Source organism: Mesoplodon densirostris, chromosome 17 (assembly GCF_025265405.1).
Source record: "Mesoplodon densirostris isolate mMesDen1 chromosome 17, mMesDen1 primary haplotype, whole genome shotgun sequence".
Lineage (NCBI taxonomy): Eukaryota > Metazoa > Chordata > Mammalia > Artiodactyla > Ziphiidae > Mesoplodon > Mesoplodon densirostris.
In genome coordinates this window covers 7,702,021-7,846,199 of record NC_082677.1, presented here as the reverse complement: position 1 = coordinate 7,846,199, position 144,179 = coordinate 7,702,021, and the positions used below count along the sequence as shown (strand labels likewise).

Here is a 144,179-nt window from a genome sequence, read left to right as displayed (position 1 = left end):
TGAGCGGGTTGTGTTCGTCTCAGGTTTGTAGGAGATACTCTGCCTATGAGTCTGCATCACGTATTGCAGCACAGCCATATTACCACACACTCGGTGACACAGAACAACATACGTTCATCATCTGACAGTGTCTGTGGATGAAGAGTCTGAGCAGGAGGCTGCAGTCTAGGTGTTGGTCAGGGCTGCGGTCTTCTGGGCCCCAGTGGGGTGTGATCCGCTTCCGGGCTTGTGGATGCCGGCAGCATCCAGTTCCTTGCGGGCTGTCAGTTCGTGGGCCTCAGCTTCTTGTTGGCTGTTGCCTGGAGGCTGCCCTTGCTTCCTTGCCGTGTGGGCTTCCCCAGCACGACAGCTCGTTTCCTAGAGCCAGCAAGGGAGAGTGTCTCCTCACAGGCTTATGGGACATAATCACACACATTCCATCACCTTTGCCATATTTTGTTGGTTACAAGTAAGCCGCAGGTCCCGCTACAACTCCAGGGGAGAGGCTTACACAAGGGTATGAGTACCAGGAGTCAGGGGTTAGAGGGCCCATTTTGGAGTCTGCCTGCCAGAGTCCTTGTCGGACATACGGATCATATGTACCTTCTTCAAGTCTGTAACTTACCTTTTCCTTTTCTTTGATAGAAAAAATGGCTTTATTTCTAACGAAATCAAACGTATCCATTTTTTATTTTATGGATAGTGTTTCTTATTATCTGTTCAACACGTCATTGTCTACCTAAGATCGTGAAGCTATTCTCCTGTTTTTTCTTCTAGACAAGGGGTTGTCAACCTTGGCAGTACTGACGTTTGGGGCTGGATAATTCTTTGTGGTGGGGGACTCTCCTGTGCCTTGTGACGTATTTAACAGCATCCCTGGCCTCGAGATTTCCCTAGCACGTCCTCCCCATTGTGACAACCAGAAACCTGGCCAAATGTCTCCTGGATCCACAAAGCCCCTTCTGAGAACCACTGTTCTATATGCTTTTAGTTTAAGCTTTAAATAGTATGTTATTATCCATCAGAGTTTATATGGCTGCTTTATATTGTTCCATAGAGATATCGAATTTCTCTACATAATTTCCCTCATGAACTGCATTTACTGCTTTTGTCTTAAAGTGCCCATATATGTATGCATCTATTTTTGAACTCTGTTCTGTTCGGTCTGTCTAATTTATATCCTTCTGCCATAAAACACTTTTTACTAGTTTTTTGCTAAGTCTTGAAATCTGGTAATGTAAATCTTCAAACCTTGTCATCAAGATTGGTCCAGCTGTGCTAGGTTCATTGCGTTTGCATATATATTTAGAATCAGCACGTCAACTTTTACACACAAAAAAATCTACTGAGATTTTGACTGGAACTGAATCTGTAGATCAGTTTGAGATCATCGTAGTCCTAGCAATATTGAATAGCTCAGTACGTGAAATGATAAATCCCTCATGTATTTAGTTCCTTTTAAATATCTCTCAGCAAAATTTTATGGCTTTCAAGGTGGAGGTCTTGCAACTATTTCATTAAATTTGTTTCTAGGTATTTGATATTTTTGATATGATTGTAAAGAACATTACTTTTCTGATTTTATTTTCTAATTGTTGCTAGTATGTAGAAATACAATTAATTTTTATATCAAACATATCTGGTGATCTTGGTAAAGTCATTAGTTATGGTACTTATTAAATTTGTTTGGATTTTCTCTGTATTCAGTCATTTCATCTGCAAATATAATTTTACTTCTCTGTTTCCTTTCTTTATACAGTGCCGTTTTCCTTGTCTTCTTGCCCTGTATACGATCTCCTGAACAAGGTTGAATAGGAAGTAGTCATAGTTAAAATTCTAGTCTTTTCCCCAAACTTAGGGGGGGAAATAATTCAGTATGGTGACATAAAATATTCTGATAGCTGTAGATTTTCTGTAGATACCCTTTATTATACTGAGGAATTTGCCTTCTATTTCTAGTTTTCTGAGAGTTTTTTTTTTTTTTTGTCTGCTAGTACTATAAAACACTAAGTGTTTATTAAAACATTGCAGCTATGAGGATGGATTTGTCTATTTCTCCTTTTAGGTCATTCAGTTTTTGCTTTATGTAAGTATTTTGAAGCTATATCATTAGATGCACTAAAAATTAAAAATGGTTATATCTTCCTGTTAAATTTACCCTTTTATGGTTATGCACTGTTTTCCTTTAGTAATATTTTTGCCTCAAAACTTACTTTGTTGCTATTAACATAGCAAACAAGGTTTTGTTTTTGTTTTTGTTTTCTTTTGGCCTCCATGCAGCTTGTGGGATCTTAGCTCCCAGAACAGGGATCCATGCCCCCTGCAGTGGAAGCGCAGCGTTCTAACCACTGGACCACCGGGTAATTCCCATTGTTTTCTTGGTCAGTGTGTGCCTTGTCTATTTTTTCCATCCTTTTATTTTAAAGTTATAAGGGATTTTTATATTTAAAGTGTGTTTCTTTAAACAGTACAAAGTTGAGTGTTAATTTTTAACCCAGTAAAACAATCTTTGTCTTTTAATGAAAGTTTTTAGTCAATTTATATTTTTTAAGGTAATTACTGATATTGTTGGATTTAAGTGTTTTTACTTAGTTTCTGTTGGTCACATCTGTTCTTTGTTTATATTTTCTTCCTTTTTCTGAATTATTTTGGGTTAATTAGTATTTTAACATTCCATTTTATCTCCTCTACTAGATTTTTAGTTTTTATTTTATTTTTAGTGACTAGTAATTACAGTATACATTCGTGATTTATCTGCATCTGTCATAAATTTGTACCTTACCTCTTCATGAGTAGTACAATAAACAAGAGCACAACTCCGTTTCCTCTTCTGCCCTTTGTACTTAGGTTGTCATATATTATATTTCTATGTAGAATCTAAATCGCATAAGTTGTTGTTATTATTGTTCGTTTAAATGGTCAGTACTCTTTTATATTCAGCCACGTATCTAGCCTTTCACAGATTATTCCTTTCAGCTAGAAGAATTTTCTTTAGTACTTCTTAATTGTAGGTCCGCTGGAAATTATTTATCTAGATTTTTGTTTTCAGATATCTATTTTACCTTCATTTCTAGTTGATAACTTCACAGAATTAGGAATACTAGGTCCTTTAGCACCTTAAAGATATTCTTTTGTCATCCGGATTCCAGAGTTTCTATTGAAAAGTTTATCAATCTGTTTTTCCTTTGAAGTTAATGTGTCTTTTAATTCCTCTGGCTGCTTTAAAGATTTTTTTCCGCTGTATCATTAGTTTTAAGGATTATTTGGCCTGTGATGTATCTAAATTTTGACTTCTTGTATTTTTCTTGCTTGGGATGCACTGAGATTCTTAGTCTGTGGATTGAGACCTTTCATCAGGTTTAGAAAATTCATATACTGCTTTTGCCTCATTTTCTGTCTCCTTTAGGGCTTCAGCCACATATGTTACATGATTTGACAGTGTTCTTCACATTTTTTATACATTGGTTTTTATTTTAAATTCCTTTATCTCTGGGTGCTTAGGTTTGGATGATATCTATTGATCCAATTTTTAGTTCACTGATTGTGTCTTTTCATGTGTTTGGTGTGCTATTAAACTAAAGACTCAAATACAGAGAACAAACTAGTTGTTGCCAGAGGGGAGGGGGTGGGGAATGGGAAAAATAGGTGAAGAGGCTTAAGAGGTACAAGCTACCAGTTATATAATGGAATACGTAAGTCACAGGGATGCAATGTACAGCCCAGGGAATATAGTCAATGTTATAATAACTTCATGTGGTACATAATGTATAAAATATCAAATCACTATGATGTACAACTAAAACTAATATAAGTCAACTATACGTCAATAACATTTTAAAAAATTTTTTCTAACTTGCCATTAACTCAGCATCTCCTGTTAATTTTTCGTCCCTCCTGCCCCCTTAGTATTCTTTCCCTCCTCTTATGCCTTCTGCTCTCCACATTGCCAGCTCTCTTTGGGATTTCGCCTGAAATCCACTTCATTACCCTGTATATGTTGACATTTTCAATATGTCTCTTTTTTTTTAAGATTTTTTTTTGATGTGGACCATTTTTAAAGTCTTTATTGAATTTGTTACAATACTGCTTCTGTTCTATGTTTTGGTTTTTTGGCCACGAGGCACGTGGGATCTTAGCTCCCCAACCAGGGATGGAACCCGCAGCCCCTGCATTGGAAGGCAAAGTCTTAACCACTGGGCCACCAGGGAAGTCCCTCAATATGTCTTTTCTTACCTGAATTATAGATATTGTAAATAGGCTTGGGGAGAATGACAGCAACTTTTACTAATTTACTTTAAATTGGCAGCAGTAGTTCAAAAGGTTTTGATTTTCTAGATTAAGGCAATGTATTGTTCTATTAATTCAGCCCTTTAATACAGAAGAATTTGCTGGCTTTTGAGTCAACATGGCAAATCGGAGACTCAGTAACTTTTCTGAAGTGAGCTGAGCAAATGTTTACTTCAGTAAAGAAGAGCAAATGCGCATCCCACACTTCTGATTCCTTGGCATTGCTTTCTGTTTTGGCTAAAACAGTGATTCTCAGAAAGGTACTCCTACAGAATAGTTTCCCAAGGAGATGGGTTATCGTGCTCAAGTGCTCAGGTTTTAACAACAGTTTCTTCCCAATTGCCTGGGGAAAACTAGATGAATTGAAATGCTTTCTGGATTTTAAGATTCCCCCCCCACCACCCCTCAGTGCCCACACCCATGCAAGCTACTGCTTCTTCTCTGTTAGCAAAAGTTAGAAGACAGCCACATCTAATGACTCGACAGCAGCAGATATTAACAGGGAATCCTAGTTGGATGGTCCTGATAAACCTGATGGCATTTTTCCCATATATATCTATCATTTTATGTGTATGAAATTGTTCCTGGCTTCATGAGGAAATAAACTCAATATTTGTGGGTTTCTAAAGTGAATTCTTTGATTTCTAGTTGATCTACTATCTAAACAAATTTGGGACTCTTTAGTCCAGACCGTGACACGGATCAGTGGCCCCTCATAACTGCAAAATTATAGTGTTTAAATTCAGTCTTGCAGCGTCCTCATGCTAACTAATTCTATATTCTTCCAAATTCATCGGCCAACCCAGCCAGCCCAAGAGGGACTCCTGAATGAACACTAAGGAAGGTCAGTACTCTACAGCAGGACTGGACCTCCCGTTGCCTCCTCTGGGGACTTTCTCTTCTGGTTTGGCCACTTAAAACCACAAAGTCAGAATGTTTGTTTCCTTCTGTATATGTCGATTTGAAAAATGGTTGTTCCTGTCTAGGAAAACTTGGCCCACGTAATGCCAAATGAACTTCTCCCAGGGTTATTTCTTTGTTGATGGTAGTGCTGGCTATGGATTGTCAGGTTACCATTGTTTTCTTACCCATTTACGTTTGTGTGTGTGTGTTGACTCGAATGACATACCGTTCAACCTCAGGTCAACAAAATGATTTAAACCACTATCTCTGTGGACCCATTTAAGATGAAAACACAGAAGTCAAATGCTATGAAATAATGAAGGCAACATCCCTCATCAAACTATTAGTCTGCAGGAATGAGGCTGGACACTGGGCTGGCATGGAGGGGAGTAAAGCCATCTCAAAACGTTGTTCACATATGGAAGCCGCGTTCCCAAGTGTCTGTGGTATAGATTATCCTGCAGGAGACTTCATGCCTCCACTGAGAGAACACACTTGATATTTATGACCCATCTGTCAACTCAAAGTTTCCCTTGGTTTTTATGTTCCTCCTGTTCCCCATCTTTGTGGTCACAAGAAAGTCAAGCAGTAATTGGTTACCATGGAGATATTATCACTCCTTGCATGGTGAACATTTGAATTCCACTCGTTTTCACCTTTAAGTGTATCAATAAATTGTTCAGATGATCTTTTCCCTGGGTGGATTCCATGTTCACTGTTGTTACTTTTTCCAAATGTCTAGTTGCCTCTAAAGTTACTCTGTGAGAGGTAAGAAGATACCTTGGCTGGTTTGAAATCGATAACCAAGACCGTATGACCCAGCACTTCATGGAAAATAAGTACCAGTAAATGTACTGACTGAGAGCCAGCTACCCTAACTTATCCAACTAAAATTCTACCTGTTACTACCTAACAGTTAAGTGAAAAATGAAAAATTCATTTGGTTTTTCTGGTTATTTTTCACAGCCTATGTATTCCATTTCCCACTAAATAACTGCTAATTTCATGCCACGTAACTAGACAATTGCGATAGAGAATGTGAAAATAAAGTGAGTTTCAAACAGTGTCTGTGCCAGGAGTTCTGAAATAAAGAGAGGTGTGTGCGAATCAGCGGCCAGGTGTCCTCTGAGGCATCCAACCCCCAGGACGCTGCCGTTCCTCTGGGATGTTTTTGGAGATGCTCTTCTGGCCCATGGCTCCTCCTGTGGTCTCTCTCTGAGTGATGTAACCCACAGTCATGGCCTCCGTGGACACTAGGCAGGGGTGTGTGCTTGGTCCCCAAACATCCCTCCAGAGCCATACACCCATGTTTCCAACTGGCCCAGGGACCTTCCAATGGCCACGTCAGGGACTTCAAATGCAATGTGACCAAGATCAGCCCGCCTCCCTTTATTCTTTACCTCTAGGATGGGCTCCACACACCCTCACTGGCCAAGCCACCCTTCCTTCCTTACGTCCGATGCCCGCTGCTCTGGCTCAGGCCCTCAACTCTTCTTCCACGTTGTAGTGCACTAGCATCCTTACTGCGACCTGTCTCTAGTCTTAAACCGCATCAATCAAAATCTTTCTGTGCTACGCAAATTGTACTAAGCCTTTCCCTTGATAAAAATTCTTCAAGATCTTACCCTAACCTAGGACAAAATCTACTCCTTTTTACAGTCCAAGTTCTTCATAAATCTGGACCTTAGTTCTCAAATCAACACCATCTTTTAAACTTCATTGCTTTTGAGGTGTTTGTCTTTTCACATTTTATAAAAATAATACATATACATAGTCTTAAAAATCAAGTCGTACAGAGGGAAGGTAGTGAAAAGCACAAATTCTTTTTCTAGTCCTTTCCTCCCCAGTTCAGGTCTCCAGGGCAGGCACTTTTCATCACTCGTTTCTAACTCTTCTGGTGTTTACCAGTGTATTTCTACACTGATATACTTTTACTATCATTATTCACTTAGCAAATTTAGGGGACCCCCTTACCTGCATTCTCCACCTCCCCCCAATATAGTTATAGCACCTATTTATCTCTGTACTAATTACCTTTCTTAACTTCAAATACTATAGTTAAATTTCTGTCTCTTACAGCATCACCTTTAGGTATTATCTTTCAGCACTGCAGATCGTATCGACAATATGAGCATATAGCCTTCCTACCCCTCCGTCACCTCCTCTCCCCACCCTTCCCCACTCCTTGCCCCTTTGTCATATGCACTCTTACAATCTTTGTATGCTACTTGGAACGATAATTAGTTCTTTTCTTTGTAGGTGGATTTTTAAGGTTTTAAATATCAGTCATGTACTGACATTATTATATCTGTGTAAATACCGTTCACTGCAGAGCTAGTATGTTATGATCATGTGTCTTTCCTTTACAGCTTTTATTTTCTGAAATATCTAACTGCCTTTCTAACATTTCCTCCCTTTGTCATATTCTTAAGTTCATCCAGCATCTCAATAGTACTCTAAGGCCTTATGGATCTCTTTTTCCCCAGGAGATCTCCCTCCTGGAGTTGTCCGTCTTCCTGCTGCAAGCTGGACAGAGTTTTCTCTAGACCTGCTGCATTCTGTCACTCTGGACTCTTACTGTTCAGCTGAGGAGGAGCTTTTGTTTTCTGGATCCTTCCTTTGTCTACTGTCTTGTTTGGCTGGAACATGAGCAACTTCCTCAGAAGCAGTGCACAGTGCATGAGAAGTAAAATTCCTGCATCTCGGCATATTTAATAATGTATTTACTGGCTCTTCACACTTGATCGACAGTATGGCTTGTATAGCATTCCGAGTTCCAAATCACTTACTCTCAGCACTTAAAAGGCATTGATCCTTTTGATTCCAGGATCTATTAATAGTATTGCTTAACGCCCATCTTATTCTCCCTTCTATAGGAGTCCTGTGGTTTTCTTCATGGATATTTTAGATAGTCCTTTTATCGTTGGTTCTGTCAAATTTCACATTGCTGTCTAAGCATCAGAGGTGCTTATGTTTTGCTTTATGTTTTTTTATTTATCGTGCTAGACATAGACTAGGACCTTTTAATTGGAAAATGGAAGTCTCTCTACCTCCCTGGGAAATTTTAGAAAATTATTTCTGTGATAATTTCTCCTCTCCAGTTTCTACATTATCCATGGAAACCCCAATCATTGGATATTGTACTGAATGGTTTCATATATATGAAATTCTGGGAAAAGCAAAACTGTCATGACAAAAAGCAGATCAGTGGCTGCCCCAGGACCCTGGTGGGCAAATGGGATTGTCTACAAGGGGACATGAGGGAACATTTAGAGAGATGAAAATGTTCTATATGATGATGATTTTGGTCATAGTTTCATAAATTCATACTTTTATCAAAGCTCATCCAGTTGTAACACTTAACCATGGGGTACATTATACCGCAAAGAAAATAACTTTTTTTTTAAGTTCCTGAGTCAAAACAGAGTAAAAGGTGTAATGAGATCTATAGCAGAATTTACATTTGTGTAAATTAAAAGTAACCACAGCATAATCCATACAATTAAATACTTCAGCCATAAATAGGAAAGAAGTATGGACACATGCTACAGCAGGGGCGATCCTTGTTTTCAGTGATGCTGAATGAAAGAAGCCAGACACAAAAGGCCACATATTGTGGGATTCAATTTATATGAAATATTCAGAATAGGCATATTTATAGAGACAGGAAGCAGACTTGTGGTTTCTAGGGCCTGGGGGAGAAAGGAGTGGGAGTGACTGATGAATGGGTGTAGGGTTTTTGTGTGGGGTGATGAAAATGTTCTAGGATTAGGTCGTGATGATGGTTGCACAACACTGTGAGTAAACTAAACACCACTAAATTGTACACTTTAACATGGTTAAAATGGTACATTTTATGTTATGTGTATTTTCCCACAAAGAAGTACATGTATACTTTTCTGCTTACAGCACTGATCGAGTAGCTTGTATTCGACCAAACTTTCCACCAAGACCTCTAAAAACAGAGTAAAATTTAGAAAAAAAAAAAAAAAAAAAGGTTTTGAGGATGGTCATCAAAGATTGGCCAAGGCAGGCAGGACATGAGGGATAGTGGACTCCCAGATGGTCCCCAGTGATCCTTGCCTCATGGTATCCATGCCTTTGTGTAATCCCTTCCTCTTGAGTGTAGGTGTGACTTCTAACTTGCCTCTAACCAGTGTATCACAAAAGTGACGGGCTGTCACTTCTGTGATTCCATTACGTGAGGCTGTAACGTCCACGTTGCTAGCAAACTCTCTGTAGCCTCCTCGGCATGTAGACATTTGTGTAGCTGAAGCAGCAGCCATGTTGGAGCAGGCCATGTGGAGGGAACTGAGGGACTACAGCCAAAAGATGGTGGGAAGTGAGCTCTCAGCCCTGCAGCCCACAAGGATTTGAATCCTTCCAGCAACCCTGAGTGAGCTTGGAAGTGGGTCCTTCCCTGGTCTAACCTTGAGATGAGATCCTAGCTCCAGCTGACACCTTGGCTGCAATGTCATGAAAGATCTGGAAGCAGAGGACGCAGCTCAGCCTGGTCTGGATTCCCGACCCTGAGAACCTGTGACATAACAAATGTGTGTTGTTTTAAGCCTCTAAGTTCATGGTAATTTGTTACACAGCAAAAGAAAATCAATACAAAGAGCTAAGAGCCCAAAGTTAAGGGCAATATACTGAGGTGAGCTGAACCTTCTTTATCTCCCTTTCCCTCAAGAAATAAATGGCTCATTTTCAGTGCAAAAGGTTGAGACTGAGCAGAAAATAGCTGCCTGGAGATTTTTCCAGTTGGGAGGCAGAAGTGAATGCAGGGTTAATAAGGCAGCCAGGGCTTGAGGTACCAAGATCCTAAAGACAAGGAAACTACAGAGAAGTGAGCCCAACATTCTGCATTATTCCGTATTGCGTCTGTCCTCAAGGAATTTGCCGCATGGTAAACTACTCTGGGTCGAGAGGCCAAGAAATGGCGCAGAAAATAGTTGCTAAGTGGCTACCTGATGAAACAGAGTTTACACAGTCTCACAGAGCGGAGGAAGTAAAACTGCAAATCAGGATGAGACAAGGAAGAAAGACTTTTGTGAATATTTCAGGTTTTTAGCTGAGATCCCTGAAGTGCCAAGCCCTAGATGTAAGGACAGGATGGAAGACCAGCCCTCAGATAGCCTGAAATTCCCCTTGAATCATCTCAAATCCTGGTTGGATCCGTTTTTTGCCCCTAGTCTAGATACTGTCTAGAGGGAAATGAAATCATGTCTGGGGAAGCTAGAAATAGAAAATAAAGAGAAAATAGAGAAAATCAGTGAAATCGAAAGGTGGTTCTTTGAATAAATTACAGTTTATCTCTATGGTGGAATATGATGCAGTCATTAGAGCAAATACACACACACACACACACACACACACACACACACATGTGTTTTTGTATTTATTTGTTGACCTTAAGCATCTTCCTGACATTTTATTAGGTGAAAGCATCAAGTAACAAACCAATTCGTACTGTATGATCCCAATTTTGTGATTAGACATAAAATAATGCCTTGCACAATGTATGTGAATTGTAGTTTTTCCAGATACAGGTATTACATGTGACTTTTATCTTCTTCAGATATTTTTTCTTCTTTATATATTCTGCATTCTGTGAATTTTTAATAATGAATATATGCCTTTTAATCAGAAAAAAATACAAGATGTTTCTTATTTATAAAACAAAAAGTAAAGTATTTCCTAAGTTATAAACTTAGGAGCAAAATTAGCTATTCCTAGCATAATTGGAAGCTACTCCAGAAGAGGAGGAGAAAGATGTTCTTACATTTAAGTTTGACAAATGTCCTTATAACAAATTGGACATGCCACATAATGTCAGGCCATGGGCCCAACTTCCCAGGAGTGGACATCAAGTACCCCCACCTACCATCCAAGTCATGTGAGGAAAAGTACCAAAGGGACTTAATGTAGTTCTAGAGTTCAGTCCTTGCTGTGCTACAGAGAATCCCCCATGCCACACCTATTGTCTTTAGAGTCTCCAGGGATGGAGCCTGAGCATCTGCACTTTTTCAGAGCCGCTCAGGAAATCCTAATGATCCTTGAGAGTTGAGGACTTAAAGCTCTAAATTGAAGAAGCATGAAAAATGGACCTGTTAACTAAATAGAGGAAGGCGTGCTTTGATTCTGCAGTCGAGTAATGCAGAGCACGAGATAAAACAAAAAAAAATTAATTTGAGGAGAAGAGAAACCTTCCCTTTCCTCACTAGAAACATTTTACACTTTGATTTTGAATTTCCAAAGCATGTGGGAAAATGTTTGGGGTGAACTGCTTGGTCATGGCTTTCTTTTTTTAGCCTCCATCCTCTTCCCAGGGCATCCATCTTCCACGATAAAGTGTGGGAACACCAAGAGGTGATGATCATGTAAACAGACGTGTTGATGAACTGTTACAGAAATGTCAGGGGGCCTCTGGTCTGTGGGTTCCAAATGTTCTGTGTGATGACGGAGAAATGCGTGCAGCTGCAAACTAAAAGCAGACTTTTAGGACAATGTCAGCTGCATTCAAGTTGCACAAAATGTGTGTGGAGTTGATGTCGCAGCGACAGCAGTTGTCCCACATCTAGGGTAATCATACAGGCAGCCCAGAGGAGCACTTAACAGACGCACACCCAGGTAAATGGTGCTTCCAGCCAGGTACAGCAGAGCCTCGGATGCATGGTGGGCAGAACAGTGGGCTCCAGAAACGTCCACATCCTAATCCTCAGAACCTGTGACTATGTTACCTTCCACGGCAAAAGGTGTGCAGATGTGATGACGTTACAGATTTTGAGATGGGGAGATTATCCTGGGTTATTCAGGTTAGTCCAGTGTAATCACAAGGGTTCTGATAAGAGGGAGGTGGGAGGGTCAGAGGTTGAGAAAGGTTTAAAGATGATGATATTCTGCCATCTTTGAAGATGGAAGAAAGAGCCAGGGGCCAAGGAATGCAGGTGGCCTCCAGGAGCTGGAGGGAAACAGATCCCTTGCTTAAAGGGAAGGAAGTGGATTCTCCCCTAGAAGCTCCAGAAGGAAAGCAGCCCTGGTGAGATCCGTTTCAGGGATTTGACCTCCAGAACTATAAGATAATAAACTGATGTCATGTTAAGCCACTCAGTTGTGGTAATTTGTTACAGCAGCAATAGGAATCTACAACGATGGCAAATCCCTGGCTAGGTGAAAAGTTCCCACGTTCCGTCTCATATTCCTCCCAGTTGGAAGTTGAAACTTTGGATATATGCTTTACAAAGTGCCCCAAAACTCTGAGTATGTATTTTATTATGTTATGTTTTCAGAGAGTTTTAACAGTTCTACTGCCTAATGAGTAAAGAAAATTAAATTTTTAACTAATCCTTTGGGTCCTTGGAAAAACAATGTCAAATCATGCCCAGTACACCTCTGCTATACCAAAGATGCATGCAGCTTTATAAGCAGATAATTTGTACCTTTGTTAGAACTAGCAGCCCAAGCTAAATCTTGCTGAGGATAGCTCATGCTCTTTTTTTTTTTTTCAGGATTTCTTGTTGGCAACTTTACTAAATCCCCTTTGTTTGTAAATTTTAGAATGTCCTATATCCTTTATTTCTGTCTAAAATTTTTTAAATTATAAGAGCTATTTACAAATAGCGCACAAGGATTATAAGTTAGATATGTGGTTCTATCAATACTGTTTTGTTTGACTAGGGAAATTTATCAGAATTAGGAAGAGTAGGAGCAAAATGGCATGAATAATGTTTAAACACAAGACATAGCTTTAATGTAGATTTTCATATACTATGCTGGGTATTTTGATTCATTATATCATTTAATTCATTTATTCCTCACAGCAACCCTAAAAGGTAGGAACTATTATCATATCCATTTTACAAAAGAGAACACTGAAGTGTAGAGAGGTTAACTAACTTGTTCAGCATCACATAGTAAGTTGTACAGCCAGGATTAAAATCCAAGTATTATGACCCCAGCACTCTCCTATTTTAACTACAAAGCCCCATTTGTCAAATTTAAATAATAATAACGCCCTTTTCCAGGTAACACTACTCAAGGAATCTGGCAATCAGCTTGAAATATTTTCATTGTAATGTTACTTAGGTGTGTACGACTGATTGTACATTTCTATATTTGTCTACCCAGGCTGCCATAACACAATACCACAGACTGGGAGGCTTAAACAACAGAAATGTATTTTCTCACAGTTCTGGAGGTTGGAAGCTGATAATTAAGGCGCCAGCCAGTTCTGTTTCTGATGAGGCCTCTCTTCCTGGCCTGTAAACATCCACCTTCTCACTGTGTCCCCACGTGGCCTTTCTTCTGTGTGTGGGGAGTGAAAGAGATCTCTAGTTCTTATAGACCTCTATAAGACACCAGTCCTATCAGAGAGAATCCCAGCCTTAGGACCTCATTTAACCTTCATTACCTCCCTAAAAACCCTTCCTCCAAATTCGGTCACATTAGGGGTTAGGGCTTCAACCTATGAATTTGGTGGGGATACAGCTCAGTCCATGACAGTTTCTTATGTTATAGCTCTTATACAACTATGAAAGGACAACTAATTGATAAAGTAAATACAAACAACATTCCCAAACCGATAAAACTAATCACATTATTTTTTTAAGTACAGTTGATTTACAATGTTGTATTAATTTCTGCTATACAGAAAAGTGACTCAATGATACATATATATATATTCTTTTTCATATTCTTTTCCACTATGGTTTATCACAGGATAGTGAACAGTTTATACAGTAGGACCTTGTTGTTTATCCATCCTATATATACTAGTTTGCATCTGCTAACCCCCAACTTCCAATCCTTCCCTCCCCCACCCCCCTTCCCCTTGGAAACAAGTCTCTTCTCCATGTCTGTGAGTCTGTTTCTGTTTTATAGATATGTTCATTTGTGTCATATTTTAGATTCCATATATAAATGATATCATATGGTATTTGTCTTTCTCTTTCTGACTTCACTTAGTATGATAATCTCTAGGTCCATCCATGTTGCTGCAAATGGCATTATTTTATTCTTTTTTTATGGCTGAGTAATAGTCCATTGTGTATACTTACTACATCTCTATCCATTCATCTGTCAATGGACGTTTAGGTTGCTTCCATGTCTTGGCTATTGTGAATAGTGCTGCTGTGAACATCGGGGTGCATGTGTCTTTTCAAATTATATTGATAGTTTTGTCTGGGTATATGTCTGGGAGTGGGATTGCTGGGTCACATGGCAGCTCTATTTTTAGTTTTTTAAGGAACCTCCATACTGTTTTCCATAACGGCTGCACCAGTTTACATTCCCACCAGCAGTGTAAGAGGGTTCCCTGTTCTCCACACCCTCTCCAGCATTTATTATTTGTAGACTTTTTAATGATGGCCATTCCGACCAGTGTGAGGTGATACCTCATTGTACTTTTGATTTGCATTTCTTAAAAATTAGTGATGACGAACATCTTTTCATAATCACATTAATTTAGTGTGATGAATTCTTTTTCCCTAAAAGTAAATTTCTGGTATTATGTTTAATAGCAGAAAAATGGGACCTCGGGTCTGGTTCTGTTATGACGCTACCTGCATCTGACTTCAATAACCATATAGTGCAAAATGTTATTAATAACCTCAAGACTATCAAAAGAGCTCAGCCAGACACCAATGACTGATGCTAGCTGGAAGTCACAGAGTCGCAGACCCGTGAGTCTTCCCCTGGTTTCTGGCACACACCCATGCATGGGACCTCGGCTTGACCGGGACACAGCTTGGGGACATCAGCACCTCGAGGCTGTGCTCCAGGAGAGGGAGCCTGCCCCTCCCCTCCTCCCCCAGCAGGTGCTCTCCCTTTTAGGCACGAGAGCTGCCTTACAAGCCGGGGAGCCACCTGGGCTGGGGCGCCTGCTGCTCAGGGGAGTTGCACGCTGGGAACAGCACCCAGAGCATCTTGTTAAAGCTTGAGCGCACTTGCAGCATCTCCTGTGGAGGAGAGGGAGCACCTGGTCCCAGCTAACTCACTGGTGACCCCACCAGGGGTGTCAGGGCCCTGGCAGGAAACAGATCTCACACTCAAATTGGGTAATTGAGAAGAGTTTGAGAAAGGGACTGTTGGCAAAGGCGTGGGCAGGGTGTGCGGGACACCAGCAGGAATCTTGCAGTGCCTCAACCCAGGTAAAATAGTGAAAAGAAATTCGAAATTTAGGAATGTCTGAAAATATCCAATAGACTGGTGGGCAGAGAAGCCCAGAATAATACCAGCGCCACCCCACGGTGCCTGGCATGGAGGGAGCCGGAGGGAAAAGACGTCTCTCTGCACCGCCTCCCAGCCTCCTGCAGGCGTCTCCCACTGGCTAACCCAAACTGGAAGCCAGAGGGCCAGTGAGCCTCCCCGGACACGAAGCAGGGTGGAGATCCAAGGGGCAAACAAAATAGCCAGCACACCCGGCCACCTGGAGAGGCCTCTGGGGTCATTCTGCAGACAATCTCATTTGTCCACAGACACTTTGTTTGCTGGTTCATGATAATTAAACAGGTAACAAAAGCAATGCTGATCGTTATAATAGCAACATCCTTAGAACAAATTGGTCTTTTGAAAACAAGATTACTATTGTGGCATTATTGAAATCTGATTTAAATGGATATTTAATCCAATTATTGCTGGACTTGGGATCTGAAAACTGTCTGAAGTCCATCTGCATGCGAATAGCGAAAAAGATTCAAACTCTTAAACCAGTAATAAGGGAAATGGTTTATTCACTCCGTTTTCAACAATAAGTCAAGGTTTGTTGCTATTGCTTCCACTTTGCCTTCAATGCCAATCATATCCACACAGGCAAGGTCTGTTTTCGTAGGTGCCATGACATCATTTGGCCTTTGCGGTGTACAAACTCACCATCTGTGAACCGGGTTTGCCCCTGTTCTTTTCCAACTAAACAATGACAAAGTATCATATTACTCACCCCAAACTGTTGTTTTCACATCAAGTCAAGGCCTTTATTACGTAGCTCTTTGTGAAAATGACTTTCATTGATTATCTGAAAAAGGGAAGGTTTACTTTTGTAATTGATAAGAGAATGTGCTGTTGGTGGTCATTTTGACATCGGTGATTGCTTGGTGTTGACACAGAGACACAAAGATTACAGCTATAACTGGTGGTCAGAACGCTTCAGTTGATGATCATGTTATCTAAAAGTAAGCTCAGAATTAAAAGCTTGTCAAAGAGAATTCTCAAACTCCAAGAGACTGTCCAGAGATTTGTAATCTAGGTAGGGGAACTGCGTGGTAGGTTCCTGACCGCTAAGGACATTTGTGCTTTAAAGACACTCAGAAATGTGGGCTCAGGATGGTGGAGAAGGATCTGTTTCATGTGAGCAGAAGGTCCAGGATGGTCAGTCCTGTATTGACCATTGCTGACTGACCTGCAGGTTAATGCTATTCCACACATATTTATTGAGCACAAGCTCTGTGCTGGGCTCTTTTGTAAAGGACACAAGAATGAGTATGCAGACGTCCTTCCCCTGATGCTCCTCCAGGGTAATAGAGGAATAAGTGGATTTAAATCAAAATGAAAAGAAACATACCAAAAAAAGAAGGCTCCCCTAAAGAACAAAAATATCACGAACTATGAAGAGCCGTACGGGTTGGTGGAAGTCTAACTTGGTACAGTGCTAGTGCTTCTCCTTGATAAACATGCAGTAAACGCCTTCAGACGTTTATGTAAGTAGGAATTTAGCCTAAAGAAGTAATCTTGAATTCTTGAACATGTACCAAGGTTTAGCTATTAGGATGTGCATTACAGCACTGTTTATAAAATTCTCTCTATATAAAATATATTGACAGGTTCTCCCTGGAACCTGTCAGTATATATATGTATATGTATAAATGTGTGTATACGTGTGTGTGTATATATATATATATATAGAGAGAGAGAGAGGGGGGGGGGGAGGGAAAGGAGAATGAAGGGAAAAGGGAGGGAGAGATAGGAAGAGAGTTGGGAGTTGCCATAAACATGGTTTTTATTATTTTCCTTTCACTTTCTTCAAACAAACACCTTTAATAAGAAAAACAGTTAAAGTTCCACAACCCACCTACCTGATAGGACCAACATAACCAATCTAACTCAAAATCACCACCTTAAGTCTAAGCCAGGTCATCCTACTTCTCTTGCTTCAACTTAATCTCTTACAAAAATTAAAAGCACAGAAACGGCAAATGATCAAAATAACCAATAATAGAGAAATCCTTAGATGAATTACGGTATAAACATACAGTGAATACTCGGGGTGGGGGGGTTGTTGTAGCATATTGACAGCATGTGAGATGTCCATGGTGTATTAAGTGAGGAAAGCCAGTTACAGAGGGGCATGAAATGCGATCCTAAAGCATTCCAGTCTCACTCGCTTTTTTCAGTTTCTCAAAGCAGCTGTAATCCCTCTGCCACAGAGCCTTTGCATCTGCTGTTTCTTCTTCCTAAAATTCTCTCCTTCTGACCCCTTTACCTGGTTAACTGGTTTCTATTTCTCTATCTCAAATCAAAGCCCAACTCTCTGTCAGCATTTAAGTTTATGATTACATGCTTTATTAGTAGTAGTACTTGTTTTTGATTACTGCCTGTGCCCTAGATGATAAATTCTGCAAGAACAATGAATGGTGTGCTTTCACTCACCATGGCATCTCCAGAACCTTAAAACATAAGAGAGAACTTAACAAATATTTATTGAATGAGCCAAAGTTAACTTCTGTATCCATAAAATGATATAACCTTAAAACCTTTATTACAGAGGTGTCCTATGTTTCTGAATACATGAATGAAAGTCAGATTTATTTCAAATTGATTAAACTCAATATGACAAAATTTTCCAGATTGATTGAGCAGGTAATTCATTGTAATGAGAGAACCTTGAAGTCTTGAGATTAAGGTCTTTTCAGGATGGAGCAAAGATGTGGAAATAGCACCCACGAGGAATATTTAGTGATGCAGGTCCTATATTTAGACAGTAAAATCATAGCATTTTAAAGTTCAAACTGCATTTCATTACAAAACTGAAGCCCAGAGACAGGACGTGACCTGCCCAAGGTTGCACAGTGAGGCCAGCTCAGGACCTTGTAACCCAGTGCTCATCCCGCACACCTCGATATAAAAGAGCAGAATAAACTCCCGATTCCAGTTGTGGAATCAGTAGAAACCCGGAGGAGGGATAAAACAGGAAGGTAAAATAGTGAAAAGAAATTCTAGATTTAGGAATGTCTGAAAATATCCAGTAGACTGGTGGGCAGAGAAGCCCAGAATAATACCAGGCAGGTCTTTAGCCTAATTTCTTCTCTGCCTAAACAATGACTAGCTTTTTATTTTATTTTGTTTTATTTTTGCGGTACGCGGGCCTCTCACTGTTGTGGCCTCTCCCGTTGCGGAGCACAGGCTCCGGACGCGCAGGCTCAGCGGCCATGGCTCACGGGCCCAGCCGCTCCACGGCATGTGGGATCTTCCTGGACCGGGGCACGAACCCGTGTCCCCTGCATCGGCAGGCGGACTCTCAACCACTGCGCCACCAGGGAGTGACTAGCTTTTTAAAATAAGAAATTGATATTCGTGTGTGTGTGTGTTTGCTGATGAGATGATCTAGGTGGCACCACTGCGTGCCCAGTGTTTAGCACAGTGCCTGGCACAAGGTGGTTGCTCAGAACATGTATGTCAAGTGAATGAATGAATGCAAGAAAGAGCAGGCAGGCCACGCTCAGACTCCCCTGATTCACCCACTTGTCTGCCGACGGGAGAAATCACTCTTACTGTGGTAGGCTGAACGGTGCTCCCTCCCCAAAAGATATCCAGATATCCACGTCCTAATCCCTGGAGCCTGTCAATGTCATTTTATATGGAAAAAAAAAAAAGGATTTTGCAGATGCGATTAACTAAAGGGTCTAGAGATGGGGAGGTTATCCTAGTTTATCCAGGTGGGCTCTGATGCAGTCACGTGTATCCTTATGAGAGGCTGGCAGAGGGGTATTTGATACACAGGCATGAGATGAGAAGTCAGAGCGACCATGGGGGCGGAAATTGGAGTTATGTGACCACAGCCAAGGGGTGCAGCGGCCGCTAGAAGCAGGAAGAGGCAAAGAATGGATTCTCCCTGAGAGCCCCTGGCGGGAACGCTGTCCTGCCAACACCCTGGCTTTGGCCCAGTGATGCTTTAAGGTAATAAATTTTGGTCGTTTAAAGCCACTAAGTTTGTGGTAACTTGTTACATCAGCCACAAGGACACATTTTGGTCCTGGGAAGTGAGATGCTTCTGTAACAGATGCCTAGGAATGTGGAAGTGGCTTTGGAACTGGGTAGTGGGGAGAAGCCAGAAGAACTTTTGATATGCATGATAGGAAAAGCCTACACTGCCTTAAACAGACTTTTGGTAGAAGTGGATGTTAAAGGTGCTTCTGACAAGGACTCAGGAGGAGGTAAGGAGCAAGGAGAGAAAGCCTGTATTTTCTTAGAGAACACACGTATCATTAGAAACAGAATGCTGGTAGGTATTTGAACCTTAAAGGCCCTGCCAGTGAGGGCCCAGAAAGAAATGAGGAAACTATTTTTGGAAACTGGAGGAAAGGGGGTCCTTTGTTATGCAGTAGCAGGAAGTCTAGGAAGTCATTCTTCTAGCAGGAAGCCTGAATTATGTCCTATAGTTATACGGAAAGCAGAACATATAAGCAGTGAACTTGGATGTTTTGCTGAGATTTCCAAGCAACGTACTGGATATGCAACCTGGTTTCTTCTTGTAGTTTATGGGAAAATTTGAGAGGAAAGAGATAAATTGAGGTAACTGTTAAGAAAAAATGAACCTGGACTTGATGATTTGGGAAAATTTCAGCAAATCCACATGGTAAGAGATGCTAAAATTAGGAGATTCACCATTAGAAAAGCACATTCCGAAAAGAAAGCCATGGGTGTAGCTGGATAGTCATTGGCTAGTGCCTTGAAAGGATGGAAAGGTTAGAGTTTCCCATCACACAGAGGGTTCCCTGATGACCAGTGGAGCCCCTCAATCATCTCAGCAGGAGCTGGGAATAGGGATGACATCATCAGAAAAGATCTGTGGAGGAGCCTTTGTCTAATAGCCTGAATCCCCTTAACTTACATGGGAGATTCAAAAGGTTTTTGAGCTTGTTATATAAGCAGAAATGTTGCCAGATTGAATCAGAAGGGACAAAAACAGGACAAGATGAAAGAAGGCTGATAGACTTCCCAAATTCTACAGGCAGGACACAGGATAATTATTTCTGTTTTTTGAAAGCCAGCCAGTTTGTGATAAGTTGTTGCAGGAACAACAGTTAATACTCACAGGAAATTAATACTCACACATTCGGTGCTAAACAAGACATTTTTGTTCTTTAATTAAAGCAAGTCATTATTAACATTAATTACATCAAAATTAAGTGTTGAACAGGGAATATTCATAACATATTTATCAGGCATAAAGAATACCTATAAAACAAACACCCATGTACCCACCAACCTGTTTAAGAAATAGAAATAACCATTACCTTTGAGTCCCCTGTGTCTCTCTCTCTGAGAGCATATTCCTCTGTCTTTCCTGCAGAGGTAACTATCTTGACTTTTGTGTTTATCCTTCTCTTTTCTTAATTTTTTAGATGTGTATCTTTACATGTTTATTTTAAAATTTTGCATGGTTTTAAATTATATAAAGGAGATCCCATTATGTTTTGTTCTGTGACTTTAAAATTTGCTTAACATTGAGGTGTGTCATGTAGCTGTATTTCATTCGTACTAACCGCAGCATAATGGGATATTGTAAAGACATTCCAGAACTTATTAATCCTTCAAGCAATGGACATGTAGGCTGTTTCCAACTTTCAGCTCTCCTGAACTGTGTATGCTGCTGTGAACATTCTTGTTTATGCTTCTTAGTAAGGCTGTGTCTCACTAGGGTATATGCCTCAGAGTAGAACTTCTGGGTCACAGTGTAACAGTGTATGAGGATCTGCACCCTTACCAGAGGTATTGTTTTCCAAAGTTCTAGAACAAAAGTTCAAAATTCAGTTTCAATTAGTCAGTTTCTTCCTTTTTTAACCTCCCAGCACATATTGCTTCTATAATGTATTGGATATATAATCATATTTGCCTTTTCTCTCTCTTATATAGGGTTACTTCATGATTAACTCTTGGATTCTTGGTGATCTTTACCTAGGATAGTGTTTCAGAACTAGATATACATTCAGTCGGGGGAGAGGCAACATTGTTCTTGATAGAGGTGAAGGAGCACAGAGCTTATGTGAACAAACTCTAGAGCCTAAATGTCTGGGTTCAAAACTTACTAGCTCTGTGACCTTGAGCTGGTTACTTAATCAGTTACCTCCAGTATAAAATTGGAGAAAGCATTAGTCCTCACTTCTGAGGGTTATTGTGAGGATTAAGTAGCTTAATGTGTGGAACACTTGGAATCGTGCCAAGTATAGTAAGCATTACGTAAGTGGTTGTCATTGTGGTTATTATTATTAATGTTGAGGTTTCCATAAAGCAAACCCATGTAAAGAGTCACACTCCCAGCAGAAAAACACTCCCAGTCTCACACTTAACAGAAATGATCAGATGTGAACACCCATATCTTCACATCAGCACATCTAAAAACCTCTGTGCCTGCACTGTGCCCCCATTTGACAGTAGACCCTCCTGTCAGATTCCCCCACTGGGCTCTGGGTTCCATCCCACGTTGCCAGGACCGTCCATGTAGTCACTCGTCATCCTCCCTCTCTACGAGGCCATTTGCCTCTCATACAGACGTCTCCTAGAATCTTCCATCTTAACATATAAACTCCCAAGACCCCCTGCTCCCTTGTCTTTCAATCATAAAAAGAACTATAGATCCCCCCCGCCACCGCCCAAATGTTTATAATTGCTCTCCACAATTGCAGCTCCCATCCTGCCCGCCTCCTGCCCCTCTCACTGGGAGCAGTCTTGTCAAGGTCACTTCCACGCTGCTCAGTCACACTGTCACTTCTCCGTCCTCTCGGCCACACATGACACGCTTGATCACTTGCTTCTCAGAACACTCCTTCCTTGGCTTCCCTTACACAGCTCCCCTGCCTACCCCGGTGTCCCTTCCACCTCACTGACTGTCCTGCTCAGGCTGACTCTATTTCCTTCTCTCCCTGCATATCTTGTCCAGTCTTGTGGCTTTCAAAACCTTTAAAAATGCTGATGAGTTCCAGAATTATAACTCCAGCCCTGACTGCTCCACTGAGCTCCAGGCTTCCGGAGCAACTGTTTGACATCACCTGGATGTGTACTAATAACAGTGATGACAGCTAAGCAGTCACAGGCTTGCTTTCTTTTTCAGACATGCCAAATTCGTCCCCGCCTCAGAGCCTTCACGTTTGCTGTTACTGCGCACATATCTCTGCATTCCTGACTGTCTATTCAGTGGGGTCTTCACTCGACCATCACTTTCTTAGCAGCCCTCTCTGACCACTCTATCCAAGCTGGTCCCCAGCCCCCATCCAGTTCTGCCTGCCTGTTCTTAGTGTCTTTAGGTATTATTAGAAATCATCTTGTTCATTTGTTACCGGTTTATGTCCTTTTCCCTTGTACCTACCCCAACTCCCTCCAGAAATATGTCTTTAAAGTGAAAACGTGCACAAAGACGTGATGCCAGAAACAAAGCCTTCACTTCCTATAGATAGGAGGAAAGCACATTGTGCAGGTGACATGCTTATAGAAAGCTTGGGAACATAAAACAGTAGCACCTACTGTGTGCCAGACGTTCAAAGATGCCAGGGATAGAGTGGTGAGTAGAAGAGGCAAGGGGCATCCTGGAAGGTCTGACACCTAGTAGGGGTTTAATAAACAGTTGCTGGATGAATCATTGATTCATTTTAGTCCACGGAAGTTCCGTCTCTGATTATGAATGGAAGACAACAGAAACATTCTAACAAATGTCTACTCTATTTAATTAATTTTTGAGGACAGTACATAAACAATTATAATGACATGGATGTGGAAGCACTAAAGGTATTCAGTAAACCAGGAGACCCAGGAGCACCGATATTTAAATACCCACGTATAGCATCACGTGCAGCCCAGCACGCTATTGTCTGTGTTCCCAAACAGTCTATAAAGGCCGTGTTTGTGTCTGGATTTCCAATTTGGCTGAAAGATGTAAAAACCCTACATTGTCAGACAGATTGCTTTGGCTATATCAGCAGAAGTGGCTTAAAAGCAAAAATGGCATTCCAGTGATTCCACCTCTACCTCCTTGATGTTGATACCCCAGTATAAAAATAGGCCATTTGAAGCAAACTTCTATTTAAAAGGCAAAGAAACTATGAATAGGAAAGTATCTGTCCAGGAAAGTACAGATTCAAAACTGGTCCTTAAGTTATGAATTCTAGGAGAATCAGTTCCACAATATCTCCAATTCATTGTATAATAAAATAGATAATGGTTTTATAGACTTGGTATAAATACATCTTCAATGTCTGATGGTTTTCTGTAAAAAGGATAGGTTCTTACTTTTCTTTTTAAAAACTGTGTTTACTGAGCTGCCAACTTTTTCCTCTGATTTCATTCATTCCTTTTCCTCACAGCCCTCCCAACTCCCGCTCCACCTGGACTAATAAATAATCTGAGAAATGAGAAATTCAGGCAAAGGTCTTTTACTTGTGGTTAGGCTTACATCCTTCCAAAAAGTAAACATAACGAACACCTAAAAGTACCAGAGAAGGTGCTCCGGTATCAGTAGAAGGCACTGATCGTCATAACACAGGGAAGGCGTGATGATGTGGGTCTTCCTGTACGGACGCCAGGACAGTCCTATGAAATGAGGACTTTTTTCTGAGTGTGACAGTGTTAGGCAAGAATAGGAACTGGAGGCTCTTCTCCCCTGGGTTAGGCAGCCGGGCCCTCCAGGAGCACGATTACACATGACGTGAAGGTGACTAACAGTGACGGGAGTCCCTGCTGTGACAGCGTTACTGATGTCACCAGCAGTAGCTTGGCCAGATCTATACATTCTTCGGGTGCTTCTCATCCAGCCGATCATCCCGGATCCACTCCTTGGACAGACCACAAAACCCACCCTCACAGAAATGAAACCAGTGTATTATTCAGTTATCACTGAAAACACAACAGTCCTGGTATTTGCTAGTTTGGAAAAAGGGTGAATACTATTGCATCATTTTGGAAATCAGTTATATACAAGCTACAAAAAAAATGTATTGTTAAAAAACACACGCATGGGGCCTCCCTGGTGGCGCAGTGGTTGGGAGTCCGCCTGCCGATGCAGGGGACGCGGGTTCGTGCCCCGATCCCGGAGGATCCCGCGTGCCGCGGAGCGGCTGGGCCCGCGAGCCATGGCCGCGGGGCCTGTGTGTCCGGAGCCTGTGCTCCGCAACGGGAGAGGCCACAGCAGTGAGAGGCCCGCGTACAGCAAAAAAAAAAAAAAAAAAAAAAAAAAAAAAAAAAAAACACACGCATGGATACTTTTGGTGGCATGGCTTTAAAACCCTGTGCTTGGATATAAAAACATTACAGGCAAAATTAATGAATAACAATTTTTATTTAAAAAAAAGAGGAAAGTATTTTACTCTACCAAAACTAGTTTAAGACATATCAAAATCAAATTTTATGCAAATACCTCTAGAAAACTGAATTATATAGTTAAAATGTTAAATACAGAATATGCTTTAAAATTAATAATATATTAAGTTACTGTATATTAAAGGTATGATTTGGAAATTAGAGCTGTTTCAAAATACTGTCTGTAGATTTCATTGTTTAAGAACCCTGGGAAGTTGCCAAATCACCATGCGGTCCTCCCTTACACTGGGGGGTCTATTCTGAGTCTGGAGAGAGTCATTACATTAACATACAAATAAAAATAAGAGTAAAACACCAGGTACAATTAATTTAATTCACTTCCTGAGACTCAGAGCTCAGTGACTTGAATAAAATACGACTTTTTTTTTTTTTTTAATATTGAGAACATTATCTTCTGGCAGGAGCCACTACACTTGTGTGTTACAAGTAGGTCGTAAAGATAGGGCTTCAGGGAGAAATAGAACACAGATGAACCTCTAAAGAAGGAGAAACTCTCTCCGAAGACTTATTATTCTCTTTTTATGAGGTACAAACAGAAAAATAGATAAAACATAACAACCTGGATTATAGACTACAGGGGATTTTTCATCACTAGACTTTTATGATGGTTTATGAATGATCCTTAATACAGCAGTCTTCCTACTGAGTTACCAGGAAATAATTTCGAACATCAATAAAATGGTTAAAAAGTTCACCCCACTGTAATATCCAGATCAAGAGACCTTCCCTCTTCTTTATTTTATGTATATAACAGACAGTCACGTCTCTCCAGACTCATGCCCAGCTGAAACTTTCATTATAATGAAGAGACAGGACAGGAAGGAAAATTCTGGTACCATTTATTTTTCCATGACAGAAATAAAGCTGCTGTTTCACAGCTTGAAAAATACACAGTAATCATTGTGTATTACAATAACTGCATAATGCTAAAGCAAGTGATCTTTCCCAGAAAACAAAAATCTCTGTTTTCCCTATGGCTCCTTCCCCACCCTCAACTCAAAAATTACCGTATAATAACGTCCACCTAAAGTCAGGAAGCTTCCGATGCTGCATGTCGCACGTAAGCAGTGTGATCCAGCACAGCAGGACAATGCCAGTCTCTGCTGCTGTGTCCTGCCTATGCCCACAGGCCACCATGCTTTATAACTCTTCTTTAAAGCCTTTTCGTGTCTCCTGCCTGGCTCTGTCTTCCTCACTGGGTGCCAACCATGTGAAATAGACCTTCACGGGATCGATGTTCCAGTGCTTGTGGAACGATATGGGAACTTGGTGAGACAGGTAGTCCTTAGGGTAATCCACAGGCCGAGCCTGCAGGAAGAACAGAGAATCCCACTCTCTCACTCATCGAAAACAGTTTTGCTTCAGAATAGCATTTAAATGCATGAAACGATTGCTCTCCTTCAATATCTGATGTTGGTTATGGGAATCTAAAAGCAAGAAGGAAAATCTTTTCCACTAACATCTCCCCTCTAAGTGTAGGCTCTTTGTTTCTGCATCTCCAGTTACTTTCGTATCCCAAATGCATCGCTTTTTGCTTCTAGGTTCCACAGTCATGCCTCTGGGATATTCCTCAACCGTGGTAATAAATGTGAAAAGTTTTCCTTGGTAAGTCATTTAAGTTACTATTATGACTTCTGCAGAAAGGCAGAAAAACTTATTTCCCAGGTCTAAAGAAACTAAAGAAACTTTGGCCATACGTGGTTGTGTGGCGAGGTGGGGCAAGGAATTTGGGGCGTTCCCACTGCCTGTCCGCTGCTCTAACTTGGAATTAGGCATATGTCTTTCAGAGTAGGGAAAGCCTAGTAAAGGAAACACCACGGAGACAAAGCAAATCATGGTGTCCTGGGTCTGCGAATGTGGGTGGGGAATGAGTGCAGATTCACGGAAGGGAATTTGGGGGGCATGATCCTAGTGTTTTAAAACCGGGTTTGTGGTTGCCTAGCTCTGGAAATTTGCTAAAATTTTTCAAGGTACCCTTCACACCATTACCGTGTGTGAATTGTGTATGGTATATAAATCATACCTCAGTACAGCTGTTAAAAAAAAAAAAAGTGTGTCTAAAATACAGTCAATGTCCATTTGTTACACTGTTCGGTGTGCTGTGATCTTCACAGATTAAGGAGGTTTACGTTGTGCCCAGCCTCTGTGCCTTTCCTGCAGTCTAAGCCAGCGCTCCTTCCGCGTGCACAGCCTCCCACCCTGCTCCACCTCTCCCAGGTCCTCCTCGTTCCTCACACTGACCCTGCCTGTCCGGGATTTCCTTTTGGCATTTTGGGCACAGAGGTTGATTACAGACTTCTCAGCATCACAGATGCCTCTCTCTATGCATTTTACTCTTCTAGTTTTGTCTTGTTCTTTTCCATGACCTCATTTATCAGAAATGATTAGCACATTCTAATGCTTAATAATCCAGCTCTTCACTTGGAGAGGTGAGTCCTGAGAGGCAATTAATCACTTCTGGAATCTGCATTAATAAAGGCAAAAATATTATGGATTTATTTTTTCCTGTGTTAACATCTATTTGTATCTCCAACAGTTCATTTTTAAGTGTGAAAAACAAGCAACAATTTTAATATATTGCTGGACTCAGTTTGCTAATATTTTATTACGGATTTTTGCATCTATGTTCAAGAGTAACACTGGCCTGTCCTTTACTTCTGTAATGTACCATTTTAATTTGTTAACTTTTTAGCTTTTTTTTTTTTTTCGTGATTTTCTTAGTGCTTGCTCTAGATGTACAATGTACATCTCTGACATTTTAGGTTAATGTTGGCCTCATAAACTGAGTTAGGAAGCATTCTTCTCTAATTCAACTTCATCAATGTATATAAGTTTAAATACATTTTCTATTTCTTCTGGAGAAATAGCCCTGCTTAAAAAGTGTAATATGGGCTTTCCTGGTGGCGCAGTGGTTGAGCATCCACCTGCCAATGCAGGGGACGTGGGTTCGTGCCCCGGTCTGGGAAGATCCCACATGCTGTGGAGCAGATAGGCCCGTGAGCCATGGCCGCTGAGCCTGCGCATCCGGAGCCTGTGCTCCGCAACGGGAGAGGCCACAACAGTGAAAGGCCCACGTACCGCAAAAAAAAAAAAAAAAAAGTGTAATCTAGAAATTTCTCCATTTATTTTTCAATTCATCATTATTTAAAATAAATTTTTTTAGTAGCTTTATTGGAGTATAATTGCTTTACAATGGTGTGTTAGTTTCTGCTATATAACAAAGTGAATCAGCTATATGTATACATATATCCCCATACCACCTCCCTTTTGAGCCTCCCTCTCACTCTCCTTATCCCACCCCTCTAGGTGGTCCCAAAGCACGGAGCTGATCTCCCTGTGCTATGGAGCAGCTTCCCACTAGCCGTCCATTTTACACTTGGTTGTGTATGTATGTCAGTGCCACTCTCTCACTTCGTCCCAGCTTCCCCTTACCCTCCTGTGTCCTCAAGTCTGTTCTCTACATCTGCATCTTTATTCCTGCCCTGCTGCTAGGTTCATCAGTACCGTTTTTTTAGATTCCATATATGTGCATTAGCATACGGTATTTGTTTTCTTTTTCTGACTTACTTCACTCTGTATGACAGACTCTAGGTCCATCCACCTCACTACAAATAACTCAATTTCGTTTCTTTTTATGGCTGAGTAATATTCCATTGTATATATGTGCCACATCTTCTTTATCCATTCGTCTGTTGATGGACACTCAGGTTGCTTCCACGTCCTGGCTATTGTAAATAGTGCTGCAATGAACATTGTGGTGCATGACTCTTTTTGAATTATGGTTTTCTCAGGGTATATGCCCAGTAGTGGGATTGCTGGGTCATATGGTAGTTCTATTTTCAGTTTTTTAAGGAACCTCCATACTGGCTGTATCTATTTACATTCCCACCAACAGTGCAAGAGGGTTCCCTTTTTTCCACACCCTCTCCAGCATTGTTTGTAAATTTTTTGATGATGGCCATTCTGACGGGTGTGAGGTGATACCCCACTGTGGTTTTGATTTGCATTTCTCTAATGATTAGTGATGTTGAGCCTCTTTTCATGTGTTTGTTGGCAGTCTGTATGTCTATTTTGGAGAAACGTCTTATCTCCATTTCATTTAAATTGTCTAATTTGTTGGCATAATTGTGGTAGGGTATATAATGATACCCCTCCTTCATTTCTGATTTTGGCAATTTTTGTCCTCTCTTTCTCTTGGTCAAGCTAGCTAAAGGTTTACCAAATTAGAGCTCATTTTTGGCTTAATTGATTTTCTCTGTTTTTCTGTTTTCTATTTCATTGATTTGTGCTCTGATCTTTAGTATTTCTTTTATTCCACATAGTTCAGATTTGATATTCTTTTGCTTCTCAATGTAGAAACGTAGATTATTGATTTAATACCTTTATTCCTTTCTAACATGTTTAAAACTGTAAATTTCCTTCTAACCACTATATAGCTCCACTCAAAGTTTTTGATATGTTGTGTTTTTTCATTCCATTGAAGGTATTTTCTAATTTTCCTTATGATTTCTTTTTTGACCCATGGGTTATTTTAAAGTGTGGTGTTTAATTCCAAATATTGGGGGAATTTCCCCAATTTTTTTCTCGATTTCTAATTTCATTCCATTGTTCTGGGAGATGAGTCTTGTTTTATGACTTAGCATATGGCCTATCCTGGAGAATGTTCTGTATACATTTGAAAAGAATCTGTTGTTGTCGGTGAAATACTTTACATGTGACAGGTCACGTCGTAGTTAATACTTGTCTCTTTCTCTTTTCAATTCTGTCTATTTATGTTTCATGTAATTTGAAGATCTGTTATTAGCTGTATATATACATTTATAATTGTTTTATTCTCATGATGTATTGACCTTTGTCATGAAATGGCCCATTTTCTGTCTAGTAATATTTCTGTTCTTAAAATCTATTGTTTTTAATATTACTATAGCCACTCAAGCACTCTGTGATTAACTGTTTGCACAGTATATCTTTTTAATTTAAATTTTAAAATTGAAGTATAGTTAATTTACAATGTTGTGTTAGTTTCAGGTGTACAGCAAAGTGATTCAGATTTTATATACATATATATAAAATCTGAATATATATATAAAATATATATATATTATATATATATATATATTTTATATATATATTCCTTCCATTATAGATTACAAGATATTGAATATAGTTCCCTGAGCTACATACAATAGGTCCTTGTTGTTTACATATACATGCTACTATATATAAAATAGATAAACACCAAACTCCTAATTTATCCCCCAACCCCCACAATCTCTTTTGGTAACTATGTCTAAGAGTCTATTTCTGTTTTGTAAATAAGTTCATTTATATCATTTTTTAGATTCCACATACAAGTAGTGTCATATGATTTTTGTCTTTATCGGACTTACTTTACTTAATATGATAACCTCTAGGTCCATCCATGTTGCTGCAGATGGCATTATTTCATTCTTTTCTGTGGCTGAGTAATAGTCCACTGTGTATATATATCACATCTTCTTTATCCATTCCTCTGTTGATGGACATTTAGGTTGCTTCCCTGTCTTGGCTATTGTAAATAGTGCTGCAGTGAACGTTCGGGTGCATGTATCTTTTCAAATTATGGTTTTCTCTGGATATATGCCCAGGAGTGGGATTGCAGGATCATATGGTAACTCTATTTTTAGTTTTTTAAGGAACCAGATATTGTCCTCCATAGTGGCTGCACCAATTTACATTCCTCTCTATGATCAACTGTTTGCATGGTATATCTTTTCCTTTTATATTCAATCTGTTTGTGTCTATGAATCTAAAGTATACTTGACTCTTATAGACAACATATAAACAAATCATGCCTTTTATCCAGTCTGATAATCTCTGCCCTTTGACTGGGGTATTTATTAGTCCATTCATATTTATGTAGTACTTGATATAGCTGTATTTTCATTAGCCATTTGCCATTTTATATACTATTGTTTTTGTTTTGGTTTTTTTTGATACCTTGTTTTTATTTCCTTTTGCTATATACCAGGATGTGGTATTGCTGCAGCATATGGTCCTATATTTAATTTTTTGAGCAACCTCTACAGTTTTTCTGCAGTGTATATGCCATTTTTTAATACATTTTTTTTGTCCATCTGTTCCTCCTTTATTGCTCTTTTTTGTTAAAATCTTTTAGTGTACATTTAAGTCTCTTTAAAAATATAGCTAAAACATCAAAAAAGTTACTTTCTTAAAGGTTTCTCTAGGGATAACATGTATCTTTAACTTACCGGTTAATACTGACTTAACTCCAACAAAATTAACCTTGCCCCAATAAAGCTCCACTTCTTTCCCCTGCCTTTGTTCTACTGTCATCATATATATTGCATTTATCTATGTTATAAAGTCAACAATATAGTTATATTGTTTTAAACAATCTTGTGAAAGAAATTAGGAGAAAAATATCTGTATGTATATATACACATCCATATATTCTATGTTCATACACAGACACGTTTTCCTCTTACGTACACACATATGTGTATATATACACACAAACATGTATATACATAGTCTTTCCAGTGTACTTAATTCCTTCCTATATATTCCAGGTACCACATGGTGCCATTTTCTTTCAGCCCAAATAATTTTCTTTAGTTTTTTTAAGGGAAGGTCTGTTAGCAAAGAATTCTCTCACTTTTTGTTTATCTGGGAATGTCTTTATTCCACTTCCATTTGGGAAGGATAGTTTTACTGGATATAGAATTTCTGGTTAACTTTCTTCTTTTCGTTCTGCCTTCAGGCCTCTTATTTCGAATGAGAAATCAGCCAGTAACATTTTAATTTCCACTTTCATTACGTTTTTTGTTGCTTTTAAGATTTTCCCTTTGTCATTGTTTTTCAGTCATTTGACTATAACATGTTCATGTGTGATTCTTTTCCTGATTATCCTACTTGGGCCTTGTTGAGTTTCTCAGATCAATAGATTGTTTCTCATTACATTTTTGAGAAAATGTATTTCTTCAAAAAAATTGTCTTTGTCCCTTTCTTTCTCCCTTCTCTTTTTAAAAAGGACCCCCCATTAAATGTATGTTGGTATACTTTGTTTTACCACTTATCTTTGAGGCTGTGTTCATTTTTCTTCAGTCTTTTTTCTGTTCTTTGGATTAGGTAATTTCTATTGATCGGCCTTCAAATGTACTGATTGTTTCTTTTGCCATCTCAAATCTACTGTTATGTCCATTTAGATAATTTCTCATTTCTTTTATTGGGTTTTACAACTATAGAATTTTCATTTGGTTCTTTATCATAGTTTCTATTGTTCTATTAAGACTTGCCATTTGTTGAGTTAATGTAATCATATTTTCCTTTGACTACAGTTTCCTTTAATTCTGTGAATATAGTTTTTTTTATTATTATTAGCTGCTTTGAAGTCTTTGTCTGTCAAACCCAACATCTGGTCCCATTCAGAGTCCATTTCTGTTGATCAGAGTCCATTTCCGTTGACTCCATTTTTCCCCTGAGTTCAGTGTTGCTTTGCATGTTTCATAGTAATTGACTGGAAACTGGTTATTTTTAAATAATGTATTATAGCAACTCACAAATCTGTTTACTACTTTTTTTTTTTTTTTTTTTTTGTGGTATGCGGGCCTCTCACTGTTGTGGCCTCCCCCGTTGCGGAGCGCAGGCTCCGGACGCGCAGGCTCCGGACGCGCAGGCTCAGCGGCCATGGCTCACGGGCCCAGCCGCTCCGCGGCACATGGGATCCTCCCAGACCGGGGCACGAACCCGTATCCCCTGCATCGGCAGGCGGACTCTCAACCACTTGCGCCACCAGGGAGGCCCTACTACTCTTTTTTAAAAACTCATTTGCCTGAACTTACACTGTGGAATCTTTCTCCCTAGAGTGTGTGGCTGCTAGTTTCCCAAGTTTTAGTTCTTATTTTTATTCTTTCGGATGACTTTCTAGAAGTCACTCCTGTGCCTGAATAACTTAGTAGTTAGTTTATAATATAGGCAGAGATTGTGCTCAAACGTCTCAAGCCCATAAAGCTTCCATCTGTGTGTAGATTGGAAAGGACATTCAAAGCTTCAGTGGGTTTTCAAACATGCCTTGGCTTGTTAATTACTTTCATCCACTGTCCCATGTGCATGCACATAGTTTCCCAGTGGGCCAGAGAATTGTGGCCAGCTTCTCTAGCCCTGCTATGCTCTCTTATTTCCAGGGTATTAGGTATTAAACTTCTGACCAATAATCCCTTCACTGTGACTGAGACTGCAATCTCGGGCCAGTGAAGATGCAGGTTTTTGTTTGTTTCCTACCCAAAGTTGACAATTTTAGCTGACATACCTGTGGGTTTTCATCTCTCCCACAAATCAAGTCCACCCCCTCTGACAGCAAACCTGTTGTTTTTTCCAGCCAGGCCCATACTGGTGAACTACTGCTGCTCTCTCCAACCAAGCTGGGATGGAAGGTGGGTAGCGTGTGGGGATTTCAGGCAGAAAGGCCTCAGACTCTGTTGCTCTTACCCAGAACTACAGTAGTTTTTCAGGAATTAATGCTTCTCAGTGCTTTTTGATTAACTTCCAGATTCCTGAAATAGTTATTTTGACAATTTTGTGCAGAGGATTCACTGACCATTGCACACTGCCATACCCATTAGTAGCATATAATTTTGGAAGAGCAGAAAACCACATGCACTAGATACTTTGTTTTGAACAGAGGGATATACTAGACATTCCTTGAGGCTTCCTTCTGAACCTGTGATCTCACAATAACCTTCCCTGACTAAAAGGAGAAGAAATGTGGCCCAGGCAACTTTGTATCTGAGCTTGTTTCCAAATGCCTGCTCTAACTTACCAGGAATCCTAGATTTTATCTCTTTCTCAATATGAACAAATACACTGTTTGGACCAGTGTTCAAACATTACAAATGGAAAGTAATGTCCAAATCAGAGCGAACTCTTAAACGAGGCTTAAGAATTAGAAGATAAAGCAGTGTCTGTTGGGGAGGATACATTCTGAGCATACTTTATGACTTTGGAAAAGTTTTAAATTTATTATGTGAATTAGAGAAATCAAGAGTTTTAAAATATGGGAAACAACAATTAAAAAAAATTTAAATTATCTTCAAAGGATTTTACATAAGGATTATTTTCCTTCTTTCTTTTCTCCTTATCATTTCATTTAGTAACGTATTCTTCCCTAAGTGAAAAAGGCTGCTTGGTGCAGTGGTTAAGAATCCACCTGCCAACGCAGGGGAGACGGGTTCGAGCCCTGGCCTGGAAAGATCCCACATGCCACGGAGCAACTAAGCCCATGCGCCACAACTGCTGAAGCCCACAGGCCTAGAGCCCGTGCTCTTCAACAAGAAAAGCCACTGCGATGAGAAGCCCACACACTGCAACGAAGAGTAGCCGCTGCTCGCCGCAACTAGAGAAAGCCCACGCGCAACAACGAAGACCCAACTCAGCCAGAAATAAATAAATAATAAATAAAAACCTAAGATTATGATAGTAACAGTGATAAATTATTTCCCTTATACACCAACAGTTTTAATTACCCTTCCTTTCTGTGAGTGAAACATTATGAGATACAGGGAGAGAGAGAATAACTTGCTTTTCTAAGTCCTGTAATACCACACATAGGCTCAAGGTTTTTTTTTTTTTTTTTTTTTTTTTGCGGTGCGCGGGCCTCTCACTGTTGTGGCCTCTCCCGTTGCGGAGCACAGGCTCCCGACGCGCAGGCTCAGCGGCCATGGCGCACGGACCCAGCCGCTCCGCAGCATGTGGGATCTTCCCGGACCGGGGCACGAACCCGTGTCTCCTGCATCGGCAGGCGGACTCTCAACCACTGCGCCACCAGGGAAGCCCAGGCTCAAGGTTTTAAAACATGGCAAAGTACCTTCTGACTAGTACCAGGAGGTTGGTTTCTCATACATTTCCTCTTATAAAGGTCTATCTTTATCTTTCCTTGCAGTCCTCAAGAATGCAGAAATGGATTCTGCCTTTCCTGGTAATGCAAGCACTTTCTTTGCCTTGTTCAAGTGATTCCCCTATAGTGCTATTTCTGTCATGCCCAATTCTCTATATAGCTATAATAGCGCTTGCTACTGGTTACTAAATAAAGCATGAAGACTATATTTTCAATGTAAGGGAGGGCACTTAAAATACCTATGCATTCAAATTTCAAAAAGCTTTGGATTTCTTAAAGGAGAGCATTAAGTGAATGTGGGCTCTGGTTATTTTTAGTGCAAATATATCTGCTGTTATTCTTACAGCATCAGAATAGTCACTGATCAGAATACTCACTAACCCAATTCTTCAAAAAAGAAACTACTAAAAAGGTTGCAAAAGGATTCCCTTCTTACCCCACACTGCAGGATGGTGAAACTATTAGCACCAACCACCCCTGGTAAACATCATCTCATCTCTTCTATAACCCCCAGAGTATATGCTTATTGAGATATTATACTGAAATTTAATTAAGTTTAGCCTGTCAGTTTAATAGCAACCAAAGGGGAGAAAGCCCAATAGACAGTGTAAGGACTGAGGACAGTGTAGAACTGCAAACACTTGGTGGCTAGCGGGACAACGTTAGGTCAGTCCTGTATATTTTTCAATAGCATCTGATAATTTTTAAATACCATCAATTTTTTTTTAACTCAAAGAAAAAAAAAAAGAACAGGTTTTACCTGAGCCTACATGCAAGGATGCTGGTCAAACCCCATTTCATTTTCTAGATGTTTCTGCGTTCCATCTTCATGCTGTACCTGGTACAGCATCAACCCTCTGGACAAAGAGGTCTGTTAAGGATTTCCCCCTGGAGCCTGTCCACACAGTTCTTAAGACTGTTTCCAGAAGAATAGGTGAAGGGAAAGCCGTAGTACCTTCAAGTGAGAAGAAACCCCCCTCTCTCCCTCTGAGGTAGGAATAAAAACATTTTTCTCACCTGATGGAAGAGAGGGCTGTGTGTCACAGGGACTCCTAACCCACTAAAGCACATCCCCAGGACCATATCATCTGGAGCGTCATTGCTGTAGCAGCGACACTTGCTGGCGAGAAGTCTCCTGATTGCCTCTCTGCTGAAGACCATCCTGGGGGAAGCCAGAGCAGACAGAGAAGGCGGTTAGCTCCACAACCGGGAATCTGTATAAGGAAACAGAGTTCAGAGCCACATTTCTGATAAAGATGTTGACATCAGCAGTGTTTTATATTTGTTATTCTGAGGAAGATGTGTCTGTGTTTCTATGAAAGGAAAAGCACTTTTAATATGTTTGCCTATCAGGGAATTTTATTTCTTTATATATATCCTATACACTAACACTTGGCAGTGTTCTTTTTCTAGTATGTCACTGGAAAATTAGAATAGTTCTTAAGTTTACACACTCGATGAGATCAGTAACAAAATCCGCCAACATTCCCAGCAGGTAGATGGGCCCAGAAATACTAGGTACCTCAGTTACACAGGTGATGACTGACAATGACATCAAATCTAATTGAAAAAAACCATGCATGGTCCAAGTGATTCCAGTCCACCGAAGCTTCCTTAAGGTAATTTCGAGAAAGAGGGGAAAAAAGAGAGAGGGAGAAAGAGATTGATTTGCCTCAAATAGTGCTAAGACGCTGCTTGACCAGATACATTGGGTACTTTCTGGTGGAACTCACAGCCATCCCCACCTTTCTGTGCTCTCCTCAGCATTGCAGGAGGCTAGAAACTCTACGATATTTTCCAGACTCCCTGGCCAGATGGGTCCTGGCTTCGTCCTGACGATAAAGGGGCCAGTACTGGGGGAGGCCATCTGCTTCTGGCTCTGGTGGCCTCTGTGGCAGAGGCAGGTGATGGGGCGTGGGTAGCCACAGGCTCCAGCACAGCCGGCAGGGATGGCAGAGCGTCGGTGATGGTCCCAAAGCAGCGGTGACCTGGAGCCCGTCCCAGGTCTGCCCCAGATGCAGTGCTGTTAACCCGACAGTAGCAGCGGCCACAGCAACCCTCACCAATAGGCCCCAGAAACCAGCACCCTTTGCTCCTTCAGCCTCAGAGGCAACAGAGCTTCCTAGAGTTACTGAGCTCTGGGTAAAGCCACCTGCTCCTCCTTATTCCTCTGGCCCTTTCCAATACATCTGTACCAAGTTCCTGCAATAAATTCTCCTCTTTTAAAAAATATAGATTGGTTTCTGCTTTCCCTTCTGGTCCTAGAGTAGTAATGGATCTTCTCATATCATGAATAACCCAATAGCTGATAGGGCTGATATGGTTCACAAGTTCATTCCCAACAAGCAACAACTTTCTTGAAGGCAAAACTATCTAAAATTTATCCATATATTCCCGTAGCCAAATACAGGGTCTCACATACAGTAAGCCCTTAGTAAAAGTCTAATGATCCAACAAGTGAGAACAAAGCTGCCTTTGCAAAGCTGTTCCCCAGGGAGGGAGAGTTCTATGAATCAGTCTAGTCGGGAAGGAAAGAGGACAGAACACGATCCCTGATGCAAGCATGTCGATTCCTGCTCAGCTGGGCTCAGTTCAGTGCCATATAACTAACACCAGTGACCACGGCTGGTGATGCAGCGACACGGAAGTCACTCCCTGCCCGTGCTGACATGTCAGAAGACTGGATGGAATATGACCAAACAGGAGGAAAAGGAAGCTCTTTACTTAAGGTGATACAAGGAAATATGACCGTACAAGAAGAAAAAAAAAAAAGTGCCTATGAGCTATATAACAGGGAAAACTGCAAGTCTGAAAACTCACCGTAAACTGCCTCTCTCTTAAAAATCTAGTGTCTATCAGGGACTCAGGGACTCACACCTACGTGCTGAGCCAAATTCCTGCCCTACTGACCAATCCCAGGAAAAAGCCTGTGTGAGGGGACATGGGTTCACCATAAACAGACATTTCCCTTAAAGTGTCTGCCTGATGCCCTGTCAAGGAAAGTTTCATAGGTAACTAATTGTCCCAATCACAGCGGGCATCTCGTCCTCTTAAACCCTGTTTGAATTAAAATGCTTCTCTTCTGCCAGCATCCAGTAGAACGAAAAAGAAAGCCTTTCATTTTGGCCTGCTCTACCCAACCCCCCACCCCCCAAAAGAAAAATTACCAGTTACAGCACAGTATGTCTGTTCTGCCAACTTTTAAATATTAAAAAGATGTTGATCAATAAAACCAAGAGCTGGTTCTTTGAAAGGGTAAACAAAATTGACAAACCTCTGGTCAGGCTCACCAAGAAGAAAAGAGACAGAAACCAAATAAAAAGAAATGAAAAGGGAGCCATCTCAACTGATACCACAGAAATACAAAAAACCATAAGGGAATACTATGAACAATTATATGCCAACAAATTTGACAACCTAGAAGAAATGGACAACTTTCTAGAAACATACAGCCCACCAAAACTGAAGCAAGAAGAAATAGATAATTTGAACAGACCCATCACTAGAAGTGAAATAGAATCTGTAATAAAAAATTTTTAAAAACTCCCTACAAACAAAAGTCCAGGACAAGATAGTGTCACGGGCAAATTCTACAAAACACGCAAATAACTTAAACTGATCCTTCTCAAACTCTTCCAAAAGATTGCAGAGGCGAGAACACTCCCAAAAACATTCTATGAAGCCACCATCACCCTGATACCAAAACCAGACAGACAGCACCAGAAAAGAAAATTACAGGCCAGTATCTTTGATGAATATAGATGCAAAAATTCTCAACAAAATGTTAGCAAACTGAATCCAACAACACATAAAAAAGATCATACACCATGACCAAGTGGGATTCATCCCAAGTTCACAAGGGTGGTTCAACATATGCAAATTAATCAATGTAATACACCACATAAACAAAAGAAAAGTAAAAAACCACATGATATCTCACTAGATGCAGAAAAAGCATTTGACAAAATTCAACATCCATTCATGATAAAAGCTCTTACCAAAGTGGGTATAGAGGGAACATATCTCAACATAATAAAGGCCATTTATGACAAACCCACAGCCAATATAATACTCAACAGTGAAAAGCTGAAAGCCTTCCTGCTAAGATCTGGAACAAGACAAGGATGTCCACTCTCACCACTTCTATTCAACATAGTATTGGAAGTCCCAGCCACAGCTATCAGACAAGAAAAATAAATAAAAGGTATCCAAATTGGAAGGGAAGAGGTAAAATTGTCACTATATGCAAAGGACATGATACCATATATAGAAAACCCTAAGGACTCCACACAAATACAGCTAGGTCTAATAAATGAATTCAGCAAAGTAGCAGGATACAAGATTAACATTCAGAAATTAGTTGCATTTCTTTACACTAACAAATATCAGGAAGGGAATGTAAAAAAAAAAAAAAAAAACCCAATATCTTTTAAAATCACACCAAAAAAATAAAACACCTGGGAATAAACCTGACCAAGAAGGTGAAAGACTTATATGCTGAGAATTATAAAACATTAATAAAGGAAGTTAAAGAGGATTCAAAGAAATGGAAAGATATCCCATGCTTGTTAAAATGGCAATACTACCCAAAGCAATCAACAGATTTAATGAAATCCCTATCAAATTACCCATGACATTTTTCACAGAACTAGAATAATCCAAAAATTTACATAAAACCAAAAAAAAAAAAAAAAGAAAGGGCTTCCCTGGTGGCGCAGTGGTTGAGAGTCCACCTGTTGATGCAGAGGACACAGGTTCGTGCCCCAGTCCGGGAAGATCCCACATGCTGCACAGTGGCTGGGCCCATGTGCCATGGCCGCTGAGCCTGCGTGTCCAGAGCCTGTGCTGTGCAACGGGGAGGCTACAACAGTGAGAAGCCCGCCTACCGCAAAAAAAAAAAAAAACCAAACCAGAATTGCCAAAGCAATCCTGAGGGGGGGAAAAAACAAACCAGGAGGTATAACTCTCCCAGGCTTTAGACACTACTACAAAGCTACAGTAATCAAAACAGTGTGGTATTGGTACAAAAACAGACATACGGATCAATGGAACGGAACAGAGAGCCCAGAAATAAACCCACACACCTACAGTCAATTAATCTTCAACAAAGGAGACAAGAATATAAAATGGGAAAAACATATGAAAATGTGTTTCCCAGTCTCTTCAGCAAGTGGTGCTGGGAAAGTTGGACAGCTGCATATAAATCAATGAAGTTATTAGAACACACCCTCACACCATGCACACACACAAAAAACAAGCTTTAAAATGGCTTAAAGACTTAAAACATAAGACATGACACCATAAAACTCCTAGAAGAAAACATAGGCAAAATATTCTCTGACATAAATTGCACCAGTGTTTTCTTAGGTCAGTCTCCCAAGGCAATAGAAATAAAAGCAAAAATAAACAAATGAGACCTAGTCAAACTTACAAGCTTTTGCACAACAAAGGAAACCATAAAAAAAAATGAAAAGACAACCTACAGAATGGGAGAAAATATTTGCAAATGATGCAACCGACAAGGGCTTAATCTCCAAAATATACAAACAGCTCACAAAACTCAACAACAAGAAAAACAACCCAATCGAAAAATGGGCAGAAGACCTTAATAGACATTTCTGCAAAGAAGACATACAGATGGCCAGTAGGCACAGGAGAAGATGCTCAACATCACTATTAGAGAAATGCAAATCAAAACTACAATGAGGTACCACCTCACACCGGTCGGAATGGCCATCATTAAAAAGTCTACAAATAGCAAATGCTGGAGAGGGTGTGGAGAAAAGGGAACCCTCTTGCACTGTTGGTGTGAATGTAAGTTGGTGTAGCCACTATGGAAAACAGTATGGAGGTTCCTCAGAAACCTAAAAATAGAGTTACCATATGACCCAGGAGTCCTACTCCTGGGCATATACCCAGACAAAACTATAATTCAAAAAGATACATGCACCCCTATGTTCATAGCAGCACTATTCACAATAGCCAAGACATGGAAACAACTAAAATGTCCATCGACAGATGAATGGATAAAGAAGATGTGGTACATATATACAATGGAATACTACTCAGCCATAAAAAAACAATAATGCCATTTGTAGCAACATGAATGCAACTAGAGATTATCATACTAAGTGAAGTCAGAAAAAGACAAATACCTTATGATATCACTTATATGTGGAATCTAAAATATGGAACAAATGAACCTATCTACAAAACAGAAACAGACTCACAGACATAGAGAATAGACTTGTGTTTGCCAAGGGGGCGGGGGGAAGGAGAGGGATGGACTGGGAGTTTGGGATTAGCAGATGCAAACTCTTACATTTAGAATGGCTAAACAACAAGGTCCTCCTGTATAGCACAGGAACTATATCCAGTCTCCTGGGATAAACCATAATGGAAAAGAATATCAAAAGAGAATGTATATATGTGTATAGCTGAGTCACTTCGCTGTACAGCAGAAATTAACACAACACTGTAAATCAACTACACATCAATTTAAAAAATTAAAAGAATGTTAATAAAAAACATGTTGAAAGGCTGTAAGACTAATAATATGACTTCCTTTAATATACAATATACTAAGTTTAAAAATAAGAAAAACTGAAATGAGGCAGGGATTTGCCCAAGGGAATACCTGCAAATCAAGAACAGCCATGCAGCGTAGCAACAAACAAACACACACACACCACGCACAGGAGATAAACTGCATCGTCAGGAACGGGCCTGCCCCCCGGACTCCTGGCAGATGAACACAGGTCACAGCTCTCTCTTTGGGCAACACTGCCAGGGCCTCTTCATCCTGACCACAGCTTCCTACCCAAATATATGTAAGGAAGTATTTTCAAAAAAGAAAACAGTTATTGATCTAACTGCCTCCAAATACCCAAACTTTCAAGAAGTAAGCAACAAAGCGGAAAACGGACACTTGGATTCAAATAGTACAAAGGTCTCATTTTCCAAACAATACAGAGTACCTACACATAAATCCCTGGAGTCCACACTCCTGGGTTAGCTCTGATAAGTGGGGTTTAAGAGGGGTGATTTAAGGCAATGGTTTTCAAAAACGTATTTGACTATAACACAGTGAGAAAAGAAGAAACACAGTTCATATGTAACCATTTATGTTTTGTGTGTGTGTGTGTAGGTGTACAAAAACTGGAAAAATATCACATAACAATAATACTCTTACTACATGTGATGTACGTGATATATCTGTTACTCTATTCCATTCTGAATTTCATTATTTTTAAATGACGGTATGATCCATTAATTGGTTTTACCATCCATTAGTGGATCCTGACTTGCTGATAAAAAAAAAGCTGATTCTTAAGCTAGATCACCAGAAAAGTCTCTTGTAATATTAAAGAAACTATTATGTCTGCAGCTTTTATCAATGGTAGATATAAGACAATCTCATGAAGAATGTTTCTGCATCTTTGTAAAGTGCTACTAAGAACAGAATATTACACTGGTCAATGTTAGTCATGTAAAGATTAGTACCAGTGTTCACGCATCTATTTATTCATTTATCCCTTGTATCCTGTAAAAAATGAGTCCCCATGCTAGGAAGGGGGAATGGAATGGGAAAGGAGACTCAGGTGCTGCCTTCAAATAATTCATAATCTGGGTGGAAAACAGAAAAGTAAATAGGCAATTAGATGATAAAGGTTTGTATAATATGCTATGAAAGTATATTAGAAAGGCATCAAACCCAGATTTCAGGGGCTGGACTAGGCTGAGGCTTCCGGGAATAAGTAACTGATAGCGCTATCAAGTCCAAATGAAGGAGGAGGATTGGCCAGGTGACAGGCAGGAGGCTGGGGTGAGGGACAGTGCTGTGTACAGACCAGCAGACGCCGTATCTGAGCGGAGGAGTTAAAAACATAGTGCCTCTGAGGAACTGAAACAGGTTCGGCACAAATTCTTTTAAGAAGAGGGTGCAGATAAATGAGGCTAAGAAGGTAAGACAGCATCTGCCAAGATCACAGGAGGCCTGGTAAGCCTCAGTGAGGAATCTGGGCTTATATTCTAACGGCAACAAGCGGTTATAAAAGGATGTGAAAGACCTTCACTCCCCTGGTGACGCAAAGAAAAATCCAAATAAAATAAAAATCGCATTAACCTATGAAACTGTTGAAGAGATGGATGACATGACGCCTAGGTGCTTCCAGGGAGGAGCCCTGCCCGGGGGAGCAGCAAGCGGGCAAAGTGGGTCTGGGGGTGGGAAGGCGGAAGGAAAGACCCGCTGAAGACTTTAGCTCCACGGCCTCAGGGGCACCCGGGAAGGCTGGGAATTAGGCCAACAAGAGGTGGTTAAAATTGAGGCCTGATCCAGATCAACGTGACTCTGGTTGACATCTGAACGATTATCTCCTAGTCAGATGACAAAAGTAGGAAAGAGTTCGCACTGAAATCCACGGGGAGGCAGTGCAGGCCCCCGAGCAGGGGAGCGAGAGGACCAGGTGCTTTCAGAGAAGCTGTGTGACTGCGGCGCGGAGGACGATGACGGGGCAGGGAGACCAGGAGGCTGTGGCTGTTCCTGCCGGGTTCAAAGGATTAACACCTTCCTGCTACAAAACATACAACCCCCGGTACAAAGAACCGGGCTGTTTACAAAAGCGGAAAGCTCTGGCTTAATGGGCACCAGCACCTCACCCAGGAAACGAATGCATCACCTAAGCCTGCAAAGAGTGGGAACCTTTTAACGAGGATGAGCTCAATACGCCTTGGCTTTACGCTTTAGTGTCTTCTCAAAGGCCTCTGTGGACCTCTGTCTCCTACTGCTAATGGAGGACCAACCTTAGCACTGGATCAACAAAGATCAGTACTCCTGCCCCGGCCTGGTCATGACTAGGAAGGGGTCACCTCCGTAACAATGCTGCCGTCACCACTGAACGGGCCAGAGCAAACCAGAACACCTGGAATATGACCCCGCAGCTGTAGTCCTGCAGCAGGAATGGTTCTAATCTAGGAGATCGCAAAGTAAGAATATAAAGTCCTAGCCTTCAGAAGTCTATAACCAGTGCCTAGAATGTGGCTCAGCACATAGTGGACATTCAACAAAAACCTGCTGAATAGATTTAAATTACTAGAGTGGATGACAAGACTCTCCCTAAATACCCCAATAGCAAACACTATAGCAATAATAGAACAGACTAACTGCTCAGTTGATTTACTTATATAAATCAAATCAAAAATCTTTCCCCATAAGAGATTAGGCAGATGCTTATTTAAAAGCACTGATTTTGTATGGAGGTTCCTTTAAACACTACAAATAGAACTACCATATGACCCAGCAATCCCATACTGGGCACATACCCTGAGAAAACCATAATTCAAAAAGAGTCGGGCCTCCCTGGTGGCGCAAGTGGTTGAGAGTCCGCCTGCCGATGCAGGGGATACGGGTTCGTGCCCCGGTCTGGGAGGATCCCATATGCCGCGGAGCGGCTGGGCCCGTGAGCCATGGCCGCTGAGCCTGCGCGTCCGGAGCCTGTGCTCCGCAACGGGGGAGGCCACAACAGTGAGAAGCCCGCATACCGCAAAAAAAAAAAAAAAAAAAAAAAAAGAGTCATGTACCACAATGTTCATTGCAGCTCTATTTACAATAGCCAGGACATGGAAGCAACCTAAGTGTCCATCATCAGATGAATGGATAAAGAAGATGTGGCACATATATACAATGGAATACTACTCAGCCATAAAAAGAAACGAAATTGAGCTATTTGTAATGAGGTGGATGGACCTAGAGTCTGTCATACAGAGTGAAGTAAGTCAGAAAGAGAAAGACAAATACCATATGCTAACACATATATATGGAATTTAAGAAAAAAATGTCATGAAGAACCTAGGGATAAAACAGGAATAAAGACACAGACCTACTTGTGAATGGACTTGAGGATATGGGGAGAGGGAAGGGTAAGCTGTGACAAAGCGAGAGAGAGGCATGGACATATATACACTACCAAACGTAAGGTAGATAGCTAGTGGGAAGCAGCTGCATAGCACAGGGAGATCAGCTCGGTGCTTTGTGACCAACTGGAGGGGTGGGATAGGGAGGGTGGGAGGGAGGGAGATGCAAGAGGGAAGGGATATGGGAACAGAGGTATATGTATAACTGATTCACTTTGTTATAAAGCAGAAACTAACACAGCATTGTGAAGAAAAAAAAAATATTATTGGGACAATTGCCAAACTTGAATAGGGCTTCTAGACAAAGGATATATGGGAATTCTTTGCATAATTCTTGCAACTTTCTGTAAGTTTGAAATTTTTTCTAATACTGTAAGTTGTTTCCCAATAAAAAGTGAAAAACAAAAAAAAGCAAAAACAAAAATAAAAGCACTGATTTTTAACTGTTATTTAAACCCTATAAGTCCCACAGAAATATCACTTAATTGCTTAAGTCTAAACTTCTAGGGGCTTCCCTGGTGGTGCAGTGGTTGAGAGTCTGCCTGCCTATGCGGGGGATAAGGGTTTGTGCCCCAGTCTGGGAAGATCCCACATGCCGCGGAGCGGCTGGGCCCATGAGCCATGGCCGCTGAGCCTGCGCGTCCGGAGCCTGTGCTCCGCAACAGGAGAGGCCACAGCAGTGAGAGGCCCGCGTACTGCAAAAAAAAAAAAAAAAAAAAAAAAAAAAAAAGAAAAAAAAAAAAAAACTTCTATACCACTCTTTTCCCAAATGTGATTTATAAGCACCGGGTAATTAAAAAGTCTAATGACTTATTTTCTGAAATTAAAATCTATATCCAAAATTTTTTGCATTTAGACTATCAAAATAACTGGCTGCCTAGAAGCACTCACAACTAAAGGGACATTTCTACCAAGTTCCCTGACATACGTTACTATCTCTTCAAGGAGTAAAATATTCTTCACTGTGGGTTCTTTTTAATGTTCACCTTCCTATTATAGTAGCAGCTCCCACTGACAGAACACTTGCGTATCAGTATAGATCCCATGGCCACAGACCCATCTCTGCATCCTGGAAACGGAAGTGTAATGTTGTGAGTATCTGCAGAAAGCCATGCTCATAGTTACCCTCCTCCTCCTGTGACGTAGCTGTAGCCGCCGGTGCCCAGGCCATAGCCGTAACGCTCTCCCAGAAACACGGGTTCACTGGCATCGTAACAGCTCAGCAGGTGCTGGAGCCTGGAGATGCTAAGATACCCAAGGGAATAGAAGCGAGAATCACTTAATTCAAATGTGTTTTCAGAGTAAATATTTCATGCTTCTTACAGCCCACTGGTTATATTATGCAATACTATATGGAAGTCATTTAGAGATGAAATTCAAGAGACTTACAGAAGAAAGATTTTTTTAAAAAAAGAAAAAAAAATTGAACACTGTTCACCACTGGAAACAGGAGAGAAACAAGGGCCTCCTCTGCAGTGTTACCAAGCCCCTGCCGGGCGTGGCTGCCTCGTTTCAGTGGGCAGGGTGGCAGGTGTCCTAGCTCACTTCTGCCCGTCCTGCTCCCACTGAGCGTGAACTAATCATCACACCTTTTCAGGTGTACTTGGTATTTTAAAGAATTCTTCATGGCTAAAAAAGGAACTTTTGAAGTATAGATGAGGTCCATGTCAGGCAGGTAGATAGCAGGTAGGGAAGAGAGTGCGTGAGCAGCAGAGCTTTCCAGGAAACCTTCAGATTATGATGCACCACTGTGCTTACGCTCTCAAATGAGGCTTCCCTCATCTACGCTCTTTTGTGTCTATCTGTTTATACCTCTGGCCCCTATGCTTCTTTGTCGTGTGTCTTGCAAAGGGCCTTGAGAATATCCATGAGCTGCTCAGAAGAATGCCAGCAACTATGGCTGCTGTAAGGATGAGAAAAAAAGATTTCATAGGAAAATAAAATCTATAAATATATTTTTTAAAGTGGAGACAAAGGCTGATATTAAGAAAGGCTAGTTTTCCCATGTTTTAAGAACTTCTGTCACTTACAAATGCCTTGTAAAGTCCTTCTACTGTTTCTTCTAATTTAGAGCTTCTCAGGTCATACACACCAAATCCTAGCTTCCGTCATGATATTTTTTTTTTTTTTTTTTTTTGCTGTACGCGGGCCTCTCACTGCTGTGGCCTCCCCCGTTGCAGAGCACAGGCTCCGGACACACAGGCTCCGCGGCCATGGCTCACGGGCCCAGCCGCTCCGCGGCACGTGGGATCCTCCGGGATCGGGGCACGAACCCGTGTCCCCTGCATCGGCAGGCGGACTCTCAACCACTGCGCCACCAGGGAAGCCCTTCCGTCATGATATTAATCAGCATGCCCTGAAAAAAGTTTTTCCATGGCTGACTTTGGATTAAATATTTTTTATGTGTGAAGTAAATTTCAATGTTTCTCAAGCCTGTGATTCATGAGCATCATGCATCTCTAAGAGCTCAATATATCAAGCATTTCTCTCAATTATTAATCGTGAATTCTTTTCTCAAGAGCAACATTAACATCTAGAACACTGCTGCTCTGGAGTCTCATTTTTCCTGTCTTTGAGATGTACAGGAAGGGCCGTCTTTTCCATCTGTGCTTATATGCATCTTACACCCAGCTAATAAAGCTGACGCTGAAAGAGAAGAAAACAAATTTGATGTATGAAAAAAAATCTCTTACAAGTGCGGTGCTCAGAGTCTACAAGTTGACTGATCAGGTTTATATCTGCCTAAAGGTCAAGGGCTCTGATGATGGTGACAGTTTCTAAGTGGCCAGAAAGTGTTTGAAAACCACCCTATTTTTGACACAGAAGTTAAACATTCTAGCCTCCTAGTTTGGAATCAGTATTCAGGAAGTCATCTAATAAATACCTCTGCAGGGGAAAGCAAGGAAGGGTGTGGACACCTAGTAAATCACCATTCGGTCATGGAGAAACAAAGATCTCTAAGGAAATCGCAGCCTTTGCTTGGTAAAAAGCTCCCTAAAAGCTCAAAGCCCCTTCTAGCAAATGCGTGAAGAAATGAGAAGTATTTCCCTTCTTCCTGCATATTGTAAAATTATTAAACCATAAACCCTCAATTTCTGAGGTTAAAATAACTAGGATTTAACATCTCATCTGGGTTTCTTTTCCTAGTAACATTTACTGTTTCCATACTTGCAAGATCATATTAAAGCTGAAGAAGCATAAACTGAGCCTGACAACTATTACATACTTCATATTTGGTAAAAACTGGAAATGTGGCTAAAGCTGGCAGATCTCCAGTTCAATCAAAGGGAATTGTCTACCAAACCAGGAAAAGAACTTCATTTAACAATCTGTTACCATTTCAGGCAACGTGAGGCACAGAAATGAATAGGAACAGTATGGAAATGTTCAAGTGCAATCAAAATTGTATTAATACATTTTAGTGTTTTATCATTCTCACTCAATTTCTCTCTATATATATATACACACACACACACATATACACACACACATATCTGTATTATGCCCCTTCCCCCCAAACACACCAATGTGTATATTCTAAGAACAGTGAAAAGTCAGCCACCTCAGAAACTACCACTGACACAAGTTTCTTAAAAAGTTAACAACCTATTATATGTCCCAACCATTCTGCTCCTCAGTATTTCGCCGAGATAAATGAAAGCAGATGACTATACAAAGACACGTACACAAAGGTTCACAGCAGCCTTAATTATAACCCAGAACTATGAACAGTGACACAGTGCTTGTATCTAAGCTAACACCCACTTTCCAATTTTATCGACTGACCCAATAACATTCTTTATAGCAATTTTTCCCTTCAATACAGGATGGAGCCCAGGATCCTTTACTGCATTTATTTTTCACTTTATTCTCCTTTAATCTGGAACAGTTCCTCAGCTTTTTGTCTTTCATGACATTGGTATTTTAAAATAATAAATGCCCACACACACCCCTTTTTAATAGATTGATCCTCATCTTGGGTTCGTCTGATGTCTCCTCATAATAAAGGCAAGGTTACGCATTCCCAGGTGCAGTATTATATAAGTGATGTTGCCTGGCATGTGGTGTCCACCTGTCCTCCAATGGGAGCATCTATTTTGATCACACGGTGCTGCCTGGTGTCTCCCCTGGACACTTACAATTTTCCCTTTGCTATTTCTCAGTCTCCAGGCAGACACTTTAACAACCAGCAAATATCCTGGTCCTCATCCAAATTCACCCCGAGTTTAGCATCCGTTAATGATTCTTGCCTGAATCCATCTTTACTATGATGGTTACAAAGAGATGACTTTTCCAGCTCCATCATCACTCCACATTTATCAGTCAGAACCCCTCGTTAACCTGCTAGCTAGAGCCCACCTGTTACGGACTGAATTATGCCCCCAACCTAAATATTCATATATTGAAGCCTTAATCCGGGATGTGACCGTATTTGGAGATGGGGTCTATAAGGAGGTAATTAAGGTTAAATTAGGTCATAACGGTAGGACCCTGCCGTGACAGAATTAGTGTCTTTATAAGAAGAGACACCAGAGGGCGCTCTCTCCATGGCACACAAAGAAGAGGTCGCGTGAGCACACACCAGGCCGGCGGCCACCTCCACACCAGAAGATGCCTCCGAAACCTCCCATGCCAGCACCTTGATCTTGGACTTTTCCAGCCTCCAAAACTGTGAGAAATAAATGTGTGTTGTTTAAGCCACCCAGTCTGTGATATTTTGTTATGGTGCCTGATCTGCCTTACTTACTTATCTATTTATTTATTATAAGCATGAACTCCCTGATTCCTCATTTTAATGGTTGATAATCCATTATCGTCCTTAATCACACTGATGCTCTTGTCCCAGATTCTGCCAAAGAGAACCATTCCAAGCTCACTTCTGTGTCCTCTTGACATGCACTTTTCTTGCTTTTTTTTCTAAGCACTTCCTTACTCTCTGGTATAAAAAAGAATGTTCCAAATATCTTCTTGTATCTTCCTTGCCTCAGCCTTAAAATCAGTGACTTCTCTGAGACTGGTGCCTTGTAGTAGGAAAGGAGCAATATCAGTTCTGGTCATTAGTTGCTCAGGGCTACGGTGGTATCTTTGCTTCTGGTCTTCTTTAGTGGGAAGGACTAGGAAGGTGTATGTGTGTGCGTGCGTGTGCACGCGCACACACACACACACACACACACACACACACTTGAGCAATCATGAGCCTCACAGAAATTATGAATTCTTGCAGATTTCTCCACTTCCAATCTTCCAGCCCTACCTTAGCCCTCTTCCTTGACCTGACCTGTCCCATATCCTCCCACACTGAGCACCATGGTTCCCAACCAACACTGTTACCACTTACTCACCTACTCAGCCCTACAGTGTACGTAAAATACCTTCAGAGTTGCTTTACCCACACGGCGACTGAAAACTCAGGAGTTGTCTGACATCCCCCCCTCCTCCCACCCCTGACTGAAGGTGTGTCTCTAAATCCTGTCTTTATTTGCATTAGTTATACTCTCCCTTTAGTGTGATGTTTTCATTTGAAATGCAGTTGGGTTCATTTGTTTGAGCTTTCTCCTCATCCTTGTTGATTTTTCTCCTCCTTACAGATTTATTTTATTTTTCAATAGGTAAAATATTAGCATGCTTCCCAAAGTCAAAACTAAAGTAAGAGGTAAACTCAGCAAAGGGTCACACACACACCCCACTCCATCTACCCGATCCTCCCATCCACCCCTGTTTGGAAACTACTTCATGGTTTTCCGGCTTATCTGTCCATTTGTCTTTTGTACAGGTAAGTCTACATGGGTATGTTTTATTTCCCCGTCTTTCTTCCATACAGGAAAGCTAACTAAATACATTCTTGTGCACTTGGCTTTTTCCATGTAATGGTATCTTCTGGAAATCACTCAATACAATTTGATTTTTTTTAAAGGAACCAAAATTTTGGTTCATTAGTTTGATCCCCTGCTTTTTCGACCCCTACCTCATTATTTCTGCATTTATCTTCATTATTATTTTCTTCCTTGTTTCTGGGGGGTTGACTTTGTGATTCTTTTCCTAACTTGTTGAGTTGGGAATTGAATTTTTTTATCTTTATTGTTCCCATTGGCTTGGCAAACCTTATCCATCCCTATATTGTTAGACTTTTTGAATGATTATGTATCTTTCATATAAAGCATAGAGTTGGGGTTTGTTTTGTGAGCCAATGTGAAAAGTTTGTTCTTTTATTAGGGGATTTAAACCCATTCACATTTTGTGATATGACTGATTTTCAACACTAAAATTATTTTAGGTTTGAATTATTATACATATTATACTATATGTACTGTGTTTGTTTATCTATTAACATTCTGGATATTAGAAAGTTTTCTTTTCCTGGTATTTATGTTCTATTTAACTTTTCATGTCTTACCATGCTTTTTTTCTTACTTGGTCAGTTTTACATCAGTATCCTTCGAATTCCATCCATTACCTGTACAATTAGGCCATGATCTTATCCTACTGTCCTTTTTCCCTCCTTTTTTTTTTTTTTAGTTGAAAACTTTCTACTTTGTCAGAACATATAACATTTACATACTGTTATTTACCCATGTCCCCACCCCTGTTGTGCTTTTAGTTCTACAAATACAAGAAATGCTCACCATCAGTCGTTTTACCCAAATTTCATCTTAGTTGCATGAACTTCTTTCCCTAATATCAATATATTCCTTAGGAAGGGCATGTGTGTACACTATTCCCTGAGTTTATGTACTGAGAACCTTTTCTGTAGCCTCAATACTGAAGAACATCTTAACTGCGTATAAAATCTGTGAGTCACAATTTCTTTGTTGAAAATGTTCCTCTACTGTTACCATATTTCTTACGTTATTTTGAGAAGTCTGACACCAGTCTAGTCTTCTTGGCCTTTAAGATTATTTCATCATTTTGCCTAGAGACTCAGAGGACTTTATGATCAAAATCTAACAGTTTTACTAGGATATGTGAAGAAGCTGATGATCCCAGGTCAGTTTTCCCTGGGACCTACTAGGCCCTTTCAAGATATAAATTAAGGTCTTCTTTTATTTCTGGTAATTTACATATTATTTCTGTTCTTTTGATTTTCGTCCATCAGGGACTCCAATTATACATGTGTTAGATTTCATTGCTTCCTCCATTTCAAACACAGACGTTGTGAATTTTACTTTGTTGGGTGCTAGATGTTTTGTGTTTCTATAAATATTCTTGAGCTTTGTTCTTGGATGCAGGCCAGTTACTTAGAAACAGTTTGGTCTTTGGGGGTCTTGCTTTAGTATTTGTTAGGCACGACCAGAGCACTGCTTAGTCTAGGGTTAGCTATTTCCCACTATTAAAGCAAGACCCTTGTACAAACTCTACCCAATACCTGTGAATCAAGGGTTTTCCAGTCTGGCTGGTGGGAAGAGGTACCATACTCAGCCCTCTGAGAGTGGTGGGCACCGCTCCCTCTAATCACTCTGGTTGGTTCTTTCTCCAGCCTCCAGGGGTCTCCTCATACGTATGCACTGACTAAACTCTACTGAACACTAAGGGGCCCCTCCCCAGATCTGCTCTGTTCTCTTCCTGTGCAGCTCTCTCCTTTCCAGTGCCCTGTCCGGCAAACTCTAATGGCCTTGGTCTCCCCCAGACTCTCAGCATCATCACTTCAACTCAAGGGTCCAGCTGGATTCCACCTGGGTTCCCCTCCCTGAGCAGGGACATGGAAACTCTCTACGACAGTTAGCTGGGGCAGTCATAGGACTCACCTCACACTTATTTCATATATTGTGTCCTTTTTGGGGGGTTGTTTCAGATGGGAGGGTAAATCCAGTCCCTGTTACTCCATCTTGGCTGGCAGCAGAAGTACCCATCACAGTTTCTGACTATGAATATATGTAGAATTTAAAGCCACCCTAGGACAGGAATGACTCCTTACCTTATTAATGTGTCATCATCCACAATGACTAACCATGCTATTTGGTCATAGCTGTGATTCAAAAATCTTTCCAAAATGGCAAATGTCTTTCCACAGTGACCTAGGAAAGGTGAGAAGAAAACTTACAATGCATTATTTTCCTTAAAATATATATAATTCATTTGGAAACATTATTTTTTAGTTGTAAAGTGTTGTAAGTAAAAGTGTAAACACTGACATGCCCCTTAAGAATTTGAAATTTTAAAAATTATCCTTTTCTAATTTCCATAGACATAGTGAACCAGGAAGAACATTAGAGATCATGAAGTCAAAGTCATTCATTTCGCACATGAGGGACTGAAGACCTAGAGAGGTGAGGGGAATTACACAAGGTCAAGTACAGGTAGGACCCATATCTTCACGCCAGACATACAAGGAAGTTGTGAGCCTCGAAGAAATTACAGGAGCCTGGCATCTTTCCTTAGACCTACTTATTCTGAAGGGAAATATCAGAACCTCAAGCATCACAACCTTAGGGAAACAATGGTGCAAAAGTACAATATTACACCTTCAATTACTTATTTTGCAAATATTTGCTATTAAGTTTCTAATATGCCAGACATGGTGGCCAGTTCTCGCATGTCACTAAAGATACAGTACTGAGTAAGACAGAGGCACAGTCCCTTAGATGCCAACAGATATCAAAGCTTTAATGGAAAATGCTGGGGCCAGGGTAGCAATGAAATGCTTGGGAAGAGAACTCAAGTCAATAAAAAAGAATAAGCCCCTCTTTTCAACAAAGTATTTGGTGACACAATAGAGAACAAACCACTTGATTTAACCTTTATTTTCCTTATTCTTGATCTCTTTATGTATTTTTAACCATTATAGTATGTATTTTTGAAAGCCACCTCAAATTCCTTTTGGATAAAGTAGAATATAAATATGAGCAATAATAAGGTCAGACTAAAAATAAATTAAGAAATCAAGTAAGGAATGCATCAACAAATAAATGATTATTATAGTCAAAGTCTAAAAAGCAAGATTAGCAGAAACAAACCAAAAAAAAGAAAATTCAAACAAAAATCATTTTTCCAAAACAGACAGACTTAGTGATATGTTTACTAACCTTGTCAGAATAATCGATAACTACAGGAGTGACATATCTGATCTACACTGTATTTTTATCAATCAAGGCATTATGAGCAATACTACCATAAAATAATCAAGATAAATTACTCTATAGAACAAGATAATCAACTTACTTTTTTTTTTTTTTCCATAAAAGGGTTTGGAGAAACCAGAAAACTAAAGAAAAAACATGGCAGGAAAACTGGATAAAAATTAAGATGAACAGGGCTTCCCTGGTGGCGCAGTGGTTGAGAGTCTGCCTGCCGATGCAGGGGATGCGGGTTCGTGCCCCAGTCCGGGAAGATCCCACATGCTGCAGAGCGGCTAGGCCCGTGAGCCATGGCCGCTGAGCCTGCGCATCCGGAGCCTGTGCTCCGCAACGGGAGAGGCCACAACAGTGAGAGGCCACAAAAAAAAATAATAATAATAAACAAAGAAATAAATAAAGATGAACAAAGAGCATCTGAAGGTGAGGTGGCCAAATTTCTACTTCCATTTTTTTGAAATAAAAAATGTTTTGAATTAGAAAGCCTGCAATCTGAAGAGAAAAGCAGGTATACTTCCAACAATTTACTAATTAAAATCTTAATATATATGGATACATATATGAGCTTATACTACATATAGCCCATGTAGAATGTGGTTAAGTGCTACTCAGAAGTACAAGCAAAATGTGTCCTAGACCATAACAGACCATAAGCTTCAGAAGGATGGAAACTGTCAGCTTCATTCCTGCTTCCCTCAGTATCTACCAATGGCTGGCATACAGCAGTTGAGTAACAGTCCTGGCTGGATAAATGGCTAAAATTAAATGAGGAGATGCTTTGTATGGGAAGATGATAAATTAACTCTGGACACCCCATTATGGCCACAGTGAACTATGAAGGTACAAAGAAATCTATTATTAAACTCTATCGTAACTGTCATATGCATAATTGTCATGTGCATCAATCATATCAGTATGACCGACTGAAAACTTGTAACCTTTGTTAGCACTAAAAGCAGCACTTAAACTGCAAGAATCCGTCCACATCCATGGGTAAAGATGTGAGGGAAGGAAAGAAAGAAACTTACAGGTGGCAAAAATTATACTATTTATAAAATATTTCATTTTTATCCTAATTTACTATATTTACAGAGTGGACATTTTGCTTTTTTTTTTTTTTTGGTGGTGGGATGGTGGGTCGCCGCACAGCTTGCCAGATGTTAGTTCCCCAATTAGGGATTGAACCCGGGCCACGGCAGTGAAAGCACAGAGTCCAAACCTGGACTCTGGTGGACCGCCAGGGAATTCTCCAGAATGAACATTTTGAACAAGAGTCGTCAGAACTAAGGACTCACCTCTCTCTGTATTAGGAATTCCCAGATCCACCGTCGGAACAGAACTGTCTGCGTAATCGCTGTAGTATTCGATGTGACCTGCCTGCCCCGCCCAAGTCTGCTTTACGATGGGGACTGAAAAAATGAGAGAGGGGACCGTCACTGGCACAGGCATCTAGGAAGCCTGGAATCTCAAAGCGGCGGGATAACCACCTATAAAGGAAGGGAAGCATTACTTGTTCTTCTTCAGGTGTCTCAAGCCTAAGAGCTTGCTTTCTACCCTGAGAAATGCCAACAGCACAGGACTAAAATCCTCTTCTTGAGGCATTTTTACATATACTCCAGAGCCGAGCACTTCTCATTGCTGGAGATAAATACACTGCCTCCATATAAGGATAAATTTTCTAGTCTGATTATACTGTTGTGTTTACATTAATTTTAACTTTAATTTTGCTCTTTTCCCAATAGGCTGCTTCATTTAAAATTCACAACCGGACTTTTTAAATGCTTTTGACGGGGGGAAATATAATTACTTCTAAGGACTGGAATATTGTATGCGGTTGTAGCTGAGATGTAAACTTGCCTCCTTCACAGTGGAGGGGGGACCTTTTCAAACTATGCATATCTCTGCCCGAAGATTCTTACAGGACCACACAACCCTATAAAGGGCATGACCCTACCCCTGAGAATCACTGCATATGATGGCTGATGTCACTGAGCTGCACTTTCGGAAAATGTGGAAAAATAAGATTGAGAAACGTTGCAGATTCTAAAACTCTATCATGAACAGATAAATTATTTTAATACAGTGAACACGAACAGCAGAAAACTCTCCTGGTTTTCTGCATTTTAGGGCGAGATGCTCAAAGGTAGCTGTGTCTCCACACCTGACATACAGAAATCTGCTTGATCACTGTTTGATATTAATTCACTTGACCAACTATCCCAGTAATTATTTTCTTCTGTACTTTTTTTAAGTCACTATCTGCATCTCTAAATTTTAAGAAGGGGTTTCCATTGTTATTTTAATAGAAAAGATCATCATATCTAGATTTTATATTCTGTTGATTTAAGAATCTCAACTCTGATGAACCAGATCTTCAGTTAATATTTTGAGACTATCAGATCACTTATCTTTCCCTTTTCCCAATCTAAATAAAAATAAATGATATGCAAAAACTACCCATGCAACGCCAAATTTAAGCATCTAGCTATGTTAGTCAGCAAACTGGGAGAGAAACTCAGACAGCCCTTACATAGAAAATACAAAAGTGCACCATTTTATAGTGCCATTATTGACCAGCTTTTAAAAAAGAAAAAGACCGATGAGCTCTGGACATTTGCTGTAGTTGTGTATTTTAAGCCACTAAGTATTATTTTTATGCATTAAAATGCAATTCTTCTGCAATCATAAGAAGGCAGATATAAAGATTTCTCCATACCAGAATGGACAAAGACACAGTAAATAATAGATAAGGTCGCTGAGGGGGAAAAAAAAGAAAAAAGAAAAGAAATCCTTACTGTGTCCAAATTCCAGCACAACAAAAATCAACCTTGGCCCTGCAGTGGCAGTTTGCTTTGCATTTAATAAGCAGGACTTACCCAGACAAGGCTCCCCGCAGCCTGCAGCCGCTAGGGGTCGCACTCTTGGGTAAAATGTCCTCCACTGCATAAGGGGAAGAAGCTGTGAGGAAAGGCCAAGAACTTCCCTGGGTCCCAGCACCGGGGTCCTGCAAATTCTGCTTGCACTTTCCTCAGCCTTTAGCCTTCAGATTCTGTTTGCTCTAAGAGCTTTAATAAACAGGACAGGCATTTCTTCTCAATTCTCTAATTGGAATGAAGTTAAAATCAAGTGTGAGTTAGCTCTTCACTACACCTAACTACTTGCTTCCAGTTTTCGTTTGAAACAGATGAAACAGAAATGTCACTGAAGGTAAGAATTACTGTTAGACTCAGTGCCCAACACCCCGCACAGGGCCAGGGACATAGTAGGTGCTCAATAAATAGCAGACTGAGGACTGGGTTTTGTCAGAATTCCAACAAAAGGCCAAGGGCTCTTTTTGGAACTAGTTTAAAGGAAGGTTTTATTCTTATCAACGATTCATCCTTTCGTAAAAGACTGGTATCACCATTACCAATCATTTGAAAATAGACAAACCATTTCAACACAGTAACGTGTTCTGAGACTCTTAACACCAAAAGCATCCAGCAGTGTATCATGTCCCCTTATCACTGTAACACCTGTGCATTTGTAAAGTAAGGCTGTCTCCTACAACAGCAGGTGAAGACTATTTGCAACCAGAGTTGATTCAAAATTACTTCAAAATTGAGTAAATTCAAAATTTACTCAAAATTGCTTAAAATTGAATTCATTCTATTATTTATAATATATTTCATATTGTACTGAGGCACTAGATTCCTAAAGATATTAAACTTGGAGAAAATACTTCAATATAGTTATGTGATCTGCTATGTGATCTTTCAATACAGAGAAGCATACTTTCTCCCACATAATAAAACAACAGTGAATGCCTCTTTCCAGAATGTTTGCCACAAGAGAATTTAAAATTGGGGCAAAGTAAAAACTGTACTATTTAAAAAAACCCTCTGCCCAGATGGTATGTCTTGCACATGGCTTTAAAGCCTGGAAGCAGGAGATGCATCTCCCTACGAGGCACAGAACACACTTTTATTCCCAGTGAACTGACACGCAAAACTGACTACAAGTGAAAATGAACTGACACTTGAGCCCTGTACAAAATCTACCACGCAATCAATTGTGCATGATGGTTTTGATTTAAGGAGTCTGCTGTTTTCAATTAACAAACGGACCTTTTGTCTCAGTATGACCACAAAGTAAAGCCCTGGTTTCTCTTCTCTTCTCAGGGAGAGACTTAGCGACAGCACCAAGCGTGTGCTCTGATTCCTGGGTTTAGAGATGAGGCGTCTAGAAGACGGAAGAGCCCCCCTCCTGGCTGACCTAACACAGCAGTTCAGGGCAGTCTGGCCCGTCTTCATCTGCACAGCAGCCAGGGGAGAACCAAACCCTCCTTAATAATTCATGCACTCACTTCATCTAACACGGGGTGTGGCCTGCTAGCTGGCTGCATTTTCATTCAAACCCTCATGTTTTCAGTGAGCAGGCTGCACCATGGTACCTCCCAAAGGGAACACGGCTACCACACACTCTTCAGAGTAAGTGTGCTCAGACCTAGAGAGAAGATCACTACAGTGAAGATAGCAAACATGGTTTTGTTAATTCTGAAAGGAGTAAAGTGTTTATTTTTAGGAGCTCACGAAGCTGTGAAAAGGAACTAAAGGCTGAGCAAATGGCAATTTAACCTCTTTAACAAGAGGGAGACCGCAGGAGGAGAAACACCTCAACCCACCGCGAACAGAAACGGTGGCCACGAGGTATCTGAGACCCGCGTGGGAACCGCGTGGCAGAAGAACACAGAGAAAATTCGTAACATTCACTGACAGCTCACGTCACACAAGGAAAAACACATAACCCAAGAGGAAGTGATCAGGAGGAACGTTAAACTCCAGAGATCGTTTCCTTGCTTAAACATAACTTCACATGCTGTGGCAGTTCGTCACTTTATGTAAGACCTTCAAAGTTTCTTTAAAACCCTACCAACTGCTTGCATGTCAGCCAGCACTGCTGTTCCAATGCTGTCAATATGTATTTCTTTCTTAAGCCAAAAGATAGAGTATATTTTTGCTAACTGTGTCCTAAGTTGCTTTATTTCATCTAAATCAGAATCAAGACACAAGCAGTTATCTAAACACTTGTTTCACTGTTGGGCAAAAAAAAAAATTACAAGATGTAAAATCATTTTTTCTAATTTTGGGACTTGGCTTTATTATCAATTTTTTCAAAAGAGTATGAAAAATGAGTTCAATGTATATGTTCCCTTGCCTTGACTACAGCCTTAAACAGAATGTTCCATCCCTCACCCTCGTCCCTGGAGGAGCCAGGAGTAGGGGCCATGGCTAGGGTCCACCTAGGCTCGGAACCCAGGGCAGCGCACACACAGTGACAGCCTGCCTCCGGAGAAGTCACTGACTGTGTAGCCGGCTCTCAACTGCTCACAGATAAATACAGTCTTGTCTGTGTTTATTTTTTCCTTCACTGTCATTTGGTTTTTGTAACTTCAAGTGTTTCTACCAGAGTGCACACAGAAAGAAAAAAGAAAACAAAACCGCCCAGTCCGTGTATTCTGCTTGACGAAAGCAGTAATATGTGAGGACAAGATGGGAATCTGAATTCCCAGCTCAAAGTATATTTTAAATCATGTGCGGGTTTGAATTCCTGGCGATCCCCTCCTGCTACTGAAAATAAAAAGCCTCCTGCCACAGCTTCTGGCCATGTCAAAACTGACCCTGAGCACAGCAGAGCATCAACACAGCTATCAAATACTATTTATCAAGCATTAGATTTATAATACATCCACAGAAAGCACAGCACAGCTCTCTGTGGCACAAAGAACTGGGGATTTGGAGCCAGAAACCCTGAGCCCCAGGTCCCCCGCTCAGTCTACAAGATGCCAAGGTATTTATGTCTCAACCCAAAGGCAGCTTTCTCTATGATATCAAGTGAATAAAAATAATGACCACATCGCAAGGGACTGTCAACACGAAATCAGATGATAGAATACATGTGAAAAACACACCAGAAAATGTAAAAAAATATTAGCAGTCAGAAGCAGCTACCGTGTCGTTGTCACTGAAACTAAAATGATTGCTGGATGATTCTCTGGGCCAGCTGGTGACTGGACTAGGTTTCCAAAACGAGGAGCAGAACCCTGGCCTGGGCAGGTTTCACTTCCATCAAGCAAAATGGACATCAGAGCCCCTAAAATCCTGCTGCCTAGACTATCTTTTCAAACAAACAGGTCCAAGTTTAAAAATGGCTGGTCACAGCAACTCGGCTGTGACATCCTCAGAATTCCTCTGAGGTCTCAGGCTGCAGTGATCTCAGGCTGCAGTGATCCCAGATGCAAATTAAGAGCTGGTTTTGGGAGGCTTGGTTTTAATGCTCCTAACAGGCTTTGAAGATTTTATCATTTTTAAAGACCTTTGACTCAAAATTCAAATACAAAAGCATTTGATAGATATCTGAAAGGGTTATCACAACCTTATGCAAGGTTAAGAAAGCAATAAACTAGATTATTATAAATGGCTACATTAAAATCAGCAAACTTTTTTTTTTTTCATTTCTGTAGAACATGAAAACTACAACAGGGATGGTCCCTAATTTTACTGCTTTACTGTCAACTTGAAAAATGTGTTTCTAAAGAGAAAATACTACCACCCCCATCCCTAACATTGATATTGTACTCCAAATGCAGCTTCAAAATCAAATAAATCAATTTGAGCACTTCTGCTTGCTGTTTAAAAAAAAAAAAAAGCAGCTAGTTCATGTCCCTTGACACTTTTTTTTAAACATCTTTATTGGAGTATAATTGCTTTACAATGGTGTGTTAGTTTCTGCTGTATAACAAAGTGAATCAGCTATACATATACATTTACCCCATATCTCCTCCCTCTTGCGTCTCCCTCCCACCCTCCCTATCCCACCCCTCTAGGTGGTCACAAAGCACTGAGCTGATCTCCCTGTGCTCTGCGGCTGCTTCCCACTAGCTCTTTTACATTTGGTAGTGTATCTATGTCAGTGCCACTCTCTCACTTCATCCCTGCTTAACTTCCCCGTCCCCTTGTCCTCAAGTCCATTCTCTACATCTGCGTCTTTATTCCTGTCCTGCTCCTAGGTTCTTCAGAACTTTTTTTTTTTTTTAGAGTCCATATATATGTGTTAGCATATGGTATTTGTTTTCCTTTTTCTGACTTATTTCACTCTGTATGACAGTCTCTAGGTCCATCCACCTCACTACAAATAACTCAATTTCGTTTCTTTTTATGGCTGAGTAATATTCCATTGTATATATGTGCCACATCTTCTTTATCCATTCATCTGCTGATGGACACTTAGATTGCTTCCACGTCCTGGCTATTGTAAATAGTGCTGCAGTGAACACTGTGGTACATGACTCTTTTTAAATTATGGTTTTCTCAGGGAATATGCCAGGTAGTGGGATTGCGGGACTGTACGGTAGTTCTATGTTTGGTTTTTTAAGGAACTTCCATACTGTTCTCCATAGTGGCTGTATCAATTTACATTCCCACCAACAGTGCAAGAGGGTTCCCTTTTCTCCACACCCTCTCCAGCATTTATTGTTCGTAGATTTTTTGATGATGCCCATTCTGACTGGTTTGAGGTGATACCTCATTGTAGTTTTGATTTGCATTTCTCTAATGATTAGTGACATTGAGCATCCTCTCATGTGTTTGTTGGCAATCTGTATATCTTCTTTGGAGAAATGTCTGTTTAGACCTTCTGCCCATTTTTGGATTGGGTTGTTTTTTTGATATTGAGCTGCATGAGCTGCTTGTAGAGATTACTCCTTTGTCAGCTATTTCATTTGCAAATATATTCTCCCATTCTGAGGGTTGTCTTTTCGTCTTGTTTATGGTTTCCTTTGCTGTGCAAAAGCTTTTAAGTTTCATTAGGTCCCATTTGTTTAGTTTTGTTTTTATTTCCATTTCTCTAGGAGGTGGGTCAAAAAGGATCTTGATGTGATTGATGTCATAGAGTGTTCTGCCTATGTTTTTCTCTAAGAGTTTTATAGTGTCTAGCCTTACATTTAGGTCTTTAATCCATTTTGAGTTTATTTTTGTGTATGGTGTTAGGGAGTGTTCTAATTTCATTCTTTTACATGTAGCTCTCCAGTTATCCCAACACCACTTACTGAAGAGGCTGTCTTTTCTCCATTGTATATGCTTGCCTCCTTTATCAAAGATAAGGTGACCATATGCACGTGGGTTTATCTCTGGGCTTTCTATCCTGTTCCATTGATCTATATTTCTGTTTTTGTGCCAGTACCATACTGTCTTGATTACTGTAGCTTTGCAATATAGTCTGAAGTCCAGGAACCTGATTCCTGCAGCTCCGTTTTTCTTTCTCAAGATTGCTTTGGCTATGCGGGGTCTTTTGTGTTTCCATAAAATTTGTGAAATTTTTTGTTCTAGTTCTGTGAAAAATGCCAGTGGTAGTTTGATAGGGATTGCACTGAATCTGTAGATTGCTTTGGGTACTATAGTCATTTTCGCAATGTTGATTCTTCCAATCCAAGAACATGGTATATCTCTCCATCTGTTTGTATCATCTTTAATTTCTTCATCAGTGTCTTAACAGTTTTCTGCATACAGGTCTTTTGTCTCCTTAGGTAGGTTTATTCCTAGGTATTTTACTCTTTTTGTCGCAATGGTAAATGGGAGTGTTTCCTTAATTTCTCTTTCAGATTTTTCATCATTAGTGTATAGGAATGCAAGAGATTTCTGTGCATTAATTTTGTATCCTGCTACTCTACCAAATTCATTGATTAGCTCTAGTAGTTTTCTGGTAGCATCTTTAGGATTCTCTATGTATAGTATCACGTCATCTGCAAACAGTGACAGTTTTACTTCTTCTTTTCTGATTTGGATTCCTTTAACTTCTTTTTCTTCTCTGACTGCTGTGGCTAAAACTTCCAAAACTATGTTGAATAAGAGTGCTGAGAGGGGCAACCTGTCTTGTTCCTGATCTTAGTGGAAACAGTTTCACTTTTTCACCATTGAGAATGATGTTTGCTGTGGGCTTGTCATAAATGGCCTCTATTATGTTGAGGTAAGTTCCCTCTATGCCTGCTTTCTGGAGGATTTTTATAAATGGGTGTTGAATTTTGTCAAAAGCTTTTTCTGCATCTACTGAGATGATCATATGGTTTTTCTCCCTCAATTTATTAATATGGTTTATCACATTGATTGATTTGCATATATTGAAGAATCCTTGCATTCCTGGGATAAATCCCACTTGATCGTGGTGTGTGATCCTTTTAATGTGCTGTTGGATTCTGTTTGCTAGTATCTTGTTGAGGATTTTTGCATCTATGTTCATCAGTGCTATTGGCCTGTAGTTTTTTTTTGTGACATCTTTGTCTGGTTTTGTTATCAGGGTAATGGTGGCCTCTAGAATGAGTTTGGGAGTGTTCCTCCCTCTGCTACATTTTGGAAGAGTTTGAGAAGAATCGGTGTTAGCTCTTCTCTAAACGTTTGATAGAATTTGCCTGTGAAGCCATCTGGTCCTGGGCTTTTGTTTGTTGGAAGACTTTTAATCACAGTTTCAATTTCAGTGTTTGTGATTGGTCTGTTTATATTTTCTTTTTCTTCCTGGTTCAGTCTTAGAAGGTTGTGCTTTTCTGAGAATTTGTCCATTTCTTCTAGGTTGTCCATTTTATTGGCATAGTTGCTTGTAGTAATTTCTCATGATCCTTTGTATTTCTGCAGTGCCTTCACACTTTTTTAATGAAAGGTATCTGTCAAAAATCATCCTACACTGCCAGTGCAGGGGACACGGGTTCAACCCCTGGTCCGGGAAGATCCCACACAATGTGGAGCAACTAAGCCCATGCACCACAATTACTGAGCCTGTGCTCTAGAGCCCTCGAGCCACAACTAATCAGCCTGCACGCTGCAACTACTGAGCCCACATGCTCTAGGGCTCCCGTGCTGCAACTACTGAGCCCGCATACTGCAACTACTGAAGTCCGCAAGCCTAGAGCCCATGCTCCACAAGAGAAGCCACTGCAATGAGAAGCCTGCGTGCCACGACAAATAGTAGCCCCCCTCGCAGCAACTAGAGAAAGCCCATGCACAGCAACAAAGACTCAAAACGCAGCCAAATATATATATAAATAAATAAAAGAAACTTAAAAAAAATTCATTCTACAGAGCTCTTACAGATTATGAAAAAAACAAAAGAATATTAAATCTAGGTTAAATTTATGATAAATGAAATTTTAAGTGCTATATTGATTTTTGATAGTATTTTAGGACTCATATAATGAATGCATATGTTTATTTAGGCTGATTTAATAGGACTTAGAATTTATCATGCCTATTTTAGGTAACCATGAAGGTTTATAGTAAATGTACTTTTAAGTCAGTGTTGAGTATAACAAGATTTGAATTTATGTCAGTGTCTTAAACAACACTTTAATCCCAAATTATAATTTTCTTTTATTTGGAAAATATGTTCCCCTTTAAAATATAATTTGTAAATATATTAACACATAAATTATATAAATGAACTCCCCACATAGCTCTAATCCCACAAAAAAAGACAGCTGGTTTAGAAATCTCTCCTCTATAAATATCATACTCTTGGTGAAATTGAGTCTGTTCATGGAAAAACATTAAAATATGTGCTAAAATTAGAAAATGCAAAAGACTGTCTAACCTTCAATTTCAGAAAAGTGCTGCTTGAAATAAGGTGAAAAAGAGATAAATTATGTATTTATATTTAAGGTAGGCTTTTAAAAAAATAGTATCATAACAACTTAGTAGAATTCTGAAATGACACCAACAATTTGAATAAAAACAACATTCATCTATCAATACATGCAGGATTTCCTTAAGAAGGAAACATTGCTTGTAAGGCACATCTTTCCTTTTCTCTATATATCTACATGTGAGCAAATACATATCCTTACTTAAAAGTTCTGATGTGTGCATTAGAAATAAATATAAAAAGAAGGAACAGTGTTAGAAAAACATTCTTTTTGGCATTCTGTTACCCTGAAATCCCCTCTCGTACTCTTCACACAGCTCAGAGACTGCACTTGGACATAACAGGACATTGTTTTGCAAAATGGATTGTTATTCACTAACTGTCTCCTAGGTTGCCACAGCTGAGCTTTTCCATTTCCAACTGAAAATACTGCTCTAATCAGTCCTTAGAAGGGCTATGACCACTCATGTTGCAATACAAAATTGTCTTTTCTAATTGATCTTGGTGATTGAAATGGTATGATGAGGAATACTGATTAAATAACTGCTTTTACTTCAATGACATATTTGTCATTGTCCCTTTTATTTAGGTTGAGTTTATATCTTGTTTGTACTGTTTTTTTAAAGGCAGTTTGCATTTTTAAAGTTCAATAAAAATGAATAACCCAAAACATACTTCTGTCACCATGAAATTTCTTGCATGTCTTTACTGCAACAAAAATATCCTTCTTCTTCACTGGATTTCCCTAAAAAAAGAAAAAAAAAGAAAAATATATGCATACGTGAGTCAATGTGTCTTAACTGCACATCCACATTAGCTCTCACATGCTCTCAAGTTCAAATTCACCAATGTCAGGGACATCAAACTTGTCTGCAGGATTAAGTTTTAGGGGAACAAAGGAACTGTAGCTCCGCTGACCACAAAGTCTTTGCTTAGCCAGAACGGCACCAGGATCCCAGCTCTGCATTTCCACTATGTCCCCTGGACGAGTGTCCTAAGCTCTCTAAACTTCCGCCTGCTCACTTAGGAAATTGGGATGATAACCACCCATACGGCTGCTTTTATGACTACTATTTATTAAGCGCATCACAGGTACCCAGTAAATGTTGGCTACCTTCCCTTTCCTTTTTCCAGATGGTGAAGATTCCGACAAAGGGAGAGAGAAGTAGGGGGATGTTTTAGTGTAAAATAAGAGATGACTCCCTTCTGGGGGCCCAGCCTTACTTTGATGTTAAAGTATTTTTATGGCCCTTTATTATCTACCCAAATCTAGGCAACAGCAATGTTCTGTCCTCTGCCAAAGGCAGGATAACTTCCAACACTTTGGAGGAGCCTGGAGCCCTGCCCTGGTTCCAGCCCAAGCCAATCACTCAGATGAAGCAGCTCACGGAGGGCCTTGCAGACAATCCACACCCAGGCTGTGGGCGCTTCATGGAGGGAGCTGGGTTGGGCGGTGTGTTCTGGCCCCTTTATTGCCATCTTAGGCCTGTAGTGACACTCAATCCTAATTCTGCATCATTTTGGGCTGCTTTATAGCAACACGTAACTGCAGTTTTGTCATGTCACTCAAGGCACTAGGAGGTCAACCCTTCCAGATTGTCCAGGAGAACATTAAAGAATATGCAAGCATAATGTCTAAAAAGACATCTCCCCCTCAGGAACTGTGCCAACAGTACAGATTCTCTCCCACTGTTGCAGTGTATGTCTGTCTGTGTGTACATATATTCCTCTTTGAAAATGCAACACACAGACTTCTGTATCAATGCCTTGAAAATAACAGACATTTGAGGTAGTGAATATATTTTTCATTATGAGGAAGGATTGTTAACCACCCAGTTGAGTCCCAGGGTCTTCAGGCCCATCCTGGGGACTGGTCCAAGGGTCTACCTTAACAAGTAGGTTCATTCTAAAAGTTCTGGACAGTCTCAGGTGAGATCAAAGCAAGGTCACTGGCTGAGAAAGTAAAGGAGGTGGGCTCGAGGAGAAGGCTTAGGAATAACGGGAAATGTCTGAGATTGCCGCTCTAGGAAATAGAATAGGAATTCCAACAGCTACATGCTACGTCTTCAACAAAAGAAATAACTCCAGGCTACACCTCCACAGCTCTCAATGCCACTCTGCTCTCTTCTCTTCTGCAAAACAGGGTAACGACAGTGCTCACCTTGTAGGGCCAATATCCCTAGAAACATGATGTATAGTTCTCACCTGGCACATGGCAGATGTTGGGGTTTTTTAGGATGGAATGTGCTAGGACAACATTGTGCACAGCATGTATGTCTTCCTTTGACACGCAAGGAAGCTGTCCTTCTATTACTTACGCAAAGCGGTAGAAAAGAATGAAATGTAGTGGCACAGGAAGAGTCCACCCCGTCTGTACAAAACTCAGGCACAGGAGTGAGGGGCGGTCCATCACCACTGTCCCAGATGTAGAGAGCGATCTGTCACACAGGAAACTGGCATGAATGAAAGCTCTTAACCAGCACCACAGGTCGACGAAGGTAGGAAACATCTCAAGGGCAAGCAGACCTTACCTTCTCTAGAGAATATTACATTGAACCACATCAATATGTCAGCATTCAACAGTTCTTTTTTTTTTTTTTGCGGTACGCAGGCCTCTCACTGTTGTGGCCCCTCCCATTGCGGAGCATAGGCTCCGGACGCGCAGGCTCAGCGGCCATGGCTCAAGGGTCCAGCCGCTCCGCGGCATGAGGGATCTTCCCAGACCGGGGCACAAACCTGTGTCCCCTGCATCGGCAGGCGGACTCTCAACCACTGCGCCACCAGGGAAGCCCTTTGGGTTTTTTTTACTTACAAAAATAGTAATTCCATGTGGAGCAATCTAATCTTTTATTAACCGTAAATAATTAATTAAGAATCAGTATTCTGACCTCCAAAAAATTCCAAATTGTCATAAGCAATTTTAGGGAAGCTATTTTAGGGATTCTAAAACATCACAGAGCAAGATAAAAGGAAATATCATGACTCTGGTTTCCTGCAGGATGGTAATTACATACCCTGAAAAACCGACTGGCTGAAAATATCTAAAAATATCAGGATAAAATATTTTTAAAAGCATTTTAAATGTATTGCTAACTTGGCACAAAAATGTGGAGCTTATGAGGACAAAAATGGAAAGTGAGAACCTGGGGAAAAAGGCCACTGAGGGTAGTTTTCCCCAGTAGGTATCAGCTGGGCTCTGAGGATGCCAAGGTTCGGATGCATGTTAAGAGAATAAAGCCCATGACCTGCCCAAGGTGGGGCGTGTCTAACAGCAAAGCCCCACAACTGGAACTAGATGGAGGGAAAAATCATCTCCAGATATCCTGAGAATCTGTAACCAAAGGCAGGCCTCCCTCATTTGTCACCTACGTGTTCCAGAAACACCTTGGGGTAATTTAAAGTGGCCCTAAGTCAGCCTGAGCCTCTAGCGGCCAGCAAAAACTAATGCAAATCCTTACTGAGGAGCCCACAACCATAATATAGGACTCGGGGGACGGCCACAGTTCCCAAGGAGCAAAAGTACTCAGACAAAATCACAAAAAGTCGTACAAAGAGACGAGATGATGGGCAAGAGCCAGCAGACACAGCTTGCTCAGGCCCAGAAGACTTTGGGGATTGGAATGATTAAGCATAGAATAGAAAATTACTGTTTCATATATTTTAATAAAGAAAAGAAAAACTTTAAAACATGAGCAAAATTTCTGAAAGATTGTACGAGAGCAAATTTTAAAAAGAAATATCTAGAACTTGTAGATGTGAAAAATACAATGCTTAAAATGAACGTTTTAATGGTGAGGATAAACAGCATACTAGACACAGCTGAATAAAAACTAGGGAACTAAAAGATGAAGTCCTCCAAGTTATCTGAAATGTAGCCCAGCAAGAAACAGAGATGGGGAATGTAGAAGAGAAGTTCAAACCTCTAGCATATATCTAAAGTTCCAGAAGGAGATCACAGAGGGGATGAGAAAATAGCTGAAAAGACAATGGCTGAGAATTTTTTTTTAATGTAATTTAAAAAAATAGGATTGCTTAACAATCCTATTATAGAAAGGCCCAATGAATGCTAAGCAGGATTAGAAAAGAAGAGTTTGCACCTAGACATATATATACCATAGTGAAACTGCAGAACACTAAAAGACAAAGAACAACCTTAAAAGCAGCCAGAGAAATGGCAGATTACTGACAATGGAACCATGTAAGAGTGGTTGTTGATTTCCTAAGACAACAGCAGTAACAGAAGCCAGAGCACCGGGGAACAACAGTACTGTGATGAGAGGAAATGTCTCACAACCTAGAATTATGCACACAACGCAACTATGTCTCAAGAACAAAGTTGAAATAAATTATTATTATTATTATTTTGTGTGTGTGTGTGTGTGTGTGTGTGTGTGTGTGTGGTACGCGGGCCTCTCACTGTTGTGGCCTCTCCCATTGCGGAGCACAGGCTCCGGACGCGCAGGCTCAGCGGCCATGGCTCACGGGCCCAGCTGCTCCGCGGCATGTGGGATCTTCCTGGATCGGGTCACGAACCCGTGTCCCCTGCATCAGCAGGCGGACTCTCAACCACTGTGCCACCATGGAAACCCGAAATAAATTATTTTTAAAGAAAAAAAAAATGGAGAATTTGCCACCTCACTAGAAAGGAAATTCTGAAGGATATACTTCAGGAAGAATAAAAATGATTCCCACTGGCAGGTCCAAGAAGCAAAACAGAATAGTGAGCACAGACACGGCAAATACAGGGTTAAGCTAATACAAATGATTTAACTGTATAAAGTAAGGACAATATATGAGTTGCGGGGTTGAAAAAAAAGACAGAACAAAAATACTGGACAAAAGAGCATAAAAACTGGGAGAGGGATAATCAGAGTTATTATGCTCAGGCCCTTAGATTTTTAGGCTGATTAATTAGCTGCTTACTATACATGTTAAAGTACAGTAAGTCCCCTGCATACGAACAAGTTCCGTTCCAAGAGTGAGTTCGTAAGTCCAATTTGTTCATAAGTCCAACAAAGTTAGCCTAGGTACCCAACTAACACAATCGGCTATATAATTCTGTATTGTAACAGGTTTATAATACGTTCGCATCTTTGAAAGTTCGCAACTTGAAGGTTCGTATGTAGGGGACTTACTGTATTTAAAACAACCATTAAGAAACAGACATTGAGAATGAACTTCAAAAATAACAGAGGAGGGAAAAAAATGGAATAAAAATTTTAAAAATCTAAAAGAAAGCAAGGAAATTTTCAAAAGAAAAAAATGGGGGACAAAGGATAAAACAAAGTGTTAGCAATCATGAAAAATGTAAATGTAAATTTGCTCTATGGTTTGAAGATAAAGACTGTCAAACTGGGAGAAAAAAACAAACACATCCTCTTTAAGAGAGACGCATCAAAAGAGGACACAAAAGAATTGAAAGAAAAAAATGAAAAACGATGAAGCAAACACCAAAAGAAAGCTAGTATAGAAGTGTTCCTATCAACAAAATAAATGCTACGGCAAAGAGCATTACTAGAGATAAAGATAAATTCACGGAGAGGAGGTAACAATTCTAAACTTGTATGCATCTAATTAACATAGCTTCAGAGTATAAATAGCAAGAGTTGGCAGTTCCACAAAGAGACACTGTCACCACTATCATGGAAGATGTTCACATTCCTCCCTTAGTAAATGACGGATCAAGCAGACAAAACGAAAGTAGGAGAAGGGAGAGCGGGAGGAAATAAAATATGTGAAAAGCACAATAGATTAATCTATTTCTTTAATAGACATAAGGAGAATATTATACCCCCCAAATTAGAGAACATACATCCTTTTCTCCATTTATGAAAAGTGAACATGAACTAGGCCATAAAGCAAACCTAAAAATATTTCAAATGACTGTTATATAGACCAATCATACTAAGTTAGAAATCGATAACAAAACACAATAATAACATACAAATATACTGAGTCACAATGAAAAATGTATTTTTTAACGTTGGTCACAGTCAAAAAACAGTTTAAAAGCTTCTGCCCTAGAGAAACTCTTGTGGATGATCATCATGACACATGTCAAAAATATTCATAGAAGTGGTGACTGCAATAGCAAAAACCAGTAGCAACCCAGAGGCCCACTACCAGCAGACTGGGCAAATACACTGTGGTATGGTCCTGGGAGAGACAGTTATACAGTGACAACAGTTTATTAAAGCCACACGTATCAACACGGATGACTTTCAAACTAGAACATTATTCAGGGTACAGTTCTGTTTATATAAAGGCCAGAAGGATGCAAAACTACATATTATTCAGAGATACATTCATATGTTATATATAAAATATGAAGAAAAGGGGGAAAGGGAGAGAATTCGAGAAAGTTGTTGACTCTCGTTAGAACAAAGGGGGACCCTCCTGGGGAGATACTTACAGGTAGCCTCCAAGCAACTGATCAAGTTCAATCTCTTAAGCATAGATATTCTGACTGATCTTTATACCTTTCACGTATGTTAGAGGGTTTTATTGTATGTTATTCAATGTTTCATAGACTCCCAAACCTGGTTATCTATACCTGAGCTGACTTTTCATTAAAAATATCTAGACAGACCCTGGCTTTCAACTAGTCATTCTTTCCCTTCTGTGGAAAAGACTGATTTTTGACATGAATATTTCTCCTCAAATAACCTATTTGGTCATTTAAAAATACTCCCCAGATTAAAATCTTGTGAGTGCCCTTTTCGCTCCTGGCAGGCTGCCAGCACTGCTGGACTGAGTCACGATTGGCCCCCATGTCCTAAAATACAGATTGCTACAGAGGGAAAGGCAGGTCTGTTTCAGGCAGTCAGAGGTACCCATGAACGAAATGCACAAAGAGACCTTCTTGATGATGATTCAGGAGAGATTAATGGATTAAGGACAGGACGCCCACCACCTGCCTCCAGGACGACTGGTCACAGATGTCCACCAAATGCCAGGGTGCTGGGGGACCAGCTGGCCCAATGCTGCTCCACAGGGTCCAGCACAAGAGACATGTCGAAGGCATATGTGCAACCGAAGCACAAAAGAAGACCAGAGGTATTTTACTGACATTTTTGCATGTTTTTAAAAATCCATATCTGGACCCATCCACCTAGCTTAAAAACAAAGGATGAAACAAGACCAAAAGACAACCCTCAGAATGGGAGAAAATATTTGCAAATGAAGCAACTGACAAAGGATTAATCTCCAAAATTTATAAGCAGCTCATGCAGCTCAATAGCAAAAAAACAAACAACCCAATCCAAAAATGGGCAGAAGACCTAAATAGACATTTCTCCACAGAAGATATACAGACTGCCAACAAACACATGAAAGGATGCTCAACATCTTTACTCATTAGAGAAATGCAAATCAAAACTACAATGAGATATCATCTCACACCAGTCAGAATGGCCATCATCAAAAAATCTAGAAACAATAAATGCTGGAGAGGGTGTGGAAAAAAGGGAACACTCTTGCACTGCTGGTGGGAATGTGAATTGGTACAGCCACTATGGAGAACGGTATGGAGGTTCCTTAAAAAACTACAAATAGAACTACCATATGACCCAGCAATCCCACTACTGGGCATATACCCTGAGAAAACCATAATTCAAAAAGAGACATGTACCAAAATGTTCATAGCAGCCCTATTTACAATAGCCCGGAGATGGAAACAACCTAAGTGTCCATCATCGGATGAATGGGTAAAGAAGATGTGGCACATATATACAATGGAATATTACTCAGCCATAAAAAGAAATGAAATTGAGCTATTTGTAATGAGGTGGATGGACCTAGAGTCTGTCATACAGAGTGAAGTAAGTCAGAAAGAGAAAGACAAATACTGTATGCTGACACATATATATGGAATTTAAGAAAAAAAAATGTCATCAAGAACATAGGGGTAAGACAGGAATAAAGACACAGACCTACTAGAGAATGGACTTGAGGATATGGGGAGGGGGAAGGGTAAGCTGTGACAAAGTGAAAGAGCGGCATGGACATATATACACTACCAAACATAAGGTAGATAGCTAGTGGGAAGCAGCCGCATAGCACAGGGAGATCAGCTCGGTTCTTTGTGACTGCCTGGAGGGGTGGGATAGGGAGGGTGGGAGGGAGACGCAAAAGGGAGGGGATATGGGAACATATGTATATGTATAACTGATAAAAAAAAAAAACAAAAAAAAAAACAAAGGATGAAGAATCACAGACACAACTGTTTTCTCCACTGTTCCTTCTCCACCTACGTGAACAAAATGGGCTTAAAGAAGAAGGCCCTCACAGACTGTAGCATGTGCAACTTCCTTGTTGGGAAAACATGGATGTGAGTGGCGGAGGGGATGCACCTTTCAGGGAACACGAGACACCTTTTGTATCAAAAGACACAAATTCTTGATTACAAAGACTTTTAACCAAACAAATCATGACCTACCTCATGTTTTAAATCTATTGTAAAGTCGGATTTCAGGGACTCGCTCTTCAATCTCTTGGTAAGCCTAGAAAATAGAGACAATTTGAGTTTTTTGAAAAAAAACCAAAAAAGCATCAAACAAGAATAACACATTCTTGAGACTTTCTAATGTTTGAAAACAAATAAAAATATATGGGCTTCCCTGGTGGCTCAGTGGTTGAGAATCTGCCTGCTAATGCAGGGGACACGGGTTCGAGCCCCGGTCTGGGAAGATCCCACATGCCGCGGGGCAACTGGGCCCGTGAGCCACAACTACTGAGCCTGCACGAGTGGAGCCTGTGCTCCGCAACAAGAGAGGTCGCAATAGTGAGAGGCCCGCGCACCACGATGAAGAGTGGCCCCCACTTGCCACAACTAGAGAAAGCCCTCGCACAGAAACGAAGACCCAACACAGCAAAAATAAATAAATAAATAAACTCCTACCCCCAACATCTTAAAAAAAAAAAAAGAATAACTGCTTCTAAAATGTTAGTAATAAAATAACTTTAAAAATAAATAAATAAATAAATAAATTTTAAGACAAAAATAAGAGTTTAATTGCCTTGAGGCAAAGGACTATGAAAACACAATTATTTGTGGACCAGGACACGAATGCAAGGCTTGTTGCAAATGTAGTGTTCGTTATTCAACATCTGGAAAATAACATAAAACACAATATGATACAATAAATGTCTTTTAAAAAGCCACGGAGGTGCTGACTCCTGATAATCCTTGACTAAATAATGACAGAGAACGAAAAAGAAAAGAAAAAAGCTTGCCTGATAGAGAAACAGAAGTTGCTACTTTTCAGTCTCCTACTTTTAATGACCCTATGAATTACAGTTTGTGGAGTTTCCTGGGGGAGAGAGCATGTGGTTTCGGGAAAGAATAACAAGTTTCAAGTCATTTTCTTGCTTCAGAAAAGCCGTAATGGCTCTTTTCAACACAGAAGAGAGGCCCAGACCCCTGGGCCCAGGCTCTAGAGCCCCCCACTCCCCAGCGTGCACCGGCCGCCCCCGAAGCGCACTCCTGGCCACACGGCGGCCCAGTTCGCCCCGACCCAACCTCCACCTGGCAGACTTTTCTCCAAGACCGAATTCAAGGGTGTCCAGACCTGCCCCCGAGAATAAATGGAAACTTCCTTTGCCCCCAGAGTGGGAAGCACAGCCCCATTCATCACACGCAGCGAGCCCCCTGCGCCCTCCTCCTGCCCTGCACCCCAAACAGCGCCCACTGCCCGGGCTCAAACGGGCACTCGGTGAGCGATCTGAAGGGATGAGGGCAAACCGCAATATATTCCTCCATTCCAGGCTGAGGGAGGTAGAACGACATGCTTACCAAGACCACTGAACTGCCACGGGGTTTACGTTTCTTACAGGGCTACAGACGGGACCCTCGTTTCAATGACGAACCTCCTAACAAATATTTTAACTCCAAAGAAATAATCGTAATTTTAAAAGGAAAACTAGTAATCAGTTTCAAAAGTCCTCGCTGAGTTTTTAGCCTGGTTGAGCCACAGACATTTCTTTAAACATTTATCTCTAATCGGAGGAAAGATAAAGGAAGACACAGGTTATAATTTACGTGTAGTCATGAAGCACCGGCCTCACGGTTGACAGGAATGTGGCTTGATGGCACACAGCTCTGAAAGAAGCCCCATGGAACCTCTGCCACATTCCTGCTCAGTACCTGCCCACCGGCCCATGAGCAGGAGTGGGTGAGGATACTGCATAAAGAGACTGCATTCTCAGAACACTCCTGACATAAATTAAGAGAAAAACCTGCCCTGGTGTGGAATATTGTCCAACTTGAACTCTTCTTGGTTGGAGCCAGTTTTCATGAATAAACTCTTTTAAGGTAACTTGGGGATTTGGATTCATGCCAAGTGCCTTCAAAATCTGAGCCAACCACATTCAGACACCAAAGACAAAAAAAAAAGAAAAAAGAAAAGTCATATCTGGGCTTATCGCCACAGACAAGGAACACTGGATTGTGATCAGAATCCAATGGCATGTGACATCCACTGTCAGATGGCCACGCTGCCCACACCCCTTCTTTTTTGTTGTTGTTGTACACAGGCCTCTCACTGTTGTGGCCTCTCCCGCTGTGGAGCACAGGCTCCGGATGCGCAGGCTCAGCGGCCATGGCTCACGGGCCCAGCCGCTCCGCGGCATGTGGGATCTTCCCGGACCGGGGCACGAACCCATGTCCCCTGCATCAGCAGGCGGACTCTCAACCACTGCGCCACCAGGGAAGCCCCCACACCCCTTCTTAATAGACAATAAACACCTCTGAACTGTTACCCTAAACATGCTCTCTACTCTTCTTGACTTTTTAAGTTTCTTTCTCATTCAATTCTTGTACATTTTTCTCTGAGGGAAACCAGAGAAAAATGTGACAGCCACTGATAGAATCTCTTTAAGAGGAAAGAATCTCTTTAAGATGAACACTGACTGATTGGAAACAAATCAGTATGTACACTGACATCTGTAAGTGGCTATGTTTAGCAGCCCGTGGAATCTGCCAGAACCAGTGATGGTTACCTCAATATTACGAACTTCACATGGATGAGTCAGCCTCATGGGACACCCGGGGCCTAACCCAGTCACCTTGTAAATAAGTCCCAGTTCTAAAAGTGTGCAGGGGGGCATTCACCCTACTTAAAAGGCCAGTCCTAGTGGTGGGAACTAGGTTTCATTTTTCTATACACCAAGCAAGGGCTATACCCAAGGGCTTTTCAAATGCTAATTTCAGGAACCAACAATGCCAAGGAAAAAAAGGCCAGAAATCCCAACTACTTTGCGAAAATATTTCTTCATTAAATATTCAGTTCCTGGCAAATAAGAATTTGACATTCAGCTTTCCTATTTTTAGAAGGCACTAAGTCATGTCCCAATAACACAGTTCTGATGACACAACCAGCTAGACTGGAAACTTGCAACAAATATAGGGCTCCTTCAACTCCATATCAGGAAAACTTCCTACCTGACTTTTCTAGTCCCACTTGTGAGACAGTCAACAGAGCAAGATATTGCAGGAAATCTAGATAAGGTTTTCTGATGGAAAAACAACAGGGGAAACCAGTAACAGTGTTCTGTAGTAACACCTATTTGAAGAAATCATCTTACTGAAAATCAATGAGCGTTTCTCCAAAGATGCAAGTTTTTTTTTTTTTTTTTTTTTTTTTTTTTACTGATGCTATCCTTAGGAGATCACGTAGCTGGAGCACTGGGAAATGTTGGGCAGTGTTGATTCAACACTCACTGATGCAGGATTGCTAGCCCCCAAAACATTTTCGGTGAGAAAGTCTAAGAAAGTGAGTGTCATAAAGTGTCTTTAAGTAACCAGTTTTTCTGGTGACTTGAGCAGAAGAAATACTTGAGTAACTATAAATCGTTGCCCTACCTACCAAGTGAGCCATGAAGTCGAGGAAAGGAGACACAGGGAATCAACAATCCCGTAGTGGGCACTGTTGGTTACCCGCATGATACAGAGCCTCTCCTTCCTTCCTCTAAGAGAATTCTGATTTTGATTAATTATTCAGGCCAATAAAGGGGCTCCAGGGTCAGAATTAGTTTGATCCCAACCGATGCACTGAAGTTCGCTGGCAGCTGTTAATGGTGCAGAGGATGGTACAGGCCTGAAGTTGTCCCAGTTGACTTTAATTGGACAGGATCCACCTAGAGACTGGGGATAAGTACTTTCATTCCATGGTTAGAGGCTCTCTCCTGCTGTACATAAATCAGAAGTTCGTAGCCCTTACTGCCTTGAAAGCACAAAGCAAACCAGATTTAGGATGAAATGATGCTGTGCACTAAGCCAGAGAGACAGAGAGGTCCAGCCTCTCTTCAACAACATTGCTAAACCCCTGCACCAACCACCCACCCACCTCTGCTTCCAATTCCAGCAAAAATATTCCCTTCATCCACTCTGCATACTTTTCTGCTACTTGCATCTACACTGGGAAGGAGCGTGTTACACTGTAAGGAACTTCCAAATGTCAAGGGAGCAGTCCAGAAGTTTCAGCAACCACAAATGACAAAGTATCTACTACCTTATATTACTGCAATGGGCTAAAAAGCTTTTCAGGACTCCAAACCCTACGAACAGGACACTTGCTGTAAGAAAGAACAGAAACATTTTCATCTTTGCAGATACAAAAACCACAACTGCACCTCGACTTTCCATTCCCTAAAGAACAAACACTCACAATTAATCTGAACTATTTAGGTTAAGAGGACTGTCAACAGCCATGCTTCTCCTGAATTACGGCTTATCTCCCCCTTTCACATCGAAAACAGCATTACTGTGACTATCACACCAAGAGCTACGTATGCCTCCTGCCCAGCCCGTGTTTAAACGCATCTACACATCCATGCACATAAGCAGTCATCATCCCAAACCCAGGTGTGCTGCTGATTCATTTCCTTACTGCCAATCAGAGTCGCGCCTAGAGCTCACAACAGTGGTCACAGCTCTGGGTACAGAGTCCTGAGCACTCGTGGGCCCTCCCTCAGCCTCACGGGTGATCATTCGCCTCATTTTGCAGGTGAGTAAGAGGAAAGACAGAGCGGCTGAGCATGGGTCTGAGGGGACGAGTTAGTGATGGAGCCTGTGTCCAGCTCCTGCAGCGGGTCTCCCTGCACTACCACTCGCTGCCTCTGCTGAAAAGTTCACTCAGATCCATCAACTGCAAGACTCGGCGAAATAAAAGTTGATTCACACACGAAACGAAACGAAATGAAAAGAAAGTCTAATAAATTCTTACTTGTTTACCAGTGGAATACTAAGGGCCCAGCCAGCAGCAAAGTCTGGATATTTAAAAACTGTAGGATTTTCGGAAAAGGCATAATGGTGAATTATTGTGGATTCTTCGTCATGTAATGCTTTTCCTAAAAACCATTCCTGTTAAATAAAGATATAAAAATTTTTTAAAAAGCCATTTCATGCACGACCAAAAACAAATTGGTATCATTAGTTTTAGTTAAATATCCTGGGTGATAGAGAATAAGCACAGATTATATATTTCTAAAGAATTTTAACAAAAATATAATTATTACTCATATGATAATGAATATAGCATAATCTTGGTCTATAAAGAAAGTAATTTAAGATCAGATCATCAGGATGAACAAAGTGTTAGTCATTATACTATAAACACATAAAAGTGGTATTTTATAGAACATTCCATATCAAAATACTATTAGTGTGAAGAAAACAGTGTTCCTTTATGTCCCACTGAGGTTTGCAAAGAAGAATTTGAAAAATTCCTTCCAGAATCAGTGTCTATTTTATTCATTCATTCAATTAACATTTATTATCATTTGTTATCAGTTAACATTTATCCCACGCCAGGTGGGAACAGAGCTTCCACAATAGTGGGGAGACAGAAAGTAAGCAAGTAAATAAAGTAAGTTCAGATAGTGCTATGATGAAAATAAAACAGAGTGACGGATGACCCTGGAAAGAGAGGGAAACCTCTTAGGAGGTTTAGGAAACCTCTTAGGAAGTAACAGTTGAACAGAGATTAAATAATGTAGGAATCACGTAATGTAATCAAGGAACCAGCTAAGCATAAATCTGGGGAAGAACAGGTGAGGCAGTTAATACAAAGTCCCTGAGGTGGGAAAAAGCTTGATATATTCTATCAAAAAGTAAGTGCAGTGTGGCTGGAATATACTGGGTATGGGAAACGTGGTATGAAAGAGAAGCAGGAGACAGACCAGGGTTCAGATGTCACAACAGAACAGCCTGGATCAGACCGACTCTCCCACCAAGAACAAGTATAAAAGCTGGAGAAATTCTTAGAGCAAATGATGGAGGGCATCAAAAAACAACAAAGGCAAATAGGATGTGAGGGCTAACATCTGAGAGAGAAGGGGAGCCCACCCATGGGAGCCCCATAGTCACCTCCTTTTACCCTCAAGGAATCTGCTGATTCCCCAAGCAGAGGACAGCACACAACCAAGAGCAGCAGCTGGGGACTCGTGTAATCTGGCTGCACTGCAGAGACAGAGGCTGGAGCTGAAAGCTGCCAAGATGGTAGAGATTTAAGGGGATCCCAGAGGAGTGAGCCCCAAATTCTGCCTGCAAGCTTCCCTCAACTCCTAGGCTGCACAGAAACCAAGGGAAAACCCAAGAACCAAGTGGAAAACAGCAGTGAAGTGGCTAAAATCTGAGCAGAGACTTCAGCAGTAGTTCTGGGAGCCCAAGGCTGGAGTGCAGGGTCTGCCGGGGGAAAAGGTTCTAGAAGTAAGGGCAGTCTGTAGATAGACCTACCCAGACAAGGTCTACAACCCAGAAGAATATTAAATGCACAAGACCAGACCAATAACAGAGAAAAATGAGAAACAGAGATTCACAGATAAACCAGGTTTTGCAGTTTAAAAAATATATAATTAATATGAAAATAGGTGAAAAGATGATGATTTTTACCAAAGAACTAGAATCTATAAACAAGAGTCAAATGGAAATCCTAAAACTGAATAATGCAATAACTCAAGTTAGGAATTCAAGAGAATATTAGACATAACAGAAGAGAGAATAGTGACCTGGAAGGTAAGTCAGTAAAAAATATCCACATTTATGCACAAAAAAGAAAACAAAGAGGAACATACAGAAAAGAGCTTAAGTGCAACACGGGACACAGTGAAAGGTCTAAAATACATGATGTTCAAACTAAGCGAAGTAAGTCAGAAAGAGAAAGACAAATACCATATGATATCACTTGTATGTGGAATCTAAAGTATGGCACAAATGAACTTATCTACAAAACAGAAACAGACTCACAGACATAGAGAACAGACGTGTGGTTGCCAAGGGGGAGGGGGGGAGGGAGAGGGATGGACTGGGAATTTGGGGTTGGTAGATGCAAACTATTACATTTAGAATGGATAAACAACAAGGTCTTACTATAGAGCATAGGAACTATATCCAATCTCCTGGCATACCATAAGGGAAAAGAATACTTAAAAAAAGAATGTATGTAAGTGTAAAACTGAGTCACTTGGCTGTACAGCAGAGATTGGTACAACATTGTAAATCAACTATACTTCAATAAAAAAATAAATAAAATACATGATGTTCAAGACCCAGAACAGGAAGAGACAGACAATGGAACTCAATCAATATTTGAACAAACACAGGCTTAGAATCTTCTTAAAAACTGACACAAGTCATCAAGCCATAGATTCAAGAAGCTCTATAAACTCTAATCAAGAGACATACGAAGAAAACCACATAGGCAAATGCTGGTTGAAAAACCAAAGATAGAGAAAATCTTAAAAGTAATTTTGGGGGAGAGGTTACACATTTCTTTCAAAGGAGCAAAAATAAGACATACAGTTAACTTTTCAACAAAAACAAGAGAAATGAAAGAGCGGAGCATCTTTACAGTGATAGAAAATTACTGCTGACCTGGAGTGCGACACCTCATGAAACTATCTTAGGTGTGGTGGGAAACCACAGGAAGTTTTTGAGCGGGTGAGCAAGAAGATCTGAATTACAGAGATACTGGATTATTGGGATGGCAAGAATGGAAACCAGGAGAGCAGCTAGGATGCTTAAATCATGGTCAAGGAAAGAGATGACGGTAGCCTGGACCAGAGTAATAGGATTCAACACAGCGAGAAGATAGATGAGAGGTGTATCCTGGAGGGAGGGTCCACTGAATGTGCCAGCATGAGGTTGAGGGGAAAGAGGAATCGATCACCAGCCCCAGGTTTTTTCATATGAGCAACTAAATAGACAGTGATGCCATTTCTGAGATGCAGGAGACTGAAGATGGAAGAGGTTAAAAGGGGCATGAAGAGTTCAGTTCTGAACAAGCTTGAGGCTCCTGGTAGACAAGTAGGTGGCTGGACATAGGAGTAGGGAGCACATAACTCCCTCTCTCGGTTCCTTCATGCGTGGCTCAAATGTGAGCTGATCTGTGAGATTTTTCCTGAACACCCTCTACAGAAAAGTAAGCCCATCCCCATCTATCCTTCATCCCTCTTACTTTGCTTTATTTTTCTCCAAAACACTTATTACCATCTGACACATTGTTTCACGTTTGCCTGTCTCCCCTGCAAAAGACTGTCCCCTCCTTGTGACCAGGGATGTTGTCCATTTTGCTCACTGCTGTATCCCAGGATACCTAAATGTCCCAGGTGCCCCTAGTTTTGTGTTAAATGATGCAGCAAGCCCCGGAGAGCTTTCAAATGCAACTATGAAAGAAATGTCAGAAGATAATTTAACTCAAGTACCCTAAGTTCTAAAAGTTTTGTATATTTTCTCTCTTACCCAACCATCACCCCCTCACTCCCTATCCCTTATCAGAAAATAAAAGCAGGAGGGATACAGGGCCCTCTTCTGCTCGTGGCTGTGTTCCAAATACCTCCCAGAGTCGTAGTTTGGGTCAGTTCAGCAACAAGTCATAAATGAACATACGTGAAAGCCAGTAACACAACTGTGTGTCTAGGTTCATAGTTCCACCCGAGGATTTCTTCCTGACGTTTTATGGATATATTAAGTCACCACTGGGCAAGAGAAGTAATTATAAGGCAAATAGCCTTGGCTTGAGATAGAATATTCAACATCTTTTAAAAAAATCAAACTACTAAACATTAACCAATATGAAAATCATCACATTTAACATACCATGTAAATATATGTAATATATGTAAATATATTTCCTTGTTTAAAGAAAATAAACACTTCAGTATATTTTATCACCTTTCTCAGTAATCTTTCACTATTATAATCTCCTGTTCCAAACATAAATTTATGCAGAACATGTTTTTATGTTTCAACAACTAATAGCAGTGTTCAGGTATTATCTAGTATATAAGATTGTTTTTCAATATTTTGGGGGGGTTATACTGAAAACTACTCTAAGGGAGATTCTGTGAAGAGACACTCCCCATCTTTCTTAATAATTTTCTTAATGCCTTCTTAATGAAGACAATTACAATCAAGACAGACTGTAAAAGAATAACTCAACGTTCTATTAGTGTGTTAGAATTACTCTTTGCCAGCACTCCTGTTTCACCTATTAAAAATTAAAAATTAAAGACATTTCAGCAAATACACACATACTAAAAGCATACTGTGGGGAAAAAAACAGAAAGACTTCAATAAGATATAGACATTTATAGAAATCACCTAGAAAGGCAATTTAACAAAGATTAATTACTTTAATAAAGATTAAAGTTTTTCATTTAAAATATTGTATAACAGCATAAATTTGCATTAGTAAGAATGACAAAATGATATTGAAGGGAAAAAATGTCAGAATCCAACAAAGTAACTGATACTCTAACACATAATTATGAGTTTAATGTCGTTTATCTCTGTCAATATCAAAGCCAGGTTTGTCTTATACTTTTTTCCTAAAATTTCATATGGTAGGGGGAAAAAAACCACACTGGTTTGAGCTAACTTCAACATTATGTAATTTTTATTCCCGAATGCTAGTTTCAAAAGAAACAAAGCATCCTAGATTTTTTTTTTCACATGGTATTGCTCACAAAAGAAGAAGAAAGCATCTTATTTTACCTCTGGCTCTGTACTTGCTTTCCATGAACTTGCTTTGAACTTATTTATCATTCCAATTTTCATTAAAAAGTACAGTGAGTCACCATGTTCTGTACAGAATTAGAGCTATGGATAATAGAAAAAATAATCTCCAGGTGAAACGAACACTAGGAGGAGATTAAAACTCCTACATCCTAAAAAAGATCTGGGAGTTTTTCTCAAGTCAAAGGCAAACATAAAAGCCTAACAAATGTTTTACATAAAATACGGCACCGAGTACACAGCTGCTGCTCAGCCATCATCTGAAAAGACTAGATGAGACACGTTCATAATTCTTTTCTACTTTGAAGGAATTATTCTTTTAACCTCACAACCTTCTCATTCAATTCTATCTGTACTTTCCCAGAAATCAAATGCATGAAGAGAAATCAGAATGGGTCCTCCCAGCATTTAAAAAACATCAAGACCAGTGGTTTTATTATAGTGACAAACTTTCCAGCGTTTGAGAAATCAACCTAATGATCACTGTTGCCCAACTCTGTGTGTCCCCATCAACAAACCAAGCTGGCCCTCAGAAGCCACGGCTCCTTTTCCACACCCTCCTTAAATCTGACTCACTTCTGGAGTGGGTGTCAGAACAGGGGTGGGGCAGGTGTCCAGTGATCCCAGAAAGGACCCAGTTCTGCTTATTCCACGTTTAAAGAATTGCATACGTTGATCAGGGTGCATGCAGCCTGGGCTGCTCCAAGAGAACGGAACAGCCTGATTTCCTCTCCACGTAACGCCAGGGCTGCCGCTAAACCTCCAGACACATTGAATGTAGCCCAGCAGGACAGCTGACCTTACAGAGGTATTCAGTCATATGCAAATATTTATTGACCACGTGCTAAGTGTTAAACACTGTGCTCAGCGCTCAGACGGAACTTAGAGGCAGACAAGATCCAGCTGCAACATCATATCTGCACAAGATTAAAAGGTTAAAATATGAAAGTAGCGGTGAACTTCTCACCCAAGATGCATACCGTCTCACCTCCAGACCTTCTCAAATATTGTTCCCTCTGCTTAGAGCACTCTCTCCTATTAACTCCTACTCATCCCACGGGCTCAGATTAAATGTCACTTCCTGTCATGACCTTAGCAGATTTGGTCTGATACCCTGCTGTGTGCTTCTAAAAGCGCCCAATGCTTCCCTTAAACGTCTCCCTTTTAATGGTAATTGCTTCTTTTTTTTCTTTAACATCTTGATTGGAGTATAATTGCTTTACAATGGTGTCTTAGATTCTGCTTTATAACAGTGAATCATTTATACATATACATATACTCCCATATCTCTTCCCTCTTGCATCTCCCTCCCTCCCACCCTCCCTATCCCACCCCCTAGGTTGTCACAAAGCACTGAGCTGATCTCCCTGTGCTATGCGGCTGCTTCCCACTAGCTATCTATTTTACCTTTGGTAGTGTATATATGTCAGTGCCACTCTCTCACTTTATCACAGCTTACCCTTCCCCCTCCCCATATCCTCAAATCCATTCTCTAGTAGGTCTGTGTCTTTATTCCCGTCTTGCCCATAGGTTCTTCATGACCTTTTCTTTTTTTTCTTAGATTCCATATATATGTGTTAGCATACGGTATTTGTTTTTCTCTTTCTGACTTACTTCACTCTGTATGACAGACTCTAGGTCCATCCACTTCATTACAAATAACTCAATTTTGTTTCTTTTTATAGCTGAGTAATATTCCATTGTATATATGTGCCACATCTCCTTTATCCATTCATCCGATGATGGACACTTAGGTTGCTACCATGTCCTGGCTATTGAAAATAGAGCTGTAATGAACATTGTGGTACATGAATCTTTTTGAATTATGGTTTTCTCAGGGTATATGCCCAGTAGTGGGATTGCTGGGTCTTATGGTAGTTCTATTTGTAGTTTTTTAAGGAACCTCCATACTGTTCTCCATAGCGGCTATATCAATTTACAGTCCCACCAACAGTGCAAGAGGGTTCCCTTTTCTCCACACCCTCTCCAGCATTTACTGTTTCTAGATTTTTTTATGAAGGCCATTCTGACCGGTGTGAGATGATATCTCATTGTAGTTTTGATTTGCATTTCTCTAATGATTAATGATGTTGAGCATTCTTTCATGTGTTTGTTGGCAATCTGTATATCTTCTTTGGAGAAATATCTATTGAGGTCTTCTGCCCAATTTTGGATTGAGTTGTTTGTTTTTTTGTTATTGAGCTGCATGAGCTGCTTGTAAATTTTGGAGATTAATCCTTTGTCAGTTGCTTCATTTGCAAATATTTTCTCCCATTCTGAGGGTCGTCTTTTGGTCTTGTTAATGGTTTCCTTCGCTGTGCAAAAGCTTTTAAGTTTCATTAGGTCCCATTTGTTTATTTTTGTTTTTATTTCCATTTCTCTAGGAGGTGGGTCAAAAAGGATCTTGCTGTGATTTAGGTCATAGAGTGTTCTGCCTGTGTTTTCCTCTAAGAGTTTGATAGTTTCTGGCCTTACATTTAGGTCTTTAATCCATTTTGAGCTTATTTTTGTGTATGATGTTACAGAGTGTTCTAATCTCATACCTTTAAATGTACCTGTTTAAAGGTTTTAAGGTACCTGTTTCCAGTTTTCCCAGCACCTCTTATTGAAGAGGCTGTCTTTTCTCCACTGTATATTCTTGCCTCCTTTATCAAAGATAAGGTGACCATATGTACATGGGTTTATCTCTGGGCTTTCCATCCTGTTCCACTGATCTATATTTCTGTTTTTGTGCCAGCACCATACTGTCTTGATTACTGTAGCTTTGTAGTATAGTCTGAAATCAGGGAGCCTGATTCACCCAGCTCCATTTTTCGTTCTCAACGTTGCTTTGGCTATTCGGAGTCTTTTGTGTTTCCATACAAATTGTGAAATTTTTGTTCTAGTTCTGTGAAAAATGCCAATGGTAGTTTGATAGGGATTGCATTGAATCTGTAGATTGCTTTGGGTACTATAGTCATTTTCACAATGTTGATATTTCCAATCCAAGAACATGGTATATCTCTCCATCTATTTGTATAATCTTTAATTTCTTTCATCAGTGTCTTATAGTTTTCTGCATACAGGTCTTTTGTCTCCTTAGGTAGATTTATTCCAACATATTTTATTCTTTTTGTTGCAATGGTAAATGGGAGTGTTTTCTTAATTTCACTTTCAGATTTTTCATCATTAGTGTATAGGAATGCCAGAGATTTCTGTGCAGTACTTTTGTATCTTGCTACCTTACCAAATTCACTGATTAGCTCTAGTAGTTTTCTGGTGGCATCTTTAGGATTCTCTATGTATAGAATCATGTCATCTGCAAACAGTGACAGCTTTACTTCTTTTCCGATTTGGATTCCTTTTATTTCCTTTTCTTCTCTGATTACTGTGGCTAAATCTTCCAAAACTATGTTGAATAAGAGTGGTGAGAGTGGGCAACCTTGTCTTGTTCCTGATCTTAGTGGAAATGGTTTCACTTTTCCACCACTGAGGACAATGTTGGCTGTGGGTCTGTCATATATGGCCTTTATTATGTTGAGGAAAGTTCCCTCTATGCCTACTTGCTGCAGAGTTTTATCATAAATGAGTGTTGAATTTTGTCGAAAGCTTTTTCTGCATCTATTGAGATGATCGTATGGTTTTTCTCCTTCAATTTGTTAATATGGTGTATCATGTTGATTGATTTGCATATATTGAAGAATCCTTGCATTCCTGGAATAAACCCCACTTGATCATGGTGTATGATCTTTTTAATGTGCTGTTGGATTCTATTTGATACTATTTCGTTGAGGATTTTTGCATCTATGTTCATCAGTGATATTGGCCTGTAGTTTTCCTTCTTGGCGACATCTTTGTCTGTTTTTGGTATCAGGGTGATGGTGGCCTCGTAGAATGCGTTTGGGAGTGTTCCTCCCTCTGCTATAGTTTGGAAGAGTTTGAGAAGGATAGGTGTCAGCGCTTCTCTAAATGTGTGACAGAATTCACCTGTGAAGCCATCTGGTCCTGGGCTTTTGTTTGTTGGAAGATTTTTAATCACAGTTTCAATTTCAGTGCTTGTGATTGGTCAGTTCATATTTTCTATTTCTTCCTGGTTCAGTCTCGGAAGGTTCTGCATTTCTAAGAATTTGTCCATTTCTTCCAGGTTGCCCATTTTATTGGCATAGGGTTGCTTGTAGTAATCTCTCACGATCCTTTGTATTTCTACAGTGTCAGTTGTTACTTCTCCTTTTTCATTTCTAATTCTATTGATATGAGTCTTCTCCCTTTTTTTCTTGATGAGTCTGGCTAATGGTTTATCAATTTTGTTTATCTTCTCAAAGAACCAGGTTTTAGTTTTACTGTTCTTTGCTATCGTTTCCTTCATTTCTTTTTCATTTACTTGTGATCTGATCTTTATGATTTCTTTCCTTCTGCTAACCTTGGGGTGTTTTTGTTCTTCTTTCTCTAATTACTTTAGGTGCAAGGTTAGGTTGTTTATTCAAGATGTTTCCTGTTTCTTAAGGTAGGACTGTATTGCTATAAACTTCCTTCTTAGAACTGCTTTTGCTGCATCCCATAGGTTTTGGGTCATCGTGTCTCCACTGTCATTTGTTCCTAGGTATTTTTTGATTTCCTCTTTGATTTCTTCTGTGATCACTTCATTATTAAGTAGTGTATTGTTTAGCCTCCATGGGTTTGTATTTTTTACAGATCTTTTCCTGTAATTTATATCTAGTCTCATAGCATTGTGGTCAGAAAAGATACTTGATACAATTTCAATTTTCTTAAATTTACCAAGGCTTGATTTGTGACCCAAGATATGATCTATCCTGGAGAACGTTCCATGAGCACTTGAGAAAAATGTGTATTCTGTTGTTTTTGGATGGAATGTCCTATAAATATCAATTAATTCCATCTTGTTTAATGTATCATTTAAAGCTTGTGTTTCCTTATTTATTTTCATTTTGGATGATCTGTCCATTGGTGAAAGTGGGGTGTTAAAGTCCCCTACTATGAATGTGTCACTGTCGACTTCCCCTTTTATGGCTGTTAGTATTTGTCTTATGCATTGAGGTGCTCCTATGTTGGCTGCATATATATTTACAACTGTTATATTTTCTTCTTGGATCGATCCCTTGATCATTATGTAGTGTCCTTCGTCTCTTGTAATAGTCTTTATTGTAAAATCTCTTTTGTCTGATATGAGAATTGCTACTCCAGCTTTCTTTTGATTTCCATTTGCATGGAATATCTTTTTCCACTCCCTCACTTTCAGTCTGTATGTGTCTCTAGGTCTGAAGTGGGTCTCTTGTAGACAGCATATAGATGGGTCTTGTTTTTGTATCCATTCAGCCAGTCTGTGTCTTTTGGTGGGAGCATTTAATCCATTTACATTTAAGGTAATTAGCGATATGTATGTTCCTATTCCCATTTTCTTAATTGTTTTGGGTTTGTTATTGTAGGTCTTTTCCTTCTCTTGTGTTTCTTGCCTAGAGAAGTTCCTTTAGCATTTTTTGTAAAGCTCGTTTAGTGGTGCTGAACTCTCAGCTTTCCTTGTCTGTAAAGCTTTTTTTTTTTTTGTTTGTTTGTTTTTTTCTTTTTGTGGTATGCGGGCCTCTCACTGTTGTGGCCTCTCCCGTTGCGGAGCACAGGCTCCAGATGCGCAGGCCCAGCAGCCATGGCTCACGGGCCCAGCCGCTCCGCGGCATATGGGATCCTCCCAGACCGGGGCACGAACCCATATCCCCTGCATCGGCAGGCGGACTCTCAACCACTGCGCCAACAGGGAGGCCTGTCTGTAAAGGTTTTAATTTCTCCATCAAATCTGAATGAGATCCTTGCTGGGTAGAGTAATCTTGGTTGTAGGTTTTTTCCCTTTCCTCACTTGCAGAGTTTCTGCTGAAAGAGCAGCTGTTAACCTTATGGAGATTCCCTTGTGTGTTGTCATTTTTCCCTTGTTGCTTTTAATATGTTTTGTTTGTATTTAATTTTTGATAGTGTGATTAATATGTGTCTTGGTGTGTTTCTCCTTGGATTTATCCTCTATGGGACTCTCTGTGCTTCCTGGACTTGATAAACTATTTCCGTTCCCATATTAGGGAAGTTTTCAACTATAATCTCTTCAAATATTTTCTCAGTCCATTTCTTTTTCTCTTCTTCTTCTGGGACCCCTATATTTCGAATGTTGGTACGTTTAATATTGTCCCAGAGGTCTCTGAGACTGTCCTCAGTTCTTTTCATTCTTTTTCCTTTCTTCTGCTCCGCGGTAGTTGTTTCCACTATTTTATCTTCCAGGTCACTTATCCCTTCTTCTGCCTCAGTTATTCTGCTATTGATCCCTTCTAGAGTATTTTTAATTTCATTTATTGTGTTGTTCATCGTTGCTTGTTTCCTCTTTAGTTCTTCTAGGTCCTTGTTAAATGTTTCTTGCATTTTGTGTATTCTATTTCCAAGATTTTGGATCATCTTTACTATCATTATTCTGAATTCTTTTTCAGGTAGACTGCCTATTTCCTCTTCATTTGTTAGGTCTGGTGGGTTTTTATCTTGCTCCTTCATCTGCTGTGTATTTTTCTGTCTTCTCATTTTGCTTATCTTACTGTGTTTGGGGTCTCCTTTCTGCAGGCTGCAGGTTCGTAGTTCCCGTTGTTTTTGGTGTCTGTCCCCAGTGGCTAAAGTTGGTTCAGTGGGTTGTGTAGGCTTCCGGGTGGAGGGGACTAGTGCCTGTGTTCTGGTGGATGAGGCTGGATCTTTTCTTTCTGATGAGCAGGTCCACGTCTGGTGGTGTGTTTTGGGGTGTCTGTGGCCTTATTATGATTTTAGGCAGCCTCTCTGCTAATGGATTGGGTTGTGTTCCTGTCTTGCTAGTTGTTTGGAATAGGGTGTCCAGCACTGTAGCTTGCTGGTTGTTTAGTGAAGCTGGGTGTTGGTGTTGAGATGGAGATCTCTGGGAGATTTTCGCCGTTTGATATTATGTGGAGCTGGGAGGTCTCTTGTGGACCAGTGTCCCGAGCTTGGCTCTCCCACCTCAGAGGCACAGCACTGACTCCTGGCTGGAGCACCAGGAGCCTTTTATCCACACGGCTCAGAAAAAGGGGTGAAAAAGAAGAAGGAAGGAAGGAAGGGAGGGAGGGAGGGAGGGAAGGAAGGAAGGAAGTAAGGAAGAGGATAAAATAAAATAAAGTTATTAAAATAAAAACTTATTATTAAGAAAAAAATTTTTTTTAAGTAAAAGAAAAAAAACGGACAGAACCCTAGGACAAATGGTGAAAGCAAAGCTATACAGACAAAATCTCACACAGAAGCATACTCATACACACTCACAAAAAGAGGAAAAGGGGAAAAAATAATATATCTTGCTCTCAAAGTCCACCTCCTCAATTTGGGATGATTCGTTGTGTATTCAGGCATTCCACAGATGCAGGGTACATCAAGTTGATTGTGGAGATTTAATCTGCTGCTCCTGAGGCTAGTGGGAGAGATTTCCCTTTCTCTTCTTTGTTCGCACAGCTCCTGGGGTTCAGCTTTGGATTTGGCCCCGCCTCTGCGCGTAGGTTGCTGCTGCGCGTAGGTTGTGTATTCTTCGCTCAGACAGGACGGGGTTAAAGGAGCCGCTGATTTGGGGGCTCTGGCTCACTCAGGCTGGGGGGAGGGAGGGGTACGGGCTCGGGGTGAGCCTGCGGCAGCAGAGGCCGGTGTGACATTGCACCAGCGTGAGGCGCGCCGTGCGTTCTCCCGGGGAAGTTGTCCCTGGATCACGGGACCCTGGCAGTGGTGGGCTGCACAGGCTCCCAGGAGGGGAGGTGTGGACAGTGACCTGTGCTCGCACACAGGCTTCTTGGTGGCGGCAGCAGCAGCCTTAGCATCTCATGCCCGTCTCTGGGGTCTGCGCTGTTAGCTGAGGCTTGCACCCATCTCTGGAGCTCTTTTAAGCAGCACTCTTAATCCCCTCTCCTCGCGCACCAGGAAACAAAGAGTGAAGAAAAAGTCTCTTGCCTCTTCGGCAGTTCCAGACTTTTCCCAGACTCCCTCCCAGCTAGCCGTGGTGCACTAACCCCTTCAGGCTGTGTTCAGGCAGCCAACCCCAGTCCTCTCCCTCGGTAATTGCTTTTTTAACGGTCCCTCCTCTCCCTGCTACTCTGTACCATCCAAGCAGTCAGGACCCTTGTCTGTCTGTCCTAGCTCTGCTATCATAGTGCATGATACACAGTTGGTACTCAAAAAATATTTATTGTCTAAAATAATGTGGTCATTGTTGATAAAGAGAAATGACCAATTTAAATTTATTTCTTAACTCTAGGTTATATCAATAGTTTTTTTAATTCTCCAAAATTGATAACCCATATAGATTTTTTTCATTTAAAAATGGCTCATTTTAAGTTCCATCCTTCTGAAAGCTCCAAATGTCTAAGAGAACTATTTAACATTGCTTCCAGATAATCAACTGTTATTTCCTTCTTCTTTTTTTTTTAAGTGAAAGCAGGTTTTTTGAGAGAGATACACATTGCATAGACAGAATGTGCTCCGTTTCACAAGGCAAGAGCAGCCTATTTTGTTCTTCTTAATCTTAAATTAAGTGTTTTTATTAGACTGGAAAACCTCTTAATCCAAATTAAACTTCTTTTAAGCATTTTCTCCAAAATAAAAATACTCGTATTGAAATTGTATTTACCTTTGATGGGTCATATCTTCTGAGTGCTTCTAAGAGTTGTGGAATTTGTATTCTTGTCTCTTCTTCACAGAAGAAAATCCATGATGAATTTCTGCTATATGTTACAGAAAAGCTGACAAAAACAAATAGGTTATCGTAATCACCTTTATAAAGTGAGTTTATAATAAGATTTAAAACTGATAAACAGGAATGGATGAAGGACATACAAAATGGCAAGAAATCTGGATTTTTTTCCCATATTTTTCTTCCGTGTATAGTTTAAGCATATAGGAAAGCCAGATACTAATGGTTTATGAAACAGCTAGACTTCTTAAAGTTAATTCTTTCTATGACAAACCCCAATTCAGAAGAGACATAATTCTAAAATAAAATATCAAATATATTGACATTATATCTTTTAAGAAAGAAACGTATTTAAAAATAAAAGCTATTCATGATTAAGAATCAATTATCAATGCTTAAACTGTATGAATTATGCAGTTTGACTATAAACATATCTAATTTCTCTAATATTAAGTTAAAGTAGTTCTAAAGACACATGGTACACTAGATATAAAAACAGGAGACTCAGAGAACTGAATCATTTTTGTAAAAAACCCAAGAAATACCTAATTAGTTTGAAGTAGTACTTATGATGTATAGCTTGGGAAGAATTGTTTTAGATATGAGACAAACAGTAAGGAGCTGGGGAATTACGGTCAGTGTAGATTAATTCAAAGAAAACCCACTGCCTAGTGAAACAGGAAAAAAAAAAAAGAATCAATCATCAGGAAATCCGATTACAGTAGCGGTCATAGAGTCCAAACTGACTTTACTTCCTGACTCTGAGGGAAAAACACCCTGTGAGTAAGAAAACTAGGGAGCCTACGAGCGTCAGGTAGAGATGCCAATAATGAGCACATGTCACGTGAGACGTACTGCGGTAACAACGGAAGTATGGTCCACGCGCCTTCCTGCTGAGCCAGCTGGTGAAGGAGGAGGACTCTGGGGACTTCCTGAAGAAACAATCGTCAAAGCAGAGAAACAAATAAAAAACACAATAGGACCGCAGCAATTTCTTCAAAAGACTCAAATTTAAAACCAGGTATTTTTAAAGACCTGACGCTTTGCTCTTCCTACTCGTCTCTTTTCTCTTCCCTTTGGAGCTACTAGAAGTGAAGGATTTTCGCTGAAGCCACACAGCCTCCTCAGCCCCCAGGCTCCGCATGGCGCAGAGGCCCCCCAGGAAGGGTCTCCAGTGACACCCGGAGCAGAACTGGAATTTGCAGGCATGCAAAGGCGACTGGAAGGCAAGAGCCCAGCAGAAGTCAGGGCAAACTCAGAGGCATAAAGACAGCTTTCTCTGTGTACACAACAGAGGAAGCACGTGGAAAATAAAACACTTCGGGCTAAACAACAGGATATAATAGCCAATTTACCTCAAGTGAAGAAAAAATTTTAGAGTGCCCTAAAAACACTAAAACACCATCATAATGAAGAGCTTTCGGTCTAGACACTAGAAATAGAATCCTCAAGTATTCAGGCAACAACAGTAATAGCGTAATGATGGAATATCAAAATTAATAAACTTCGGAGGAACTAAGATCCAGAAATAGACACAACTACGGTTACATATACATACCTGCTCTACTGTAGAGAGAGAGAGAGTCATATCTTTAAAGCTATAAATGTGAGCTTTGAAGTTAAGCACTATTTAATCTATTTCAAGTTGAGACAAGTCAAAACCCAGACACCTAATATGCCTGGACACCCCCAACAAACTGCAGGATATTCTGTGTTTTGTAGTGCCTACAGCCCGGTAATTGTTACAAAAGACTTTAAGAATACATGCTTAACTATATGAAATATTACCACACTAAAGTAGATGCCATACCATTCTTTAAGTTCACATAAGTTTATTATTTAAGAAGAAAAGAATGGTTTCCAATATAAATCTTCAGGATATCAAATAAGCCTCATTTCTTCATTGCATGCAGTATTTTTTAAACTGCTGTGTACAAATATGAAACATAAAAACAGTAATCAAAGGTTAAATCACACTAACAATATGGCACATCAGAGAGAAAAAGCAAACTCCTAAAGGTTGAATTAGCAGCTCCCCAGTGTAATCTGGGCTTTCCTACTGTTGATTCTGAATAATGAAGTAATTTTCATTGTCTTTTCAAAAACTGCTATATATATATGTGTATATATATACACATATATTAGCTATATGCCGTATACATGTATATGCCATACACGTACATATATATGCCATATATATACATATCTATACATATACATGCATATATAGCTATATGCTTATACATACATATGGCATATATACACATACATATATATCACACACATACATATTCATGATGATTATATAAGAGCAAAAATCATGTGTGAAGAAAACTAGTAACATTAATATTTGCATAAAACTTTCAAATAATTATGGGAGCATGCTAATATGAACTAGCTAGAAAAGAAACACATCAAACACTAGAAGAAGTCTTACAAGAAAATAAGTTGCAAATGAGCTATTATATAGCAACTGAAATTATAATAATGAAGACATTATGACAACGGGAATGTCTTTCTGTCAAATGTTAAAACACATAATTCCAACCATGTAAAACAAAATCACAGATGAATAGAGACTGGAAAGGAGCCAGAAAAATGAAAATATTTGGGTCAGAAGGATTAAATTATTACATATATGCTTTAAAATATATTTTAAATAAAAAATTGTTTTGAGCAAAGATAAATACGAAAACGTGGTTACCAAACAAGAACCACCCTTCCGAGTTTTAGGAACTATACAAGTGATGTCAACAAGTATTACACCCAGACAGGTAACCTCTGCAGGAAGGCTGGGAGGGCACTTTCCTGGCAGAGGTGCAGAGGCAGGCCTACAAATACCTTCTGTCACGACAATTTGCAGCAGGCAAAGGTTTAGTCAGCGCAAAGGAGGAGTTATATTCTAGACTAAAATAAACTCTCTGGATTACTAGTGGGTTACAATCTTTCCTATCGCCATTACTTTTTGTTTACTAAATCACATGCCTGGATTTTGTATTTGCTTCAGTTGGTGAACACAAAAATGGCAATCAAGTTTTCTGTACCCCTGTATCTCCAAATAGAAACATTCCAAAAACTAGTATGCTACGTTGATAACTACGTCCAAGTATGTGTGAATACCTTTGTCTTAAAAATATAAAATAGGTCCTCCCTTGATACTCAGAAACCTGGGCTTGATTAAATCTTGATTAAGCCAAAGCCATTCTACTTATAAATAAACTTTTGTCTACTAATCCTCAAAAAGGACCAAGAGTTTTTATTCTTGCTTTATATATATGTGTGCATATATATATGCATGTATGTTTGTGTGTCTGTGTGTATATATTCTGTGTGAATGCAAACACAGACCCAGACTTAGATACACACATACTCATATGTATTAGCACCTCTAAGATAAAGTAATTTAAAAAGTCACAATAAAATTTTCCATCAAATGATCTTATCTTAGTTCTTACCACTCGGGATTGTAATAATTTATGTTCTTTATATCTACTGTCTGTTCTATCCACAAGACTTAAACCTCCTTAAAGATGCCACATCACCACCTGACAGCACTTTTAGATGAAAAGAGAGTTGTTTTTTGGGGTTTTTTTGTTTTTTTTGTTTTTGCTGTATGTGGGCCTCTCACTGCTGTGGCCTCTCCTGTTGCAGAGCACAGGCTCCGGACACGCAGGCTCAGCAGCCATGGCGCACGGGCCCAGCCGCTAAGCGGCATGTGGGATCTTCCCGGACTGGGGCACAAACCCGTGTCCCCTGCATCAGCAGGCAGACTCTCAACCACTGCGCCACCAGGAAAGCCCAAAAGAGAGTTTTTTAGTATGTAATTGCAGGGATGAATAAGGAAGAGTTTTCAAATGAAAAATCAAGGAAAAAGTAAGAAAATGTTCTATCAACAGAGCCCTTTGGAATAAAAGCTAAAAGCTATAACAAAGGCAGTCATGCCTGTCAGCAATCTAAATGATGCCTATTCACCAAACCATGATTCTATTTCAAACCTAAAAGTTAAAGGTCAAATTCTATCAAAAATGAGATAACACCATAACAGAGGCAAGCATAAAGGGACTAAAAATACAAATAATCAAATATGGGTAAATGACAGAAAAGGAAAAAAAAAAGTTGATCACAGTAATTTAACCATCTTATGTTAACACTATTTGTCTTGTTGAACCAAAGTCTACCTTTATTTCCATCACTGGCATCTACTATTATCCTAATAAGTATTTTGAAGTCAGAAAGTCTACTGGACCTTCAGGCAGTACTTCCTTTGAGCATTTTTTATCAAGGCATATTCACATTTAATGCCATTAATAATTATTGAGAACCAACAAATTCAAAACCAACACTCTACTTCATTACCTGGTTCTCATACATATTCATCATCTTCATTTGGGAAAGGGTTTTGATTTCATAGCTGTGCATTCTAAAAATGCTTTGAGAATGGAGAAAGCCCATTATTCTTGATATGGAGGCAGAAATCATTAAAAATTTATATCTAGAAATAGTATGAATGAAAAAGCCAACATTTGAACATGGATCAAAGCAGATTAATATTTTAAATGTCATAAATAATTTTATTAGGCAAATTTGGTTTTGAACCACTTTAGTCTTTCTGCCTCTGTCTGGAAAAAGTTCAACTAATTTAACTCCATGATGCTGGCCTCTTCCCTTGTCAACAGACTATTTCCCAATATTTGCTACTTGTCCATACCTTAATTTAAGTACATGAGTTTATGGTCTAATTCGGTCTCATTATTCAGACCAAGTACTAAATTAGAAAGCAGAAACCAAGATATTTGTTCAGTATTAGACAGAAGTTCTAAAGAACTGAATCCTGCTTTTAAGACGGATTCCAGTTCAACTGTATTTCCAAATTCCAATTATTACATAGTTCTTAGGCATTGAACTGAGCTTTTAGACCAACAAATAAATCATGACAAAAATTAACATCTGTTTATTGTTATTTCTTCCATAAGAAGTAGGTCTATCTTATGAGGATATAATATCCTGTTTGGAACATGTATCAGACAGATTTACTAGCCTTTAAAAACCCAGGATTCACATGTGGACCAGGAGATTACAGTGATGCTATAATGACAAACTTTCCAGGAATCTGAGCCTATGTTAAAATATATTTTTTCCCCAGAAACCTGTCATTTCCTAACAAGAGAAAAATATTACCTCATCATTGATATAATTTCTTTTTATTAAATCTTTACTTTGAAATGCATTACTGTGTACATTTTTATAGCTCATATAACTCTGTTTTAACTAATCATTTACTCATTCATGAAAGGCAATAAAGCTTAGCATGTAGGGACCTGATTTCTGGAGCCAAAGTGCTTGCATCAGAATCCTCGCTCCAGCTCTTCTGAGCCCTGCAGCCTTGAGCAAGTTGCCAGACCTGCCTGTGGTCTGTTATCTCATCTCTAACATGGGGGTCACAACAGTCCTGGGGATCAAGTGAGTTAATACATGACAAGCACTTGGCACAAGCTTGCATGTGATGGTTATTAATATTATTATGATTGTACAATATTCGTTGAGCAGCTACTATGTGCCAGGCGCTGTTCTAGGAACACAGTAAACAGCTGTGGAAAGACCGGGCAGAGTCTTGGATCTGACCTCTTGGATCTCAGGTTCTAATGTAGGATACAGGCAATAAGCAAATATATCTGGAATATAATGCCAAGGATAAATGGTATTAAAAAAAAATAATAAAGCCGGGTAAGGTGAGAGAGGGCACAGACCACTGTTTACGAACTGGCGTGGAATTACTTGCACACAGCGGCTGCAGCGATCTGCTGCCTGGCCCCGTGATTAAGGCCCCACCTGTGTGTCAGTAGGCAGATCAGAACTGAGACGCAAGCCTGGCCGCACTGCTTGTTAATGATGTGAACGTGGGCAAGTTGCTCAATCCCTCTAAGCCCGTTTCCTCTCCGCAAATGGGGAGAATTGCAGAAACCACTTCATAGACTTAGATGAGCTGACGCTTGAAGGCGGCAGTGTATTGACATGAGCGCGAGTTAAAGTAACAGTGATGGTGAGCATTCAGTGAGCGTCAGCTGTGGTCACTACTACGGCTTCCAACCCTCCTCCAGGGTCTCCACTGCAGACCCCGGCGCCACGTATTAGGTGTCTCACTAGTCCCTCCAAGCCCACCTCAGCTCACGGAGTAGCTGACCCCTTTGCCAACATCCTGCGAGACCCAAGATTTACTCTCTCCATCAGTGGGGGTCCTCACAGTTGCCCCAGCAAACTCTTCCTGTTTCTTCAAGGCTCAGTTCAAATGTCATGACAAAGCCTCCGCTGACCTTTCCCAGCAGGGCGGGCAGGCTGCTGCCTGGCCTGTGTTCTCATGGTGGCTGCTGATGCGGCTGCAGGAAGTGACATGCAGTGCCCCGTCCCGCATCACGAGCCTCCCAGAGGGTGGCACAGGCAGGGCCCACCTCCACAGTGACTCACCGGGAAAAGGTCACCCTGCAGGGCATCACCCGCCCCAGAGCACTGGCCTCCTCCAACACGTGCATGCATGCATTGCCACCTCACTTGGTCCCCTGAGCACCGATGTCACCACCAGGAGAGTGAGATCTAAAGTGACCACTTGGGACTTCACTGGTGGCACAGTGGTTAAGACTCCGCGCTCCCCATGCGGGGGGCCCGGGTTCGATCCCTGGTCACGGAACTAAGATCCCACATGCATGCCGCAACTAAGAGTTTGCATGCCACAACTAAGGAGCTGCCAAGCTGCAACTAAGGAGCCCACCTGCCACAACTAAGACCCAGCACAACCAAATATAAATAAATAAATAAAGTAAGTAAATAAATAAATAAACCACTTGTATGGGTCCCTAGCTCCAGACTCAGAATCCTGCCTGGCAACATCCAGCTGGCCACCCTCCATGAGCTGGGGAGACCCCAAGTCTGGCCTCTGATGTCCTGAGTGGGCCGAGCCCACTCCCACCAGAGTCACACCGGGTAGAAATCTCCAGTAAGGGAAGGTGTCCAAATGCTGGGCGCCAAACAGAGACCCACATTCACGACATGGTGTGAAGAATTCATTACAGCTGAGCAAGCCCCTGAGGAAGTGCCCTCGGTCTCACTGCTCTGTTTTCTCCTGGAGCATCTTGCCCAGGCCCTTGCCTAAGTAAATATTCCACAGAGATTTGGTAAATGGATGCATAAATTCTTACTCAACAGCAACGTAGTAAGAACTCCACTTTAATAAATAACTTAATGTGATTACTTAACACCTACCGATTACAACAAAAAACAAACTTTCACTAAGTAATTAAGCATCCAATTGCTCTCACCTAAAAAGGAAAGTTTTGTGAAAGCGACTTGACTCTCACAGCTAATCTTTTAATGAAGCACCTCACGCTGTCTCCTTGCCAATAAAAAAAAGTCTAAAACTAGAAAGCACAAGGCCATTTTCTCAAGCTTCTACACGCTAATCTATGAAAGGCTTTGCTCCCAGCTTTCCTGGCTTACCCCGTGGAAATGAGGTTTTTTTAAACTAATGAGCCAAGACCTAACTCTTCTTGAGAAAACAGTGATTTCCAAAACTTTCTGTGAATAAGCAGAATCATTTATTTGTAAGGTTGTGATTCTGCCAGCTTTTAAATAAAGTTCATACCACAAAAGAAGGCAACAAAATTGGAAGCATCTGTTCTCTTCAGAAGCTATTTAGCTGTGGGAAAGGAGAGTATGGAGGTTTCTAAGCAGCTAGTCTGGCCCCTTTGGGTCTAAAACAGAAAATGTAATCCATTATTGTCATAAAATGAAATTTACAGGGGCACTATATCCCCCCTAAAAAGAAAACCTTATAAGCCTAACCCACTGCTGAATTTTCTTTTCTGTATTTGGAGGATGCCTTAAAAACGGGTCCATATGTAGATGTAGAGAATGGACTTGAGGACACGGGAAGGGGGAAGGGTAAGCTGGGACGAAGTGAGAGAGTGGCATGGACATATACACACTACCAAATGTAAAATAGATAGCTAGTGGGAAGTAGCCGCATAGCACAGGGAGATCAGCTCGGTGCTTTGTGACCGCCTAGAGGGGTGGGATAGGGAGGATGGGAGGGAGACACAAGAGGGAGGGGATATGGGGATTTATGTATATGTATAGCTGATTCACTGTGTTATACAGCAGAAGCTAACACACCATTGTAAAGCAATTATACTCCAATAAAGATGTTAAAAAAAAAAAAAGGGTCCATAACTTATCCGTGGTTCTGCCCCTCCCTGAGGTCCTGCCTTCATTCTAAATTCAGCCTGTCCCCCCTCTCTGAGTAGTCACTCCTACAGGGGCGTATTCCCTGTCTGCCATTCAAAGTGATTCCCCAACCACACATGACCTGTGCCTTGTGCTAAGGTCATACTTCAGAGTCTTCAAAATGTACATGAGTCTTTATTTTACTAGAACCTAGTTTTAAAAAAACACAGTGATGCTTTCTCCTCTCTCCTTTATTGCTTCCAATTTAATCTTATTTTGAATTCCTTTGGGGAACATTAACGGTTTCTGTAATTTTAAGCAAGTGTTGATACATTTCTGAAGGTGCAGTAAAAATTATGTCAATCTAGGATCAGCCTTGGTTACCAGATCCCAGGTCCCAGGAGGCAAAAAATACTCTCATTTGACAGCCTCTCCATCACAACATAAACTCAAGCTTCTCCAGCAGAGTCTTCGCCAGAGACTGAGCTGTCTGCGCCCATTTCATGTAACAAAAAATAATAGTAAGAATTTTCACACATACATTCACTCAAGAAGGAATTTTTTTCAAGTTCAAAAAGCAGAAGTCAAATCACAATTGACACATAGATGCCATGCACATAATAGGTATTTAAAACAAAACACACTCAAGTGCCTGATTAATTCAGAGATTGTCACACAAACTCTCCTTATGGGTTTCTGTTAGCCTTACCGCCACCTGGCTTTTGTTCATGCACCTCTTTGAACAGTCAGTCTTTATAAGCTCACATTACCCTTCCATCTGTAATGCAGGGAGAAAACACTCAGGAGAAAAGGCAGCACTTCTTCCAAATCTGCATTCTTCTATCTGTAGATGTACCTTTAGGAACCCTGTTCTGGTCAACCATATTACCAGCTCTACTTTCCATCCATTTTCATCTAGAAAGATCACTATTCCTGCTAAAACACACTTTACTCATCCCCCTGAACAAATCCTAGGTCCCCTGGCATCCCAAAAGCAAACCTTCCTGATGATTCATGTCTTCGTCTTCCAGATCTGGTTCCCTGTTCCAAACCAACATCTCTCCAGCTAATTTCCTGTCTCTCTTATCTGATCTGATAAAAGTCTTCCTTCATGTGCTGTTTACATATCACTCTACTTCCTGAACAGCTTCATGACCATCGTCTTTCTCAAGGGCCCCATGGACTGTCTAGAGATGTCCTGTTACGTTCAAAAGTACCTAATGTAGCTACAGATGTGCAATTAATATTGTTGAATAGATATTTTAATAGACTTATTTTGGATTTCTAATTTCTGCTTAATGATAGTCATTTCTATTATGAGATCGTTACCATCTATCTTATAAGTAATTCAAAGAACTAGAGTATCTTTTCTAATCCCTCTCTAATTCTGCTCCACCACAACCCAGAATGGTTCTCTGTACATAGGAAGTCCTTGGTAAAGTCTGCTAGCTTCCTGACTAGAAGAACTATATCATTATAGACTTCAAAACCATTATGAACTGCCTTATAAGCATCAAACCTGGAAATGGGAGTGACAACTCACAATGCCCCAGATTGTTTCAGAAAACAAGGGAAACAGCTTCACCACTCTGGTAACAACTCCGAGTACAGTGTCATGTTTCAGATAGAAAGTTCGCTTAGGCTCCTGTTTTTATACTCAAATGAGAAGAAGGAAAAACGTTTGTGTTTTCAATAAGACCACATTTTAGCATCTTGAGGCAAAACAGGCGTAAGCAATGACTTGCCAAAGCAAAAGAGAACAGCTAGAAGCAGATGCCTAACTGCAGAAACCATTAAATGTTTGCACCTTAATTTTTGGCAGATTTCGTAGTCAAGTGCAACCTGACAGGAGTAATGAATAAATAAACAGCAGTTCTAGACATCTGGTGGTGTGGAAGAGATATTTTGGACTATCAGATAAATATTCAGATGATAAAACCTGTGGCTGATTCCTCCGTCACTAAGCAACTGTGATGAATGCTCGTGGTGGGAAAATCGATGGAGAAAACCAAAACTGCAACCTGAAGACTTCATGATTCAGGTCGCAGGTGACATCCTGTCCCATTAGAGGCACAGCGCATACCTGGCAAACCATGGGGCTGACCCCTCAGACGAGCCAGCCCGCTTCTGCCGCAGCACTGCGGATGCCCTGAGAACTCTGCCCCGGATTCGGCTGTCCTCGTCTTCCCCAGCTGATGACTAGGCTGTCAGTTCTTTTTCAAGAATATGTCAGTTTCTTAAACCAAGTTCCAGTCAAGTTGCAACTAGGGAGCCATTACCTGCCTCTCCAAGTGACTTTGCTGCCCTATAGTTTGTGCATCTCAACACTTAATTCTCTGCAGTTAATCTTCTTTCTCTGTTTTCACGTAGTTCTAGGTCAGGGGAGCTCATCATTGCCCCAGGTATTGTCTACAGACCCGGTGTGAGCTTTCGACAGTCTGTGGATCTCCAAGACGCTATGTGTGGAATAAATTCAACTTTAAATCACATATGTAACATAAAGAACTCTACAAAGAGAAAAAAATGAACCAGTATCAGGTACAGATGCAAACTGTAAAATCTTTCCAGCCATTTCAACTACCAAAAGACTTGTGAACCCAAATATGAAATGACCTAAGTTGTAACAGTACACCCTGGATCTTGTGAGCAAATTAAATCCAAGTGCTAAAACGAAATTCTGTCATAACTACTTCAGTACTCATAGCTGGCTTCCATGCTAGGAAAGAATTAAATAAGAAAAACAGACTATCTGATAATTAAAGCGAGTTTTCCAATTGCTTTAGTCTAGACTCCATTTATTATCACGGAAATTAGATGCTGGGGGACAGGGGTTTGCTTGATGATACTGCTTTATTGGGTGTCTTTAAATGTAAAACCAATACTGCCACCTAGTGGCAATCTAAGTCACCCGCTAAACAGGTGGTCTAAATGGCAAACTGTAAGTGCAAAGGACAATACAAATTAAGTCGAAGCATACTGAAACTAAACAGAAGCACAGAATAAACTGCTAGAAAAGTTCAACACTTTAGAGAAATAGAACTGTTTTCTAAGTTTTGAGAGTTGAGAGTCACGCATCCAGGAAAACACAGTTGCTTATGTTGTGTGTGTACAACTTTAAGGTTATATCCTTAAAAGGAAGCTGCCCGTCCTCCAGATGCCAGCATGCAGATGTCAGGGTGGTTAGCCCGCTTCAATAACGCAGATGAGGACTAGGCTTCTCAGCTTATGGCAAAGTAACGAGACAGAAGGAAACCAGAGCACAGCTGCCTCCTCCTGCCTCCCCCAAGAGGGACTGTTTGCTGGGGAAGTAAGTCACCACCTTCCTTAGTCACTGTTACACTGTCTGTGTGAAAGCAGTCAGTATTGCTTTCCCATACTGTCATTCACTTAATCATGAGCTCAGACTTTCCGAGCATCAACTCATGCTCAGTGTTTTAGTCTACTCTTCTCCCTAAACTCTGTGGCTTCCCTGGGAGAAGTAAAATAGTAGCTGTATTTAATATGAGAGGGGTTGGCCCTTATCAATTTAAAAATTAACAAAAAAAACTTTTAATAGATAAAATAATTTACTTAAAATAATGTTTAGTTTTCATTTGTTCAATTTATTCTGGATTCAGTTCAACTGTCCTATGTTGAATACCCACTGTGCTGAAGGTGCTATGGAGGAATCAAAAACAGAACATGCCACAGCATCTGCCTTCAAAGAACCTGTGATTTCATACAGGGTATTTATTTATGTGTTTGTGTGTGTGTAGACAAAAGTGTTCACAGCAGCACTATTTACAATAGCCAAGATATGGATGCAACCTAAGTGTCCATCAAGAGATGAATGGATTAGAAGATGTGGTACATATATACAATGGAATACTACTCAAAAGAATGAAATATTGCCATTTGCAGTGACATGGATGGACCTAGAATTTATCACACTAAGTGAAGTCCAACAGAGAAAGACAAATATCATACGCTATCACTTGTATGTGGAATCTAAAAAAAAATGATACACACAAACTTATTTACAAAATGGAAATAGATTCACAGACATAGAAAACAAACTTATGATTACCAAAGCAGAAAGGAGAAGGGAGGGATAAATTAGGAGTTTGGGATTAACATATACACACTAGTATATATAAAATAGATAAACAACAAAGACCTACTTTTGTATAATAAGCTAAAATGAAAAAGAATCTGAAAAAGAGTATATATATACACACACACACAGACACATGTAAAACTGAATCACTTTGCTGTACACCTGAAACTAACACAACATTGTAAATTAACTATACTTCAATTAAAAAAAAAAAACAGTGTAAGAAAAAAGTGACCATACTATAAGAGAAGTAAAAGGAAACTTCTATTACAACAGAAAAGAGAACAAGGAATGAAATTCAGGGATTCAGTTTAATGAACATTCATTGAGGACCAGGTTCAGTACATGGAAAGCTCTGTGCTTGGTTCTGAGCCATCAAAAACTACTAAGAGGACTTCCCTGGTGGCGCAGTGGTTGAGAGTCCGCCTGCCGATGCAGGGGACACGGGTGTGAGCCCTGGTCTGGGAAGATCCCACATGCCACGGAGCAACTAAGCCCACACACCACAACTACTGAGCCTGCGCTCTAGAGCCCGCGAGCCACAACTGCTGAGCCCTCGTGCCACAACTACTGAGCCCTCGTGCCACAACTACTGAAGCCCACGCACCTGGAGCCTGTGCTCCTCAACAAGAGAAGCCACCGCAATGCGAAGCCCACACACTGCAACGAAGAGTAGCCCCTTCTCACCACAACTAGAGAAAGCCTGCGCACAGCAACGAAGACCCAACACAGCCAATAAATAAATAAATAAATAAATAAATATTTAAAATAAGTAAATAAAACACACATGAATCTGCCTCTACAAAAGGGAAGGTATGGGCCTCCCTGGTGGCGCAGTGGTTGAGAGTCCGCCTGCCGATGCAGGGGATACGGGTTCGTGCCCCGGTCTGGGAGGATCCCATATGCCGCGGAGCGGCTGGGCCCGTGAGCCATGGCCGCTGGGCCTGCGCATCCGGAGCCTGTGCTCCGCAACGGGAGAGGCCACAACAGTGAGAGGCCCACATAACGCAAAAAGGAAAAAAAAAAAAAAAAAGGGAAGGTATTTCTGGGAACAAGGTAGAGATATATGTGCCCTTAATTCATATATGAATTCAAACAATACATAACTCTGTCCTGACATCATCACTGATTCACAGTTTGGGGTAACAGCCAAGGCCCAACTGAGCTAAATTCCATGAATGCTCACCTGGACCCCACTGAGGGACTATGTGGGGCCCTGCTCCCCGACCCCCGCAGGGGCCTCTTCCAGAGTCCACCAAGGAATCCCAGCCTGTCAAGGTTGCTGCAGGACTTCCTCTCTGATGGAATCTGAAAACGTTTAGTAGAAGAAAATCTCCAAAGTTGGATTTCCAGACAAAGGGGAACTTTAAACTCATCAAGCTGCTCCTATCTCCAAGCAAAAACAAAACAAAACAAAACAAAACCCAACCACCTGTCTATAGCCTGCAACACTTTCCGCTCCCTTGAGAAGGTATGATGCTCCAAGTAGAGGAACCAAGGGTCTGTCCTTGCGGGGACGTGGGGAGGGCGGATGAAGTTCATACGTAAAGCATTTATTTTCCCATTGATATTTCCAACCCTTTATTTCCCAGCTCCCACCAACAGAAAGAAGCTATCTGTCAAACACACAGGTCTCTTGTCAGAGAGCTCTTGATGGCTTTTACCTCCAGACAGCACTTCTGTCTCGAAGGCCACAGCCATACAGTGGAGTGGGCTGGAAGGAGTTTCTTTGCTTGGCTAAAAAAGAAAGCTCCTATATGACAGCACAAGAAGGTAGACCTTCCTTTGCCCCAAACCTCCAGCATCATTCAGAACAGATTTAAACTCAGTTCACGCCTATTTTAAACGTTATTAAAGTGTACCTGGACGTGTCAATCTTTCTCTCCATAATCCTTCTTGGATATTACATTATAAATCAAAGTTCAATGAATAAGATCCAATTAAAAAACGGATTAAGAAACTCACAGAAGAAGCACCGCACTAAGGTTAATGAAAGTGTTATTTCAAAATAAAAATTGCCTTAGAACTTGTTACCAAAATTTTGAACATTAATTATCTTTGCTATTTTAAGCTCTGCCTTTAAAAAGTTATTTCTTCCACTTTTTTCTATCATACTTTATGATGAAACCATGAGAGTCTGATACATTTATATAATTCTCTTAAAATATATATATAATGATTTAGAATATGATGATTTGAGCATTAGAAATTAACTAGAGCATTTTAAACAATATAGTCCATATTAAACCAGCAAAACAAAAAAGAGGTATTTTATCTAAATAAAATTGATCATCTATGGACCAAGAGCTTTGGAAAACATAAATGAATCAAGAAATAAGTAATTATCTGACATTCCAAGTCATCTCTACATACCTGTGTAAGATCTGCAGCTTGCTTTAAGATGCTTTGTTTTAACTGTTCTGCTTTCTTTGCATGAAAAGAATTACTTTGACTCTGGATGACAAATGCAATTTCTTTTAAATCTAGAACAACAACAACAATAAGTTTTCAGGTATTTTTTTAACAACGACTGAAATAAACTTGAAAACAAGTCAAAAAAAAAAAAAAAACAACCACAAGGCAAGACTTCAGGCAATAAACTCTTAGGGAAAAAAATCAATTTATATGTAATTCTAATAACAAAATCTCCCTTTTTAAACTGATCTCTGCAACTTCCTTCCTAGAAATTAGTAAGTAAATAAGCTCGCTGTACTAGACCAAGTCTGTGGTAACAAACTGTGACTTTGCTCCTGCATCTGTCAGAAAGTATGCAAATGTTAATGTGGGAAGGAACACTCACTTCCCTAGTCACTGAAAATCCAATGTTTGCAAGAAGCCTTTTAACAATTCACAGATAACTCTACAGAGTGTCTACCTGTTAGGGGCTGCATTGTGTCCCCCAAACTTCATGTGTTGAAGTCCTCACCCCCAGTACCTCACAATGTGACCTTATTTGGAACTGGGTCTTTACAGAGGTGATCAAGTTGAAGTGAGGTTATTAGTATAGGTCCTAATCTGATATACAATACTTGGTGTCTTTATAAAAAGAGGAAATCTGGGCAAGAGACACACAGAGGGAGGATGCTGTGAAGACACAGGGAGAGGATGGCCACCTGCAAGCCAAGGAGGGGGGCCTCTGAGGAAACCAACCCAGCCTCCAGAACCGGGAGACAAACTTCTGTTGAAGCCACACGGTTTGTGGCACTTTGTTTCAGCAGCCCTAGCAAGCTAACACTCTACCTCACGCATATTCTGGACAGCCCTTCAAGGTGACGCTCAGCAGTGACCTCACAAGGCACCTGGCCAGGGCGCAGTGTTATCTCCAGGAAAACAGCCACGACTCCACACAGCAGGGCTGTAGCAGGAAGGGCTGCATAGAAGCCTGTCAGCAACACTGGCCACATTTGCCGCCAGCTAAGACTGGCTTCAGGGCAGCCGGTGTCTTGACAGGGTCCAGAACAGGGGAGACCACAGAGGTCTCGCCACAGAGGGGGCTGCTCAGGCCCCGCACCAGGGAAGTACATCAGGCCTGCCCAGGTTCTGAGCTCGTGATAAAGAAAAGGAACTGCCGTCGTGTCAGGACGCTACCACCAGACAGGGGTGTTGGCCGAAGGCAGATGTCACATAAACTTTTAGCCTCCAAGCAACATGGATGGACCTGGAGATGATCATACTAAGTGAAGTATAAGTCAGACAAAGAAAGACAAATATATGGTATCATTTATATGTGGAATCTAATTTAAAAAAATACAACTGAACTTACAAAATGGAAATAGACGCAGACTTAGAGAATGAAACCCTGGTTATCGGGGGGAGGGATAGACTAGGAGTTTGGGGTTGACATGTATATGCTGCTATATTTAAAATGGATACCCAGCAAGGAGTACTGTACAGCACAGGGAACTCTGTTCCAGTACTCTGCAATAACGTAAACGGGAAAAGAATTTGAAAAAGAATAGACATATGTAAATGTATAACTAAATCACTTTGCTGTACACTTGAAACTAACACAACACAGTTAATCAACTATACTCCAATATAAAATAAAACTTTTTAAAAAATTAAAATTAAAATTTAAAAAACTGTAGCCTCCAGCAGGCTGACAGTAAATGAATGTGAGGACCCTCCCCCCACCAGGAGCTTTTCACTTTAACCCCTCGACTCAGGGACGCTAACTTGGTTTTAATTTATTCCATTATATTTTATTGTTCTCAGGTTCAGTTCTACAGTTCCATTCATTTAGTCACTCAAATATTCATATAACAAATAGCTCCACAGTGAGCAGCCCAGATCCTAAAAATAATCCAAAATGCTCTCTGGTTAAAACTCAACAAAAAATTTTAAAGGAAATGCTAAACAACCTGTTGAATATGACCTCATTCTTTCTTTGTAGGAGTTTATATAAATATGAACCTTCCACATACTGATCTCTGTTTTAAATCAGCTTCTTGGCTCTATAAATCAGACACACCGATAAGGCTCAAATGGGTATCTTCTACTTCAACTGAAATGTAACCTTCGATCCACTACATCTGAAACACTAACATAACTGACTTATCAAAATGAAAACGATTTATTTTTTTAAGACTGGAGTCATTAAGCCTCAGAGAATAATTTTTGCAAAATTTAATGAAGTTGAAGATGCACATGTGCAATGACCCAGAAACTCCACCCTTATTAATCATCCTTGAGAAACTCTCAATGCGTGTACAAGGGTATGTAACAAGAGTGCTCACAGCAGCACTGTGTAAAAAGAAAAAACTGGAAGCAAACCAGATACCCACTAACAGGATACACAAATTGGACTACTACACAGCAATAAAGATTAACTGACACTACGTGGATCAAGCCAGATGGATACTGGAAATGAACCCTACAGATAGAATGCTGAAAAAAGCAAGGCACGAGGGAATAACCATACAGTATAAATCAATGGTTTACAAAAATATAAACACAAATATATAAAAAATGGATATATGCCATATATATGCATGTATACATATCAAATATGATGTGAAAGTATAAAAGACCACAGGAGAATGATGGACACCAATTCAAGATAATGGTTTAAATGCTACAGCTGTGTTAGGAATATTTTATTCCTTAATCTGAGTGGCAGATACACGATGTTATTACTCTTTGTAGCTTCCTGTATGTTCAAAATAATTCATAATAAATTTTTTTAAAAGAGCAGCTCGGACTTCCCTGGTGGCGCAGTGTTAAGAATCCTCCTGCCAATGCAGGGGACACAGGTTCAAGCCCTGGTCCAGGAAGATCCCACATGCCGCGGAGCAACTAAGCCCATGCGCCACAACTACTGAGCCTGAGCTCTGGAGCCCGAGAGCCACAACTACTGAGCCCGTGTGCCACAACTACTCAAGCCTGCGCACCTACAGCCCGTGCACCGCAGTGAAGAGTAGCCCCGCCTCGCCACAACTAGAGAAAGCCCGCACGCAGCCATGAAGACCCAGCACAGCCAAAAAATAAATTAAATAAAGAAAAATTATATTTAAAGTTAAAAAAAAAAGAGCAGCTCCATCTGTCAAAAGGTTGACCCTGCAAGAATCAACTCCCACCACCTCCTCTACCAGATCAGCCAAGTTCCCACTGTTGGCACAGAAGCAGCTCTTTGGTGTGGGGAAGAGGCTTGGGGAGAAGAAAAAAAGCGAATTCTTCCCCTTTTCATATCTGGGTCCTGTGCTATTTCCTCTGCTCCTGAGAGATCACCCCCTTCCTTTATCACGTGCTTGGACCTCGCATGCTGTGTGCACTCATTCAGCAAACATCTCCAAGCCTCACCTAAGCACGAGGACCCAGGATACACAAAGGAGCGAGCGTGACCCCAGAACGGGAGTCTAGCTCAGAAGACGCCATCACAGCACAAGGCCGTGGGTGTCACTGCAGAACCAAGTGGGGACCCTGGGGGCACAGAGGAGGAGAGCCAGTGCAGGGGGAGCTTCTGGGGAGGGGTGTTTCCTGAGTTTCCTCTAAAACACAGCAGTAGGACTTCCCTGATGGTCCAGTGGTTAAGACTCCACACTTCCACTGCAGGGGGCACCATGGGTTCAATCCCTAGTCGGGGAACTAAGATCCCACAGGCGCACAGTGCGGCCAAAAAAATAAAATATTAAAATTAGAAATTAACATAAAAAATATAAATGAAATAAACATCTAAAAAGTAAAAAAAAAAAAAAAAACACACACACACACAGTTTCCTACAGACTCAGGCACAGAAGGTAGCACATCAGTGGCAGAAATAAGAGAGTTATCACAGAGCCCACAGTCCACCTGATCCTGGTAGCAGCCCCGAGAGGTGACCGGGGAGTTTATCGGGCATTTCTGAGAAAAGGATGAAGGGAACAGTCAGTGATAAAGTCAGAGAGGAAGGCTGCGTCAGCCAGATCAGGTCAGGGGGGACTTAGGTGCCACACAAAGAGGCCGGGTCTATAGATGAACAGCTTTCAAACTGGGGGAGGGCCCCAGAGCACTCTGGGACCCCAGATCGCAGGGCCTCCCCAGAGGATGTGATAAGGACACCAAGTCCTGGGGACACCCAGGGACGGCTTTTTCAACAGAGAGAGCAGTGAAGGTTTGGGACAGCAAATGGAGTGCTGGGCCCTGAAAGTATTAGTTAGGGGAGGCTGTACGGTGAGGTAAGGAACGGAATGCGTGTGCTGGAGTTACCTGTATGAGGCAGAAGCGGAAAGGTGTACCCAGGTCCTACAACCCTGACACAATGAACATCGACCGCATTCAGCCCTGCCCCCATTCCAGAAAAGAACCAGCACAGTACAGTTTGGTTCTTAAATTCCTGCTGTTCTTTAGAGCGGCACCAAGAAATATTTCCTGACATACATCCTAAGCCCTCCTGGACTGCATCGCATTCTGGCCGAGTCTAGATACCCGGGTTGTCTTCTCTGTTCATGCCGTTCAACCTGCTGACTCTTAAGCTCTCACTGCCCGGTCAGTGGACCCAAACAAGACAATTCCGCCAGTTCCCTATCCCTTTGCTGATACTTCCCTAAACCTACCGCAATTTGCCTTTAGCAGACACAGTCACAACTCAAGACAGATTGTCACTGTTTCTCCTCCAGGAATAGGGATAAATGGGTCACACACTAAGTGCCTGACAATAATGATGAGTGTGGCAGGCGAGAAGGGAAGGTAGTCAAGGATACAGCGAGGACCCACTCGGTGTTAAAGCCGACGGTAGCTGTAGAACTTTCAGGAAACAGGACCGGAGATGGCTACAGAGGGAGCCCTGCAGGAGGATTAACTCTTCTGTGAAGGGGAAAGCAATCAAAGGTGGGGACACACAGTTCTTTGAGGCAGAAGCCCAGTGTGTCTCCCTTTGCTAGCAAAGCAATAAAGCTATCCTTTTCTTTCTTTTTTTTTCTTTTTTATAAATTATTTTTTTTGGCTGTGTTGGGTCTTCGTTGCTGTGCACAGGCTATCTCTGGTAGCGGCAAACGGGGGCTACTCTTCATTGCCGTGCGTAGGCTTCTCATTGTGGTGGCTTTTGTTGTGCAGCGTGGGCTCTGGGCACACAGGATTCAGTAGTTGTGGCACATGGGCTCAGGAGTTGTGGCACACAGGCTTAGTTGCTCCATGGCATGTGGAATCTTCCGGGGCCAGGGCTCAAATCCGTGTACCCTGCATTGGCAGGCGGATTCTTAACCACTGCGCCACCAGTCATTGGTTCAAGATGGTGGAGTAGAAGGACGTGCTCTCACTCCCTCTTGCGAGAACAACGGAATCACAACTAACTGCTGAACACTCATCAACAGGAAGACGTTGCAACTCACCAAAAAAGATACCCCTCATCCAAAGACAAAGGAGAAGCCACAAAGAGATGGTAGGAGGGGCGCAATCACAATAAAATCAAATCCTGGGTGGGTGACTCACAAACTGGAGAACACTTATACCACAGAAGTCCACCCACTGGAGTGAAGGTTCTGAGCCCCACATCAGGCTTCCCAACCTGGGGGTCCAGCAACAGGAGGAATTCCCAGAGAATCAGACTTTGAAGGCTGATGGCATTTGATTGCAGGACTTCGACAGGACTGGGGGAAACAGAGACTCCACTCTTGGAGGGCACACACAAAGTAGTGTGCACATCAGGACCCAGGGGAAGGAGCAGTGACCCCAGGGGAGACTGAACCAGACGTACCTGCTAGTGTTGGAGGGTCTCCTGCAGAGGTGGGGGATGGCTGTGTCTCACTGTGAGGAGAAGGACACTGGCAGCAAAAGTTCTGAGAAGTACTCCTTGGCATGAGCCCTCCCAGAGTCCGCCATTAGCCCACCAAAGAGCCTGGGTAGGCTCCAGTGTTGGGTCAGCTCAGGGCAAACAACCAACAGGGAGGGAACCCAGCCCCACCCATCAGCAGACAATCGGATTAAAGTTTTACTGAGCTCTGCCCACCAGAGCAACAGCCAGCTCTATCCACCACCAGTCCCTCCCATCAGGAAGCTTGCACAAGCCTCTTAGATAGCCTCATCCACCAGAGGGCAGGCAGCCTCATCCACCAGAGGGCAGGCAGAGGGCAAGAAGAGCTACACTCCTGCAGCCGGTGGAACAAAAACCACATTCACAGAAATATAGACAAGATGAAAATGCTGAGGGCTATGTACCAGATGAAGGAACAAGATAAAACCCCAGAAAAACAACTAAATGAAGTGGAGATAGGCAACCTTCCAGAAAAAGAATTCAGAATAATGTTAGTGAAGATGATCCAGGACCTCAGGAAAAGAATGGAGGCAAAGATCTAGAAGATGCAAGAAATGTTTAACAAAGACCTAAAAGAATTAAAGAATGAACAAACAGAGATGAACAATACAATAAGTGAAATGAAAAATACACTAGAAGGAATCAATAGCAGAATAATTGAGGCAGAAGAACAGATAAGTGACCTGGAAGACAGAATGGTGGAACTCACTGCTGCAGAACAGAATAAAGAAAAAAGAATGCAAAAAAAGGAAGACAGCCTAAGAGACCTCTGGGACAACATTAAATACAACAACATTCACATTATAGGGGTCCCAGAAGGAGAAGAGAGAGAGAAAGGACCTGAGAAAATATTTGAAGAGGTTATAGTTGAAAACTTCCCTAACATGGGAAAGGAAATAGCCACCCAAGTCCAGGAAGTGAAGAGAGTCCCAGGCAGGATAAACCCAAGGAGAAACATGCCGAGACGCATAGTAATCAAATTGGCAAAAATTAAAGACAAAGAAAAATTATTGAAAGCAGCTAGGGCAAAATGACAAATAACATACAAGGGAACTCCCGTAAGGTTAACAGCTGATTTCTTAGCAGAAACTCTACAAGCCAGAAGGGAGTGGCATGATATACTTAAGGAAGCCAGAAGGGAGTGGCATGATATACTTAAGGTGATGAAAGGGAAGAACCGACAACCAAGATTACTCTGCCCAACTCTACCCAGCAAGGATCTCATTCAGATTCAATGGAGAAATCAAAAGCTTTACAGACGAGCAAAAGCTAAGAGAATTCAGCACCACCAAACCAGCTGTACAACAAATGCTAAAGGAACTTCTCTAAGTGGGAAACACAAGAGAAGAAAAGGACCTATAAAAACAAACCCAAAACAATTAAGAAAATGGTAATAGGAACATACATATCAATAACTACCTTAAATGTGAATGGATTAAATGCTCCAACCGAAAGACATAGACTGGCTGAATGGATACAAAAAAAAATCCATCTATATGCTGTCTACAAGATACCCACTTCAGAACTAGGGACACATACAGACTGAAAGTGAGGGGATGGAAAAAGATATTCCATGCAAATGGAAATCAAAAGAAAGCTGGAGTAGCAATACTCATATCAGATAAAACAGACTTTAAAATAAAGAATGTTACAAGAGACAAGGAAGGACACTACGTAATGATCAAGGGATCAATCCAGAAGGAGATATAACAATTATAAATATATGTGCACCCAACATAGGAGCACCTCAATACATAAGGCAACTGCTAACAGCTATAAAAGAGGAAATCGACAGTAACACAATAATAGTGGGGGACTTTAACACCTCACTTACACCAATGGACAGATCATCCAAACAAAAAATTAATAAGGAAACACAAGTTTTAAATGACAAAACAGACCAGATAGATTTAATTGATATTTACAGGACATTCCATCCAAAAACAGCAGATTACACTTTCTTCTCAGGGCGCACGCAACATGCTCTAGGACAGATTACATCTTGGGTCACAAATCAAACCTCAGTAAATTTAAGAAAATTGAAATCACATCAAGCGTCTTTTCTGACCACAACACTGAGATCATTAATCAATTACAGGGAAAAAAATGTAAAAAAGACAAACACATGGGGACTAAACAATACGTTATGAAATAACTAAGAGATCACTGAAGAAATCAAAGAGGAAATCAAAACATACCTAGAGACAAATGACAATGAAAGCCCGATGATCCAAAACCTACGGCATGCAGCAAAAGCAGTTCTAAGAGGGAAGTTTATAGCAATACAATCCTACTTCAAGAAACAACAAACATATCAAATAAACAATCTAACCTTACAGCTAGAGGAACTAGAAAAAGAAGAACAAACAAAACCCGAAGTTAGTAGAAGGAAAGAAATCATAAAGATCAGAGCAGAAATAAATGAAACAGAAACAAAGAAAACAATAGCAAAGATCAATAAAACTAAAAGCTGGTTCTTTGAGAAGATAAACAAAATTGATAAACCATTAACCAGACTCATCAAGAAAAAGAGGGAGAGGACACATATCAATAAAATTAGAAATGAAAAAGGAGAAGTTACAACAGACACCGCAGAAATACAAAGCATCCTAAGAGACTACTACAAGCAACTCTATGCCAATAAAATGGACAACCTGGAAGAAATGGACAAATTCTTAGAAAGGTATAACCCTCCAAGACTGAACCAGGAAGAAACAGAAAATATGAACAAACCAATCACAAGTAATGAAATTGAAACTGTGATTAAAAATCTTCCAACAAACCAAAGTCCAGGACCAGATGGCTCCACAGTGAATTCTATCAAACATTTAGAGAAGAGCTAACACCCAACCTTCTCAAACTCTTCCAAAAATTGCAGAGGAAGGAACACTCCCAAACTCATTCTATAAGGCCACCATCACCCTGATACCAAAACCAGACAAAGATACTACAAAAAAAGAAAATTACAGACCACTATCACTGATGAATATAGATACAAAAATCCTCAACAAAATACTAGCAAACCGAATCCAACAACACATTAAAAGGATCATACACCATGATCAAGTGGGATTTATCCCAGGGAGGCAAGGATTCTTCAATATATGCAAATCAATCAATGTGATACACCATATTAACAAATTGAAGAATAAAAACCATATGATCATCTCAATAGATGCAGAAAAAGTTTTTGACAAAATTCAACACATATTTATGATAAAAACTCTCCAGACAGTGCTCATAGAGGGAACCTACCTCAACATAATAAAGGCCATATATGACAAACCCACAGCAAACATCATTCTCAATGGTGAAAAACTGAAAGCATTTCCTCTAAGATCAGGAACAAGAAAAGGATGTCCACTCTCACCACTATTATTCAACATAGTTTTGGAAGTCCTAGCCATGGCAATCAGAGAAGAAAAGGAAATAAAAGGAATACAAATCAGAAAAGAAGTAAAGCTGTCAGTGTTTGCAGATGACATGATACTATACATAAAGAATTATAAAGATGCCACCAGAAAACCACTAGAGCTAATCAATGAATTTGGTAAAGTTGCAGGATGCAACATTAATGCACAGAAATCTCTTGCATTTCTATACACTAATGATGAAAAATCTGAAAGAGAAATTAAGGAAACACTCCCATTTACCACTGCAACAAAAAGAATAAAATACCTAGGACTAAACCTATCTAGGGAGACAAAAGACCTGTACTCAGAAAACTATAAGACACTGATGAAAGAAATTAAAGACGATACAAACAGACGGAGAGATATACCATGTTCTTGGATTGGAAGAATCAATACTGTGAAAATGACTATACTACCCAATGCAATCTACAGGTTCAATGTAATCCCTGTCAAATTACCAATGGCATTTTTACAGAACTAGGAAAAAAAAATCTTAAAATTTGTATGGAGACACAAAAGACCCCGAATAGCCAAAGCAATCTTGAGGGGAAAAAATGGAGCTGGAGGAATCAGATTCCCTGACTTCATACTATACTACAAAGCTACAGTAATCAAGACAGTATGGCACTGGCACAAAAACAGAAAGATAGATCAATGAAACAGGATAGAAAGCCCAGAGATAAACTCACACACCTATGGTCAACTAATCTATGACAAAGGAGGCAAGGATATACAGTGGAGAAAAGACAGTCTCTTCAATAAGTGGTGCGGGGAAAACTGGACAGCTACATGTAAAAGAATGAAATTAGAACACTCCCTAACACCATACACAAAAAATAAACTCCAAATGGATTAGAGACCTAAATGTAAGACCGGATACTATAAAACTCTTAGAGGAAAACATAGGAAGACACTCTTTGACATAAATCACAGCAAGATCTTTTTTGATCCACCTCCTAGAGTAATGGAAATAAAAACAAAAATAAACAAATGAGACCTAATGAAACTTAAAAGCTTTTGCACAGCAAAGGAAACTACAAACAAGACAAAAGACAACCCTCAGAATGGAAGAAAATGAATCATAAATCAACGGACAAAGGATTAATCTCCAAAATATATAAACAGCTCATGCAGCTCAATATTAAAAAAAAAACAACTAATAACCCAATCCAAAAATGGGCAGAAGACTTAAATATATATTTCTCCAAAAAAGACATACAGATGGCCAAGAAGCACATGAAAAGCTGCTGAACATCACTAATTATTAGAGAAATGCAGATCAAAACTACAATGAGGTATCACCTCACACCAGTTAGAATGGGCATCATCAGAAAATCTACAAACAACAAATGCTGAAGAGGGTGTGGAGAAAAGGGAACCCTCTTGCACTGTTGGTGGGAATGTAAATTGATACAGCCACTATGGAGAACAGTATGGAGGTTCCTTAGAAAACTAAAAATAGAAGTACCATATAACCCAGCAATCCCACTACTGGGCATATACCCTGAGAAAACCATAATTCAAAAAGACACATGCGGGCTTCCCTGGTGACGCAGTGGTTGAGAGTCCGCCTGCCGATGCAGGGGACACAGGTTCATGCCCCGGTCCAGGAGGATCCCGCATGCCGCGGAGCGGCTGGGCCCGTGAGCCATGGCTGCTGAGCCTGCGCGTCCGGAGCATGTGCTCCGCAGTGTGAGAGGCCACAGCGGTGAGAGGCCCGCGTACCGCTAAAAAAAAAAAAAAAAAAGACACATGCACCCCAATGTTCATCGCAGCACTATTTACAATAGCCAGGTCATGGAAGCAACCTAAATGCCCATCAACAGATGATTGGATAAAGAAGATATGGTACATATATACAATGGAATATTACTCAGCCATAAAAAGGAACGAAATTGAGTCATTTGTAGAGACATGGATGGATCTAGAGACTGTCACACAGTGAAGTAAATCAGAAAGAGAAAAACAAATATCGTATATTAACGCATATATGTGGAACCTAGAAAAATGGTACAGATGAACCAGTTTGCAGGGCAGAAATTGAGACACAGTTGTAGAGAAGAAATGTATAGACACCAAGGGGGGAAAGCAGTGGGGGGTGGGGGGGTGGGATGAATTGGTAGATTGGGATTGACATATATACACTAATATGTATAAAATGGATAACTAATAACCTGCTGTACAGAAAAATAAATAAAATACAATTCAAAAATTCACAAAAAGAAAAAGCAGTCAAAGGTTCTCTAATTCTCCCGTTTCTGAGTACATACCATGCACCAACCATTCCACTAAGTACTAATCTCTCCTGGTCAAAAATTATCTCATGCTGGTGTTTTTCCGATGTGAAATCAATGTGATGGTCTTCTGACAAAAGCTGCATAACAAGTGCCTGGGACTTCAGGCTGGGGGATGGACACACACACACACGGACACACACACACACACACACACACACACACACACACACACACGAAGAGCCACTCGAGTGATGTCGTACTTGGTGAGAACCATGGTCACCAGTGAATATATTGATTAGGCAATGAGTCAAAAGAGGAAAAAAGACTGCCCCATGCTTGGAGTCAGTCACCCAGCCCTGAGCACTGTGAGACCAGGATGCAGGCACTGATTCTGCTGGGATGGCTGCTTTAGTAGCCCCACCACCACCCCAGTCCTGTAGACTGACGTTAAGACTGTAGCAAGTAGGCTCCCTGAGTCGTTTTTCAGATGAACTGATACCAAGTTCAGTATCACTGGATTTGCCATTTGCAACTTGGAGACTGTAGATTCACTTGCTCAGGCAGCTCCCCAGGTACGTTCAAGACCACATTCCAGATGAGGGCCATTGTTCATTTAAGAACCACTTACTACGAGGAGGCCCACCAGCTCCCACAAAATCAACACACAGCCAAATGACCAAATGCACAAAGGTTGGCCGCAGAGGTAAAATCTCTGAGGATTTTAAGTCTCCTCCCGTGAGGAGAGGCTCAGCCACACAGGGTGTTGTAATGCAGGGAAGGCGGAGCAATGAACCCCTGTGGCTCCTTAAACACAGCTGCTCTCAGATCCCTGCCACCCAGAGGGGGGCCTCTCCTGCCTTCTAGATGCCTCAGAACCCAGGCCCAGGCAAGGAGGGCCTAGGAAGGAAAGCGTCCCTTTCCCCCATCCAAAGGCCCACCTCCCAGGTCTCCATGGCCCACCCTGGGGTGGCTGACAATGATCAAGTTCACACCCTCTAGGAAGAGACCCAACACACAGAGGCATGGCCCTGCCCTCCCATCAACACCCTGGGGCCCGCTGCCCACGGAATCCGAATCCGAACTCATGGTCACACCCCTGAAGATGCTCACAATACATGGGGAGAAAGATGTGTGTAAAAGGGAGTGCAGATATGGGTGCTGATGGGCTGTGAGGCGGGTACAGTGTGTCTGCAAGGCAGCCAGGAGCGGCCTCGCCCCATGGTTTAACAGAAGACGCGGCTGCCAAGCTGACCCGAAGGGGACGGGCGTGCTGCCTGCAGGTCAGCAGTGGCGACCCAGCTCCAAGCAGAGGGCACATGAGCAAAGGCCACGGCTGACCCTTCATCCCGTGAAGTGTGTAACCCTGAGAACAGCCTCTGTCTCATTCGCCTCTGCATCTGCACAGTGGCCCCTCTGGCATGGGAATCTGTCCTTATTAGCAACTCAGTAAACTGTGGCCGAGGGAATTAAATCCAACGTATTAGCTGTTACTTCCAATATGTCAATCTGAAAAGTGTTCTCCCTGTGTCTTCATGAGGGTAAATGCCAGACTGAGCCAAAGACCGACTATTTGGACAACAATATTTATCCCATAAATAAAATCAGAAAGGAAAATTCACTTCACTGAAATATGATTTACAAGAAATACACCTGGATACATACTCTTAAGTTAAAAAAATCATTACTCACCTATGTCATTTTTCTCTGATATACCACTTTTCTCCAAATTCTGTATTTTAAATAAAAGAGAAAAATATAAATCTCGTCACATAACAAAACTAGCAATACACCAAATAAATATGTATGGTACATATCAACACTTGGGGGTAGACACTGAAAATGAGAGCTTGGAAATGCTTCCCTAAAGAAAGAGACCAAAATTAAGGGTGAGGGGGGGAAGCAGCAACAACATTATCAATACTTCTGCATCACAGCAGAAGATTCCTATGGGGCCGGTCCTCTCTTATGTGATCCTGAGCAAGTCACTGAATTGAGGTGAGGCTCTCTTCCCGAGTAAGATGGTTCATGATGCTCTGGGAGGGTTAATTTTAAAAACTTGTAAATGCTAAGCATTACAAACATATCAGAGATAGTACCGACTCTAGCTGTATGTTCCTCAGGTAAATGAGCTCTATTAATTATCATATTTAACATTTTGGGGGCTCAGACGTACCGCCGTCAAGAATGACACCACCGGGACTTCCCTGGTGGTCCAGTGGTTAAGAATCCTCCTTCCAATGCAGGGGATGTGGGTTCGATCCCTGGTCGGGGAACTAAGATCCCACACGCCACGGGGCAACTAAGCTTGCACACCTCAACTACTGAGCCCGTGTGCCACAACTAGAGAACCTCAGGTGCCGCAACGAAGATTCAGCGCAGCCAGAAAATAAATAAATAAATATTGTGCTTGCATGGTATATCTCAAAAAAAAAAGAAAAAAGAATGACACCACCGTGTTCTCTCCTACCTGAGAAGCAGCCCTGAGGGCCTGAGTAGGACCGTGGAGGGGGTCAGCCTCGGGCTCATGAGATGTCATGAGCACAGAAGGGACGTCTCAGAGCTGCAGAGCTTCAGACACAGAAATCTGGACGTGGGCACATGAGCACAGAAGTACCTGATCCTGATCATGAGTAAATCAGGGGAGGAGCTCTTCAAAGACTTCTCTGACAAAGCACAGGGTGTCAGCAGCTAAATCTGCCACTTTCATTGTCTTCTCTGGCAGAAGGAATTTTCTCCCTAACTGCCCCTTTCCATTTGCAACTGCTACATGCTATAATTATGACAAATGGATGGTGGCAAATACCCCTCCATTTTCTTCACAGACTGCAACAAGAAGTGCAGTTGTGAGCCTTTATCAACAAAACTGGAACAGCTAAAAGCCAAGATACTGCCACAGAGACGTGTCCTCTTAGGATGCAGGAGGGACCGTGACAGCAGATGGGGAGAGGGGGAGGAACACAGGGGAGCAGCCACCTTCGGTAGCATTTTCTGAAATTATCTTTGTCTCAAGAACAGAAATACCACCGAGTCGAGAAGAACCTCAGAGTTACATACTGATTTGCTGTACCTCGGGATCAAGTGACACTTTACCTAATCCTGATAAAACTCTTTTCAGAAGAGCCACTAAAGAAGACTGGGAAGCTCAAGCCACTCCCCTACAGGTGCTGAAGCAGAGCCAGGCTATTGTCCTAGGTTAGCGCGTGTGGACCCACTGCCCCTCTGGCCAAGGGCATGGCCTGCGCTCGGGGAGGAAACCCTCGGCTTCCCCTTCGGCCAGGCTGCCTTCTCCTTGCCAGGCCACAGCTTTGGCTGCCAGATGAGGATAATGGAAAATTGGAGATTTTAGATTTAAAAATAGCACTGGAATGGATGAAGAAAATGGGGTCCCTCCATACAACAGCCTTAGAAAGGAATTCTGACACCTGCTACGATATGGATGAACCTCGAGGACATTATGCTAAGTGAAATAGGACAGTTATAAAAAGACAGAGACTGTATGACTCCACTTACAGGAGGTACCTAGGACCACTGAATTCACAGAGATGGAAAGCAGGGTGGTGGGGGGCTGGGGGAGGGGGATGGAGAATTGTGGCTTACTGGGTGCAGAGGTTCAGTTTTGCAGGATGAAAAGAGTTCTGGAGACTGCTTGTGCAACAGTATGAATATACTTAACACTGCTGAACTGTACACTTAAAAATGGTTAAAATGGTAAATTTTATGTTATGTGTATTTTACCACAATTTTTAAAAAATAGCACAGGAGATGATCCAATCCAACACTCCCCTTTTGCAAGTAAGGGAGGCTCAGAAAGATACAGGATTTGCCCAATGTCCAACGGCCATTCCAGCCACAGAGCCAGGATTACAATCCAGGTCTCTGTCTTCTTTCCAGCGTTCCTTCCTTACACCCACCACATGCCCAGTCCTCCTCCAGAGGCGTTCTTCAGAAAATATGTGTCATTAGATGGAAATATATTTTGAGAGTACACTAAGAGTAATACCTACAATAAAAGCCACCTTTATCCAGAAGTAGAACACAAAAAATATCCTGAACTCAGTGATTCCAGACTAAACAAGCTGGAACAGGAATTGGACTTTCTACCAGATGCCTTGGTAAAACCAAAGAAAATCAACCAAAATTCCACAGCTTTCTATTTGTTATTAAGCACTGCAGCTCCGACTGCCTGACACAATAGCTAGGACATGTAAACTGTAAAAATAAAATATCCGAGAAATACTTGAATTAGGTGAACTGAAACGGAACCAGAATGGTCTTCAGTAATTTCCCCTTTGAGAAAGAAAATTAGACTAGATGAACGAATTGACAGAACATTTAAAATTCTGTCTCCAGCTTCCCTCGTGAAAAGGCTTAGTTCTTCCTAAGAAGAAACACATGGTTTGTTTTATTATCTCTGCTGCCGCATGTTTCTGACACTGACTATCAATACCCATCCAAATGTGCTCACTGTCCAAGTTTTCTAAGTCAATGGAATTGCTACTCAGACAGGAAAGACATTTGCTGCCAGGGCATCTACACCCCAGACAGCTCCTACCCTAGCCAGGAAAAGACAAATCCAAGTCACCCTTCCGTGCAGGTTTTATTTTTAAGGCACAAGAGATTTCAACACTTGCAATCCATATATGCAATGCTTAGTTTATAAATCCTTCATTAAAGGAAGATAAAACAACCTCAAAGAATTTGTTATGAAATCTTTTAAGAAGAAAGAGACGTAAACTGGCATCTTCTACATGGTTGCAAACAATCACCAACCCCTAGATCTCGAATAAAATGAATGAGTCAGATGTGGTCATCATTACACTCAGGTGTAAGCTGGGCCCGTGCTCTAATTATGCCTCTAGCATGCACTAGTTCAGGGCTCGGTTTCAGTGAAATAGGAATCACAATTACAAGACCTACTTGCCAGGGTTGTTGTGAGGGTTTCGTTAGATGACGTCATGTCTGCCCAAAGCAAATGCTCAGTAATTATTAACTCCTACTCTTTTTATCATCCTCATCATCCGCTTCATATGAAGTCAACAACCGCCATAAAAGAAATTTAACTGATAAAAGCAGTAAGGTCTGTTGTTCCTCTGTTACTTTGATCTGTGTGGGTACCTCTTGAAAGGTTGCATAAGACATTTCTTGCTGTGATAGCAGGTCAACATTTAAACAGGGACTGGCACTGCTCTATGTGGTGGACACACACACCCACTTCATCTTCAAAACAGCTTTTTGAGGGCAGTCCTGTGACCCCGTCTTACAGACGAGGAGGATGAGCACGGTGAGGTTTGGTGAGTCCCGCGGGGGTTCAGGGTTGTAGAAGAGCCGCGAACCACAGCAGTTTGGCTCCAGAGCCCGGCTCTAAGCCTACGTCCCACAGGGTCCAGGATCACAAGCCAGCACAGAATGTAAGGCCGGGCAAAACTGCCACTGGAAGACAGTTTGGTGGCTTGGCTGAGGTGGCAGCCTGAGCCCGAACCTGGGACGGCAGGCTCCATGGAAAGCTGGGGTGGGTCAGAATCTGACAGAGCCAGGGGCCAGGAGCCCAGGAGGGGAGCCTGGGCCAGAGCTCAAGCCCCGGGCAGGATGCCAGGGGACTGGCAGCCTCGGGATTCTGGTATGAAGCCACCAGATGCCAGCCAGTGAATGTGATCGGTCTGGGGAAGGACCCCAGCCCTGAGCAGGGCTGGCCTAGTTCTAGGGAACCAGAGCCCTTGAGCAAAGCGAGCAGTGCGGTGAGCAGGACGGAAGGCGGCCTTCTGGGCCGCAATGTCAGACCCCGATCAGTTCTGCTAAGAGTGATAAACTAATGATAATCCCGGATTCATGCGGTTATTGGAAAGAGCCTTAACTCCTATCTCAGGTTCATCTACAGATGACCTTGCACAAATTGATTCTCCTCCATCTCCCAGCCTTGGGTATGGGCTACAGTAGACATTTTATCACTGCCGCTCCTCATGGGATTAATGGCTTTTCGGCTCGGCGGCCTAAGCACAGATGGGGTAAACGGCATTTTTCAAGAGCTTTGATACTTTTGCATGAAAGATGACACTAAGATATAGGACTCACCTTATTTCTATCTCTATTTATATATGTATTTAAGGCCAAATATATATATATTTCCTCTTTTGAAAAGATTAGTAAAAACCTCCATTTGAAAGAATGGGCTAAAATTTCTAAATTTATTACACAATATTTTAATTCCCTATTAATAACCCTTAAATTCATTATAAATGAGCCTCATTATTGCCAAACACACACGTGACAATGCATGTGACAATGTAATACAAAATTGCAGTGTGAAAAATTCAAGGAGTCTGAAAATTTGGATTCCGACTTCACCTTTTAACAATCCTGTTACCTCGATCAAATCACTTCACTTCTCCAAGGGTAAATTTTCTCTGCTCTCCATGGGGATGCCTGCTTTGCTTAGCAATAACATGATGACTGAGAAAATCAAATTAAATGAAATGCCTGAAAATGCTTTATTAATCACAAAGAATCCTAAAACCGTAAGGAATTATTACTCGCATTTAGGGATCCCATGGTATAGTTAGAACAATCATACTCTGTTGGTAAAAGAAACATTCTATTTAAAAATGCTTTTATACTAAATTGCAAGGTAAAAAAAAATAGAGTCAACGTGAGCCTTAATTAATGTGACAAAAACAACTCATATTTTTAAAATATTCTCTTTCTCGTATGCTAAACTGATCTAACGCAACCCCAAATGGTAAAATTTAGACACAGTTCTTGAATGCGACCAATGATGGAAAAGGAGCAGCTCTGAGATTTGGAAAAGTGCTATCCCCTCTCCATGGGCCCCCACATCTTAGTTTCGGGTTCTGACTGTGCAAGGAGCCTGGCAGTCACATTTGGGGTCTCTTGACCAGTCCCCAGGATGCCCTCTCAGACGGTGTCACCTTCAAGGTGAGGGATACTCAGGCTCTTGTGACCCTGACACAGCAGAATCCTTTCACAGGCTGGGAAAATTAAGGCCAAGGTTAAGTCGCAGTAAGACTGGAGAAAACTACGGTACCCAAGCAAGACTTCTAAAATGTCTAGCTTCATAACCAAGCACCTTTTTTCTTAAAATGAAATTTAAAACCAAGTGGATCTGCCTTAACTATAAAGGATTTTTTTTTTTTTTTGAAAGCAAGCCTATCTGTAAGTTGCTGCTGTGGGTTCAAAAATCTATGTTAACCAACATTTCATTAATTCATTGAAAGATGAAATCACTACAGCTCCTATTAAAGAAAATACAGACAAATCTCAGATAGGAGGAATAGATTTGACTTTACAATTAGTACCTTAGACTGTTTGACCTCCTTCTTCACATCTTTAGAAACCAAAGCAAAAGCTGGAAAAAAAGAGAAACATTTTTACATTAAAATCAGCAATAAGGATTCATTCTCATATTCAACAGTTTTACTTCAAATGGGGAAAAAAAATCAGTTTAACATGATCAATTTTCCTCATTTTTAAAAGCACCTGCAATTGCTACAAACTAGGACCGCAGGCTGCCTTTCTCCAGACTTAAGATTATCCATCTGTGTGAAGGCACCATGCTCAGGTTACCAGCTAAGGAAATACTACATCAAAGGAGTTAGGATCTGAGTATACCATTCGTGTCTGTAGCTATAAACCACAAGACAGATGCATATGGAATACAACTTCTTAGAAACCTGGATTCTGGTGCCCGCTGAAGCAAAGGGGAATTGCTGAGAATCAAGCAGGAAGAAGTACAAATTCCTACGCTCACATCCCTGCCGGAGCCTGGCGGGCCGCAGAGCTAAATCTGGGGCAAGCTTTCCATCTCAGCGGTTTCGGGTCAGCAGCGTGCTGCAGATACTGCTCCAGGCACGCAGGGGGAGTGTTACCAGAACCCTGCTGAAGCCATGGGGCCGGGGAGCGAGAGGAATTAGAATCCTTCCTCATTTAGAACGATTTATGTTTTGAGTCGGAGCATGTAAATAGACAAAGATATCCCTAGAGACACATGCAGGCTCCACATTAAAAAAAAATAATAATAGTAACCTGACAGTAACATGTGGAAAACAGAAAGCAAAATGATAAACCAAACAGTCAGGAAGGTTAACCAGACAAAGAATAATGCCTTAATTTTACAGTGCACTTCTCCTAAAAAGCTAAGAGCAAAGCATTCGTAGAGTTTGCTTTCTCCAATTAGCATCCCCAGGAAAAAAACAAGCAATGCCATGGAGCAAGAAGGTACTGAAGGGCTGGCCAGACAATTCCAAGGAGCAGTAATGCAGTGCAAGGACCATGGGGGTTGGGGGGTGGTCCCTGAGCAGCAGGAGGTCCTACTCAGAAGCAGGAGACAATGCCACCCATCCCGATACCTCTGACCCCTCCCACCCTCTCCCCAGACATCCACTACCTCAAATTCTCTCTCAACTAACATTTGCTCAAAGGAAATAATCTAAGACAGATTCACGCTAAGAAGCAAACGACTAACGTGGTTTAATCATTCCCACCTCCAGGATGACATTTCAGAAGGCAGGGTGAAATCCAAATGAACACAGGGAGATCAGCTCGGTGCTTTGTGACCACCTAGAGGGGTGGGATAGGGAGGGTGGGAGGGAGGGAGACGCAAGAGGGAAGAGATATGGGAGCATGTGTATAACTGATTCACTTTGTTATAAAGCAGAAACTAGCACACCACTGTAAAGCAATCATACTCCAATAAAGATGTAAAAAAAACAAAAAAAAATAGGTGGGTAAAATAGGAGGGTTGGCAAGTACAGCCAGGACACCCGTGTTCACCGTGCATACTAATAAAGGCCAGAATCTCCTAATTAAAAAAAAAAACAAAAAAACAAATGAACCCCTGTGGGAACTGAGACGCCAGCAGGTGCTGTACGTGGCTCCCGAGCGGAAAGCCCACCCGCGCCCCCGCCCTTCCCTCTGCTTTATTCTCCTCCAGAGCACTTACCACCACTGACGTAATATATACTTATTTGTTTACTGCTTGTCTTATAGATTAGTTTAATGTAAGCCCCATGAAGGCAGGAATATGGGGTTTTCTTCCTTAGGAATATGGTTTTATGTACTGTTTGCCCCCAAATCTAGAACACAGCCAGCACACAGAAGAAGGCCAATAAATATTTATCCACATGAGTGACTGAACGAATGAATGCAAGTCTTCCCAACCCGTCACTTGAGGGCTGTCTCCTCCTTACAGCGAACATGGCCAACCCAGCAGAACAAAGGAGCTTAGTGCCCCCATTTATGTTCACTAGGGTATGATCTGCTTTCTCACTTTTTACGCACACACGCACGCACACACGCACACACACACACGCCAAGGCAAATGCAGAGCCCAAATCATTCATTAAGTTCTAAGAAGAGAGGAGAGATTTAACCTCAAACACCATTTAAATTCTGCTTCTGGGTATTTAATATTTTGGTTTTGTTTATCTCTAAACTAGCATGCACATTTAAAACCCTCAAGAAGGTCTCAAAAATAGAATTATTATTATTATTTATTTATTTATTTATTTTTGCGGTACGTGGGCCTCTCACCGTTGTGGCCTCTCCCGCTGCGGAGCACAGGCTCCGGACGCGCAGGCTCAGCGGCCATGGCTCACGGGCCCAGCCGCTCCACGGCATGTGGGATCTTCCCGGACCGGGGCACGAACCCGTGTCCCCTGCATCGGCAGGCGGACTCTCAACCACTGCGCCACCAGGGAAGCCCCAAAAATATAATTATTAATAAACATGGTACAGGGAGGTTGCAACACATCAACACCACTCAGCATCACAGAATTCCAGAAGACAGAACACTGTAGCAACTTGCGGGATATAAAAACTGAGGTCAATCTAATGTAGGACCTGAGACTCAAAAATCCATCTTCCCCAAATCCATCGATGCCTTATTCCAAACATGGACAGTCAAAGCTCTCTCGGTTAGAATTTCCTCTTTTATCAAGAAAAATAACCTTCCCAATTTAACAAGTTCAGTGACCCCTCAGCTAATAACCAGGGTTAGTCTTACCTCACTTTTTTGCCAAGCCAGGTAGCTGTGTGAAAAAGAAGAGTATGTCAACACAAAAGCCCCTGCCCTGCAGAACACAGACTCTGTACTGAAGAAAAACTGTCTTTACTTGGTGTTGGTTCTAAATACTGCTAACACATAACCTTTCACAAATAAGCAACTAATATTAGTTGACAGTGTTACTGTTTAAAGTAGGAATTACAGAGAGGAAAGATGTTCCCCGGAAATCAGATGAATTCCACAAATCCTCCCAGTCTCTATGCAATAAAGACACCATACTTTTATTCAGACAAGGCTGCAATGAGGGAAGGGTAAACTAGATCTTAGTTCTCTCCCAAAATACACCGGCCTAATGGTAAAATATGTTTCTAAAAAAAAGGAAACAAAACATATTTCTCCCTATCACTCTGCTGTGAAATTAAGAACTCCTTTTTCCAACGAAAGAAATAAATTATACAATATTTAAAGCAATAACATAAGAAAGGCCATTACTTTCAGGCATAAGAGCAAATCATAATATGACAAGATAATCCCCATTAGATGAATATGAAAAAAAAATACTAGCTGGTTTTATCTTTGCATTTCCATAATCTAAATAAAACAAAAGAAATCATCAAGGAACCAAATGCATTTTGAAGGCACAGAATATGCTACACCATTAACAAATCCAAATTTAAAATAATGATTCACTTACAGAATTCCTACCAACAAAATGCCAGCTTTTGCAGTTCGTGGAAATGAAGGAGAAATGGTGCTGATAGAGGAGGAAAGTGAGAAAAATTAGCAAGTGAGTTAAGAAAAGACCTGTCACCTTCCACAACGCTAACAAGAGCACAGAGTAGGTATCTCACAGAGCTTTGTGGTGGGGGGGGGGGCCCTGAGGCTCAGTGTTTGCTGTCTGGCTTCATAATTTCCAGGTTCAGTGGGGGAAAAAAATATTCTTGAAAGCTTGGCCTTAATGCGTAGTTGGAGAAATATTCCAAGGTAAATCATGCTCTTCTATGCCAAACTGCTGTTTAAAAGTAATTTTCCCTTTTTCTATTTTCAACATGAATTCCTGTGAATTGCTACAGGGAACTATATTTAAAGTGCAAATCAGGGCAGGCAACAGAAATAAGACCTTTCTCAGGATAACTTTAAATGATTCAAGCCAGTTAATGTGCCTTAGCACACCTATCCCGAGAGATAAATCAAATTGTACAGCTAACCTGGGCCTAAGATTTATAGGCCAGCCTAGCCCTCGAGTGTGAGAAAACAGGAGAGGAATTAATTGCAATGATTTAAGCAACACTAACGTACTGTCTTCTGTTCCTGGGAGGGAGGGAGGGAGGGACGGAGCGAGCAGGACCAGCCCAGGCAGGAGGGCGACTGCGCCTCCTAACTCCTAACTGTTTTGTTCCCGTGCCGGACTTATCCTCCCAGGTTCTCCCGGTAACATTTATCAGAGAAGCCATATTAAACACCAAAAACCGAAAGCAGTAAGACGTTAAATGACCCCCTCAGAGGAAAGCTGCCGGGATGAAGTGAGACGAGGCAGAAAGTGTCCAGCGAGGGCTCAGCATAGACTAAAGGCTCGGGAGGTGCTGGCGGTAGCCCTGCTGGAAGAGGAAACAAACGATAGACCGCCGTGAGGCCAGGTGGTCGTGGGTCCTCCACACAAGCCGGGAGGGAGGGATCTGAGCTGGGCCGGACAGGTCGGAGCTCACCACACCCCTGGGAGCCCACGGCTGGAGCCCCCCCTGGCTCAGGGCTCCCCCTGGTCCGTTCTTCGCTGTGACCCACTTCACTGAACAGGTTTCAGCGGCACAGTCTCCCTAGGGCTTCCAGGTTTAATCGCGCAGCTCCTCTGAAGGGGCCTGAAGCTCCAGGATGCAAGGTCTGCAGCCAATTTACTTTGTTCCAGCTACCTGCTTTGAAGATCATCCCTGGCAGCAGAGGGAACAGAAACAAACGCGCTTGGTCCAGGAACTGGGCAGGACCTGCTTTCCCCATCCTCCTCTGACAAGTCCACTGTCTCCAGGGTTGTGGGCATGTCGGGGGGAGGAGGGGGCACCCAACCACAGGATGGAGGGCCCATCACTACGCAGGGCTGAGCACAGAGGGCAGAACCAGCCGCTGGCGGCTGAGGATCCAGTGGTGGAGCCCATGTAACGGGCCCAGAACAGGGCCTGGCACACGCTGAGGCTCTGGGTGTGAGCAGCTACTGTCACTATCATTATTAATCTATGCTACTGTTTGTTCAACGGAAAATCAGAGAGTGGCTGCATGTGTTACGGGCCACGCGTCATGCCAGCAGCCGGGTGAAGATGAATAAGCAGCTCCCCAAGGAGCTGATGGTCTCACGTGACAGACGAGCCCCTCCACCAACGACCAAGTGCAGATGGGCACCCTCCGATGGCAGCTGTTCTAATGGCACCGCCAAGGGAGCCCCTGAAGAGGGAGGGCAAAGCACCAAGCAGGGCAGCAAGCTCAACACGGGGCTTGAGCAAGTAAACTCCAGACAGCAGAGACTTCCAGTACAGAGAAGGAGGCCTGGAAACAGGCTTCTGCACACAAAGCACATTAAACAGCCCAGTGTGCCCAGACCATGGACAGCCCAGGGGAGGGGAGTGACCCGGGCGTGGACAGCCGGGGGGGGGGAGGGTGTGACTGGGGCCAGAGGTGAGGCTGGGGATGACAGGGCCACATGGGAAAGGGGTTAGTGCCAGGGAGTCTGGTTTTGTTCTGAGCGCCATTAAAAGCTTTGGGAGGCTTTTAAGGAGGGGAGTGCCATGTGGAAACGTGTGCCCTAGACAAGTTTCCAGAGGCAGCGTGTGGGGTGGGCCGTGGAGGGACAAAGAAAGACACACACGCATGCCAGCCGGGAGGGTAACGGAGCCGGGCAATGAGAGGTCAGGGACTGAATTAAGACGAGGCAGCGCCTGGGCAGAGCGGCGTGGGGAGCGAGAGTGGAGCTGGAGATACTGAAGAGGCAGGATCTCCAGGCCTTGAGACGGACCCTACAGGTGGATGAGGGCAGGGAGGAGTGGGCAGAGAGACGCGTGTAGGTGATTCCGGGTTCAGATCCGAGGGGCGGGTAGACGGGGGTGCCCGTCGCACGCTGGAGTATAACGAGCGGTGAGCGGATTGTGGGAAAACTCAATCTGGTTCCCAGTCTCCCGAGGTGCTGCCTGGCATTCAAGTGGACACACCCCACGGCAGCCTGGTCCCAAGGGGACCGCTCGGCACACAGGCGTGAGGGGAGCCTCCATGCTCAGTGTGTCCACGCGCAAGGGAACTGAGGGCACAAGGCTGGATGGGGAAGACAGGGGCAGGGGAGCCCCGATATCTCAGGGACAGAACTGCAAAGGAGACAGAAAGGCATGGCCAGGCAGAGAGGAGGAGGCAGACGTGTAAGGCGTTTTCAAGGTGTCCTCTGAAGGAGCCCTCTCGTGAGAGCGCCACAGAACGAGGGAAGACGCCGCATCTCGGGGGCCCCGCGGGACCACGGGGACGGGCGCAGCACCCTGCGCACACATGGAGTCTAACTCCCACACCACGCACCACCCAACCCGCCGCTGAGCAGCTCAGCCACGAGGCCTCTGGGAGCTTCTGCCTCCCTCCCTGTACAGGGGGAATTTAAACCAGGGAGGTCTAAGGCAATGCTTGCACACGTCCAGGGCCGTGCCCGGCCTACGGGAAGAGCTGCAGCTGAGCCCTCTGCTCAGGTGCCAGGTACCAACAGCAAACTCTCAGGGAAAGAGATCTGCCGCTCTGGGGACAACGCCAGCACGATTCTGCCACCACAGCAGGTGGAGAGGTGGATGGCGTTTCGCGTCGGGAACCCCTTTGCGGTGTTCCATGGGTTCACGTGCAAAGGATGCAGCCAGTTGGGAGAAGTAACGAGAGGCGTGGCAGGGAGCACACAGGCCTGACACTGCTCCTCGGCCCAGCCCACGGCTGCCCGCACTTGCGCCCGCTCCCTCTGAAACACGTCTCCCGTTTCCTCATTGAAGTCAGTGGGAAAGTGGAGCTTGGAATACAGATTTTTCCTCACTTGGAAACGACGTTTGCCAGGACCAATATATCCTATGTGCCAGGGGGTAAGCATATGCGCAGGAAGGACAGTAAATGGGAGGGAAAAAAAAGAAAAAGGAAATAACCATATATTTTAGGAAGGAAAAGATCTTTGGCTTCTTTGATTCATATCTCATTTAAACAGATGATATGAAAACCCATATGCCACTCAGGATCTGAAAAGAAGAAAATTCTAACTCAAGCAGAGTTTGGGGAGAGATTCATAAGCACGTTCCATAGGCGGAGTTGTGGGTGAGGGCAGAAGAATCTTGATCACACAGCCCATTCCAGAACACACAGAAGGGCTCGAGAGAGCAAACATACAAACACAAGGAAATGGGCACTCCGTACAGCTCCTTTACTCCACTAGAGTATGCTCCGCAGTTAGCTGTCAGGCTCATTTATGCCTGACTTTTGGTATCTTAATTTTATAACATAAAAAGCCGGTCCCGGGCTTCCCTGGTGGCGCAGTGGTTGAGAGTCCGCCTGCCAATGCAGGGGACACGGGTTCGTGCCCCGGTCCGGGAGGATCCCACATGCCGCGGAGCGGCTGGGCCCATGAGCCATGGCCGCTGAGCCTGCACGTCCGGAGCCTGTGCTCCGCAACAGGAGAGGCCACAGGGGTGAGAGGCCCGCGTACCGCCAAAAACAAACAAACAAACGAAAGTCAGTCCCAAAAAGCACCCCCGTTGGTGCCACTGAATCCGTGGCATCCACAGCCTGAGATGGTCCAGCGCCTCTGGGAACTCACCTGTCTATTGTCCAAAAATCTCTGCTCCAACAACGTACTGCTCCTGTTTTTGAGACTCATGCTCCATGCACTACAGTCCCTTCGGTAGCATCTATAAATCCGCCAAACGAGTCCGGAACCAGAGGAAGACTTCTTAGGTCGCGTTCTGGGGTTTCTAGTTCCCTTTCTAAAGAGACAGAACACCTGACTGCCGAGTATCAGGCCTCAGTTCCACACTTTGCTTTCTCCGTAACAGCTCCTTACTTCATCTTAAAGACAAAGCAACCAGCAATCACCTTTACTTTCTACAGACTTGCAGGAAAATCACCCAGTAACAGTTTACACCTGGGCCAGGGGGGACTGAGAAGGGTTCTGCACCTGCCAGCACACACAACTCACCTGGCCCCTTATTAAAGATGCAGATCCATGGGGCCTCATTTTGGCTCTCTTGAATCAGAAAATTCTCAGGCTGGGACCCAGAAATCTGCATTTTAACAAAGAGAACCTTAACAAAGGGGACTCTTTAAGACCCTGAGGTGTTCTCGTATGTGCGGAAGTCTGACACACACTGGGATGGACAGGGAGACTGGCACTCAAGGGAACGGAACAAGGCTTTTCTCCCAGCAGGCTTTGGCCATTTACCTTCCTTTACTTCCTTCATTCCACAAATGAAAAACAAGCTTCTGCATATCCACCCTCGAGGATCTGGAGAAGATAAACTCGGCGTGATGTGCAAAGGGCCTTGAGCTTCTTATGGGAAGCAATGATGTAAACCGAAACATATCACCTTTTCAGATCATGAAATATTCCTTTATGAGTGGAAGCAAGTCACATCCCTCAGACAGACCAGCATTGCTATACTTGAGATGCATTCAAATCTTATTTGATGGTACTTTAACTCATGTGTTTTGTCTAAACCTACAGCTTTACATCATATCAGCTTTACAGATAGACTGTTTGCTTCCCCAACTTCTTCCAAATCTTCAGGGCACATACATTTTGAGTAAACGTTTAAATAAATTTATGTTGTCAATCAAGGCTCTCTTCTTTAAAAACGAAAAGTAACAAACAAAAAACTCAAATTTCCCCCAAATCTCTCTTGAGCTAACCTCTCCTCTGAGCTCCACACCCGCAGAACGAACTGCCCACCAGACGTGGTACCTAAGCATCTCACGTGCACCCCCAAACTCAACTTGACCAAATGGAACTCATCATCCTCACCTCCTCTTAAAATTAAATTTTAGAAAACCATCTGGGTACTTAATGCCACAGAACTGTACACTTAAAAATGGTTCAAATGATTCATCTTATGTTGTATATATTTAACTACAATAAAAAATTTCTTCTTTTGATTAAATCTGGTCCCTCTCCATCAGTGCCTGGATCAGCAAACAGAGGCACTCTCCACCTACAGCTCAGAGCAAGAAACTATGATATCCTTGACCCTCCTCTCAGCCCACTGGACCAGTCAACCACCACGCCTCAGACTCTAAGTCAGCTCTCACGTGGCCTCCTCACTGGTCCCTCACGTCCACACCGGCCCCTCCCATCCCTGCTCCAACGAGTGTGAGCTTCTTAAAATGGAAGTCAAATCATTGTCACTCTCCTAAGACAACCCTGCAGTACCCCCTACTACTCTAAGGACAAAGTCCAGAACTCCTCCCCTAGCCTTCACAGCCCCGCATAAGCGGCCCGACTGACCGTCCAGCCCCTGCCCTCTCCAGTCCTGTCCTTCCTCCATCAGCTTCCTTCCTCCAGCACAGCTCTGCCCCTGCGGGCGTGCTCCCCTCCTTCCTCCCTCCCTCCAGGCACCTGATCTCTGCCTCCCCTTTGGGGCTGAGCTCTGATGCCCTTCCTTGAGAAACTCCAGAGTTCCCTGGTGGCCTAGTGGTTACGAGTCCGGGCTTTCAATGTCGGGCACTCTGGGTTCCATCCCTGGTCCAGGATCTCAGTTCCCACAAGCTGCACGATGTGGCAAAAAAAAAAAAAGAAAACAGGAAACTCCAAGGTTTCTCAGCCCGGCACTATTGACGATTTGTCCAGATAATCGACTCTTTTGGGGTGGGAGCTGTCCCGTGCACTGCAGGCCACTCAGCAGCACTCCTGCCAAACCAGCCCCTGGGACAGCCATCTACAAGAGCTCCCTGGGGGGCAAGAGGGCCCCCTGTTGGGAACCACTGCTCCAGACTCCAGGTAAAAAGCCACAACCATCCCTGCAACACTTAGCACAGAGCCCTGGACGCCATCACCGCAGCACCGGGCAGGCTGCAATTCTGCTCCTGGTGCAGTTCGTGTTCTATGTCCCCTTCAAGACTGCAAGCTCCACAAGGGTAGGGAGAGACTAGATCGGTCTCCTTCCTGCCCTATCAACCCCAGGGCCTGAGACATAATAGACAGGACTCGACACTTTTGGAATAGATGAAGAAACTGTGAGTACAGCTCTTCCTTTTAATACTAGTTAAGTTACGAACACGTTCTGGTAGCTCAAATCAGCACCTACACTGAATCTGTTTTCTTTGGGAGGAGCTTAGTGATCAGACGGTTGAAATGTGACATTAAGAGAGACTCTCAATCAATAAACCCCTGACACCCACCATCATTTTTCCTTTATATTTGGAAGGATGGAATTAGCACTCCTGTATATTGTTCTTCAGCAAGAATCTGCTCAACGCCAAGATGGGCTACCTGTAATGCTACAAGGAAGCAAAACGTGTAACATTGGCGAATCAGGCTTGCTTTATCATGTTTCTAATGAAAGGCAAAAAACCTGGCCCTTAATGGTCCCAATGAGATCAGTAATTACCACTTGCTCAAGTACTGGGCGCACGGTGTTTTCCTCAGAAGAAGTTAACAAGAGGGTCTGGACATCTCCTCCCCTCCCCCACCCCCATGTGAAACAGCTACTCTTCCTCCCTCCCCTTCCACCCACCCCCACCCCCAGCCTGACTATTGGCCACAGGCCAACTCCCTTGGGTCAAGTCCATGAGCAAGCGGGCCATGCCAGCTTGGGGGGTCCTGGACTACCCGGACAACAGAGAATCCATCCAGACGGTTAAAACCTGGCCAGTAATATCTGAGTACTGCTGAGGAAATAAACAGAGGGCTTAAAAATCCAAAAAAAAAAAAACCAAACACAAACCAACCTGGAGCCAGGTGCGACTCCTGGGGTCCTAAAATGTCTGGCTTACTGCAATGAAAAGAATCGGAGCAAGACCTGGCTCAGAATGAGAAATCATCCCTAATTTTGGCAGGTGCTAAGAAATATAATCCTGACTCAGAGTAGAAACAGGGATACGAAAGATAAACGTGAACAGCTATTATTTTACCACTGGTTCAAATAAGCTTCTTCACAGATGTATCCATTAGAATCAGGTTTGGCTGCATGTAATCACTCCCCCCACCAACAGCAATTGAGGCTTAAACAAGGCAGATTTTTTTCTTTAATGCAATACAAGTGTGGAAATAGGCAACACTGGCCTAGCACAGTGCTCCACAGCCACCTTGCACCCAGGTGGTGCCATCCTTTCTGCTCTACCATCCTTACTACTGGCTTCTGTCTTCAAGGTCACCTCGTGGTCACAAGATGGCCCCTGTAGCTCCAGCCATTAGGTTCACATAATAGGCCATGGGAAGGAGGAGGAAACAATGGCGGAGGACCTGCACCTCAGCTGGGTCAGCCACCTTTAATAAGCTCTACCGAGAGACGCACCCAAAGAACTCTACAGATAGCTCACTGGCTACCGCTGTTTGCAAGGGCCAATGAAAAATGTTGTCCACTAGACACACTGCCGCCACCCCCCCCCACTACCGCTCCGACAACCTTCCCCTTACCCCTGTATTATTAGTTTGCTAGGGCTGCCATAACAGAAACCACAGGGGGCTTAAACAACGGAAATTTATTTCTCACAGTTCTAGAGGCTAGAAGTCCAAGATCAAGGTGCCAGCAGGGCTGGTTTCTGCTGAGACCTCTCTCCTTGGCTTTTAGATGGATGTCTTCTCACTGTGTCCTCATACAGCCTTTTTTCTCTGAGCCTGTCTGGCATCTCTTCCTCTTCTTATAAGGACACCAGTCCTATTGGATTAGGGCCCTACCCTTATGGCCTCTTTTAACCTTAATTACCTCCTTAAAGGCGCCTCTCCAAATACAGTCATATTGGGGATCAAGGCTTCAACATAGGCATTTGAAGGACACAACTCAGTCCGTAACAGTGCTGATTATCTAAGAGGTTTTTCATCCAGGAAAAGAAGGAACTAAGGGTTTCGGAGTAGCAGCAGATAGCAGATTCTGCTACAACAGAATCAGTTAAAACTGTAAGAGGTGGCAAAGTTCTAGTATTTTATCTACTCTATGCCTCCTGTTTTATATGAGAAAACTGAGACTCAAGGCAACAAGAAGCCACACAGTGGCTGACCTAGAGGCATGAATAAATCTTCTGAGTCTAGTACAGCTCTTCCTTCTAATACTAGTTAAGTTACGAACACGTTCTAGTAGCTCAAATCAGCACCTACACTGAATCTGTTTTCTTTGGGAGGAGCTTAGTGATCAGACGGTTGAAATGTGACATTAAGAGAGACTCTCAATCAATAAACCCCTGACACCCACCATCATTTTTCCTTTATATTTGGAAGGATGGAATTAACACTCCTGTATATTGTTCTTCAGCAAGAATCTGCTCAACGCCAAGATGGGCTACCTGTAATGCTACAAGGAAGCAAAACGTGTAACATTGGCGAATCAGGCTTGCTTTATCATGTTTCTAATGAAAAGCAAAAAACCTGGCCCTTAATGGTCCCAATGAGATCAGTAATTACCACTTGCTCAAGTACTGGGCGCACGGTGTTTTCCTCAGAAGAAGTTAACAAGAGGGTCTGGACATCTCCTCTCCTCCCCCACCCCCATGTGAAACAGCTACTCTTCCTCCCTCCCCTTCCACCCCCCACCCAGCCTGACTATTGGTCACAGGCCAACTCCCTTGGGTCAAGTCCATGAGCAAGCAGGCCATGCCAGCTTGGGGGGTCCTGGACTACCTGGACAACAGAGAATCCATCCAGACGGTTAAAACCTGGCCAGTAATATCTGAGTACTGCTGAGGAAATAAACGGAGGGCTTAAAAATCCAAAACACACCCACAAACCAACCTGGAGCCAGGTGCGACTCCTGGGGTCCTAAAATGTCTGGCTTACTGCAATGAAAAGAATCGGAGCAAGACCTGGCTCAGAATGAGAAATCATCCCTAATTTTGGCAGGTGCTAAGAAATATAATCCTGACTCAGAGTAGAAACAGGGATACGAAAGATAAACGTGAACAGCTATTATTTTACCACTGGTTCAAATAAGCTTCTTCACAGATGTATCCATTAGAATCAGGTTTGGCTGCATGTAATCACTCCCCCCACCAACAGCAATTGAGGCTTAAACAAGGCAGATTTTTTTCTTTAATGCAATACAAGTGTGGAAATAGGCAACACTGGCCTAGCACAGTGCTCCACAGCCACCTTGCACCCAGGTGGTGCCATCCTTTCTGCTCTACCATCCTTACTACTGGCTTCTGTCTTCAAGGTCACCTCGTGGTCACAAGATGGCCCCTGTAGCTCCAGCCATTAGGTTCACATAATAGGCCATGGGAAGGAGGAGGAAACAATGGCAGAGGACCTGCACCTCAGCTGGGTCAGCCACCTTTAATAAGCTCTACCGAGAGACGCACCCAAAGAGCTCTACAGATAGCTCACTGGCTACCGCTGTTTGCAAGGGCCAATGAAAAATGTTGTCCACTAGACACACTGCCGCCACCCCCCCCACTACCACTCCGACACCCTTCCCCTTACCCCTGTATTATTAGTTTGCTAGGGCTGCCATAACAGAAACCACAGGGGGCTTAAACAACGGAAATTTATTTCTCACAGTTCTAGAGGCCAGAAATCCAAGATCAAGGTGCCAGCAGGGCTGGTTTCTGCTGAGACCTCTCTCCTTGGCTTTTAGATGGATGTCTTCTCACTGTGTCCTCATACAGCCTTTTTTCTCTGAGCCTGTCTGGCATCTCTTCCTCTTCTTATAAGGACACCAGTCCTATTGGATTAGGGCCCTACCCTTATGGCCTCTTTTAACCTTAATTACCTCCTTAAAGGCGCCTCTCCAAATACAGTCATATTGGGGATCAAGGCTTCAACATAGGCATTTGAAGGACACAACTCAGTCCGTAACAGTGCTGATTATCTAAGAGGTTTTTCATCCAGGAAAAGAAGGAACTAAGGGTTTTGGAGTAGCAGACAGCAGATTCTGCTACAACAGAGTCAGTTAAAACTGTAAGAGATGGCAAAGTTCTAGTATTTTATCTACTCTATGCCTCCTGTTTTATATGAGAAAACTGAGACTCAAGGCAATGAGAAGCCACACAGTGGCTGACCTAGAAGCATGAATAAATCTTCTGAGTCTAGTACTAGCTTTGGACTTCAGAAGTGAAGTTGCAGTGGATTTTGTCCGTATAACCGTATGGGTTTAAAGTAAAAGTTCTATATTGACTTTTCTCTAAAAGCTCAAATGAATATACTACAATTTGTGGGAAAACTAAACTATATACAGTCAGCCCCCACCCTGCCCTTATAAGGGAATATTTAAGGTATCTTTACTCTGTCTGGATTGTTCACATGCCTTGGAACTCCTATCATGCTCTCTATTTCAGCAAGAGTCCAAGAACCCTGATTTCAAGATATACAAAGACTGGGTACCACAGCTTTTTATTTCTTGGTGCCCCTCCACTACATCAAAGCAGAGCTCAATAAAGGAACTTAAGATTTACTTCAGACCTGGAAGAATACAGTTTCCTCTCTGTACCAACCCATGAAAGCTAGTTCACAAAGCCAAATATCTCCCGGGGAACTCTTAATAGGTTTTATGTTTTACTTACTGTGCTTATCTGACATCTTCACAAGGCTAATAGACATCTCTAAAAATATGTGGACATTTTAGTTCATTCTTTACGTCCTTTAACGTATTACCAAGTGTGGAAAGTGCAGATACTCCCTTACACCAAGTGTGGACAGTGCAGATATTCCCTTACGTGCAGTGAAAAATAGATACACATAGCAACACAAGTGTGCACTTCAGCCTGTAGAGTGAATATATTATATACATATATTATATCCCCAGTACATCTTACAAAGTGCAGGGCTATAAATAGAATGCCAGTTTCAGTTACCACCCACCCCATTTGGTGAGTTGCAAAACGTCTAGGCAGCAGGCCAACTGATGCAGCCAGGAGTCCCCTAGCCCCGTCCCACCCCTCCAGCCTCCCCTTCTCCCAGGGCTGCCCGCCGCCCTCCCAAGCAATGCACTCTTTCTTCCACTAAAGCAGATCCCCGCCAAGTTCAGTTGCTCCCCACCATCAGTTATAGCCTTCTCCGCCCAAGGTGCCCAAACATTTTTAATTACATTGTTACTTACTAATTACATTGTTACTTACTAATCACGCATGTGAACAATTACCAATTAATCTCACTCGATTTTCCCACACTTACTGAGTTCCTATAGACATGCCAGGGGTACACAGATTAAGGTCCTTATTCGGAGAATTTAAGTCCAAATCAAAACGGCTGTCCGGTGGGCTACCAAAACCGCAGCGTACAATGACGCTATGTCTTTTCCTAAATTGCACCCGTCTGCCATGTCTAAAAATCTGAAACTACTGCCTTTTAACAGGCTGGAAACACAAAAGTCTGGGATAGAAGACAACAACCCTGAGAACACTGAAAAGGAGTCATTTTTCCTCCAAGCTTGAACACATCTCATCATGAAAGTCAATTGCAATGATTTTTTAAAAAAAACTTTCATCACATTATTTTATGATGGAGGGGAGCACGCTCTTGTGAGGAGCATGGAAGAAAAAAGGGAAGGGGCGTTACAGCAGCAGCAAACAAGCACTGTTTGCAGAAGTGTTCTCTAATTTTCCCCCATGAAGACTTAAGATTCGGGAAGGCTTCCCCACGGCCTCCCCAGAGGCACGACCGATACACGGAGGCCCAGCCGGACACCCGGTCCTCCCTTCCTGGTCAAGGAATCCGTAGAAAGGGCTGGTGCCCAGTGGGCATCCCAGACTAGGGGTCCAGGGCAGGTCCGCGAGACCGCTCAGGAAGCCCCGGGGGCACCGCCGGTCGCCCTCGCGGGCCGGCCGGGCGGGGCGGAGCGGAGCGCGCGGGGCCCCGGGCCCCGGAGCTCGCCCGCCTCCAGCCTCTGCCGCCAGCGCCGGGCGCGCGGGGGGCCGGCGGGAAGTGGCGGGGGCCGGTGGGGCGCGGGCGGAAGGCAAGGGGGCGGGCCCGCGGCCGCCGCTTCCCTCTATCCAAAGTTTCTCGCAGTTGCGTTCACTCCGCGCTTCCTGTGGGGGTGGGCGCCGCGCCCTCGCGGGCCGGCCAGCCGCCGGCTCGCAGCGGAAGGAAGCGGGAAGACGCGAGTCGGGCCGCGGCGGCGGCGGGACCCCGCGAGCCGAAAGGGGCCGGGAAGGAGCGCCCCGGGGTCCCAGGGTCCGGAGGAGCCGAGTCCGGCCGGGGCGCCGCGAGCGGGCGCTGCCGTGGGCGCGGCGGGGCGCGGGCGCCCGCGGGGCAGGGCTGGGCCGCCCGGCGTCTCCCTCGGCGCGGACGCGGGGCGCGGGCGGCTGCTCCCGGGGAGCCCGCCCCTCTCCCGTGCGCGCCCGGGCCGCCCGTTACTTACCCAGGGAGCAGGTGAGCAGCGAGAGCAGTGCCGGCAGCGCCAGGCGGCGGCCGCGGCGGGCAAGCGGCCGCATCCCGGCGGCGGGGCTGCGCGCCCTGTCCGGACGCGGGGACGCGAGACGCGCGGGGAACGGAGCTGCGCCGCTGCCGCCGCCGCCGCCGCCCCTGCCGCCGCGGCTGACCCTCCTCCGCCGGCTCCCCTCTTCCCTCCCCCAGCTCCGCGCCGGCTCCGGACGCGCCCTCTGGCGGCCGGTATCGGGAGCGCCCGCCTGGCTCGCGGCCGGGGCTGGGGTCCGCGGCCGCGGTGCGGGTAGAGGTGGCCGCTCCTCCGCGGGGACAGCGCCCTCCTTCCAGGCATCTGACCTCTGCTCCCTGCGGTCTCCACCCCTCCTTTTCCTCGCTCTCCCTCACCTAGGCCCCATCCTTTGCCTTCGTGCTCTCCCACCTTACTCCATCACCTCCCTTTCCTTGGTCTCCAGTAAATCTCTAGTGCCCCTTCTCATCCCCAGAGTGAAGCGGCGGGGGGGGGGGCGGGGGGCGGCAGAGGAGGGGAAGGAGAATCACTTTTCTTCCCTACTAATGTACCATCTGCTATATTTAAAAAATCAATAATTCAACTCAACATCGTTGGCACCAATGTTCTACTTTGATGAAGGTGCTTTTGATCAGCTCAACTAATTTACTTCATATTCTTTTTTAAATGGAATTTGGCCAATAGCTTAGGCCTGGAATTTGGCTTTTAATAGAAATTTGTGTAAACGTAATTCTGTATAAATGTAATTTTAAGTGTTCACCATAATGGAAGAGGGAGGGACTTTTATTCAAAAGTCTGATAAAAAATAAATTACTTTAGAAGAGTGGAGGGGCCACAGAAACCTCCTTTGGAAAGTCCCTCTTGTCCCCAGGTGACTGTCCCTCCCCAGCCGGGAAGATGGTGGCCTAAAAGGAAGCCATTACAGAGGAGGAACTGCAGCCCCCTCTGAGGGTCCTGCACCCGCTCCGCCTCCCCCAAGCCTTGACTCACTTCTTTCTCCCAGGAAGGAGGCCGGACCAAGCGCTAACGCTCAGCTGAGTTTAGACCGTGACCTCCTGAAGGTCACATCAATGTTCTCCTTCATACTTCGTCATAGTTTTTGGATGCCCACTCTGTGCCCGGGAGTGTACCAGGCACCCCATGAACACCAGCATCTTCCACATGGACATGCAACGTTCACCCACTTGCTAAACATTGCATGAAGGCCAGTGCCAGGCCCTAGGGATACCAGTAAGATGTCAGGAATATAGAGAAGCAGGTGCTGAATGAATGTTTGCTGTCTTGAGACTAATAAACATGAATGCCCACTGGGAGGTTTAACCTTGAATGCACGAGGCCAGTATGGTCATCTGTCCTTACAACAGCTGCTACAAGTTTTTTAAAAGGAAGTCTGGAGACAAAGGGTTTTTTCTCTCTCTGGTTTATGTTGCCCTCTTAAAACTGGGAACTGAATATTTTGTGTGTTTTCCATTTTATGTGAATGCAAATAGTGCCATTTGTTCCGTTCCGCCAAGGTTTGTGGCTCCGTGTCCACACCATTTATCTGGGAGGGAAAAGAAATGTAAGACTGCTTCCTTGCCTTTTTTAGTGAAGGTATGCAAATTTATGGTTGACTGCATTGATCGCTTCTATCCTTTAAAACCCACCTGCCTGGTTTAGAGTTCTAGAAGTTTTCCAATTTCCAAAGCTGTTTAGCTTTCTTCCAAGAAGATATTCCTCACGTATATTAGATATTAAACATTCAACCAAAGTGCTTAGACACAGAAGCCTAGAAATTAAGCAGCTTACTTACTGGGTATGTGTTCACATAACTACTCCATGTTTGGTAACAAGCAACTCTAGGTGCTTAATCAAAATTTTCATCCAAATTCATCATGTGGAGTCAATGTGTGGGAAACAGCCCTAAATACAGCCGAGAGCACCGTCTAAGTCATAAACTTGCCCCTGTTCTTCCTTCCCACAGCAGACACAGATAAATGGCACATCACAAAGCTCCATAACTCACATTTTGAAAAGGATTACCTTTCACTTACTCTAATCGTGTGATAAATGGACTTGCTGGGAGTGCTCCCTCCCAGTCACAGGTTGAGAGTTTCCTGGAACCAAACGGGCTCGTGGGGACACTAACGTTCCTGGTGATGCATGGCCTGCCTCAGCACCTGAAACACCAACTGTAAGGGGACACCTTTCAACAGAGGACAATTAATCTCACGCACTGTAAGACTGTGATATGGAAAAAGGGCAGGTCACAGCTCTGCCTTCCTGGGTTTCACTCACCTGAATTCCAGATGCCATCCCCACACTGGCCCTCAAAAGTATGCCCTTCCCCTGTGCAGGGGTAGAACGGGGTGTCACCTCTTTTGGGGGGAGCCCTATTGCATCATGATTAAAACAGACTGGTAATTTGGGGGGACACGGGTTTGATGCCTGGTCAGGGAACTGAGATCCCACATGCCTCGCAGTGCAGCCAAAAAAAAAAAAAAAAGGTAATTTTTAAAAGAATTTTCTAAATACTAAAGGAGAATATAAAGATATATGCAGAAAACCATAGATAGCCAAATAATCTAATAAGTTCCAAACAGATGGTTTCTGATCTCATAATAACTATAGGCCCAAAAGACTGGACTACATTCATTCATTCAACTGACGCTGAACGCCTTCTAGCTGGCAAGCCCATTGCTAGGCTCTGGGGCAGATACAAAGAAGCGTAAAGCGTGGCCCTGGGCACAAGAACTCACAGTCCAGTGAGGGAGATAGAAACGTTCAGAAGTAATGTTCCTGCTAAAACGTTATGCTATAGCACAGGTGGAAACACTTTGGAACATACAGAGGCAAAAACAGAATCTATCAGCGCCTTGGGATTTGGTCAGAAAAGCAGAAGTGACTTTAGGGCAGGGTCTAAAAGGGGAAATAGGTTCCTAGGCTGAGAAAAAGAGGAAAGGCATCCCAGGCAGAGGCACACACGCACAAAGCAAAACTCGAAGTTGTCTGGGGGGTTGGGGAGTGGCAGTAAGGGCCCAGGAGTCTTGCCCAGCCCCGCCCAGCTGGCTGCCACTGTCCCATGACTGGGCATCCTGTCCTGAATCAGCAAAGACCAAGGGACAGATTCCAACTCTCCATTCTCAGGGCCCTCTTACATGGCGTCAGGAAGGCCATTCTCTTTGCACACGGAAAAGTGGCCTTATGAACTATGAGTGCCCTTGGGGATTATTTTCCAAACCTAAGGTCCGGCCTGGCGTCTGACAGTGGACTAGAATGTCTAAAACTGGGTCTTTGTGATAATCAGATCCGTGATTTAACTAACCACCTGCTAACCATGCCCCATACCCCCAGAGTTGATGCACACCTGGTCATGGGAGAAAAACCAGTCACTTCACCTGAGGCTTTAACCTTTAGGGAAGCAAGGGAATCTTTATCCCCTACGGGAGAAGAGACAGCAAAACCCTGCATGGCTTGGA

The 144,179-nt window shown here is 42.0% G+C and overlaps 1 protein-coding gene across 1 annotated transcript; it reads right to left on the bottom strand.

The window, feature by feature from the left end:
- Positions 1-25,572: 25,572 nt before the first annotated feature.
- On the bottom strand, positions 25,573-143,016 carry B3GLCT (beta 3-glucosyltransferase). The gene is made up of 16 exons (XM_060079753.1): positions 142,999-143,016; positions 140,689-141,013; positions 124,497-124,546; positions 118,876-118,915; positions 105,682-105,791; positions 91,854-91,930; positions 90,936-91,047; positions 77,514-77,650; positions 72,728-72,791; positions 66,609-66,728; positions 64,966-65,035; positions 54,921-55,034; positions 52,470-52,569; positions 45,683-45,802; positions 35,663-35,807; positions 25,573-26,058 (listed from the first exon to the last, which is right to left on the bottom strand). Exons 1-16 carry the CDS (start codon positions 143,014-143,016, stop codon positions 25,891-25,893), a joined length of 1,770 nt encoding a protein of 589 aa, XP_059935736.1. The 3' UTR covers positions 25,573-25,890.
- Positions 143,017-144,179: the final 1,163 nt, after the last annotated feature.

Bases quoted from the DNA above. Each gene is read 5' to 3' on its own strand.
- B3GLCT (XM_060079753.1), bottom strand. The intron at 77,651-90,935 runs GTAAATACAATT...TTTATTTAACAG, and splicing joins GAAGATATGACCCATCAAAG to GAATGGTTTTTAGGAAAAGC. The intron at 26,059-35,662 runs GTGAGAAAAATG...TTCTTCCTGCAG, and splicing joins ACAGCCCTCTCTTCCATCAG to GCTCGGCCTGTGGATTACCC.